Below are 111,095 nucleotides of genomic sequence, written 5' to 3' on the forward strand. Positions count from 1 at the left end.
AAAGGAAAAACTCATAGTCTGTATTGATTTACAGTGCCTTCGCAATCTCACGTGCATTTTTGAGATAATTGTGGCAGAAAAAGCTGGAAGCTGCAGCTGTTTTTCTGAAAGATGTAAAAAAAGTTAAGTTAGAAGATTTAAAAACAGTTTGAGGTGTGTTCTTGTGGTTTCAAGACGTTTAACAACAGAACTCATTGTGCGCTGTCACTTTAACCCAATGCATCATGGGAGATGAAGTGCAAAAACGTCCGGAAATCGCTTTTCAGAGCTTCATTGTTTTGTGCACTTGTTCCACGGTCTGATACCGGATTCTGTGCAAAGCTACACAGGTTTAGCTGGTATTTTTGTTAGAACTGAGCGACTTTATGAGCTTAATCGGGACAAGGAAGTGAAGACTTTAACCACTTCTGATTGGTCAGATTGATGACGTGTGATTAAGCCTCCAAGAATGATTGGTGGAGACAGTTAAAGGGGCGGTACTTTTCAAAATACTGCTGAAGCTGCAGCTAAATCGCGGTCTTATCAAAATGTCTTTAATAAAATAAAATAAACGCAAAGAAAAAAGTATTTAACGATCTTTCATATTCCTAAGTACTCAGTGTTTTATCAGGGCCTGTTTGGATGAACACAGAGCTGATATCCTGGAGATGGAAAATGTTTTTAGATCAGTGAATGAGGGCAATTTCCCACGGCACACTTGACCATCTCCCACGGCACACTGGTTGAAAAACACTGATCTAGACAACCTGGACAGTTAACAGACACTTCTTTAATAAAAAAGATGAAACTGGATTTACTCTGATGAAAATGTTTATCACATAATTAAGTAAAGAATCTTCAAACATGTTTTTATTTCTAGAGAAATACTGAAATAAATGTATTCTTTATGTTCAGACAGAGCAGCGCTACACTTGGAAATCTCTTTTGCTTCCAAACCCGAGTGATCCTGACGATCCAATACTGGTTTTGAGAAGAATTCCAATTCCTGGAACATCGGAGAACCCAGAGGAGACCATCAACTCTGTTCCAAAAACACAGACTGGCGCAGTTCCAGAGTTTGGACTGAGCTCCTCTTCAGACTCAGACTCTCCTCCTCAGAAATATCTCTATGCTCCATCCTCTCCAAACATCAACTCTGTTCCCAGAACACCTACGGGTGGTTTGAGTTTCTCCTCAGATTCAGACACTCCTCCAAGACGTTTCTCCACTGCTTCCTCTGCCTCTCCTCCAACTCAGTGTTCTTCATCACACAAGGAGGACTTCTGGACCTACGAGAAGCTGAAAGACCAAGACAAGCTTGTTCTAAAGAGACAACACACAGGAAATCCTGTAGGGAGATGTGATGGACCCAGTTCTTCAAAGAGACCTTCAAACACCTCACACCCCAAGATAAAACCCGTACCGCCCCCGAAAATGAACATTACGAATGCAAAGTGGGTCAAGAAGCTCAAAGCCATACTGGCAGAAAGAAAAAGGGAGCATGGACAGCAGAACTTTAAGAGAAGTGCTAAAAGTACGGATGCTGCACCAACAGCCAAAAAAATGAAGAAGACAAACTCCTGATTTATTTTTAGAAATTTCAATATTTAAAACTATTTTATTCTCTTTTTGTTCATCCTAGTCAACCGTTGTTGTGTTTTAATAAACTTTGTACAAAATCTAAAGAAGTTTTAGTTTGACAGACATTTTCTTCTTAGTTCTAGATTTGATTTTGTAGGAAAGCCTCTTTATTTCCCTTAAAATGGTTCCTCATGTCAACATTTCTGGGATCAGCAGCAGATCTGAGCAGCTGAATTCCAACAGGGAAAATATTTTCCACCGATGCTAAACAGCTGAAATGCTGGGTTCTCCACAACAAAGAGAAACTTCCTAAGCTTTTCTTCATTGTCAACTTGATCAGAAAAGGGGAAAGCAGAGGAGACAAACACAGTAGAGCAGGTTTGTGGCCAAAGCATTGATGATGTCATTTGTTGCAGACACTGCAGCTGTGATTGCACTTTGGCGCTGAAACCTGATTGAGTTTCACATAGAACACAGCTGGATGTTGGAAAATATTTTAGCTTAGAATTAAAATGTAATTCAAGAATTTTTCCAAGATCTGATCATTTGGAAATGGGCCTGTTGTTGTTTTAAATCTGACTGCTCTCCACCTTTTAGGACAGGGAGAACATAGGCTGCCTTCCAAATTTTAGGATTATGTTTTTTTTTAAGCTCGAGTTGAAAATGTGGTCCATAGGTTTGGCCATGAAATCTGTAGCAAGCTTTAAGCTGTAGCAAGGAGATGGAGATCAACGTCATATTGAGCAGGTGCTTTCAGGGCCTTTTTCATTTCTGCATAGGAACTAAGTTTTATGGTTAATTTAGCTGCAGATGTTACAGAAGAAGAAACAGAAAAAACCTTTGAATGAACGAATCCAAGCTGAAATGAAAAGTGGGAAACAAAGCCAACAAATTGTTCATTGAATTGCCTTGCAATTCTGAGGTCCAAGAACTGGTCCTACTTTTGGTACTTTGGTTAAAAAGTTCGATGGGAGTGGTCTGGCCCCTCCTTTACCTTTTTATCTTTAGCGGTTGCTCATAATGTATGTTCCTTACCCCCCTTCTGTTACAAGATTTTAACCTAATCTAAAAGTGCCACATGGATGCTTCAATCAACCCACAACAGTGTGGCAGCTGGGAATTGTCCTGTTTGAATGCCTCCACAACAAACACTTCAGTTCAACTAAACTCATGGAGAAAAAGCTCCAACTCAGGCAAAACCTTTCCAAAGACTGCAAAGACTTTATGAAGCAATGCTTCATCCAAAACCCAAGAAGGCGCCCCAGTCTGGAACAGATCCTGCTTCACCCTTGGCTCAAGTAAATTCTAGAATCAAATCCTCAGCCCAGGGCCACGTGTGTTCAAGTTACTGTAAAAAAAAAAAAAAAAAAAATTGAAAGAAATAGGAATAAAGTCACTGACAGTACAATGTACTTTAATATTAGTAACTGAAGAGATAAACTAAAAAAATTACATTAAAGACTATATTATAAACAAAATGGAAATGAGCTGGTCCACATAGTCCTTTAAATAAGTTGAATTAACAAAAGAAAATGTAAACCTTAAATTTAACAGAAAACAACTGAACTAACTGAGCAAACCAACTTACTTGAACTAACCCACCTAACTGAAAACCAAAGAACAACAGTTATAGAGACTGATCAGACCACCAGACTCACAAGGGGAACATAATACAAATAATTTCTGTCTGCTGACCTGCATTCATTCTTGTCTCAGGACTGATTTCATGGTTTCAGCTGCAGCAGCAGTGATCCTCTCTGCACCAAAACTCACAACAACAGAACATCAGATTCCAGCTTTTTTCCATCACTTTGGTGAATCTTAGATGAATGATGTCTGTTTAGGATGTTAGGATGCTGAATGTGTTCCTGCCACTGAACACACCGTTCCTCAGCCCTATAGAGGAGCTTTTTTCAGCTTGGAGGTGGAAGGTCTGCAAGTTTCAGGCTCTGGATCAAAGAATTCTCCTCCAAGCAATGGATGCTGCTTGTAGAGATCACAGCAGAACATTTTCTTTCTGCTCTGAGACAATTACTTTACAGTAAAGACATGAAGAACATCAAGAACCACAACAATCTCCTTGTCAGTGTGATTGCATTATGTTTTCTTTTCTAGTTTCACTTTCAGTTTGATTCACTTTTATATTCTGTCTGCTGGTCATGAGGGTTCAGCATTTTCATGCTGATGTGACTCAATGAGAAAATATCTGAACGTTTTGATCTGAAGGACCAACAGAACGCTAAAGGGACGATGTATTTTGAGGACACTGACACTTTGAATGATCATAGAACTTAGTTTTGGAGCAAAGATGAACTGTTTTGGGAGACAGATGAGCTTCTGCTGCTGTTGTGCTGCAGTCATTTCGAGGAAAGACCAAAGATTTTTGAGAATATCCTTTCTGATAAGAGAAATGAGCCAAAGCCATTGAGAATGAATGTGTCCTTTTGGTGGTTCTGTTTATTTGAAGGAGACAAATTTGCTTTTGAAACAGAAGTTTACTGTTCTGGGAGAGAGAGGACATTTTGCTGCTGATCCAGATTCCTTTGCTGAACCATCTAGACTGTCTTGGCAAAAGCTCAGAGAGCTTTGGGAATGTGATTTCTGTTCCAAGAAATAAGCCAAAGCGATAGAAAAACTGTAATTGCAACTGGTTTCATGCGTTTTCTAAGAAAGGTTAAGTAATCAGAATTTACATTGGTGGTAGGACACTGTGACTTGTTTCTCTTTGTACCTAATGGATTGTTTCCAATCCTTCCTGGTGTTAAAGATTAACATCTGCAGACACCACATGGTCTGGTTGACGTATTTGGTGGACCGGTTTATAACTTGAATAACTTGCACTACAGAAAAAAAAAACATCTCAAAAACATGTATTATCCAGAACATATTTAAATAAAAGGTATCAGATCCAGAGTTGTTATTCTGACCAATACAATGACAGACTAATAGCTGTTTATATCTCTATAGAAGTCTATGGAATTTTGACTTCTTAGAACCAGAGGGTACTTCCTGTTTAGAACACCAGGGGGGCGGAGTTACTCCGTCCAGTTCTCTTATAAACTCAGGGGAAAAATTAAAAAGTACAGCTCCTAGGCAATCACGACTGGATACCCATTGTTCATATTAATGAGCCATTCAAAAGATTTGTTTCGTTCGTGAACATCACATCTCTATCAGCAGTGTCAGTGATCAGCAGCTGGGGCAGAGCGACTGTCAGAGACACACCAGATCTCACCTGCAACAGGTAAATGGCTGCGGATTTAACCATTGTGCTATTAGGCACTTTAACATTGGGAGTAGGGTCATCAGGGGTGCTCACACTTTTTTGGCGTGTATATATATACATATATATATATATATATATATATATATATATATATATATATATATATATATATGTATATAACTGCCAAACAAAGGCTCCTAGCCTTGAGCAGCCGCCTAAAGAGGTACACAAGAGACAATGACGCCAGACGAATAAACAGGCTCTTCGCTACTCAGCCTGCGAAAGTGTACGCTCAGTGGCAGGGTAAAACAGCCGAGCAGACCCACAAAGGCTAGAAATTGAACAGTACTGGAAAGGTATATGGGAGAAAGAGACAGCACATAACATCTTCATTTTCTTCAATGATTTTTGATCTTCACTGGTGTCCATGGATTACGTGAAATCTTTCCACCTTTATCCAGCTTTGTTATGGTAGGGAGAACACGTCAATGGAAGGGTGGGGTCATCTAAGATAGCACACGGGTTAAGACACCTCAACTCATGTTTTTCCAATTAAATTTAAATACTTGGTGTGGCTTTCTGTGGTTAACTCAAGAGAAACATCAGTGATGCATTTTAGTTGGATTCCTTTTCTGCCTGAAACTTGTGTTTTCAGTTTCATTAACTCATCACTCCTAGGTCTTCATCCTGTTTTGTCTTCACTTCAACTTTCTTGTTTAAATGCAGGTATAATCTGATTATGGAGTAGTTGCATCTGAACTGTGGTGGAGCGTCTGCCTTTTAAATGGGTGTGGCTTCATGTTTCATAACTCTTAAGTCTCTCCCTCATTTACTGAAATTCCTCTGACTCGTTTCTCTGCATGCCTGCTTGTTCCTGGAGATGAGAGTTGGTGGTTTGATTCCTTTCAGACATGGAAGACAAAGTCTCTGCCCTCGTTGTTGACATTGGATCTGGCATGTGCAAGGCTGGCTTTGCTGGGGATGATGCTCCCCAGGCTGTCTTCCCCTCCATCGTGGGCCGTCCCAGACACCAGGTACGGTCACCCCTGAGGACTTCACCTGTCGTGGTAGACAGTGCAGCCTGTGGCTCATGATGTTTGTGTGCAGGGTGTGATGGTGGGATTGAGGGATAGCTACGTTGGAGATGAGGCTCAGAGCAATAGGTCCCTCCTGACCCTGAAGTACCCCATCGAGCACGGCATCGTCACCAACTGGGCTGACATGCAGAAGGTGCTCTCTAATAGACCTGCATAGTTGAAGGGAAAGGTCCTGGTCTTTGCTCTAAAGTGCTCTCCATTCCTCAGATCTGGCATCACACCTTCGACAATGAGCTGAGAGTCGCACCTGAAGAGCATCCAGTCCTGCTGACTGAGGCTCCCCTCAACCCCAAAGCCAACAGGGAGAAGATGGCACAGGTGAGTTCAGCCGGATCACTTCAGTTGTGGCTGAGTGGATTTTGAACTCTGGATTTTAACCTGACTATCCATTTTTAACTCATCTAGGTCATGTTTGAAACCTTCAAGTCTCCTGCCATGTATGTGGCCATCCCAGCCGTGCTGTCCCTGTATGCTTCTGGTCGTACCTCAGGTGAGACCCTGAAACTGGAGTTTGGGATGGATGGATGACATTTTCACCTCCATCTTCATGAAACTTGATGCAACACGACTGTGGGAGTTTCTTCTTTTTATGGTCTGCACAGTGAGTCATTCCACCTCCATCCACTCCTCTCCTCTGCATGCTCCTCACTCACACCATCCATCCTCATGTTCTCCATCCATTAACTTCTTATTTGGTTTTTCTCTAGACATCTTTGGTAGGTCATGTTGTAGATTAGGCTCACAGACCTAATCCACAACATGACCACGGTTGCTTCGGCACTTCGATGTCTGACGGTTCAGGCTTCCATGGCGTGCATTAAAAAGTGATAATGCACGCTGTCAACCATTAAGCCTTACTTAACCAGCCCATCTTTAAAACAAAAGGGCAATAGGCATAGTGGCTGATCAGACCACCAGACACAATTAATTAAAAAAGGATTAAGATAGAAATATAGGGAAAATAACTAAGACCAGTACCAGCTACAAAATACTACAAACACACAAAATGTATATGTTCAATTCATAGTACTTTAATTAAAAAAGAATACTTGAAATGAAAGCAAATCAACTTTCAACAAAGAGAGTAGACCCCCACCCCCACCCCCGTTCTCTGGGCAGTGGTAAAGTCCGGAAGGTTTTCTTTACCTAACATTAAAGGACTCTCAACCTGATCATGATACTTGAAGGAATAGTGATGGACTCTGGTGACGGTGTCAGCCAGACTGTGCCCATCTATGAGGGCTATGCTCTGCCTCATGCCATCCTCCGTCTGGATCTGGCTGGCAGAGATTTGACTGATTACCTGATGAAGATCCTGACGGAGAGGGGCTACAGGCTCACCACCACAGGTATGACTGACATGTTGAACTTCTCATCAAGCTGGTTGCTGAAGTTGCTAACTGACTCTGATCTCTGTAGCTACGTGTGAAATCAAGGAGAAGCTCTGCTATGTGGCGCTGGACTTTGAGCAGGAGATGCAGACCGCTGCCTCCTCTTCCTCCCTGGAGAAGAGCTACGAGCTTCCTGATGGGCAGGTCATCACAGTCGGCAACGAGAGGTTCCGCTGTCCTGAGGCGCTCTTCCAGCCCTCATTCCTCGGTTGGTATGCTCTTCATGTTGAGCTTTGATTAGGGACAGGTGTCCTACTTCTTAAATATTCCAATACTGATCACATGGATTGGATGTTTGAAAGCTACATGGTGGAAATGTGAGAGAAGCTGTTAAAGCTCAGGTACTGTAGAGGTTTCTGAATTCTGTTCTTCCTCAGGGATGGAGTCTTCTGGCATTCATGAGATGACCTACAACAGCATCATGAAATGTGACATAGACATCCATGAGAACTTGTATGCCAATACGATGCTGTCCGGAGGCAGCAGCATGTACCCTGGAATTGCTGACCGCATGCAAAAGGAGATCACTGCTCTGGCTCCACCCACTATGAAGATTGAGGTATACTGTGACCATCAATGCTGCCTGTTGAATTCAAGTAAATAAAACCCTAAACTCAGGGTTTTATTTACTTTCTTTCCCAAAAGCAGCATTGATGGACTAATCTGCTGCCACTTAAAATGATTTAAGGACTTAAAATATAATCAAAATCCCTACTTCAGTATAAAGTTTAAACGTGTCAACCAACATGTGATATCAAGCCTGAGAAATGATCAACATGTTAAAGGGTCCAGTCAAAACATGAGTCTAAAGTGGTTCAACATTGTTCCACTGTCTGACTAGACGGTGTAAAGAGGAATCTTGCAGCTTTTCAGCTCTTAGTCACACATGTGTTTTTAATGTTAGCTTAAGTTCACTTTCCTTCTGAAGTGATGCTGTTCTTGAACTAATCTTTTTTTCTCTGCCCCTCAGATCTTTACTCCTCCAGAGAGGAAGTACTCTGTCTGGATCGGTGGCGCCATCTTGGCTTCCCTGACCACCTTCCAGCAGATGTGGATCAGCAAGCAGGAGTACGATGAGTCCGGTCCCAGCATCGTCCACCGCACATGTTTCTAAAAGACCTGCCCTGGCAGTGATTAGGCTTCAGTTGATCTCTTCCAGACTTCTGCTTCATCTTGAACAGAATTAAAGATGTCCAACAAGATGAACTTTACTCAACAGCCTGAATTGAAGATCCAACAGTCTGGTTTGAGAGGAGCTGAAAATTTCAGGGTTTGCCTCCATCTTCTATGTTCTGTACAGGAACACTCTCTGTCATCTCAAAACTGGTTGCAGTTGTGGAAAATAAATAGTTCTTGGTTAAACAGTGTTGATCTTTCATTTACAGCTGCAGGTTTATGCTTGTCTTTGCTCTCTGGAGGAAAAACTTGGAGTTTAGATCAGAGTTCTTCATTACATTGAGGATGCTCCACCTCCATCCGCCCCTCTCCTTTGCATCCTCCTCACTCACACCATCCATCCTCATGTTCTTCCATTCACTACTTATTTGGTTTTCCTCTATATCTATATTGTAGCTCCATGTGGTGAACCTAGCAGGAGCAGACCTGCACAGCACAGGTAGAATCAGGGGGACGCCACGGGGGACCCCAAAGCCAGAGAGCAGGGAGGCATGGGGGGACCAGCCCAACCAGGAAAGCAGCCCCCCCACCACGCTGGGAGGGCCCGACGTGACCCAGAAGAGCCCCCACAGCCCCAGACGAGCACCTCACCACCACCCAGGAGTTCTGGGCATCCCCCCACCCCAACCCCTGGTATGAGGCAGGGCCCCCCAAGGGGAGACCGCCCTGCGCTCCAGGCAGCCACCCATCTGGCCCACGGTTGGTCCAAGAAGGACCATGGCAGGGGCCAGCCACCCTCAGCCCAGGAGGAGGTGTGTGCATGTATTTGTGTTTGTGTTGGAGTGTATATTTGGAGGGGTAAAGGGCGTGTGTACTAAGGGGGTGCAGTTAAAATTAGAATCAAAATCTTTACTTCCTGCTTCATCACCACAGTCTTCATCTGCAGACGTGGTTTTAATCTGGAGCTCCGTTCTTCCCTCACCTCTAAACTCAATCTCAACATTTCTGCTCTCTATTGATGGACGTTATCCAGATGGTTGAATCCTCATCACCATAGTCATTGATAAAAGTACAGAAGTTTTGTCTTTGCAGTTGATTTTGTGTGAAATGTTTTTGTTCTTCTTAAATTCATTTCACTCTAGATTTTGAGTTTGACAGCTCTTGTTAAATCCTGTCTCCTTTCTCTTCTGCCATCAATAAACTACATTATTCACTCCTCTCTTATATGCATTACTGTTCCACATTCTCTCAAAGTTGCCTCTTTTACTCCAGTTCTAGAAAAACCTGGTCTTAATCCAAACAGCTTTGGTAATCTTTACCCTATCTCTAATTTGCCTTTTATTTCCAAAATTCTTGAAAAAACTGTCCATATTCAGCTCCGTGCTCATCTTTCCACTATCAATATCTACCAACAGTTTCAAGCAGGTTTCCGCCCACTCCATAGCACAGAAACAGCACTTTTAAAAATCACAAATGACCTCCTCCTAGCTTCTGGCTCTGGTTTACTGTTCATTCTCCTTTTTCTTGATTTAACTGCTGCTTTTGACACCATTTCCCACAATATTCTTATTCACAAACTTCAATCTATTGGCATTTCCCACACTCATCTGCCCTTGTTTTCCTCCTATCTATCAGGTCGCAGGTCTATCAGGGTTGTTGACACCTTGAAGGACTTTGAGAAGTGTTTGATCACGGACGTCTGAACCAACATGCAGTAATAAATCAAAGAGCCAAATAATTTCAAGAAATATGATGCCTGGATTCATCACTTTCTCCAAAAGTCTGAAGGACCCTGATTCTCAGCAAAGTTCTGACCGGCAGACAACTTGACCTCGTCGCTGATATCATCTGAAGAAGGATATGGACCTTGATCTAATGTCTGCAGACATAACATCGAAGAGAACTATAAACTCTGTTTAAAACCAGAAGAACGGCTGTTAATCAGCAGAAGAAGGAATACCAACCTTGGTCATTCTACAGACTATAGACCCTTTTTATTTCCCTTACAGCATTACTTTACATATATTTTGGATACTTCGTTGCCATGTTGATTTCTAAAAGTAATTTTTTACAAAATAATTTAAGTAATTTTCTTTGTCATATGCTTTATTGATACTTCAAGATTCTTAATCATGTCTGATAAAAAATAGGAATCGGATATTGATAAATCATGTAATAAAATGGTTACAGTAGAACAGGGGTGGGATTATATAAATTCGCTTCCGTCCACTCCCTTTCAAGCAATATTTATTAATATGTCTAGTTATCCTAAGTTTGATTAGTTATTGTATGAATGTATAACTGGTGATTGTATAGTTTTTGTTTATTATTTCTATTTGATGGCTTGAAATAAACCATTTCAAATCAAATCAAATCGAATTTATCCAGATTAAATCTCAAACACCTTCCCAAAGAGCGGTTCAAAGAAGTTCAAAGACTTCAATAAGTCCTCCATGCCATCATCTAATGCTGCATGTGAGGACTTCCCAGACCACTTCCTGGGTTAAATCCATGCTATAAGATCAAACATTTAATCTATGCAATACACTGATCTTAACAGACCACCAGCATTGTTTTTACCTGAAGAAACACTGGGGAGTTTTGTCCTGGTTGATGCGGAGATCCTTGGTCGAGTTGTATCCCAAGTAAACATTACAACCTGCCTTTTAGATCCCATTCCCACTTCACTTTTTAAAACATTTTATGGATTCTTTGAGTCAGAGCTTTTAAACATAGTTAACTGCTCTCTTCAGACGGGGGTCTGCCTGTCCCCTCTGCCTGTAAGACGGCGATGGTGAGGCCCCTTCTGAAGAAGAGTCAATTAGATCCAACTTACCATACATACAGTACAGAGACGGCTCTTTTAAAGATCGTTAATGATCTTAGATTAAACTACGACTCACAGAAACTTTCTGTTCTGGTGCTGCTGGATCTTAGTGCCACTTTTGATACAGTAGATCACCAGATTTTATTAGACAGACTTAGGAGTCTGGTGGGCCTCTCTGGAAATGTTCTTAAGTGGTTTTACTCTTACCTTACAGGGTGACACTTTTATGTAAGTATGGATACGTGCTCTTCAGGAATCGGTGAAATAAGTTGTGGGGTTCCCCAAGGGTCGATATTAGGGCCAATACTGTTTAATTTATATATGTTGCCTCTTGGGGAGCTCATCAGGAAACACGGCGTTGACTTTCACAGCTATGCTGATGATACACAGCTTTACATCGCCGTGTCTCCTGATGACCTTGAACCGGTTAACACTCTTTTAAACTGTATTTTAGATATAAAGTCATGGATGGCAGAACATATCTTACAGCTCAACCAGGACAAAACTGAAGTTCTAATCATCGGTTCTGAAGACAAGAGAGAGTTGATTTTACCACATCTTCATAATTTTAAACCTTTTCAATGTGTGAGAAACCTGGACGTACTTTTTGACTCTGAGCTAAATTTTATCCCACACATTAAAAATGTCGTTAAGACAGGATTTTATCATCTCAAAAATATTGCCAGAGTCCGCCTGTTCCTCTCTCTTGCCAGCACAGAGGTGCTGATGCTTTTATTTTCAGTCATTAAGATTATTGTAATGCCCTGCTCTCTGGTTTACCCAAAAAGTCTATTTCAAATCTACAGCTATTGCAGAACTCAGCGGCATAAGTTCTGACGAGGACCAGAGGGCGGGAACACATTACACCGGTTTTAAAATCGGTTCCCTGTGCGTTTTGGGATTTGATTTTAAAATTCTTTTAATGGTTTTTAAATGTTTTTATGGTCTTGGGCCTTCTTATTTAAATGCTATTATTTTAAAATATGAACCCTCGCGGACCCTGAGGTCCTCCGGTGCTGGCCTCTTAGTTGTTCCTAAAGTGAGGACCAAAACTTATGGTGAGGCTTCGTTCTGCCATTACGGTCCTCGCCTGTGGAACGGCCTGCTGGAGAACCTCAGGGCCGCAGAGACTGTAGAGGTTTTTAAGAAGAGGCTCAAGATCCACCTTTTTAATTTAGCTTTTAGTTGATTTTAACTGCTAATTTATTCTATTAGTTTTATTATAGGCTATTTTATGTTTTTAATTTCATTTTATGCGTCTTATTCTCAATTTTATGTTTTTATATACATCTTATGTCTTTAATTTTAGTATCTTATCATGATTTTAGCCCCAGTGTTTCTTGTGGGGATCTTTTCCTCCAGGGCTTGCCGGCTTGGTCAGCGGTTGTTGCTGCAGTTGTCGCCCTTGCTGGGGCGGCTGGGGTCTAATTTTGCAGCTTCAAGGCTGTGAAGTGGACCCCGGTGTTGTCCCAGTTTGGGTGGGCGCTTTGGCGAAGCTCCAATGGCCAGGCTGGCTACTGGTATGAAAGGATTCCCAAATACTGTGGCTCACAGCAGAGCCAAGCCTTACTTGTTTGTTTGGTTGGTTATTTATTGATTTAAAGTTACATAGTCATTATTCTTTGTACGTGGGGGCCATGGGTCATGTGTTTTAATGGAGGGGAGTGGGAAGGGTGAAGGGTGGGTTGGGTTTTTACTGTAATATTGTGTGTTTTCTGTTTTTAATGTTAACGCGCTTCGAGCTGCACAAATGCATGAGAAGCGCTATTTTATAAATAAAGTTTGATTTGATTTGATTTGATTCCCCCTCTCTGCTGGTATTCCCCAGGGCTCTGTCCTAGGACCCCTTCTCTTCATCATTTACATCCTCCCTCTTGGTTCAAAACTGAAGCCCTCCTTGTTGGAACTTCATCTACTATTTCCAAATCCAATAGCTTCTCCATCTCTATCAACGATTTCTCTGTCCTTCCTTCCCTTCAGGTAAAGAGTCTGGGTTTCATCCTCGACAGCACACTTTCTTTCCAATCTCATATTAACAACATCAGCCGTTCTGCTTAGTTTCATCTCTGCAATATTTCTCGTCTCCGCCCTTTTCTCACTTCGCATCCAACTGCTGTACTTGTTCATAGGCTTGTCACTTCTCAAATCAATTACTGTAATTCCCTCCTGTTTGGTTTGCCCAATAAATCTCTCAAGAAACTGCAGCTCCCCAAAATTCTGCAGCCCGCATCATCACCAGGATTCTGTTATCACACCAGTTCTCCAAAACTTACACTGGCTTCCCATAAAACAAAGGATTAGTTTCAAGATTCTCCTCATAACCTTCAAATCACTCCATAACCTGGCTCCACCCTACATTTATGATCTTCTTCACATCTCCATTCTCTTTCCGCTCCTCTTCCTCTCTCCGGCTCCATGTCCCACCGGCCCGTCTTGTCACCATGGGGGGCAGAGCTTTCAGTTGCTCCGCCCCCCAGCTATGGAATTCTCTTACTCCCGATCTACACTATACTGACTCTCTACCACAGTTCAAAGCTTATCTCTTCAAACAATCATACAGTTAATCTATTCAGTTAACACAATTTCATTTTGTCTGTTTTTTTCTATCATGTTATTATTATGTCTTACTGTATTGATGTTTTATTCTGAGATGTATGTTTATTCCAGTTTTATTATGTTAATTTCTTCTTAAGATTTTTTTCTGGGTTTTTCTTATTTTAACCTTGTACAGTGATCTTGGGTGACCTGAAAGGCCCTGAAATAAAATGTATCATTATTATCATAAATATCACTGTATAAAAATCTTATTTTGGGTCAAAAAAAGTTTTCCTTTTCAAACCTTATTTGTGTTTTTCTCCAGTTTGAAGGCTGGGCCCGAACAAGCTGAAAACAATTACACGCAAAAATTGAACAATCAGAAAATAGGTTTGTCAATTTTGATGATCTGAGCTTCAACAGGTGAAGATTTTTCTCCTACTGCATCTGGTTATTGAGCTTCAAGACGAAAGACACATTTGCACACAAAGTGGATCAGAACAGATTTTTTCTGCACATGTGAATATTGTATACAATAGATGTATTGACATCACAAATAATAGGTTTATAGATATGTTAAATTATTAATAAATTCATTAAAAAAGGCCATTATATTGGTTTTGATGCTAAATTCAGACTTTTATTTAAACACACTATAGTGTGTGTAAAACAGATTCAAGTGATACTCACAAAAGAAACTCATCTTCAGGTCGAGAAAGACTGAGTTTTTTCTGCAGGCGAAACCAAAATCAGAGTCATGAAAGAGATAAAGCTTGACTCTTGGGATGGGGGGGGGGCAGACCAAAGCATCATTCAAACCATGACAGTCAGTGTTTTTGCTAAACTTCTTCAGAGTTTCAGGGATTTTTGTCTCCAAACTTTTCTGCAGTCCATCATTAAAATCCATCTGAATAAACAGAAATACTTTTCCTTTTTATTCAAATCTTAAAGATATCAGAGAAACTAATCCCACTGTTTGGATTTTCTGAAATGATTTTACACAGAAGGATGGAAATCAGGTTGTTGTTTTAGCAGAATTTTATTTGAATGGAAGAAGGGTTCAGATTAGGATTTGTTTCTTTGAGTGCAAATCACAAAGAGCTCAACATGGAAAGTGATTACGCCAAAATGACTCCACACTCTTTTCCTTCTCCTGTTTGTCTTGTGGCTCGGATTCCTGCAGACAGACTCAGCTGAGGTCACGGCTGAGACGTTTACATCGTCATTTTCATCCCTTTATTGTTGTTTTGTCCAAATGATGCTAATAACCATAAAAAAAAGATGTTGTTATTAAAATACTCAACAGGAATCATTATGACTTTTTTTCCCATCCTTTTATTTTTTGAGTGATTTGTTTGCATTTGGTCAAACAACATTCTGTGACTGAGTTTTGTCTAAATTATTTTTTAACATAGAGTTAACTAGGATTGGTGTTTTTTAAATTCACAAGAAATTAGTTGAATGTTATAAAATCCCACCTTTGATCCAAAAACAATTTTTTTTAATATTATTTTTCTTTTTGCTGTGATGTTAAATTTTCAGAAATTAACAATATTTAAATAACTATTTGTTTCCAAAAGTTTATTAAAAAACTAAACCAAAATATATTTTAAGTTTAAAAAAACAAATCAACTTTCTAAAGTTTACACTTTGCATTCTATTCCAATACAAAATCTGCAGTTTATTATTTAGTATATCATCAGATAAAGGTTTAAACATCCAATCATTATCATTTCCATTAACTTGGTGGGTTTGATGTTTTTTCTCCATGTTAGCGATGACACAGTCATAGGGTAAAATATAAAATCTAGATTACAGCATCAGAGTCAGACTCTCTTATCATAAATGAACTAAAACTCACATCTACAATCCAGGATCATGAGAGAAATGAGAAACTTTCCCTCCAGTTTACTCACCTGCTGCAGCTTCTCTTCTTCCTTAAGTTTGGTTTCTGTTTTCCAGGGTTTCTACTGCCGAACAGCCTTTATTCTCCACTCAGGTATTTTCAGGAAGTGAGTCTGTTTCTGAAACTGCCCTGGATATATTCTGACTCCCATGTAAGGAAGAAAACTCCAAGGATTCAAATGAATGCAAAAACAAAACACTTTACTGTATACAGACTGCATGACTGACTGAACAAACTAAAAGACAACAGGAAACTAAACTGAAGCTCCAGATATGCAGGAAGCTGCATCTCTTAGACAATTGTAACCATTTTACTGGTTTGAATCAAAAATTTGGGTTAAAAAACCCCCAGAATAACAGTGAAAGTTGAGCTGTGAGAGAGCGACCTCCTGTGGTGAAAGAGGGAAACACAGGAGAACAGAAAACTGCTTTAGAGAGGAAGAAAGCGAAAAGTCCTCGTGTGCAGAAATCACAGTACCTTGAGCTCTTGCATCTGCGATCCAGACCTCTTGCCCAGGAACCAGTGGTTCAAGGTTTCTGACTTTGTGTCGCTTGTCAAAGGTTCTTGCATCTCTCCACCTCTTCTCCCTTTCTTTGGCTCCCAAGGGCAGGAACAGTAGTGCGAAGTCGACGCCCCATTAACATCTCAGCTGGACTGTAGCCATTTTGTAGAGGTGTTGCTCTGTATGCAAGCAAAGCACGGTACGGATCAGATGACTTTTTCAGCAGTCTCTTAACAGTCTGTACAGCGCGTTCGGCCTCTCCATTACTTTGTGGAAACCTTGGGCTGCTTGTTACATGCTGCGAAAGCCTGAAAATGGCTACCTGAGAACTGCGGCCTGTTATCTGTCAGAAGAACCTGAGGAATGCCATGACGTGCAAAAATCGACTTCCGGTGCACCACCACATCCATGGACCGTGTATATGAGAGCTGTGCAATTTCCACAAAATGGGAAAAATAATCCACAACGAGCAGATATTCTTTGCTGTCCAGTGTGAACAGGTCAGCTCCTAGTCTTTGCCAAGCCCTGTCCGGCATCTGACTTGGCATCAGTGTCTCTTTAACATTTTTTTTTCTCCTGGATGCACGTTCTGCATCTTAACACCATGTTACTTAACTGATTACTGAGCCCCGGCCGCCATACTGTTTGTTTGGCCCTTTCCCTGCACTTTGTCACGTCCATGTGTCCTTCATGCAATTTTTCTAACACATCATTACGCAAGGCGGATGGGATGACCAGCCTTGTGCCCCGCAGCAGCAGTCCATCGTGCACCGTCAGTACCGCTCTTTCAGCCCAGTACTGTTTGAACACCCCCTTCAGTCTGCAGTCCGGCCACCCATCTCTGCAGAACTCCATCAGCGCAGCGCATGCACTGTCTGCTTTCAGATGATCACGAAGGTTGCTCAGATAGTCTCCACTGACAGGTAGGTTGCTGATGACAGAGTCCACATGCACCTGTGTGTGCTCCTGATCCTCTGAGGGGGGCGCGTGACAGGGTGTCTGCAGTCCATAAGTTTTTACCAGCAACATGCGTGATTTTGTAGTTGTAGCGCATGACCCTCATTCTAAATCTTTGGATCCTAGGTGGAAGGTCATCTAGCGCAGTGGTACCCAACCACCGGGCCACGGCCCGGTACCGGTCCGCGGGACACTTGGCACCAGGACGCACATAAAGAAAAAATAATTTCCATTTTATTGTTGTTTTCGAAAAAAACGTTTTATTTTGAAAAGTGACAGAATTCTCTCTGTTACATCCGTAACACTTAATGCACGTCAAAGTCGCGACACCAAACATTACGTGATACACCAATGAGTTATATCACTAGAGGAGACACGCCCGCTTTAGAAGCCTGGCCGACGGTGGCGGAGCGCGACGCCATCTTGGTGAGGTCGACGAGGCCCACATGACAATGGATTTCTATTGCTTTTAGTGGTGTCTAAGTACCTTTTATATGCTATTTATATATATATATATGTACATATATGTAAATATATTATATTTATATATATAATATATATATATAGATACATCATTTGTTGTTGTTAAAGAAGAGAAACGGTCAGCCTTAAAAGCTCAAACTTTAATGGAAATGCATTGTTGCAGGACTTACGAAGAAAAAATAATTTCAAAGAATTTTAAGAACAATTTCTAAACATTTAGAAGTTTTAGACCTCTTTGACATGTAATTTAAATTATTCAGAAAAACCCAACAATAAGTCAATAATAATAATAATAATAATAATAATAATAATAATAATAAATCAATAGTAAGTCAGTACATAAAAAAATAATAACAATAAATAAATAATTAGTCAATAAATAATAAAAACTAAGTCTATTAATGATAATAATAATAATAATATTAATAATAATAATAATAATAATAATAAATCAATAGTAAGTCAGTACAAAAAATAAATAGTAACAATAAATAAATAATAATTCAATAAATAATAAAAAATAATTCTATTATTAATAATAATAATAATAATAATAATAATGATAATAATAATAATAATAATAATAATAATAATAATAATAATAATAATAATAATAATAATAATAAAATAAATATTCAAAAGAAGTCCAAAAGTCAACAATAGATTTACCCTAAAAAAGCAACAACAACAAAGAAAAACAATAGATTTCTACAGATTCATGTGAGTGATCAGTTTGTGTAACACAGACGTTATGGTTTCAGGTTTCAAGCAAACATCTGGCCTCTCATCTAAATGTGTTTCCACAAAATGTTTTGAGCCAGACTGTATTACTAGTTGGTACCACAGTGATCCATCTGGGTTAGTTCTTTTAATAGCTAAGATCCACTTTTTCCTTAAGTCTGAATCCATTGGAAACCTGCAAAAAAAGTTCAGTCACTGAGTCAGAAATGTATAAATCTACATTACTATAATAGCCTAGTATGCTGTATACAGGTTTAGCAAAATAAAATGTACATTTATATTGACAGCAAAATAAATGTACATCATGCAGCATGTTGATAATAGCGCTGCAGCATGATGCATGTCAACATGTGTTCTATTAATGAAGCCCCTGCAGCCTTAAAAGAAAAAAAAAATTAAATACTTACCTGTGAAATGATACACCTACCTCCTTAATGGACTCATTTCTCTGATTTTGGCAGTTGAAACCCGCATAATGAACTGGCATTATGCAAAAAATGTGTTCACATGCATTCACTGCAGTAGTAACTTGACCTCACCAAGATGGCGGTGCTCTCCTCCCATGAGGAACCACGTGATGTCTCCTCTAGTGATAGAACTCATTGTGATACACACCTTGCGTTGCAACTCAACCCCCCCACCCCCACCCCCACCGGTCTGCGGTAAACGTGCCTTGCGTTGTACCGGTCCACGGTGACAAAAAGGTTGGGGACCACTGATCTAGCGCTTTGCCACCCAGCAGACTCACCAAGGGCCTATGGTCAGTTTCCAACTCAAATGATCTGCCCAGAACAAAAAAGCTGAACCTTTCACACGCCCATGTTGTAGCCACCTGAGCATATCGCTGCTCAGTCGCCGTCATCGACCTGGATGCATACGTCACAGGCGCCCACTCAGCATTGCTTTTCTACAGCTTCCAGTCCAAAAGAGGGTGCATCAGCTGAGATTTTCAGCTCACTGTTTGGGTCATACAGTGTGAGCACTGGTGTTGATGAAAGTTCTTTTTTTAGCCTTTCAAAAGCTGTCTGCTGCTCTGGCCCCCAGAACCAGTGGTTCTTTTTCGACAGCAGATCCCACAAAAGGTTGTTTTTCTCTGCCAGATTTGGTATGAACTGTGCCAACTGGTTCACCATGCCCAGGAAACTCCTCAGTTCACTGACATTGGTGGGTGCACTCATCTCCTGAACTGCACTTGTCTTTTCTGGGCTGGCTGGACCCCTGCTGCTGAGATCACATGACCCAAAAATCTGACGGTGTGGCATGTGAACTCACATTTATCGATGTTTAGTGTGATGCCTGCCTTTTGTGCTTTCTCCAGCAACGCATGCAGCCGCAGATCGTGCTCTTCCTGGGTCTTGCCCCAAACCAGAATGTCGTCCATGTGACACAGCACACCTGCTAGGCCGCGGGTCACCTCAGTCACCATCATTTTCTGAAAATGTTCTGGGGCTGATGCAATGCCAAATGGCAATCGATTAAAATAGTAGCGCCCAAAAGGTGTTATGAAAGTCAATCAATCAATCAATCAATCAATCAATCAATCAATCAATCAAACTTTATTTATAAAGCACTTTTCATATAAAAGTATAACACAAAGTGCTTTACATTAAAACAAAACAAAATAAATAATATAAAAACAAGCATGAAAATTAAAATAAACATGCACAAAAATAAATAAATAACAATAAAATAGGGCCCCCCTCCCTGTACCTACATAACCCCCAACTTCTTTCACATCTCCCACCCCCAACTAATGGGGAAAGATAATGAGAAATGACAAATAAGAAACAGGGTGAGCACGAAAACAAGCTGTTGGAAACGCTAATAATTGGAACCTCCCCCTCTGTGAATAGCCGCATAGAAATCCAAATGCAGCATCACAGGCGGGGACCGCTCCACCACAGCTAAGCAGTGATGCAGGTCCCCATCCAGAGCTGCAGTTGCCGAACAGCAGCCGACCCAGAGGGAAACTGAGGAATCACCGGGAAAAAAAATAAATAAATGAATAAATAAAATAAAATGAGACTGAAACAGTAAACATTGAAAAAAGCAATGAACAATAAAACACTGCTATAAGGTAAATTAAAATAACACATTAAAATCTAGTGTAAGTTCATAAAACAAGATAAATAGAATAAAAATAAATAAATAAATAGTGGTAGTAAAAAAAAAATGCTAAAAGCCAGGTTAAAAAGATGGGTCTTTAGCCTTTTCTTAAAAGCGTTAATGCTCTCTGCGGCTCCCAGGTCCTCTGGCAGACTGTTCCATAAATGGGGACCATAGTGCTGAAACGCAGCCTCTCCGTAGGTTTTGGTGTTTACAGTTGGAATGGTTAACAGACCAGTGCCAGATGATCTCAGGGTCCGCGAGGGTTCATACTTCTGATCAATAAGAAGGCGCAAGACCGTTAAGACATTTAAAAACGGTTAAAGTATCTTAAAATCAATCCTGAAGCATATGGGGAGCCAATGCAGGGATTTTAAAATTGGGGGGATGTGAGCCCGCCTCCTGGTCTTGGTGAGAACTCGTACAGCAGAATTTTGGAGAAGCTGAAGGTTCCTAATGTTTGTTTTTGGAAAACCAGCAAGCAGGGCATTACAATAATCCAGGGGTCGGCAACCTTTTTTACTCAAAGAGCCATTTTGGACCGCCCCTAATAAAAAAGAAAGCACTCGGAGCCACAACCCGTTTTGACATCATTATATATATTATGCATGTCTATATTATTCAAGGGTGCTCATTACGTCGATTGCGATCTACTGGGTGACCTTCAATGACATGAGTGTAGATCGCGGGCCAGAAAAGATTAAAAAAAAAAAGTACTTCTTTAAAATCCACCAGCCAATCGAAATCCTCACTGAGAAGTAAGGGACTTGATTGACATGTAGATTGGCCAATCGGACATCGTCTGAAGCATACGTCGCTGCAAATGAACATTATGTTCTTTAAAGGATGATACCGCGGCCGCGTTGGGAGGAGCCACTAGTTCTGGTCTGATCGCTGCATGGAGCGATGTGTTTATCGATGCATGGTAGACACCGAGAATGTGGAGAGATCAGGTTTATTATTTTGAAGAGTTCTACTTGGTAATCATGTTTCCATGTTTGAGTTCATAAAATCCTCCCAGGGAAAGTCTCTGCTTCAACTCCTGCAGTGAAAGCTGCATCTCAATCTGACGCTCATGTTTGCATCTCTCTGACAGAGTTTGATCCAAAGCCCCTCCTCCGCCTCTCTATCTGCTTTTCCTCTCTACCTGTTCACCTGTTCACATCCTCTGCAGCTGAGAGTTGGTTTCCCCCGCGCTCCTCAGTGTGTCCTACACAGAGAGCGCAAAATACGGTAGTCGGGGCGCTACAGCGCAGCACAAGGATGAAAGAGCCGGACGCAGGTTATAGTGGATATAGAGCGGGTTAAGAAAAAGAATGAAAGAAGGCGACCCGCTGAAGAAATATTCAATATTGTACACATTTTATTATTAGTCTGAACTATCTTTTATTTAGAATTTTTTTTCATTTTATCAGTCCAGTACGGGAAAAAAACATAATCAAAACTTGTGTTGGGCGGTTTTTGGCTGGGTCTGGCGGTTTTCAGATGACTTTTGGGCTGGAAAACTGTGACTCTATCTGGCAACACTGGCGCGAACTCTCAGTCTGTCATCAGCGAGTTGGTCTCTGCCCCACGGTACGTCAAGTTCCCGGCAGAAGATCGGAGTGTTTATTGAAGCCGCCCCGCGTGCCTCTCCCTGCTTTCAGCTCTGCAGGTCTCGCCAGATAAATACGAGCTCATTACGAAGCTGTTTTTTACGTGGCTCACGCTTCGTGCGGAGCCAGCAGCGCCTTTGAAATGCCATGAAAAATGAACAAACTAAAATAAAATTTAATTATTATAAAATACTCATTATTTTCCAAAGTCACAGGGAGCCACAACAGATGGATGAAAGAGCCACATGTGGCTCCGAAACGATGGGTTGCCGACCCCTGCAATAATCAATTTTACTCATGATAAAAGCATGAATTAGCATCTCCATATTAGCAAAAGAGAGTAGTGGGCGGACCCTAGCTAGTTTTGTAAGATGATAAAAACCAGTTTTAAGCACCTGTTTTATGTGGGGGATAAAAGTTAGCTCAGAGTCAAAAATAACACCCAGGTTTCTGACTGTTTCTGAATGACTTAATGAAAGTTTTTTTAAATTCAGAAACTGTTTTCCTCTCTTGGCTTCAGGACCGATAACTAAAATTTCAGTTTTTTCCTGGTTAAGCTGAAGAAAATGATCTGCTATCCATAATTTCACATCTAAAATAGAGTTAAAAAGTGCTTCTATTGGTCTTGTGTCATCAGCAGACATAGCTATATAAAGCTGGGTATCATCAGCATAGCTATGAAAGCTGATGTTGTGACTTCTGATGACATTCCATAGTGGAAGCATGTAAATGTTAAAAAGCAAGGGGCCAAGGATGGAATTGATTCATCTGTTGGAGGTGATCTTAATTGCCGTTTCCCACTGGGTGTCTCTGGGTGTCTGTGTTTGAGATGTTCCCTTGTCCTCTGGTAGGTTTTTCCTTCAATGTCAACAAGGTATGTCCTGGGCTATCTTATAAGATTAGGCCTGTTCAAGATAGTTCCTGGCTCCCATATCTTTTTGTTAGTGTGTTCCTCACATACACTTGCTCCTTGTCCTGAAGGTCACTCCTCTCTTTCCCAGCACGCATGTCATAAAACTCCTGCTGCTTCGCTTGCTTTGCCCTGTTCATCTCCAGGTGGTCGTCAGCATGTGGATGGTGTGACAGAAGAGCTCCTTTGCTGATTGGCAGTAAGGATTTAAGCTTTCTGCCATTTAGCAGCTCATATGGTGATGGCATGTTGTCATCCAGTGGTGTTATTCTGTACATCCACAGTGCTGTGTAAGGGCAGGTGTTGTCCTCCTTGGCTTTCTTCCACAGTGCTTTCACGGTCCCTACAGCTCTTTCAGCTACACTGTTAGCTTGATGGTGATAGGGAGAGCTGAACTTTAAGGTGATGTTCGAATCTTCACACCTCTTTTTGAACTCTTCCCTTACATACTGTGTACCACAGTCTGCAATTATTGTTGAAGGTAGTCCATGCTCACCCAGAACACTCTTAAAATAGGTGCACACCGTCCTAGCGGATATGTCAGGTAGTAGTCTCACTACTGGAAAAAGAGAATAATAGTCCACAATGATCAAGTATTTATGGCTGTCGAACTCGAATATGTCAGAACCAAGTATTTCCCATGGCGTGTTGGAAGGTCAGGTTGCATTATGGGGAGTTTCTGCTGTGCTGGCTGAAACATGCTGCACAAATGACATCCTTTCACCATTTCTCTAATGGTGTTGCTAATACCTGGCCAAAACACAGATTCTCTGGCAAGCAGTATGCATTTAGCCTTGCCTTGGTGACCAGTGTGAAGAATGTCCAGAATGTCATTTCTCAGTGCTTCTGGAATGACAGTTCTCTCTCCTTTCAGGATGAGGCCATCTTCCAAAACAAGATCACATCTAAATGTCCAATATTCCCAAAGTTCGGGTGGACACTGCTTCCTGTATTGAGGCCAGCCTTTGTAGATGGTGTCTTTGAGCATGTTCATTGTTGGGTCATCCGCCATTGCTTCTCTGACAGATTTGTCATCCACCAGTCGTGTAGCAGTAGATATGAAATGCACGCCAGACTGGTTGCTTGTAGTTATTTCTTTTGTCGTCTTTTGGCAGATTCGTGACAAAGCATCTGCTAACGGGATTGAACGCCCTGGTTTGTATTTAACCTCAATGTCAAATTTAAGACATCTGAGAATGAATCTCTGGAGTCTTGTGGGTGTTTTTGCAAGGTTTTTCTTGAAAATCTGCTCCAGGGGTGAGTGGTCAGTTTCCACCATTACTTGTCTTCCAAGCAGGTAGCATTCAAACTTTTCTAGTCCAAACATAACTGCGAGGCACTCCCTCTCAATGTTGGAGTATCTGGATTCTGTGGGGCTCAAACATCTGGATGCCATACCAACAATTTTTTCTTGCCCATGCTGATCAATTTGTCAAATCCAGGCTCCGAGACCCAGGGTGCTGGCATCACACTGCAGGATGGTCACTGTATTAGGGTCAGGGTCGTAATAGCTGATCAGTTGCTTTGTGCACAGTTCTTTTTTGATGTCATCGAGAGCTTGCTGATGATGGTGTTCCCATCTGAAGTGGACATTTTTTTATTGAGTTCTCTTAGTGGAGCACCTAGCTCTGCCAGTTTGGTTGAGAATCTGTTAAGGTACGTCACCATTCCCAGGAGTGTTTGGAGTTCCTTAGTGCTGGTTGGAGCTTGAATGTCTTTAATAGCCTGCAGTTTGTCTTCTGAGGGCAGCAGCCCATCCTCAGTGAGTGTATGTCCATAGAAGCTGACTTTGTTTTGCTTAAACTGCATTTTCTGAGTTAAAACCAATATTGTTCTTCTTTGCTGCCTCCATGACTTTTATGAAAGTTTCGTCGTGCTCCTCTTCAGTGGCTCCAGATATGATCAGGTCATCTGCTATCCCTGATACGTTGGCAATGTTGTTGAAGATAGAGTCAAGCTTCCTCTGAAAAGTATCTTGTGAAACCACCAATCCGAAGGGCAGGCACCTGAATCTGTATCTGCCAAACGGCGTGTTGAAAGTGCACAACAGACTTAACTCATAGTCAAGCTACTCATGCCAGTAGCCTTTTTTGGTGTCTATGACACTGAAATATTTTTTCGCGTGTTGGAGTGGTAGAAGCTCATCGATTGTCCATGTAGGTTAGTGCACTCTCTTAATGTTTTTATTAAGGTCCTTTGGATCGAGGCACAGCCTGATTTTCTGCTGGTCATTTTCACCTTTGGTAATTCTGCATGTGAAAGAGTTGACCCATTCCGTAGGTTCTGTGACTTCAGTAATGATGTCATCTGCCTTCATCTTTTCCAGTTCAGCTTTGTACAGTGGCATGATGTGTACAGGCACAGCTCTTGGTGGGTGAATGACTGGTTTAGGATCATCCACAAGCTTAATGTGGTATTTTTCCCCTGGGAATTTCCCTATCTTGTCAAAACATTCCTTATATTTTTGCAATACTTTTTCTCTGTTGAGAGTTGACATTGATTTCAAGTGGTCAATATTGACTGTTATTAGCCCAAGTTCTTGTGCTTGGCTGCATCCTAGCATTGATGGACTCCCTGATGGGGCATTAACAATGTTGAACTTTGTCACTATAGACTTTTGCTTATAGGACACTTTGATCCTGGTAACACCAACATTTTTGATTATGCTGCCGCCATAGCCACTTAGTATGGTATCACTTGATGTAATGCATGGCTCAAATGGTAGAGTCTGCAGATCATCTGTTGTCAGAATATAAGTGTCTGCTCCTGTGTCAATCTTCATGTTCATGGTGTAGCTGTCATTTAGCTTAACTTTGACAAACAGTTTATCTGGAAACTTGCATGCAGTATCAACTGCACAAACTGAGGTGACAGAGCCGATTGTAGCTGAAGATTGTGTGTTGTCTGTGTCATAGTCACAGTGGTGTATATCATCTGGACTGTTTATTTCATGCAACTGTTTGTTTCTTTTTATAAAAACTTTCAGAAAATGTCCAGTCTTTCTGCAGTATCTGCATTGTGCTGATTTTGCTGGGCATGGATCTGACCTCTGATGACTGCCTCCACATCTGTAGCAACCATTTGTTGTAAAATGCAATTTTCTTGTGTTGAGTTGTCTGTTAGGTTTCTCACCATTTCTGAAGTCACTTTCCTTCATGTGAGGTTTCTGTTGCTTGTTTTGGCTTGCAAACATCTTTTGCTTGCTTCTCACTGCATGAACATCGGTTGGTTGCCTGCTGCCTCTACTTATGATGTCCATCTGAGCTCTGGTGCTCTCTTCCACTTTGGCTAGGTCATACACTTGTTTAAAAGTTAAAGCATTGCCAAGCTTGATTGTATCACTTCTGACTTGGTCAGATTTGAGGCCAAACACGAGTGTGTCCCTCAATGTTTAATCTTTTTGTTGGAGTATTGCAGCACCACTGCGTTGAACTCGAAGGGAAGAAGTTTACGGAGGCACTTCAACTTTTCACTTGAGCTTTTTATTTTAAACTGCTCACAGGAATTGTATATCCGTACAACAACAAGTTGTCTCACCTTCTCTCAGAGAAAACTTAACAAAAAAAGAAACATGCGCCTCCTAGCGGCGGGGATGAAATACTGCTCCATAAAGGTACATAAAATAAATTCACAACTTGAGTACATAAATAAAAGATCTCTCAACACCCCCACTTGTACTCAGGTTGCATACATTTAAACAAAAATACTAATACCGTAAACTAAGGTACAGTTATGTATCTCCCCATTCCTTTAGACACCAAACATACTGTTTGTAAACTTCTTCAGTTTTAGCTTTGAAGCAGGTTTGGTCATAATATCAGCAACCATATCGTCAGTAGTGCAGTATAATAAACACATTTTCCCTTCATTTACAATCGATCTCACAAAATGATACTTGATGTCCACATGTTTGCATCGCTGCCGGTTCACTGGGTTTTTAGCTAAAGCGATTGTTCCCTGGTTGTCTTCATACACTACTGTCTGTGTGTATTTGTAGTCATCAATACCTTTTAATAACTGCTCTAGATATCTGCATTCCTGCATCGTAGACGCTAGAGCCATGTATTCTGCCTCACAAGTAGAAAGCGCTACTGTAGGCTGTTTCTTAGTTTTCCATGAAACTAAAGAACTGTTTTTACTCAAACTTACACAGTAACCTGTAGTGCTCCGCCTGTCTGCAGTGTCACCTGCCCAGTCAGCATCACTATAAGCTACTATGCCCAACCCTTCAGTGTGGTTTCTCCTGAAACATAGCTCCTTGTTTGTAGTTCCCTTGAGATATCTGAAAACATGTTTCACTGTAACCCATTGTTCCTCTGTTGGTTCATGCAAATATTGAGATAACTTGCTCACCACGAAAAATAGATCTGGACGTGTACATGTTGTAAGATATATTAGGCTACCCACAGCCTCTCTGTACATCTTCACATCCTTCATCTTAACAGCATCTTCTGTGTAGCATAGTTTCTGGTCACAGGGAGTTTCCCTGGCCTTGCAGTTTTGCATATTGAACCGTGTCAGTATCTTGTTGACATATTTCTCTTGTGACATTTTCACACATCCATTAGACTGAACAAAATCAATTCCGAGAAAATGTTTAAGTTTGCCCAAATCCTTCATCCTGAACTTTGCTGAAAGCATCTCTTTCACATTTTTCATGAGATTTTCATTGCTTGCTGCAATTATGACATCATCAACCCATATTATTATTATTGTCTTACCACTCGCTGTTTCTTTCGTGTAAACACAGTAGTCGGCTGGGTTTTGTGCAAAATCCTTTTCAGTCAAATAGTCATGCAGAATTCTGTTCCAGTTTCGACCAGACTGTTTCAAGCCGTAAAGAGATTTTTGTAGCTTACAAACCAAATTTTTCCCCTCTTCATAACCTTCTGGCTGGTCAGTGTAGATCTCATAATCAATGGGAGCATGGAAGTAAGCTGTTGTTACGTCCATCTGATGAAGTAACAAGTTCTCTTGAGCTGCTTTTTGTAGCAAAACCCTTATGCTTGTCAAGTTAGCTGTTGGTGAAAAAATTTCACCGTAATCTATTCCTTTCTCCTGGCTGTAGCCCTTAGCCACAAATCTGGCTTTGTACTTGTCATTACCATCATTGTCACTTTTTACAGAGTAGACCCATTTACCCCCCACTGTTTTCTTGCCCTGTGGCAGACTAGTGAGAGTAAAGGTGTTGTTCTCTCTCAGTGACTGAATTTCTGCATCCATGGCTTTAATCCAGTGTTTTGCATTATCTGACTCCACAGCTTCTTTGAATGTTTGTGGGATACCACACACTGCTCTGTAACAATAATCGATGTTACTATGAACCTCAGTTACAAAATCCTTCAGGTGACTGGGTTTTCTCCTCTCCCTCGTTGGATATCTTTCACTGACACATGAATCATCTGCTACACCTGGCTCTCTTTGTTCATGCTCATCAGATGTGTGACTTTGTGATTCTTTGTCTTTCACCGCTTGCTCCTGAACTTCCTTAATGTCTCTGTCGGTGTTGTATGTGTTACTGTCAGGAATAGGTAGGTTTACTCTACCATAATCATTTAGTTCGACTTCACCTGTCTGTGTTTGTCTCTCTGCGCTCATCTTGCTCAAAAACTTGACAAGGCGATGTTTCTGGACTTTTTCTGTCTCAGGATTATAGACCAAATAGGCGGGGCTGTTTTTGTCATAACCAACGAAAAATCCTTTCTCACACTTTGAATCAAGCTTTCCTCTGTCCTGTTTGTATGTATAACATACAGATCCAAATTTTTGCATTTTTGACAGGTCTGGCTTTCTCCCTGTTAGCATTTGGAAAGGGGTCTTCCCTGTTCGCTTATTAAAGCATCTGTTTCGCACTACGGCTGCTGTTTGAACAGCATAGTTCCATAGACTTTTAGGTAAATGACTTTCAATTAGCATACATCTACCCATCTCGAAAAGAGTACGCCAGCCTCTCTCGGCAGTGCCGTTCTGATGAGGTGAATATGGTGCTGATGTCTCATGTTTTATACCATTCTTCCTCAACAAAGTTTGAAATTCTCTGCATGTGAACTCTGTGCCGTTATCAGATCGAATGCATTTTACCTTTCCAAACGGGGCAATGTCGGCCAAAAATTTCTCTGTTGCGTTTAGTGCATCACTTTTCGCTTTCAAAAAATATACAAATATTGTGCCGGAGTAGTCATCAGTGAATGACTGCGCATATTTGTACCCATCAATAGATTCATTTGCTATTGGTCCTGCTAAGTCTGTGTGTACCATCTGCAGGGGGGCTGTTGCTCTTTCATCAGGATTCCTATTTCGTGTTTGGGTAAATTTCCCCTGAATACACACCTCACAATCGTGGTCAGGCTTGTCTGCTCTGCCCTTAATAGTCATCCCATCTACTACATTTTGCAACCTTAGAATATCCTCATAGTTGCAGTGGCCTAAGATCTCATGCCATGTCTGCATATCGTGACAGGTGTTACATTTATCATGGTCTTCAACTTCAGTTTGCAAATAATACAACTTGTCATGCACATGAATATCAAAGTTGGTACCGTCTTTGTGGGTTAACACATCCTGCCCTTGTTTAAAGGTGACTGTCGCTCCTGATGCTGTAGCCATCTTCACTGAGAAAATGTCTTGAGGATATGATGGAATATACAATGCTCCTCTCAGGGTTGCTTTGTGTTGTTGACCTGTACTGTCTTCGTTGAGCGACTCCTTTGCACATTGTTCCATCTGCTAACTCCACAACATGCGTCTCCGGTTTGAAGGTTTCATCAAAGCTTTTGAACTTGGCAATATCATTAATGATGTGTGACGTAGCTCCGGTGTCGACCATCAGGCCCTTCTCCTTAATGTGACGTGCAGGTTGCTGCTGGCCTTTGACGTCTGCATTAGTAATCCGGAAAGCGTAAACCGCAGCTGTAGCTCCAGATTCATTGCCGCTCTCATCTGCGACTTTTTTTGCTCCATCCTGTTTGTCTTTGTGTCTACAGGTGGTATCATTGTGTGTGCTGCTCCTGCAATGGTTGCACCACGTTTTCCTCCTGCATGCTTTTGCCCGGTGGCCCTTCAGTCCGCACTTAAAACATTTAATATCTACATCGCTGTAGTCTCTGCTCTGTGCGTTCGACTTGATGTGCTTTTGACCTGTTCTTGCCATTGTCTTCATCACATTGTCATTTGACTCTGCTACAGTTAACTTCTCCGTGTCTTCGTAACTGCGCAACTCTGTTTTGAACTCAGGAAATGTCATATCATTCTTATTATGAGTCACATGTATTGCAAATGGTTTAAAACTTTCAGGTAGTCCTTTTAGAACCATAGCAATCAGCAAGCCATCTGCTAATGTCTCTCCCGCGTTGCGTAGTGCCGTAATGGCGGCCTCGGCTCTGATGACGTAATCAGTAACCGTCTCCTCGCGCCGTTTCTGAAGCGAAGTCAGCGTGGTATACAGGCTGATAATGCGGGGTTTTCCTCTTCCAGCGTAGTAGCCTCTCAAAATTTTCAGTGCAGCTCTTCCATTATCGGACGCATCCCTCATAATTAATGACAGACTTTTATCGTCCAACAGTTGAATCATTTCTGCATATGCGTCTGCATTTTTCTTAGCGTCGGCTGCAACAGTGGCCTCAGTCCTCGGTTCATTCAAAACAGTCTCTTTCAACCCTAATAGGTGCAAATGTCCGAGCACTTTAGTTTCCCAAAGTTCATACTTGCTTTCATCTCCGTCAAACATAAGTCGAGGCAACCTACTTGCTCCTCTTTGATCCATGATGCTAGTTTGCCGTAATAGCACGCTGTCCGTCGCGACTTTCTATCGGCAATAAAACATCAAACTTCTTTGAGTTGCTCCTGGGCCGATAACCTGTTGGAGTATTGCAGCACCACTGCGTTGAACTCGAAGGGAAGAAGTTTACGGAGGCACTTCAACTTTTCACTTGAGCTTTTTATTTTAAACTGCTCACAGGAATTGTATATACGTACAACAACAAGTTGTCTCACCTTCTCTCAGAGAAAACTTAACAAAAAAGAAACATGCGCCTCCTAGCGGCGGGGATGAAATACTGCTCCATAAAGGTACATAAAATAAATTCACAACTTGAGTACATAAATAAAAGATCTCTCAACACTTTTGTTTCTTGTGCGTATCCTCCTTCATCAATCAATAGTCTGGCTTTAGTTACAAACTCTTCCAGTGGTAATTCTCCTTGTTTCAGGCATCTCAGTTGAAATCTAGCAAGTATGTAGTTGCTCTGTGGCCTGCTGTAGCCTTCAAGTTTCTCAAACACTGGGTCCAGTTTAAGTTTGTCATCCTCACTTGCAAAAATAGCTGTGTTGTATATTTCCAAACCTTTATCTCCAATCCATAACAAAAGTAGTCTCACCTTCTTGTCTTCTTCTGTGTCGGGAAGTGGACCCTCAAAAATGAGTTCACATTATTGTTTGAAGAGCTTGAATCTTTTGTGGATGTCCCCAGGACTAGTCCAGTCCATAAATGGAGGTTGGAATCTTTCAGCCATCTCAGAATTCCCAAAAATGTATTCACTGTGTTAAGGTGTAATACATCCAGGAATTAGTCTTGTCCGGTATGCTAATTAGCTAGCGTCGTATCTTGCGCTGGTTCAAAGACGTTTCAGACGGCGGTTTAAGTAGGCACGTCCTTGTGAAGATTAATATCCCACTCCTGACACCATGTCGGAGGTGTGGGAAGAAATGAGGATGCCTGATATCAGCCAACTTGTACTTTTAATTCTCTCAGCAAAACGATCGGTGCACACTAGCAATACAGAACAGCCGAAGAGAGTCATGAACAGAATATACAGAGCGTAAAATAAAGCATCTGGTGTCTCACACTGCCATCTAGTGGAATATAACAAAAGTGCTCTGACTAACAACGTCTACGTTGTCTCCTTGCATTTTTACTCTTAACTTAATAATACTATGACAACGTCTCCTTGACTAGGGTTTAACCCCCAACATGTATAATACCACATAACCCAGGGTTACCAAGTCGAGCGTAATTACGCCAATTCATATCCGGTCTTTTGAAACCGACATACCCAGAGTTAGCAAGTTCGGGCGGACTTCAGCCAGAGTTCAGGGTTAAAGTCAGGGGAGTTTAAACTTGCTTCCTGGAATACCCCCCAGCTCCATTGCAGATCATGCAGAGATACTATGTTGCTATGGTTACCTTTAAAGATAGATCCATTTTTTAAACTGAAGGTTGAGGTTTCTCATACTTACCCCCCAATGACCCTGATTTCTGGAACAAAGCACAGTACAGTTGTCTGACATCAATAGTTTGATCACCGCGCCCCCTGGTGGTTCATCATCGCGGTAGTCAAAAATCCGACACCGTCACAGCTCTAGTACCTAGTCTCATGTATTCTTCGTCGTTTATGAAACTCTCATTGTCTGTCTCTGAGCCCGTTACTCGAGTTATCGCCCCTGTCTGTAGGACAAGCTACATCCACCAAGTGCCTGCCTGGGTCCACCTCTCATCAAGATTCCTCAAGCCACCACAAAATCTAGACCTCCAGCCACGTCCTCAAGCCACGCTCCGTCAGTAATCCGCGAAGTCCACATTCTACTCGCCACGAAAACCTAAAGACAAGGGAGAAGTACTTACCTGCTGGATCTCTTCTCATCCCGGACTCCTCCAGAGTTCCCCCTCCCCTGATCCGGTCATCCATCGTAAAGAACATTAAAATCAATTTCTAAAATAAGGCCTTCTTATTTAATTAATATGTACTTTATTTTTGTCAATTTAATGTATTAATATGTATGGATTTTTTAATGATCTGCATCTGTGTAGGAAAATATAAATATCTGATCAGAAGTTAAAAACTGGATCATGATAATAAAGTCAATTTCAGCATATTAGGGGTGGGATTTTATCAGTTCACATCCTCAATTTCAAGCTATTCCTTTGTCTTCAATATTCTGGACCATCTGTTGAAGTTTGAGTGAATTCTTTCTGCACGGTCTGACTTTAGGACAAAAAACGTAAACATTTTCATTGATATTTTATTACATTTATTTTTTCACTCCGAAAAGAATGATTACACGTGTTAAAGATTTGACCAAAACAAAAAACAAACATGAAGCCACAGCTTATTCAGTAAAAGTAAAAAATAAAAATAAAAATTTCCATATTTTTAAAGATGCATATAATTATGATTTTGCAATAAAGCTAGTTTAAAAAGTTTAATATGCCATGTGACTAAAACCAAACAAAGCAAAAGCAGAACATTTTCCAAAAGATCTGTGTATTTTTATTCCACTTTTTTAATACTGGTTTAAATGAACGTATCTGCACCATGTTTTGTGTGTCTCTTGTTCCAGTTTTTTCTGTGGTGTCTCCCACAGAGAACATGCTAATCTCTGCAGCCACAACCTCAAACATGTTAGAGACACTTTAAGAATCCAAAGATTTCAAAACCATTCTAAAGGAAACAAATCAGTCATTTCAGAAACACAAAAGGAATCTATGAGCAAATAATTCAACAATAAACCATTAAAATATGTTTTTAACAAATATGTCGGACCTTTAAAGTTTAATCATTTCTTACCAAGTTAAGAAACTGTTAATCCAGAGTTTAAACTTTCTGTTCTTGAACAAACTAAACCTTTTTGTCCATTAAGTTTCTTCTCATGGAGAGCAGAAATCTTCTGCAATCCAAACACATTTCTTCCTGAAGGAAGAAGCTGTTCGTAGGCTGTTCTGTTCTAATAATCTCACATTTTTCGATTAGCGCTCCCTGCAGTTGTATAGAAAATAAGAACATTTTTTTCGCATTCAATGACTAACTATATAGTCGCCTGATCATTAAATTCTTAACTTAGACTTAGACATAAGTTGTGTCCGAATTTCCTCTCTACTGTCTAACCCCTACAGCACTATAGTGCAGGACAGTCCTATGCTAGCCAGCCATACGGTGGCTAGCATAGGACTATTTTTCTTCTTCCCTAAAACCAAATAACCCAAAATATTGCTGTTAATATTTGACTGTCACATTACAAACGGCTCCCCATAGATGGTTAATTTTTCTGTAGAAAAACGATTTTAGAAGGTGCAGGAAAACACGGCTGGGATTTCATAAAATAACACACCTAGATTTATTTGTATTTACAGTGGGAGGTTTTTCTTCAACTTCAGTGAGAAGTTTTTGTATCATATTACTTATTTCATGTTCATGTTTTTTCTGTAGGTTTTCTTTTTCCTGAGGGTTAGCATTTTTCATTTCTTCTTCGTGTTTTGTCAGCAGATCTTTGATTTTAGGCAGATTTTGTGGGTTTTTAGACACAGACTTCACTAAGTCATGGATTTCTTCTTGATATTTTTCCCTTTTTTGTTGTTCCTTTGTTTCTTTCAGTGCCTGTAATAAGTCATACTTCTCCTCTTTGTCCTTCAGTTGACTCGTGTATGTTTCCTTCAGAGCTGCATGTTTTGTCATGAATTCATTCTTCTCTTCAGCTCTTTTTCTGGCTTCTTCCTCAAACTTCTTCTGGAGATTATCCAATTCTTCCTTATGTTTCTTTTCTTTTTCTTCCAGTTCTTTCTTGATCTGAATCTCCTCCTTGACTTTCTGTTCACGAATTTGTCTTTCCTTCTCTAACTGTTCCTCGAGTTCCTTCAGTCGTTTCTGCTCTTCCTGCTTTCTCTTTTCTTCTTCTTCTTTCTGTTTTTCCCACCATTCTCTGCGTTCCTCCTCCCAGGCTTTTTGATTTCTTTGTTTCTCCTCTCTCTCTTTCTCCAGCTCGGTTTTCTTTTCTTCTCTTGCTGACTGCATTTCTTTATCCAACTCTTCTATTTGCTTTTTTAAAGCCTCTCTTTGTCGTTCTTCCTCCTCCTCTCTCTCCTTGTTCTTCTTTTCTCTTTCTTCTTGTTCTTTTTGTTGTTGTTCGCGCTCTTTCTGAATATTTTCACTCATTTCTTTAAGCTTCAGTTCACTTTCCTGTTGCAGTTTTTTCATCTCTTCTTCCATCTTTCTTTTCATTTCTTGAATTTCTTCTTCATGTTTTCTTGTGAGCTCCTCCTTTTCTTTCCTGATTTCTTCTTCTTTCTCTTTCAGGATTTTCTCCATTTCTTTTTGAATCGCTGCTTCAGCTTCTTCCAGCATTTCATTGCTGAAGCAGCAGCCTCTGTTTTTCTTCACCATTCTTTCGATCTTTTCCATCAGCTCTCTCACCTGCTGCTGGTTATTTTTATCACGGTTATTGAACACGTGGTATCTTCCTCCACAGTCTCTGATCAGGTTCTGAAGGGAATTTTTATCCTCTTTAATATAATCTTCAATAGTTTTGTCATCGTGTTGCAGATCATCTCCTCTTGTGAAGAGAATTAAGGTGAACTGTTCAGATTTTCTTCCAAAACTTTCCTTGATAAGTTTCAGTGTTTCCATTTCTTCTGGTGTCAATCGTCCGATCTGGATCACCAGCAGGAAGACATGAGGTCCTGGAGCCAGCAGGCTGATGCATTTCACCATCTCTTCATAAACCTCTTTGTTTGACAGACTTGTGTCAAACAGACCAGGAGTGTCGACCACAGAAACTGGACGACCGTCCACTTCACCCTGAGCTTTCTGACAAACTCTGGTGACTGAAGTTAAACTTGAACCAGATGTAAACTCTTTTCTTCCCAGGATGGTGTTTCCTGAAGAACTTTTTCCACTGCCGGTCTTCCCGATCAGAACAATCCTGACATTTTCTGGACTCTGCTGTTCTTCACCTGAAACATTCAATTTTAGTTTTAGAATATTGTCAGTTTTTTCAAGGTTTATTCCTGAAAAAAAGAAATAGAAAAATAGAATTACTCACATGGATCCTGTCTGTTTAGTTGTCTCACTTTTTCCTCCAGTTCAATGTTTTTTTCCATCTGTGCCTGTGTAAATGTGTTTTCTGAATAACTCTTTTCCACCTGAATGTTCTCCAGCAGCTCTGAGATCTGCCGTTTGTTCCTGATGTTGAGAATGTCGTATCTTCCTCCACAGCTCTGACATAATTTCTGGATGTCTTCATTCTTTTCTACAAAGTTAACAACATTTGGATCTTTGGGATCTGAGTCCACAGTGAACAGGATCCTGGTGAAGTCTTTGACCTGAGGGCCAAAGGCCTTCTGGATGGTCTGCAGCTCTCCTTTGTCTTCATCAGTGAGTGAATCCACAGGAAGAACCAGGATGAAGGCGTGGACGCCCTCAGGCTCACAGAGGGAGACACTCCTGAAGGATTCCTGCATCACTTCCTTCGGACATTTTTCAAACAAGGCGGGCAGCTCCACCACAGAAACCAGACGTCCACACACCTCTGCCTGGTTTCTAACACTCTGCTGTGAGCTGACTGACAGACCTAGAATGTTCTCGGCTGCTGAAGTCTTCCCTGCTCCTCTCCTCCCAAACAGAACCAGGTTTAAATCTGGTTTGATCTGTTCACACTGTGGTCCTCTGGTCTCTTCAGTGAAGGTGAGGAAGGATCCTCTGTTTTCACTCATCATCCTCTCAATGTTCTCCATCAACAGTCCATGATTTTTAATTCAATTCAATTCAATTTTATTTGTATAGCCCAAAATCACGACAACAGTCGTCTCGATGGGCTTCGAAGTAAAACATGAAATCAAAAGGATCACGAATACAAAGAGTTCAATAGAAAAATACTAAAATGAACTAACAAACTGACTAAGCTATACTGGCATCCCTGCCCTTAGACCCCCCTTCGCGGTAAGGAAAAACTCCCAAAAAAACCGGATTCCGGAAAAAACGAAGAAACCTCAGGGGTGCCCACATGAAGGAGGGATCCTCCCCCAGGACGGACAGGCGATTTACCAGAAATCTTAGAGAAGAATTAACTTATCTAAATCTACAACTACATATATAAAAGTCCAGCAGACGAGCTTCATCCAGCCGTGGTTGTGGGGACAGTCAAAGGCGCGAGTCGAGCCGGAGACAGGAACCACAGCCAGGTGTAGGAGCAGGAGCAGAGACGAGGTACTCGGTCAGGTACAGAGCAGAGACGAGCCAGAGATGAGCCAGAGGCAGGATCCACAGCCAGGTGTAGGAGCAGGAGCAAAGGCGAGGTAAACGGTCAGGAACTGGAGCACGGATGAGCCAACTGGAGTCTGGAAGCACTCCCACTCCCCAGGAGGGGAGAGGAAAAGAGGGACAATACATGAATCGCACTGCACCAAACAGAGGCATGGAGAACTAAATGATAAATTATGATCAAGAATAGAGGAGAGGAAGGGTAGAAGTAAAAAAGGAAAGAGGACAGAACCCCAGTGCACCATAGTTACCCCAGCTTCAACTTCTAGCAGCCTTTTAAAAGAAATAGTTATTATTAAGTTTAATTTAAACAAACTAACATTAAGTTAAATAATCTCTGAATACTAGCTAGTCTGACAATAAGCCTGTCCAAAGAGGAATGTTTTCAGTCTAGCTTTGAATGTAGAAACTGAGTCGGCCTCTCTTACATGAGCTGGGAGTTTATTCCATAAGACAGGGGCTTGGTGGCTAAACGCTCTACCTCCAACCGTACTTTTACTAATTCTAGGAACCACAAGCAGTCCTGCATTTTGCGAGCGAAGTGTTCTGATTGGTTGGTAAGGGACTATGAGGTCCTTAATATAGGACGGGGCCATTCCATGTAAGGCCTTATAGGTTAACAGGAGGATCTTGAACTTAATTCTAGAATCAACTGGGAGCCAATGGAGCGAAACTAACACAGGAGTGATGTGATCTCTTCTGCTGGTTCCAGCTAACAATCTAGCAGCTGCGTTCTGAACAAGCTGGAGACTTCTTAAGGAACTCTTAGGACACGCTGCTAACAAGGAGTTACAGTAATCCAGCCTCGACGTAACAAATGCATGGATGAGTTTTTCAGCATCACTCTTAGAAAGTATATTTCTGATCTTAGCAATATTTCGCAGGTGAAAAAAGGCAGTTCTACATGCCTGAGATATGTGAGCCTTAAATGATAAATCCTGGTCAAGTAAAACCCCAAGGTTTCTAACTGTGGAATTAGGGGCTATACTTATGCCATCCAGGGAGACTATCTGAGCAGACAGAGCATCTCTGAGGTTTTTAGGACCAAGTATAATGACCTCAGTTTTTTCTGGGTTCAAGAGGAGGTAATTAATTGTCATCCAGGTCTTGATGTCACTGATGCAGGCGTTCAGTTTCTCTATCTGGTCATTCTGGTCAGGCTTCATGGATAAATACAACTGCGTATCGTCGGCATAACAATGAAAATTAATGCTGTGTTTCCTGATTATGTTTCCTAGGGGTAACATATAAAGCGTAAACAGGATCGGTCCCAAGACTGAGCCCTGTGGGACTCCATAGTTGACTCGAGTGCACTGAGAGGAATGGCCATTTACATTAACGAACTGATACCTATCAGACAGATAGGATTTAAACCACTGGAGAGCAGATCCTCTGATCCCTATGTCCTGCTCTAATCTATGGAGTAAAATACCGTGGTCGATAGTGTCAAAGGCAGCACTGAGGTCCAACAGGACCAGAATAGAAAGTAGTCCCTTTTCTGAGGCCAATAACAAGTCATTAGAGACTCTAACTAGTGCAGTTTCCGTACTGTGGTGAGGTCTAAACCCCGACTGAAAGTCTTCAAAGTGGCTGTTGTCCTGTAGGTGGCAGTAAAGCTGCTTAACTACAACTCTTTCTAGGATTTTAGAAATAAAGGGCAGGTTTGATATCGGTCTATAGTTGGCCAAGATGCTAGGATCCAAACTGGGCTTTTTCAGAAGAGGTTTAACAACTGCATATTTAAAAGACTGTGGCACGTAACCCGTTTCCAGAGAGGCATTTATCATTGTTAATATGGGATCATTAATTAGGGGAAAAGTTTCTTTAAAAAGTCTAGTGGGAATTGGGTCTAACAGACACGTTGAGGATTTGGAGGACGTAATAATTGATGTTATTTCCGCTTGATCCACAGCAGTGAAGCAGTCCAATGTTACAGAGGTTTCTATGGATGCCTCCATTTCTACCGCTTCAGCCTGTTCTGGGCTGATAATAGGAATAACTTGATTTAACTTATGTCTAATATTTGAGATTTTACTATCGAAAAATGTAAGAAAATCATCAGAGCTGAGAGAAACAGGAACATGTGGTTCTACTGAGCTCTGACTGCGAGTTAATTTAGCTATAGTGCTAAAAAGAAATCTTGGATTGTTTCCATTCTCTGATATTAAGGTTGAATAGTACTGGCTTCTAGCTCTACGCAGAGCTTTTTTATAATTTAATAGGCTATGTTTCCAGATATCCAGAGACTGCTCTGAACCGGAGCGGCGCCATTCTCTTTCCAACTTACGGGTTTCTCGTTTAAGAGAACGAGTTTCAGCGTTAAACCACGGTGCTACTCGGTTTTGTCTGACGAACTTAGGTTTCAAGGGGGCAACAACATCGAGTGTACTCCTGAGGGCTTGTAAGGCATCATTAACAAAGTGGTCATTTATACTAGGACTGATACTATGGGAGCTGGTCTCAGAGTATTTTCTCAGAATATCACTAAGTACTGGCTGAACTGTGTGTTTAAACTCAGACACAGAACGGTCAGTTAAGGTTCTTCTAAGCTGTTTCTTATTCACTGGGGCAGAAGGATGTTCCAGTGTAAACTGGAAGGTAATCAGAAAGTGATCAGAAATGATGGGGTTAAGAGGAAGGACACTCAGCTGGCTGATCTCTATCCCATGGGTTAGAACAAGGTCCAGGGTGTGCTTATGACAGTGAGTGGGTTCATTCACACTTTGGGTGAAACCAACATCATCTAATAAAGCTGCAAAAGCCTTTCCTAGGCAGTCACTGGGGTCATCAACATGAATATTAAAATCCCCTAATATTATAATTTGATCAGAATCTAAGACAATAGTCGATAGGAAGTCGGAAAACTCAGTTAAAAATTCTAAATATGGGCCGGGGGGGCGATAAATAATTATGAGTAAAACAGGTTTTCGAGTTTTCCTGTTTGGGTGACTTAAAGACAATATGATGCTTTCAAATGAATTATAAGCATTTTTAACTTTAGGGCTGAGAAGTAAGCTAGACTGTGATATTACTGCCAAACCACCTCCTTTCCCTGAAATCCTGGATTTCTGATAGTTAGCATAAGTGGGGGGGGTTGCTTCATTCAATCTAACATAGTCATCCTGATGGAGCCAAGTTTCTGTTAAGGCTAAAAGACTAAGATTGTTATCAGTAATTAACTCGTTGACTAAGAGGGACTTGGAGGAAATGGATCGAATGTTTAATAAACCGCATTTAATGACATAATTCTGCTTGTGAGAACTGCTGTCTGTCACTTTTAAGTTTCTATGACGCGCTCCTTTCATTTGTCTTTCAGCACATAAGCTAAAGCTCGGACCTGCTTGACTTTCCCTGCATGGGTTTTGCACCGGCACTAACCCTAAGGGAGGCTCAGAGGAGCGTTTTACACTGCTGCTCTGCGCCCGGGTCTCGTCTCTGGATTGTCAGGTTAACAGACTAAGGCTAGCAGAAATGTTTCTAGAAAGAAGAGCGGCACCGTCCCGGGTGGGATGGACGCCGTCTCTCCGCATGAGACCGGGCTTCCCCCAAAACGCGCTCCAGTTATCCACAAAAACAACGCCGTTTTCTGGGCACCATCTAGAAAGCCAGCGGTTAAATGATGAAAAGCGGCTGTACATTTCATCACTGACTAAGTTCGGCAGGGGACCAGAGAAAATTACAGTGTCGGACATCGTCTTAGCCAGTTTACACACCGAAGTTACGTTTAACTTAACCACCTCTGACTGTCTCCGTCGGGCATCATTACCGCCTGCGTGAATCACGACTCGACGGAACCTGGACTTATTCTGAGCTAACATCCTAAGGTTCCCCTCGATGTCACCAACTCTGGCCCCCGGATAACACCTGACTGTAGCCGCTGGGAGCTCCACGTTTCTAACTTCAGAAGAGCCTATAACCAGAGTTGAGTGTTCAGCGGGTGTGTCGCTGAGGGGGGAGAACCTATTACTAACGTGGAGTCTCGGGTGCTCTAAGTTTTTGCGTTTAGCACTATGTTTCCTCCCAACCGGTACAAACCCCTGACTGTCTCCCGGCTGTTGGGAGGGCGCTGGGGTGCTAGCTAAGTTAGCCCTGGTAGCGCGGCCCGCGCTACGAGTAACGACCTGGCTAGCCGGCTTAGCTTCCACTGTGCGGAGCCGCGCTTCTAACTGCTCCAGCCTGGCCTCCAAGTCTAACACAAGACTACACTTAACACACCTACCCCTATCTTCACTAAAGGAGGCAGGATCATCACTAAACATATGGCACATGGGGCAGGAGAGAGGAGGAGAGGCGGAAGGAGTGGTGGTGGCCATACTAGGTTCTAAGCTAAGGCTAGCGGTGTTTAAGTAAAGAGAAGTGGTTTATTTAGCAAAATGAGAAAAGTGAACAGAAAGCGGTTTAACAGTGGTGAATTAGCTAATAAAAGGTACTAGATGTGAATATTAACCCAGATAACCCTTAGAGTAAGCAATAGTAGTAAGGCTAATGCCAAACAAGAGGACAGCAGTCACACAACTAGCACTGGGAATAGCTCACCCGGAAATGACGTCACAGGAAGTCCAACATGTTGTACATTCTTCCTCCACACTTCTGTAGCAGCTCATTTAGAACTTTGGTTTGTTTTTCTTTGCGTGTGAAGACAATCATGGAGTGTTGAAAACTATTCTGACCAAACAAACTCAGGATGAAGTTCAGTTTTTCTGCATCTTCTTGTGTGAAGTCAGATGGTTTCACCATCAGCAGCAGAACATTTGGTCCAGGGAAGCTCAGACTCCTGCATCTGCTCATCTCTCTTCTCACCATCTGCTCGTTCATCTCAAACAGGTCTGGAGTTTTAACAACTAAAACTGATTTTCCATTCCATTCTCCAGATGTTGTCACACACTGTTTGTTTGATGACTGTGAATGGAAAACATCATCTCCAATAATGAAGTTGGACATTTTTGACAGCTTGTCTTTACTCTTTCCCAGAAGAACAATCCTGACAGAAACTGCAACAAAATGTAAAAAAGAAAACAATAACCAGAAAGAATGTAACAACAATAAAAAGGTGGAGGAAAGCCTGTAATAAAAATTAGACACATTTTAATAGTTCCATTGGGTCAATTAGTGCAGGGGTCAAGGATATTGGACATTATTTTCAGCTGGTATGTCCACACAGCACCCCCACCAAGCAAATATTATTCTGATTTTAAGTACAAACGTTAAAAAAAGTAACACCATAAGATAATATAAACTCTTGTGGAGAAAATAATTGCAATAGATCCTCTGTACTCTATCTCATCTCATGTAGGCAAACCAGCAGCTGGTATGAAAGCAGAAGTTGTATCATCAGCACATCAGTGCCTTGGACATGGAGGCACATCTGTCAAGAGCAACATTTTCCAAATTTTTCTTCATGATCTTCTATTTAGAATGAAGTTTCTCTCTACTGTTTGTCTTGTCTTTTTTATCTTGTAATATCCAACAGCTGAGCAAAAGGATAAGAGCTGAAGGCCCCTTGTGTTGGATAACTGGTACTGTTTCAACAGGGGGTTATGAATCTTTTGACACACAAGGTGTATATTTGAATAAACCCTTTTTAACATTTAGACTCATCTTTATTTATATTGGTTAAATTATTATCTGTATCTGTTCTTTGTTGGACCGGATGGAAAAGAAGAAGACGGAAGCAAAGATAGGGATGTGTGTGTCTGTGTGTGTGTGTGTGGGGGGGGGGTAAGAAAATAGGGGAATGATTGTAGAAAGGGTGGTAGAATCATAAAGCAACAAGTTGATAGAAGTTTATAATCATTACTGTCAGGTTTAAATGTTAGTTTAAGAGGGGCGGGCCTGTACACACTCACACTCAAATGTTACAAACATACTTGTTGGCTCAAAAAATCTTCACATGCAAACATGTCAACATGTACACAACGCAACTAGAATTCAGATGCACATACTTATGCATTCAAACAAACATGATGGGATGCAAGAAAAGAGGGAGAGTGCCCGGTATTCCCCACACCAAGACAGCAGCAGCAATGGTAGCCAGGAAACACCCTCACGGTAAAGCAGATAAAGGAAATCCCCCCTACCCGGCAATCACATCTGCCACCCAAACCGGGCCAGCAGGAGTGCAACAGAGGCCCCCAATGCCAGAGAGCAGGAAGCACAGAGAGGGGCCCCGCCCTCAGAGAGCTTGCCCAGCTGCCCACGAGGAATAAGTCTAAGAGAAGTGGAGGTCCCCGAAAAGCCTTGTAAACATGGCCCAAAAAGGCTAATCCACTGTTGAAAACTTGGAGAGGCCCAGCGCTCGAGTGCAAGGACCAGAACCCACACTACTTGTGATCCCTGCCTCATGGTTTTGCCCAGAGAACTCAGGGGTCCCTTTTCCTGCAAAAAATTAAATGATGTTTTTCTTCCTCTTCATCTTTGGAAGGGTGTGAGTGTTCAGTGTCAGCCTCTTAACTGTGGAGGTAGCTGCTAATGCGCTAAATTGGCCCGTGGTCAGTCAGTCACACAAAAATAATCTAGAACAAAACAGACACATAGCATTTCTGTTCTCAGCGCACCACAGGAACACGGATCTGACTCAATAAGTTGTTGAGTCCAAAATGACAGAGAATTTTTTTTTATCATGTTGTGATCTTCTTTAAGAATTGTCTGATTAAATTAAAAAACCTGCTTTTCATAAAAAGTCTGTGTCTTTAGGTACATCAAAATGATAATTTTCCCATTTTCTTTAAAAAACCAAAACAAAATGCTCCTCTCACCCTCTCCTCTGTAAGTTTCGATTTTCAATTTATTTGTTTCAAGGATAAGACCCTTGAGATGTGTCATCTCGTTTTCGAGGGGGTCCTCAACATACAACAAAACAAGCAAATACCGACAGATACAGTTAAGCAAACTTTGCATATGTCAAAACAAAGAAGAACCTAAAATTTACAAGACAACGAGCAGACACACACCCACACACACAAATATAGACATTTAATGCACCTACTAGCAATTAGTTACAGGTAAGGAAATAAAAATAATAAATAAAAAGCAGAAAATAAATCAAATTAAATCAAAAACAAGTACATGAGTTTTGAAGATGTTCTAAACAGGCATTTTTAAATGCAAAGAATGAGGTTAAAGAGCGAATGGATGTAGGAAGATTGTTCCAGTCAGAGGGTGCCTTGTAATTTAATGAATATTTTCCGATTTCTTTTTTAACTCTTGGAACAACTAAAAAGATTTGATGTAAATTATAAGAAGACTGAAAAGGAATTAGATATTGTTTGAGATATTCTGGGTAGCTGAGGTTAATACATTTGAAAATGTACAATAGCCGGTGAAGTTGACGTTGGGAGGAGAGGGGAAGCCAGGACAGTTGCTGAAACATAAGACAGTGGTGAGTTCTAAACAGACAACGAAGAATAAACCGACACAAGCTGTTATAAATAACGTTCAGTGGTGATAGGTTAGTGAGAGTGGTGTTTTGATAAATTATGTCACCATAATCTAAAGTCGGGATAATCAGTTGTGCAATCATTTTCTTCCTGACTGAGAGACTAAAACAATTGTTTGATAGATAAAGTAATTTTAAACGATAAGAAATTTTGTGCACTATGGACTGTATATGTGGGCTAAAAGAGAGTGAGGAGTCAAGCCACAAACCAAGGTATTTGAATTTTTCTGCTGCTGAAATAGATGACATGTCCAGGTAAGTTAAATTTATTTCACTTGTAGCTACAGCACATAGTCTTTTTTGAAACAACACAAAATAGGATTTTGATTTGTTAAGTAGAAGCTTATTAGATTGTAACCACAATTGAACCGCATTAAAATCATGTTGAATTGAATGCTGAATGTCAACAATTTTAGATTTAGATGAGTAAATGACAGTATCATCAGCATAGAGTTGAATATTGCTGTAGATGCATTTAGTTGGAAGGTCATTAATGAAAATAGAAAATAAGAGGGGACCAAGTGAGGAACCTTGTGGAACGCCTTTATCTACGCTTAGAAAGTTGGAATAGCTGCCATTAAAAAGCACACACTGTGTCACAGTGCCTGTCAGTTCACCTCCCCCTCTCACAGCTCTCCTGCTCTACTGATTGGAACCAGCTGACCTTCATCTCCTCATCACCCTGCCGGCCTTCATAAGGGAGCTTCTCACCAGTATCCAGCGCCAGTCCGTTATACTCACTCCCGTGCCTATGCCTGGCCTTTTAGTCTTTGCTCTTGTTACAAAGTTCATGTTACTTACCTCGTCTTATACCTACCTTCAGGTTTTCATCCATTGGTCACGTTGGTTCCTCGCTCCACACTGTTTACGCCGTCCTCGGCGTCCACGCCTCGCCTCAAGCTGGTCCAGCTGTCCTCGGCGCCCACGCCTCGCTCCCTCTGGTTCCACGGTCCGACGCGTCCTCGCGTCTCCTCTCTGTCTGGCTCCGCTGTCTTCAGCGATATCAGCCCTAAGGACTTCTGGATCACTCCACAAAGGAACTGATAATCACATTCAGCTAGTAACTTTATTTTACTCTTGTAAAATAAACCATTGTCAAGCACTTCCTTGTAGCGAGTTACTTCCGGGTTTAAGCATCTGGGTCTGCTACGTCATGACACACTGCTGACGATGATAAAGGTATGAGTTGAACCAAAGGAGTGAGGATCTATCAAGGCCAATTGAATGAAGTTTGTCCAATAACAGATAATGATCTACCATATCAAAAGCTTTGGTAAGATCGATAAATAAGGCACCAGTTAACATGTTATTATCAAAACCAGAGAAAATATCATTGGTAAATTTTAACAAGGCTGAAGTTGTGGAGAAGTGCTTTCGGAAACCGGATTGAAAAGGAGATAATATATTAAGTGTTAGGTATAAACACTCACCTGAGCACAGGTGTTAGCTCACCTTTGCACTAATAGTTCGCATGATTGAATAAATGAAATATTTCACACTAGTTGCTTTAAAGGCATAAGTATGCGTGTGTGAACACTATCTCTTTTGTGTACATGTTGACATGTGGACATTTTTGATTTTTGCAGCTAGCAGGTGGGTTGATAACATTTGAGTGTGTGTGTGTGGACAGGCCCCGCCCTTTTTGTACTACATTTGAACCTTACCGTAATGATGAACAACCAGTAAACTTGTTGCTCTATGCTGCTTCATGGTCTTATCCCCCTTCCCCTCCTATTATCACCCTCCTTCCCCCCCTCTCTCTAACGTCCCTCTCTCTTCTTCCCTTCTTTCCTTTTCCGTCCGGTCCAACACTAAAGATTTTCAAACATGATTGAAATTAATAAAGTTTGGCCTCAATTACAAAAGGGGTTTATTCAGACATACCTTTGGTTTGTCTACAAATTCATATCCCGTTGTTAAAGTAAAATATGTCCAACACAAGAGGCCCTCAGTTCTCATCTGTCTGCCCAGCTGTTGGACAGGACAAGTTAAAAAAAAAAATGTTAGGTATTCCGAAAGTTGATTAAAGATGATTTTTCATATACTTTGATAATACTGGTGATGATTGAGATTGGTCTATAATTGCTCATGTCCCTCCTTTGTGAAGAGGTATAACTTTTGCACGTTTCCAAGCCAAGGGGATTTTAGACGAGCTAAAAGAGAGATTTAAAAGAGCAGCCGAGGGAAAACAAAGCACATGGGAAGCAAGTTTAATAAATTTTGCTTCAATGCCATCTGGTCCAGCGCTAATGGTGGAGGAAAGCTCATTTATGACCTGTTCCACATCAGTCAGATCGACCATTCTGAAGGAAAAGGTACTACCACTGGACATGTCAACACAATGAGAAATGGAGAGAGGAGATTGAATAAGAGGTGATATTGAGAAATGCTGACAGAATGCCTCAGAGATAACAGCCGGATCATTTGTACACACATTGTTAATAAGCATATTAGTTGAAGCAGAATCAGTTTTTTCCTAGTAGGTTGTTAATTTGCCTCCAGAATTGCTTTGAATTATTAGCATTGTTAGATAGACTATCTTTATAATAGTTCGATCTAGCATTTCTAGTTCTTGTAGTGCAAATATTTCTTAAACGTTTGTAAGCATCCCGATCAGCAGGATGTTCAGTACGATGGAATTTCTCCCAGGCTTTATCCCTCTGTCTGAACAGACTAATCAGTTCTCCATTTACCCACGGCATCTGTTTACCTTTTACTCGGATCACAGTTGGTGGTGCATGTTTATCAATAACATTAAGTAACTCAGAAGAAAAATAGTCCCAAGCTTCATTTATGAAAGGAATTAAGCTAAGTCTAGCCCAATTAATTTTAGCAAATCCTCAATAAAGTTATCAATATTTACTATTTTTGTTTGTTGAACTTTAACCAATTTTGGTGGAAGATGAGGAGTTTTAATTTTCCAAATGCAATATATGATACAGTGGTCACTGAAGCAGTCTGATAAGACACCCGAGTCCTGGATTCTGTCTGGATGTGTTCCTGGAATCCAGTAAATAAGAGATTTAGAGTTAGTGCTGATTCTTGTAGGTTTAGAAATTAACTGTGAGAAATTAGAGCTATTAAAAAGAGTACTTTCAGTAGCAGATGACGGACATAACCAATTCATGTCAAAGTCTCCCAACAGGATCATTTCACCTTTACAACCCAAGGATGTAGCAGTAGAAACAATATTTTTAACTGAGTCAGAGGGCGAATTAGGGGGCCTGTAGATATTACCAATTATCAAATGTTTATGATCATGCAGAATTAATTTAATAAACAGACCTTCAAAACACAATGGTGCCACTTTAGGTAAAATGACATGTGACTGTATGTTTGAAGACACATATGCAGCTACCCCACTTCCTCTTGAGCTTCTATCTGCTCTGTACAAAGTGTAATTGTCCAGACTAATGACACTGTCTGAGATATTAGAGGAAAGCCATGTTTCAGATATAGTGATGACACTGGGTTTATTGTAGACAAGCCAGGCCCTTAGTTGATCTATTTTTGGTAATAGACTCCTCATATTAACATGGATAATTTGAAGACCTTTAACCAGGGAATAGGAGAGAATAAACTGCAATAAGCAACACTGAATGAAGCAAATTTGACTAAAATAAGAACAGAATTAATAATTGCCAATGGCACAATAACAGTCACACACATACACATACATTCACACAAAACACATAATTAAAGAAGCTGGAACACAGCTGTTCAAAGGCAAAAAATATATAAAGACAACACGACAACCTCATTCTGAAATAGAAAATAAAAATACAAAAACGTCAGTAATGTTGTAATTTTCAAGTGGAGATTACCACCAGATGGAAATGAGTATTACCAAAAATAAAGAAAAAGAAAAGGATAAAAATCTGCTCAACATCAACAAATGTAGCTAATGTAAATGTTCAGAGCTGCAAAAAAGAGAAATGAAAAGCTGCACATAACAGATGGAGCAGAGCCTTGTGACATAACCTCATTACAGTAGTAGTTTACGGCAAACAAAATTTCATATAGCCATCAGTGTAACCCTCCTGTTATGTTCATTTGTGAGGAACAGAGATGATGTTCCTGGGTCAATTTGACCCAGTGCATGTTTTATTAATTAAAAGATGTCTGAAACCCAAAACATCCTAACAAGCAGTGTGAATATATCATCACTACATCCAATACCAATTATTCTTTCAAAAACTTAGTGAAATGGTGTTCCTGACCTCTGACAGGTAGTGGATTAATTATTAGATAATTCACTAGTTTTTCTTAAAAATATACATGTTCAAACTTTTTTTTAATTTTTCACTACTCTATTACTTTTGAAAGACTGACATATAAAATACAATAGTTTTACATAACATTGAAACATAATCTTGAAATTTAGTTTTACATACATGCACTGTGAACCAGAAAAAAACAAAATCATAATACAAAAGACAAGCAATTGCAATATGAAGTTGTGTGTTTGAGTCTGTACATAAACACAGCACAAGAGTGACCAGTCATCTCACTGTGCTTTGTGCAAATTAATTTTGTACATTTCACACAGGTCATGCTTGTCTTGACCTGGATCCTCTCTCCGGCTCGACTCGCGCCCCCGGCCGTCCCCCTAACTCCACCTGGATGAAGCTCGTCTGCTGGATTTTATATATGTAGTTGTAGAGTTAGATAAAATAATTCTTCTCTATGAGTTTTAATAAATCGCCTGTCCGTCCTGGGGAGGATCCCTCCTTCATGTGGGCACCAAAGAGGTTTCTTCGTTTTTTCCGGAATCCGTTTTATTTTTAATTAGGACTTTTTCCTCAACGCGAAGGGGGGTCTAAGGGAAGGGAGGACCGTTTAGTTTAGTCAGTTTGTTAGTTCAATTTAGTATTTTCCTATTGAATTCTATGTATTCATGATCCTTTTGATTTTATGTTTTACTTTTTCAATTACTGATATGAAGCCCATCGAGACGACTGTTGTTGTGAATTTGGGCTATACAAATAAAATTGAGTTGAATTGAATTGAAATGGTCACATGAGTCACTGCCATCCTTGTGGGCCCTGGCACTGTCTATATCATGTTTTCTGCAGACAGGTTTGTCTGACGCATATTTGGGGATGAAGACCAATGTATTTCACCATTCTTTGACATGAATGTCTTGCTTGAAGGAACAGGAATAACAATTCCCTCATCTGGTTCAAAATCAGAATCATTAGAATCAGAATTTACCTCAAAATAGTCTTCTTCTGATCATGATCAGTGATGACTACCAGAACCTCCTGGACTGTCATCTTTCTGCTTCTGCTGCTCATTTTCTAAAGGTCTGACTGTGTAATGTTGGAAGGACTCCCATGTAGAAAATCTTTTATATGTTTCGCCCCTCCCTTGTTGAGTGTCCACTGAATGTGGGTTGAGTTTTCCTGCGAGAACATAAATGGTTCCTGTCAAAAGTCATAACACCTATGCACCTGTGTGTTTGTCTGTCTATGTGTGTGATTGGGGTGAAATATGTCTCACAGCTGCAAATAAAGGAATACAACTAATAATGAGACATCCTTGTACCTCCAGTTTGACTGCCGGGTCAAACTGACCCGAACAGTATCTATGTGATGGAAACATGCAGGGGGGGAGTTGCAGATATGTGAGATGAACCAAATTCATAATATATGTTGATTACACTTAATAAGGCAAGCAGAAGAAGTTTCATGCTGAAGAAATACTGTGACGGAGCGGCTTCGTCTCTCGGGCTGAGCGAACACCGTGAGCACTATTACACACACACCCACACAGTTTGGTGCGCGCGTCCACGTCATTATCAAACATTTTTCGCTGTGAAACCATAGTTCCTACCATTTACCCTTCATTTTTACAGTTTAGACCTCGGGTGCACACTTGGTCATCAGTAGTTTTCAGCATACACATACATAGAAACGCTTACTCACGGCAGCCCAGCAGCCGCCCAGCAGCAGCGCAGCACCAGCGGCGTCTTAGCCCCGCCCCCTCCGTTGACAGCCAAACCGAGGGATTTGTTTTTTGTTGTTTATATATTGTTGTAAATCTTGTGAAACAGCTGTTCCTAATTTATCTTGTTTTTGTGTCTTGTTTTTCTTTGTATAATTTAAGCTGAATTATTTGTGGCTGAAGTTAATGTGATGAAGGACATTATTTAATTATTGAAGGAAATATGAAATGTTTTGAGAATAACTTTCTTCACAATTCTCTGAGTAGAGTGCCTAATTATGTGGGAGTGGCAAGAGGTACATAAGAAGGTGCCTCACTCTCACAATGGCAGAGGGACTGAGAGGTTGAGAGAAATGGGCAGAAGGAGTGCCATTCAAATTCACAATTGAAGGTGATAAGATCTGAAGTCAGATGAATTTATGTTGTTTTGCTTTCATCCCTGCTTTATTTTTTTTGTGTGTGTCTCCCAAAGACTCTATTAAAAAGGGTAAAAGCCCTATGAAATCTCTCCTGGCTTGCCTACCAGTTTTTGTTTTTGCTTATTTTCTGAATTTCTTGAGAGAACCCCGTAACAAATACTTTTAACTATTTTTCATAGATGTTCAAACTTTAAAACGGGTCAATTTGACCCGCAACATAACAGGAGGGATTCTACTTCGGGGTTCACTTTCTCGTTCGGAACCCTTAGCCTCCAGAGTGGTTATGAAAGACTCCAAAAGTTTTGGGGGGGGACACCTTATTTGTAATTTACGGTTCTCCGACACTCCCCCGCTCCGTGATCACACCCCCTCTCCTCTCCTTACACGCGCACGTGCACACGCACACGCAGAAACGGTGTCCCGCTTGATTAGTTACCGTTTGCGTCCCGACCGGGACTGGACCGGAAATAACAGCGGTTCCCGACTACGGTCTGAAGCCTGAGGCTGAAAGGTAACACGCTGACAGCAAAATCAGCGTACAAAAGCACCTTAACGTATCCGATTCGTTTCCGATTTATTTCCACATATGAGTGAGGCCTGTATCCGATCTGAGAAAATCGGAATCCATGCGCTTTTTTCCTGCTTACGCATTCACCGGTCATATCCGATCTGTGCCACGAGAGGAAAAAATCGGAATTGGGTCACTTGAACCAAGCAGTGTAAATGCGGGCTTAGAGTTACAATGTCAAATCTGTGATTAGTACAAGCACAGTTGTAGCGCACTTTGGATTTGCAGTAGCAGATTCAAGCACACGCAGAAGCACATTTGAGCAGTTGTAAAAAAATCTCTCTTCAAATAATTCACCTTGCTCAAACTGGATTTATCAAAGTTTCTCCTCCAGACTAGATTATTGCAATGCTCTCCCTGTTGGGATTCCTGGCAGGAGCCTGGAAAAGCTCCAGCACATCCAAAACTGTGCTGCTAGAGTCCTCAAAAGGAGACGCAAATTTGACCACATCACTCCTGTCCTTCAGTCACTTCACTAGTTATCCATTCGTTCCAGAATTCAATACAAACTCTGTCTCTTCACCTACTCCCAATGTGTCCATGGAACTGCCCCTGCCTACCTCAGTGCGCTCCTTTCCCTGCAAGCCACTTCACGACTCCTCTGCTCAAATTGCACACATTGCCTTCACCAGCCAAGGACCAGGCTAACCACTATGGGAGACAGAGCCTTTCAGGCTGCTGCCCCTCGACTCTGTTTTAATAATGCTTTTTAGTACTATTATTGTTGTTTTTTATTTTTGTCTTACTTTGTTATTATTGTAAACCATTTTTTATTCCTGCCTCCATTGTAGCGCTTTGAGATTTTATCTAAAATGTAAAGCGCATTCCAAATAAAATTTATTATTATTATTGCATGTGTCATGGGTGTCATGTGACCACTGATTACAGATTACAGTGGTTACCTGTCTGCCTGCCCATGTGTGTGTCATGTGTACCGTAGGGTTGTGCCGATTGACGATATCATCGTCCATCGTGATGGGTGACTGACATCCCGATGGAGAGACCACCATCGTGATGCCACGCCCCCGCCACGTTGCGCGTCGACACCATAAGCCGCGGTTACATGTACAAAATATCTTGATGGGATCAATGGTCGGATTAGAATCCAACCGTGTACATGGGCCCAGAAAAATGTTTTCAGAATATAAAAACGTTCACTAAGGTCACACTTTCCGTCGGAATAAATCATTCGCACATGCGCAGTAGGGTTTGAAAACCGGAAGGATATAAATTCCGCCAAGCGGCTTTTTTTTCAAACTTTATTGAATGTAACAATTCAATACAAAACAATGTTAAACAGCGCCTAGCGGCTATATACATTGACATGTCAGCTCGGTAAAATACGAGATGATCTTCTAAACGTGCTTTTAATAATGTTACGGTTATTATGAAACACCTGTTCGCTCATCATTTGAATTTTAATCCGTGTGGTCAGTGCTTTTTCTGAACGAAGCCAGGATTAGCAGTATGCTAACACGGGCTAACAACATTAGCTTTGGGTGGTGCTGCTTGCTGGCTGCACGTAAACATGTTAGAATAACATCAGCCTTTATTTAGTCGGGACACGACTGGAAACACAAATCCGCGTGATTGTTTGAATGTTTTCTAAGGACTGAGCGACATTTCTGCTTTGAAGCTCAAACCGCTGTGTGTGCTGACGATCCGAGCTGTGCTCTGACACACACTTTTAGACCCGGTTCTGAGTTCGGTTGCTTGTACCCCTAGAGCTGCGGGACGGATCGCAGTCTTAAATCTCCCACACATAGCGCTCATGTAACAAAGCACCCCCCCCCCCTCCTTCCCCTCAAACACAAAGCTGGAAGTCCGCGCTCCGCCGGTCCACTTCACTAGTGAAGTGCGGGAGCGGACTACTTCTTTTCTATTTTGTTTGTTACTTTTTTTGTTAAAGTCACTTCCCTCAGTTTTTACTGGATCATCGCAGATTAGTCATTAGTTGGGAAATAAAATGAAAAAAGCAAAAAAACGAATAGCAGTTATAAAAGAACGAAACATGTAAAAATACCCCCCCCCCCCACACGATATCATCGTCCATCCCGATGGTTGACAGCAAACATCGTCAACGGCCAATTTAAGGGACATCGCCCAACCCTAGTGTACCGTGTGTGTCATTTATGTGCTCCCTGGTCCACGTCTGTTTGCTGTTATTGGTGTGTGTGAATGTGACTGTAACTGTAAAGGGCTTTGGTATAAAATAAAGAAAAAGTTGGTTATAAGTAGATGTCATTTACGATTTTTACTAATGCTTTTATACCTGCTTCAGTTTGATTTAGAGAAAAAAGTAAAGCTGAGAGAAACAGTTTGGTGTTTTCCAAACATTTGAACAAAGTTTACAGCAGTTTAGTGTATAAGCACAACAGAGACAAAGAAGAAGCAACTTGGTGAGAAAGAACAGTAAAAGTGTTGGCCAGTCATGGTAATTAACACGTTTCATTGGTTTGACTTGAAGTCCATGTTAATAAACCAGAAAATACAGACTTCACTGTGTTTACTTACACTGAGAGGCTGCTGTTTCCTCTGATTGACCAACAGATCCTGAAAATGGCCACCCTGTGACAAGAAAATCCATCAGCAGAAGAAATATAAATTTTTTTAAATATAAAAATCAACAGGAATTAATCATTAAATGTTAACAGTTTGACTCACATCCTTTGGCAATATTAAATAATCCTATTCCTGTAACGAAAAATAAATTAAAATGTATTCATTTTTGAAAAACAGATTCACATTAGACAGAAATTACTTCACCAATGATAAATAAATTATAGGTTGAATCTACGCTCCCAAATTACCTACTTTGTAGCTTTAAACAGTGTTTTTCAAACTTTTTTGAGCCAAGGCACACCAGTATCCAAAAATGAAAAAAGAGAAACTCACAATCTGTGTTGCTGTACAGTCCCTACACAATGTTTTTTTTAAAGTTCTAATAAAAGTTAAGTTAGTTTACAGTAATAATTTTCAACTAAATTATTTGACATTTTACCCTGGTAGTTGTTTTTCCCCTCCAGTTTATTAACATGCAATTTTATGCAACCTCACAAAAAAACAAAAATAGTAGTTCTAATCTGATCTAGTAATTTTTTTTTTACATGTTGGTGAGAAGGCAACTGTAATTTTTGAACAAATGTATGATCAGAATATGTTTGATAAATTTTACACAAAAAGACTAACATTGTATTTATGTTTTCTGTAGCTACACAAAAAGTAAACATGTTGAAGTTTTATTAGTTTTTCTCTTGTCTTTATCAAAGATGATGTCTTTGAAAACGTTAACAAAAATATTTTATTTCTTTTGAGATAATTAAATTGTTTCAATTTAGTTTACCGTAATTGTGTCTGTGCCTTAATCCTGTTTCTTAAATGTTGTTATTACTTCTTCTTAAATTTGACATAAAATAATCCAGACGTTATTATAAAAGTGTTTTAGTTAGAAAGATGACTTGGACCAAACTCAGTATGTTCATTGTGGTTTCAAGATGTTTAAAAGGGAAGACTCATTGTACGCTGAGATGCTGTGACTTTAACGTTAATAGTGATGCAGGAAAGACTTCCCTCTCTGAGCTTCATTGTTTTGTTCACTTGTTCCACGGTCTGAAACCAGATTCTGTGGAAAGCTACACTGCTGAAGACGAGCTGGTATTTTTGTTGGAACTAAGCGACTTTACGAGCTAAATCGGAACAAGGAAGTGAAGACTTTAACCACTTCTGATTGGTCAGACTGATGACATGTGATTAGGCTTTCAAGAATGATTGGTGGAGACAGTTAAAGGGGCGGGACTTTTCCAAAAAGAGAGCTGAAGCTACGGCTAAATCGCGGTACCGTCATTCTTATCAAAATGTCTTCAATAGAATCAAATAAACACAAAGAAAAAAGTATTTTATGATCTTTTATATTCCTAACTACTCAGTGTTTTATCAGGGTCTGTTTGGATGAACACAGAATTGATATCCTGGAGATGGGAAATGTTTTTAGATCAGTGAAAGAGGGTAATTACCCACGGCACACTTGACCATCTCCCACGACACACTTGTGTGCCGCGGCACACCAGTTGAAAAACACTGGTTTAAAGTATGCATGTGTTTCCCTGTTAGAATAACATTTAAACATTAACACTTTCATTGTTAAAGTCATTCATGTTTTATCGGTGGGAAGTCAGATTGCAGAAGTTCTTTTTTGCATACCAGCTTGTTTCAGCTCAGACACTGCAGGAAAAAGAGAGATGTAACATTTATTCAAAGATACAACAACATTATTCATATTTTGAAAGAAAAACATCAAAACGGTTACTTCTGACTCACTATAAGGTCGTAGATCTGGATTACTGTGTCTGCGCCTCACAGCAGCTTCAGGGTCTGTAAGAGTGATGGAAATGTCTTTACATCTGAAAATGCAGCTTCAAAATTGACATGTTGAGCTTTTCGGTCTTATTTTAGATTCCTTAAATGTAAAAAAGGAACTGGCTTTTAGAAAAACTGAAATGTTTCTTAAAAATTAAAAACATGTTTTTGTTAAACAAGTTAATCTTCCATTCAATTGAAAAACATGTGATGTAGCAGATTCAACAGCTGTGCTGGGCTGTATGACAAAAACCTTAGGAGCTCTGATGTGGAGATAAAGACTGTTGTGTTAGAAAAATGCAACTACTGAGAATGCTCACTCCTGAGTTTTCCAAGAAAACACAAAATGATTCATCTTATCTCAGACACTTTTTAAAAAATTGTTTTAATGTTGAACTGGCTCCAAATCCTACAGAAACACATAATTTCTACACCGTTTTCTCAACACAAAAGCTCCATCCAATCAGAGCCTCTGCTGCAACATTTAACACCCTTGTAAATGCCAGCAGTTTTCCTAGACAAAAGGAGGGTTTCTCAAAGTCCAGAAAAACGTAAAACTCTTTCTGTTGCCTCCTTCTTGCCCAGACGTGCCATCCTCCTTAGGTAGAAGGTTTCTGTCCCCCTGACTTCCCCCCCAGTAGTTAACAGATACTGTGTCTGTCTTACAACTTGAGAAGGTTAGATTTTCACCCAGGAGATGTGGAGCCTTTTTCTGGAAACATTTCAGAAGATATGGTAATGAGGTAACCAGGGTCCTTTACCATGTCGAACACAGACCGGCTTAAAGTTCTTTGTGTGGTGCCAGTAGTTTTTTTCTTTCTTGGTCTTGTTCTGATGACTGCTGTTGTTGCTTTGAATGTGTGTATGTATGTTTATGCATAAGAAAATTCAACTAGAAAGATTCTGAACGTGACAGACACATCCACTTTGAATGAAACTTTATTAGCATCTTCTCATCATAGCAGAACTGGTGTTGTGCTGTAAAAAACACCCACCAAACACCCTGGCTCCCCTCGTGAGAGCCCTGCATCTTTACCATCTATGACATAGGTCTGGGCAGTACGGGTGGCTGCCCAGGGTGTCAATTCAAAGGGGGCGTCGACCCAGCGCTTGGGAAAATAAATCTGGAACACTAAGGTTTTCTATTATCTGGAGTTTTTTCCAAAAATGGTTTGTTATGTTTGAGGCTAAGGAAGTGGATAACCTCAGCTTTCGATTCCAAAAATGGAGATATGTTTCAGGGTATGTCAAGTTGCATGCAGCATGACGTGTCCATCTGAAGATGATTTAGTAGATGAAGAAGCTTAGATAATACTTTTTCCACCATGAAAGGATGATAAGACCACGTATGGATGTTGGAAAGATATTTTTTTTACATTAATCTAACTTATTTGGTTCAGTTAAAATAAATATTTTTTTGGAGTTCAGTCAACTTAAGAATAACCTAGTTATCAGACTCATTCAAATTAATTCAATTAAGTAGGTGTAACTTTGGTGCTGCTTTTAGATTGGCAGCGCGAGGAGTTGTGGGATACCATTCCCTGTGCCTGTCTAGACGGATTTGGGTTTAAGTGTTGATTTTTGTCTAAATAAGTTTAGTTGTTTAGCTGTTTTACTACATTTTGCCGAGTTATTTTGTCCTATTATGTTTAATTCTTTCTGACCATGAGTGAGAGGATGATGACTTTATTTAGCACCTCTAGTGCTGCTAACAGTTGCAAGAATTTCCGTTAAAGTCAGGGTCTTATTAACTCAATGCATGTTATACACATGCATTATATATTAAGTCCACATTGTGTCATTCAATTTAATGTTATGAAAATGACAATATCTACGGGCTTAAACTTAGACATATGAGAGTTCAAGAAGTAAAATAAATTAAGATGGAAAAACATTTAATTGAATTGGAGCAATATGACATTTAGTTTGATAAATATGTAAACTTGAGTTGTAAAAACAATTATTGAGTTGGATAGACATAAGAATTTAGGTAGGATAAATTTAACTGAATAATTTGTTACCAATTAAATTTATTCACTTTAGTTGAAATATATATTTCAACTAAAGTAAGGTGCAGGACTGTTATGCAGGAAACCCGGGTTCGATTCCCAGGGCGGAATGAACAATTAATGGCAATGGAAATGGGGCAATTACCATAACAATGACGGTCAATTAACATCACCCAGTAAGGGTTCTTGTGCAAGACCCTTAACGCTAATGCCTACCTCACAACATGAGAGACAATGAACCACATGTCATGCCGGCTCAGAAGTCGCCCGGTACATGCCGGCTCAGAAGTCGCCCGGCCAAACAAGGTCTGCGTCAGGTGCTGAGGGACCAGAGCATCCTGATGGAAAGTGGGCTACTGGAACAAGATGGAAATGGACTAGATGTGAGAACAAGGTTCTGTTAGAATGCTACTACTCGAGTAATCCCACCCAGAGGGGTTACATGAAGAGAATGTGGAATGAATGGATGCTTCGAAACCCACAATCAAGGCTAACTGCCAAACAACTGGTAGCCCAGTGCTCTAACATCCACAAACAGCAACTCCTATCACAACTTGAGATTGAAGCGATACAATACAATGCCACGGGAGAGCCAGAACAACAGGTCAGAGAGGAGGTTATACCACACTCCCACCCTGAGATTGGGTACACAGCCCCAACAACCACAATTCCGCTGAGCAAGGCATCAACTGACCTGAAAGACAAGATCATGTCTACAATGAACACTAGGCAACCCAGACACCAGCTACAACGGTTAAGTGATGTACCGCCTGAAAGTCTACTGGACACTGTGAATGAAGCATTGAGGGCAATTCCTACCACAACCATCACAGAAACCAATGAACTGGTTTACACTTCAGCAGCAGTGATCCTTGAGATGCTTGGCTATAAGAGCAACCATGGAAGAAAACAGTACCCACCATGGAAGCAGCGGTTAGAGGCTAAAATCAAGGCAACTCGGAAGGATGTGAGTAAGCTGACAGAGGCTCAAAGAGGTACAATGAGAAAGCAAGTACCTAAGAGATACAGCCAGATGCCCATACCTGAAGCACTGGAAACTGCCAAACAAAGGCTCCTAGCCTTGAGCAGCCGCCTAAAGAGGTACACAAGAGACAATGAAGCCAGACGAATAAACAGGCTCTTCGCAACTCAACCTGCAAAAGTGTACGCTCAGTGGCAGGGTCAAAACAGCCGAGCAGACCCACCAAGGCTGGAAACTGAACAGTACTGGAAAAGTATATGGGAGAAAGAGACAGCACATAACAGCAATGCCCAGTGGCTGGTCTCTCTGAGAAAAGAACATAGCAACCTCCCTGAACAGAATCCAGTAACCATCACAGTGGCAGACATCCAAGAAAGAGTCTCAGGTATGAAGAACTGGACAGCACCGGGCCCTGACATGATACATGCCTACTGGCTAAAGAAGCTTACCGCACTCCACGAGTGCCTGGCAGCACAAATGAACCAGCTGCTAAGAGATGGGACTCACCCCGAATGGCTAACGGAAGGGCGAACGATTCTGATCCAGAAGGATCCTTCAAAGGGTGCAGTCCCATCCAACTACCGGCCAATAACCTGTCTCTCCACAACATGGAAGCTCATGTCAGGCATCATTGCAACAAAGATAAATAGGCACATGGATCAATTCATGAGCAGGGCATGAATTCACACAGAAGGGCATTGGTAAAGACTCCAGAGGAGCCAAACACCAACTCCTGGTCGACAGAACAGTCGCTCAAGACTGCAAGTCACGACACACCAACCTGTGCACAGCCTGGATTGATTACAAGAAGGCCTATGACTCAATGCCACACAAATGGATCACTGAATGCTTGGAGCTGTACAACATCAACAGGACTCTAAGAGTCTTCATAGGAAACTCAATGAAGCTGCGGAAAACCACCCTTGAAGCCAATGGGAAGCCAGTTGCACAAGTGTCCATCAAATGTGGGATATACCAAGGTGATGCTCTGTCCCCACTGCTGTTCTGCATAGGTCTGAACCCCCTCAGCCATATAATCAACAAGACTGGCTATGGATACTGACTCAGAAATGGGGCCAACATCAGTCACCTCCTCTACATGGATGACATCAAGCTATATGCAAAGAGCGAGCGTGACATTGACTCCCTGATCCACACCACCAGGATCTACAGTACTGACATTGGGATGTCATTCGCGCTCAAGAAATGCAGCCGGATGGTGACAAAAAGAGGCAAGGTAGTCCACACAGGAGGGGTCTCACTCCCAGAAGGAACAATAGCAGACATCGAGGACAGTTATAAGTACCTTGGAATTCTGCAGGCAAATGGCAACCTGGAGCAGGCAACAAGGAAAGCTGCAACAGCTAAATACCTCCAACGAGTGAGGCAAGTCCTGAGAAGCCAGCTCAATGGCAAAAATAAGACCCGGGCAATAAACAGCTACGCACTGCGAGTTATCAGATACCCTGCAGGAATAATAAGATGGGCAAAGGAAGAGATACAGACCACGGATGTTAAAACACGAAAGCTCCTCACCATGCATGGAGGGTTCCACCCCAAATCCAGCACCCTGAGACTGTATGCTAGCCGCAAGGAAGGAGGCCGAGGACTAGTGAGCGTAGAAGCCACTATCCAGGATGAAACATCCAAGATGCATGAGTACATCAAGCTCAAGGCCCCAACTGACAGTGTGCTCAGTGAATGTCTCAGGCAATGGAGGGCAGAGGATACAGTGCTGGAGGACAGATCCTCATGGGAGGACAAACCCCTGCATGGGATGTACCACCGGACCATAACTGAAGTGGCTGATATCATGAAGTCCTACCAATGGCTAGAAAGGGCTGGCCTACAGGACAGCACTGAAGCGCTCATCCTGGCAGCTCAGGAACAAGCCCTGAGCACCAGAGGCTCAGATCTACCACACCAGACAAGACCCAAGGTGTAGGCTGTGCAAAGAGGTGTGTGAAACAATCCAGCACATAACTGCAGGGTGTAAGATGCTGGCAGGGAAAGCATACATGGAGCGCCACAATCAAGTGGCTGGAATAATATACAGAAACATGTGTGCAGAATATGGACTGGAAACCCCAAGGTCAAAATGGGAAACACCTCCGAAGGTGGTAGAGAATGAGAGGGCAAAGATCCTGTCGGACTTCCAGATCCAGACTGATAGGATGGTAATGGCGAACCAACCAGACATTGTAGTGGTGGATAAAGAACAGAGGAAAGCCGTTGTGGTGGATGTGGCAGTGCCAAGCGATGGGAACATCAGGAAGAAGGAACATGAGAAACTGGAGAAATACCAGGGGCTCAGAGAAGAACTGGAGAAAGCCTGGAAAGTGAAGGTGACAGTGGTGCCTGTGGTAATTGGAGCACTCGGGGCAGTAACTCCCAAGCTGGAGGAGTGGCTACAACAGATACCTGGAAAGACCTCAGACCTCTCAGTCCAGAAAAGCGCAGTGCTAGGAACAGCTAAGATTCTGCGCAGGACCCTCAAGCTCCCAGGCCTCTGGTAGAGGACCCGAGCTTGGAGGAGAAACCACCCGCGGAGGGTGAGAGGGGCGTTTTTTTTTTTATATATATATTATCCTATTTTATTTTTAATTCAATTTGTCAGTTCACAGCAGAAGATTTTTACACACAGATGCAGATTTTTGATGCACAAGTATTCACATTCTATATTACAAGTTCTCACATCAAATCTACAAGTGCGTTCTTTAAGACACATTTTTACCTTCATACAATACTGTCCTCGCTGAAATGTGACATAGCTTTCAGCTAGACAGCTAGCTAAACTTTGCTCCAACAAAAAACAAGACGTGTCCTCTTTTAAGGTGGTTTAATTAACACGCTTGTAATCTGGTGTACAAAAAATGAAACTGTAAAAAATACAGAAATAAAAACAGTCAAATAGCAGTCCTTTTTAAATGACATTAAACCAATGAATTGAGCATTTTAGCCGTCATGAAACACACAATATGCCAAACTGCACATATCCAACAGCACAGCATTATGTTTAACTTTAAAACTTATAAGTCAGATTTAAATCATTTAAACTCCCTAAAAGTCCTTTAAACCCACAAAAATACCTACAGGTCTTGCTTCTGTAGGGGATCAACCAAAAGTTCAGCGGGTTTCAAATGCAAAAATGGGTGGGACATCAGCTCTCAGCATCAACCGGAGTTTTCTCCTCCACTAGCATACATTCCAGCCCGTCCAGCTGATGCGGTTTCACAATAAAAGTCTCTGTACAAACATCCCTGAAAAACATGCCTGAAAGGCAGAACAGAGACAAACATTCACCTTGAGAGTAGCACCATTTTCTTAAGGATTAACAATACAGCTCTGGGGTCTAAGGTTTTAATTAAATTAATAAACCCCGTCTTCTCCCCGGTATATATGGGTACCATGTCTTTGGCTATATGCAAAGCGCCCGCTTCGGTGATTGTACTTCACCGTGCCCCTTTCCTAGGGATGGGTATCGAGCCCCGGTATTGAACAATCCCCGGGGCAACATTCTTCAAGACCGCAGTATCCGTAAGATCTGACCTAAACAGTTTTCCTATTGGTAGAGATGTAGCTTTTTTTTTTGTCCCATAAGATATACAGCGGGGAAAATAAGTATTGAACACGTCAACATTTCTCTCAAAAACATATTTCTAATTGAGCTATTGACACGAAATTTTCACCAGATGTCGGCATCAACCCAAGTAATGCACACTTAGAAAGAAATCCAAACATTTATGTCCATAAATGAAGTTATGTGTAATAAAGTGAAATGGCACAGGGAATAAGTATTGAACACGCTTACTGAAATTTATTTAATACTTAGTGCAAAAACCTTTGTTGGTGATTACAGCCTCAAGACGCCTCCTGTATGGAGAAACCAGTCGAATACATTGCTCAGGTGTGATTGTGGCCCATTCATCCACACAAACTGCCTTCAAATCTTCAAGATTCCGGGGGTCTCTTCTGTGAACCCGGATCTTCAGTTCTTTCCAAAGATTTTCAATTGGATTCAAGTCTGGTAATTGACTGGGCCATTCTAGCAGCTTTATTTTCTTCTTCTTCAACCAGTTGAGTGTTACCTTGGCTGTGTGCTTGGGATGGTTGTCTTGCTGAAAGATCCACTCTCTTTACATCTTCAGCAGCCTGGCAGATGACAACAGATTCTGATCAAGAATGTCTCCATACTTTTCTCCAGTCATTATTCCTTCAATGATATGAAGTCTACCAGTACCACATGCTGAAAAACAGCCCCACACCATGATGCTCCCACCTCCAAACTTGACTGTTGGTATGGTGTTTTGGGGTTGATGTGCGGTGCCATTTTTCCTCCAAACATGTTGTGCCTTATGACATCCAAAGAGTTCAATTTTGGTGTCATCTGACCAGAGTATCTTCTCCCAGAATGTCATGGGTTTATCCAAATGTTGTGTTGCAAACTCCAAACGAGCTTCAACATGCTTCTTCTTCAAAAATGGAGTCTTGCATGGTGTGCGTGCATGGAGGCCATGGCAGTTGAGTGCATTACTTATTGTTTTCTTTGAAACAACGGTACTTGCTGATTCCAGGTCTTTGTGAAGCTCTCCACGAGTGGTCCTGGGCTGCTGGAGAACCCTTCTGATGATTGTTCTGACTCCTCTGTCTGAAATCTTGCGAGGAGCACCTGGCCGTGGCAGGTTTATGGTAATGCCGTGTTCTTTCCACTTCCGGATGATGGCCCCAATGGTACTCACTGGAACTTTCAGAATTTTAGAAATGCACCTGTAACCAGGGGTGAAAGTAGAATTTTTCTTTTGCCGGTACTAACACAAATTATTTCCAAATATATATTTTTTAAAGCAGTTAAAGGAAATAAATGCACTTGATATCAAATTTTATACATAAATAACGTGTGTAGACAAGGTGTTTTTGTGAAAACAATCTTCTATTGAACATTGTGAATTTTTCAGAACATGAAAAATGTGAACATCCGAATTGATCAGAACTTGAGTCATGCTTATTTAGCTGAACTAAGTCATAATGTCCCAAAGAGGCTGGTAATATTCCTCATCAGTTTTAGGGGATCTGCGGGCCATGCCACTTGTGTGCGCTGGTCTCCTGCCTTTTCCCAGCCAGGTTTTGACGTATGGCATTGGATCCCACTTCATGCAGGGAGGTCCAAATGAGCTGATGAACAGGAGGTTTGAGACATTTTTTGTCGTCATGGTGCCTCTGAGGTCAGTCATTATGTTATTCATGGTACTAAACCCTCTTTCACAATCTGCATTACTGGCTGAGAGTGTGTCCACTGCCAGAAGTAATTTTTTTTAATGGAGGAGGAATGCTTCTCCTTCCTCTAGCCTTGAACTCAACGTACCCAAGATGGGCCTCTTGCTCATTGATGTTGAGACGTTCACACAAAGTTCTGACTTCCTCTTCTCCAAATCGAGGATTGTCTTGATCCCAGTTTTCTGGGTGAAGGACTGCCATCTGATTGATAAGGCTGTTGTAAGCGTCCTTGCGGTCAGCTGTCACGCTACTTTGTGCTTTGTTGGCTGTTGTTGTAAACAGTCTTTCCTTCATGCTCTCCACCACTGCAGTTATGAAGAGAGCAGAGTCAATGGTGGGAGACCTGCCCACCTTTAACTGATGTCCATTAAATTCCATCTTCTGCTCGGCCTGCTCTGCTTCAACAGTGTGTTTTCCTGGGTAGGTTTTCAGGCTCTCAATGCGCTTCAGGTAGTTGGTCATGAGCTCATGGGCCTTTGGAATAGTAGTTTTTCTGTTCTGGAGAATTTCAGACAATATTTTAGTTCAGTGAGAACATCCACCATCAGTACCAGACTTTTGAGAAAATGAATAGTGCACAACTTAGACAGCAGACCACTGAACTTGGCTCTCTCTCTGCTGTCTCTGCTGTTGTCCTCTGATGCTTTCTGGAAATGTTGTGCCAAGACTGAATATGACTGCCACACTGCATTGACTGCCCTCCAGGATGAAGCCACCCAGCGAACGCTGAATACTCTACCAATCCTTTTAAGGGTGATGTGCAGATTGTGCGCACACTCACTGAGCTCTCTCATGTTCTTGGGTGATTGGCTGTAAAGTGAATAAAGGGAGTCAAGGAAGGCCTGGAAATCTTTTGTCCCCCCTGTTTTATCAAGTGCCTGGTCTACAGCAAGCTCCAGTCTGTGATTCAAACAGTGCCAGAGAACAATAGATGGAAAGTCGTCTTTCAGCAACTTTCCAACTCCTGACTTCACCCCTAACATCACACTGGCCCCATCACTGCAAAATCCTATCAGTAGTTCTTGCAGCAACTGCATGATAAAACCATTTTTTAACAGGCAGTTTATGAGTTTTTCTTTGATGTGGGCAGCACATAGGCTGTCCAGGTCCACAAGGTCCAAGGGAAAAGCAATAGGTTCCATAGCTCCATCTACACTTGCTTTCACAAAAACAATGAGCGTTGATTTGTTACCAACATCAGTTGATTCATCAGCCAATACTGTTATCTTGCTCCTATTTTGTATAACTTTTGTCATAATTTCTTTCTTCATTTGTGAAGCCACGTGATCCACAATATCAACACACACAGTTTTGCTGTGTAAAACTCTCCCCATGTTGATTGAGTTGGTCTCCTGTAGATCAATCAAACTTTCAAAGTCAGTGAATGGTTTATTGTACTTGGCCACGTAATAGGCTGTCCTGAAGACCCTGGCAGTTGTCTCAAAGGCAAAATCTTGACTCTTGGTATTCATGTTTACAAGAGTGTCTTTTTTCGCTGTCTCTAAAATTTTCACAACTTCTTTGTGAGCTGCTGAGTTTTTGTGCTCATGTATTTTTTTTTCTCAATGACGACAGCTGAACATCTCTTGTGTGTCCAGATGGGCATATCTTTCCTGCTACCCAGTTAGGTGCAATATTTACCCCCCAAGATGAGGCAACACCGAGATCTTTTACAGTGTGGCATTTTTGGCAGCCAAGCATTCCGTTTTTGGCAAATATCCATTCATTTTTCTCTTTAAACTGTTCATACTGTTCTTTTGTCCAGATTGAAGGATACTCTGGCAATACAAAAGGGTCACCTGAGCTCGATGGCCCTGGTGTCTCAGTGGGTTCTTCAATGCAATTTGCATTTCGACTTTTCACTTTTTCATCCTCTCCTTCAGAAGTGTTTGTCTGCACATCTTCATCCTCACTTTGGAATTTCCTCTTAAATATCTGATTTATTTTTCTATGCATGCTCTTCTTTTTTTGCTTTTTCTTTTAAATAACGTGCTGCGTTATTTTTCCATATCAAGATTTCCTTTGTCTATTGTGAACTAAATTTATATTGAATTTAAACTGACCAATCACATTAGTGACGTGAAGTTTGATTCATTTATTGTTTTTCGCGTCCCGTTGCTCCTCCGTGTGGCATAAACATTAATGCTCAGTTGGCTGATCGAATTGAATGTCCCCCAACAAAAAATCAAACGTACCACGTTTCCACGCATGCGCATTAGGCTTGTTTACGGAAGCGAGAGCGAAAGCTACGAGGCAGACCGGGAAAGAGATCCAGAGCATTTTATCGGCCGATACGCCAAATAAAAAAAATGCTTCCGTCATGTGTTATGAAGTGAAAACAGGAACACAGCAGATCTCTTCCCAACTAGAACGGCGTTCCGCCTCGAAATCTTTTAACGGAACGCCGCTCCGGACCGTTCCGGCTTACTTTCACCTCTGCCTGTAACCAATGCCTTCAGTGTGTTTTGCAACAATAAGGTTGCGTAGGTCTTTGGACAGCTCTTTGCTTTTACCCATCATGCAATGCTTCTTGTCTAACACCTTGCTGGTGAGAAACCTTTTTAAAAGGCATCAATCAGGACTTTACCAGCTGATATTACTTTGCACTAATAGGGGGCAGGTTAACCTTCTGATTACTGACAAACTTCAGCTGCTTTCTTGGCTTGCAAGACCTTTTTACCCCTCCTTTTCTTCATGTGTTCAATAATTATCCCTGTGCCATTTCACTTATTACACATAACTTCATTTATGGACATAAACGTTGGGATTTCTTTCTATGTGTGCATTACTTGGGTTGATGCCGACATCTGGTGAAAATTTCGTGTCAATAGCTCGATTAGAAATATGTTTTTTGAGAGAAATGTTGACGTGTTCAATACTTATTTTCCCCGCTGTAAACTTGAGCTGTGACGGTGTGGGATTTTTGATGAAGCAGCAGGAGTGGCTGTCAGCGTGGGGTCTCTTCCTTCATGTCTGTGGCAGCTATAGAAAATGTATGTTTTTAGATCTTATTCTTTATTATATTGCAGTTTTATCTTTAGTGTAAATTGAACTCATTTTGAACTCATCAGGACTTATTCTCCAGTGACCTTCAGTTATGCTTTGTAGTTGCAGTAGCAACTACGACTTCTTTGTGCAAATCTAGGAGTTTCCAGAGACGCAATAAATATGTCATGGACTACATCTCTCCTATCCTTGGGAAAGTGTTCAAATTCATGTTCTCATGTGGAGGTTGGAGCCGACCTTCACCCTGGATGCCGGTAATGGAACCTAAGGTTATCCAGGAATGATTGAATGGGACTCTTTTGATCATCGGACTGTGTGCGCCTGTAAAACGGGCCCCGGAGAGGCGGAGCGGATCTGAAGTTGGCATCTTTCATCTATTAGCCGGTGATAGCAGGCGGGCTATCAGCTGACGAATCAGAGCGACCAGAGGAGGAGTGTCAACACATGTTAAAAAGACTGTTTTGAAACTTTTCTAGTGTTCTCAAGACTGTCTACAAGTAATTCACATGTAACTTATGCGTCTGTAGGTCTTTTCACTTGAGAATCCAGATATCTGCAACAATGTCTTTAATCTGTGTTAGAACTATTGTTAGGGCAATAAACTTTGTGTATTTTTAATCCGGTTGAGTCCTTGGTTTGCTTTACCACTCACGACTCCAGAACACCCACGGATGGAAAGATCTAAAAGCAGAAGATTTCTTTCCTACACAGCAAACCCATGCCAGTTCCAAACAACAGATGATTTTATTCCTTTCTTGGGAACAAACTTCCCACTCTCACCGGTAGCTATGCTGTCCCTTGCTGTTTCGAGTGTGCTATGATTTTGTTGTTTGTCGCTTGCCACACTGCCGTGTGAAACTAACGCTATGGAAGCTCCAGGGAGCCAAAAATACAGCATTACACGAAAACTCGATTTAGTTTTTTCGTTCTTTTTTTTTTTAAATCGGCCTCCCATAATCTAAATCAATTCATTCAATCGAATATATATATATATATATATATATATATATATATATATATATATATATATATATATATATATATATATTCCCAAAAGCCTTTTACGTCACGATGAAAATTAAAAATGAGATAGAAACTCATGCATTTACTTTACTATTTTTTTACAAGCAGAAACTATTTCTTTTGCTGATGATGCAGATGTATTACTTTTTTGATGGACATATAATCTTCATACGCCGTCATTAAAATCTCAGACTCGTGTTTCCGTGAAATCGGCGATCCATTGAGAATGTCTTTATGTACTTGCTGTGTACGTGCATTAACCCAGGGTTTACTAAGTCGAGCGTAATTACGCCAACTCATATCCGGTCTTTTGGAACCGATATACACAGAGTAAGCAAGTTCAGGTGTATTTCAGCCAGAGTTCAGGTTTAAAGTCAGGGTAGCTTAAACATTCTTTCTGGAATACCCCCCTGTTATATCACTGTGTTTGTAACTGCCAAAACTTGCGATTTGGCGCCCCCTGCAGCTGCACATGTAGCAGCATAAAAAAATGATCTTTTTGTGTGTGTTCCAGCCGCGTGCCTATTGCGGGCGGCAGTTGGAAAGATCGGTTGGAAGAGGCTAGAATAAGGGCTGTTAGAAAACTAACGGGCAGATCAGGGCCAGCAGCTGTGATTGTTCGTGCGTTAAACTCATTACTTTGTTCTGTTTTTTTGTTGTTGTTGAAGTTCTCGACTGCAAATAAATTGTTCTTTCTTCATCACGCCTCGACTTTTGACGGGCGTAACAATTTGGAGGTCCCACCGAGATTTATTATTTTTGATTCTTAAAAGAACGATCTTTCGACGGGAATATTGAAGGATGTCGGAACAAAAAAAAGACTCTCGTATGGAAATCGAGGAAAAACTTTTCCAGCTGACTGTTGAAGATGTGTGCCTGGTGTGCGAGTTTTTCAAGATCTTGGGAGGTGAACGAGCGACAGGAAAGACGCTACGCACTCTCGTTAAACTAATCATCAATTTCTGTGAGCGAGAAGACTTGTTGCAGGAAAAGGACGAGGGCATGTCGGTGCTTCTGGAGCTGAACGATCAGCGTGAGGACGTGCTGCGGGGCCATTCGCCGGGAGGCGACACGGGAGCTGCGCGCCTGTCATCACCTGTGGGGGCGGAGCAGTCAGCTCCACCCACCGGCGGCGAGGGCCAAGCACAGCGGCCGGCGAACAGCAAAAGCACATCCCTGTCATCACAACCTCAACAGTTTCAAACAACAGTTTTCAAAGAAATTCAGGAAAAAGCGAAAGGAAAAGAGGAAGAGGAAGGAAAAGAAAGGAATTTAAGATAAAGGGACATGTGGGTGAGTCAACCTCCAGAGATACTCTAACTTTCAGCAGCTTGGAACACTAGATCGAAAGTGGCCTTAGAAAAGGTTATTCAGAGCTGGAAATAATAGAAGCTGTGATCGGAGCTGGGAGCCCTGGCCTGAAATTATGAAGCTATTTGGAGGGAAAAGCAAATCTAACTCTAATGACTCTAAGACAAATATTAAGAGGCCATTATGCAGAAAATGACGCAACTGTGCTTTACCAGCAGGTGTCAAAAGCAACCCAAGAACCTAGTGAAACAGCACTTGAATTCCTCATTCGTGTACTTGATCTACACCAAAGGGTTCTGTTTGCATCTAAACGTCCACAGTCTGGCCTCTAATACAACAAGGAACTTGTACAGAGCCAGTGTTTTCAGGCAATAACCTACGTGCACGATAGAACCTCCGGTTAACTTCCGTGTTTCGAGTGTAAGGCCGGCAACTTCCTGTTGGTCGTGTTATTGTTGTGGGGAGTTTTGTTGAGTTGCTAGTTTTAAAAAATAGGAGCGGATTTCGGGTAAAAGACAGGCGTTTGGTGTTTCAATGCGTGACAAAGACATCACAACATTGTTGTGTACCCGTGTGCGAATTTGTCAAAGTACAACAGTACTATAAGCTTTCCAGTAAATGTGTCGTGAGAGCCGAATGGATGGTGAACACGGCGGGAGGACTTCACCCCAAGCGAGACGAGTTGTGTTTTGTATTTGCAGCAATCGGAAAGAAAACATGTCATGTAAACACGCCGTTCGGAATACTTTGCCCCGGTCAGACTCGTCCGGTCAAAATTTCTTTCCGATCGATATAGCTGGGTTATACCGATCGTTGTTCATGTAAACGGTCATTCCGATCGTGTGTCACTACTGCTCTGGTTTACGTCATGCGTAGACGGTGTTTCGCTGAGAGAAAGCTTTGGAGCTCATACAGGACCAATCAGCTGCTCTGCGGACGCCCCGCGTAAAGCGCCACTCCGCTCTCGCCCCGCTGGCTCTCCCCTCTCTTTCACCCCTCACGAGGGAGATGCGGGGGGGATGCGTGTCCACTTACGTCTGGACCCGGCATCCGAGCTCTGCGTTCGGGCTCCGATGCCAGTGGACCGAGTGAACCTCTCTGAGCAGAGCAGCCGGATTTATTAATGTATTTGAGGGGAGGGTGCTTTGTTACATGTGCGTTTTGTTGTTTTGTTATGTGTGAGAATTTGGACTGCGAGCCAAACCGCCGCTCTGGGTTAGCAGCTGCCGGACTCGCGAGGACAGAGCAGAGCACACAGTGTGTGTGAGCTTTTCAGAGCAGAAATGCCGCTCAGTCCTTAGAAACTGTTCAAAAAAAATCACATGGAATTGTGTTTCTAGTTGTGCCCCGACAAAATAAAGGCTGATGTTATTCCCAGACATTTACGTGCAGCCAAGATGCAGATTGCAGCAGCAAGAGTTCCCTGGAGAGGACCACCAGACCCCAACTCCGGCCAACACCTCACAGCTTTGGTGCGTGGGGGTAGCCTTCTACTACTTCCACTCTGAAATACCTGTATATTAATAAGAAGGAGGCACATCAAACATTTACCGAGCAGATTTGATTACTTATGAGTTTTTATGACTATGTCTGCAGAAGTCCGGCAGCTATAAAACATCCTGCAGACATTAGTAAAGATGAGCTTTACTGTAAGTTTAACATGATGTCTTTTGAATCTATTCAGAAATAACAGCAGCTTCTGAGATTTTCATTCAGTGTTAGTTTGTTTAATAATGTAATCGGGTGAATATTATCTTCTTGCTGCAATAACAGAAACCTTCTCCATGAGCATTTTAATGTGTTGACGACCATGATTATTGAATTAAATGGACACAGACTGAACTCACCAGCTGCTGCCGTCGCCATGACGTCTTCTTCACCTGCAGGCAGATGAAAAGACAGTCAGTCTCCAAGAAACATCCTTTAAATTTAAACATCAGGAGTTAAGCAGAACCAAAGGCATGTGATCCACACTTGAACTATTGATATATCTGTCATTAAATTTCTACAGTTGTTTTCTATTAAAGTAAAATGTCTTTTTGTTTGTTTTAAATTACTTGTTTTACCCAAATCATCCATTATCTGTGTTCTGCAGCACTACCAGCTCCTCCTGTAGGGGGTGCTGTTGCTGTGGTGCTCATTCTTATTAGGACGGCTGGGGTCCCACTCTGTGGTCTAACAGCCTTGAGCTGAGTTTACACCGAACGCGATTCGTGCAGCGGAGGCGGCCCATTTGAATGTAAAGTCAATGTTACAGACAGGATCTGAGGTCCGGAGGTCTAATTTGAGCGGCGGGCCAGAGTTTAAAAACATTCTGAAATCTGGGGTCGCCGCATAACTTCAACCAATCAGGAATTCAACATGGGTATGTGACGTTTTCAGAGACAGCAGGTAGAAAACACATCCAATTTAGTGAATCAATCCACAGTTCTCCTGAACTTCCATGGACACAGATGGAAAGGCACCCTATTGGGCCTCCTGACATTTATATTTCCCTTATTTTTAATCGAGAAATAATAAAAAAAAATGATACCCTCATTTTATTCTTTTTATTTTTTCAAACTCGGTCACAGAGACAGAAAGACAGTCTTTCAGAAACAGCAGCAGGAGATAAGATCACTGAACGCAGAGAATCTGAAAGATCCCAGACATGGAGAGACGTGATTACAGATGTTTTCCTCCCCCTGCAAAAGAGTGCAGGCGCTTTTTCCCCTGCTCCTGCCGCTTCCTGCTTTATTTGCTTTTTAATCATTTAATTAATCATTTTTAATTATTTTACCTCATCCACAACTCCTGGAATATCAGACTGGTCATCCTTTTTTGTGACTTCCACCTATACAAATCAATATTTTTACGTCTGACAAGCCAGCGACATGTCCGGAGGAGGAAGAAAAACAAACTCCCACTGTGAACGCTGTCGGATCTACCAACAAGAAATAAAAGAGCTACAAACACGGATATTTACTTTGGAAACTGAAAATGGACTTCACAAGACCCTTCCAGTAACATCGGGTGGTAAGAAGCCTGCTCTTACTACAAATGAGAAGAATAACAGTGACATAGACCTGAGGGTAGAGCTGTGACGGTGTCGAATTTTTCATCACCGCGGTGATGAACCACCAGGGGGCGCGGTGTCGCGGTTAACCGCAGCCCCCCCCCAAAAAAAAAACAAAAAAAAAAACACAAAATCCCCCGGCGGCCGCATCGGAAATAAATACAGTTACAACGTACTATTCTTTGTTAAAAATGACAACAAATGACAACAACTAACAACTACATATCTAACTTATGAACTAACTATAGGTGTTGTAGATTGACTGTGTGTGTGAGCGCGGAGCGTCTTGTGTAGGTATAGTAGGAAGGTGCGCACACGTGTGTTGGGAGTGTGTGTTGATTCTTCTGCAGCGGACCGCTCTGGAGCTGCACGCAAGTTTCACCTGTGCTCTCTGGTACAGACATTTTCTCAGAATATTATTTATTGCCCAGTAATAAACAGACTGCAGACGCTGTCACCTTTCCGGTAGCCGTGAAGCCTGATACCCATGAAAAGAACGCGGGGCAAGAGGCTCCGCCTTTGTTTATACAGACACGTAACGTAACGTTACGCTGCAAAAAATAGATCCCAAACAAAACATGTAGTGATTTTCATGGAAATCTAACAGCGCGCGTTCATGTTTGGTGTTACGGATTGAAGGAGGACAGTAAGACCCCCCCCCCCCCCCCCCAACACAAAATCCTCCGGTGGGCGGCCGTGTCGCGCACTTAGGAACGCACGCAGCTTGTAATGGATATGAATACAATGGAAATTAATAATTAGAAAGCAGTAAATTTGTCGTATTTTCTCACGAGACGGAAACTTCTGTTGTAGAATAAGGATGTGTGCTTCTGAAAGCGCGCGCCTGTTTGTGTAAACGGAGCCGCGTGAAGGCAGACACTGAGAGCACGAGCGCGGTGGGAGAAAAGGAGACACCAGTCTGAAAGAAAGAAAGTCTAAACACAGTACTAGCAGAAAAAGGAAATTATCAGCAAAGATGAATGTGTTTATTATAGTTCCAAACACCATATTCAAAACGTAAAAAAAAAAAAAGTGCGTAAAAAAAGTGCGGTGATGCGGTGATGAGGTCATCACCGCGATGATTACCTCATCACCGCGGTGATGCGGTGATGCGGTTATCGTCACAGCCCTACCTGAGTGATGTTGTGTCCTTTCCGAAACTTTGTGCGGAGGAACTCTGTGTCAAGCCAAAGCGTAAAGATGACAGAACATCCGAAATAAAGCTCACAAACAGATTTTTACCCCTAACACAATGTGATGTTAAAGAACAAAGTGAAATTGGACCACAGAATAGGAGTCATAATGTTGGCAACAAAGCTCAGGCAGAAAGAAAATCTGTGCCAAACGTCAAGGTCAGAGATACGCTGCTGCTTGGAGATGGTGCTATCAGTGGAGTCAGCCACAGAAGAATGCAAACTTTATGTTGCCCAAGTTCTACTGTTCCAGTGATTACAGGACTCTTATCTAAAGTCTTGTACCAAGGAGTCAAACGAATAATCATCCATGTAGGTGCTGTCGATATCAAAAAAGAACAATCGGAACATTTGAAAAAAGACTTCATCAAGTTATTTGAAGAGATTGACAAGGTAGAGGTTGAAGCATTCATCAGTGGACCTCTTCCTAACATCGATGGGGTGTCACTCAGGTTCAGCCGTCTGTTTCAGCTGAACAATTGGCTCTCCAGAGAGTGTGCTTCCAGAGGATTCCATTACATTGAGAACTTCAATACATTCTGGAAACGAAAGGACCTATTCATGGGAAGAGGCCCACACCTGAACAGAGGTGGAGCAAGAGAGTTAGTGAAGAACTTCCTCCACGCTCTGGGGCAAAGAGGCCAAGGCCCTGAAAAGGCAGTAAGGAAGGACCGAGCCAGTGTCCCAGGAACCACAGCACAACGGCAACAACAACTACCTCCACCACCGGTAAAAGACTTGGATCCGGCAGCACCAGCACCACAACCACCTCCATCTAAGGACTCAGCTGCACCAGCATCACAACAACCACCGCCAGCTAAGGACCCAACCGCAGAACCACAAAAACAACCACCAGATTTGGCCCCAGAAATACCACCATCTGACCAGCTGTGGGAGCCCCCTGCTACATCTACTCCCAGTGAAGACTCACTTTCCTTTTCGCCCCCCCCACTTTCACCCATGGCCCTACCTAGCCATTTTGATAGCCTCATTAAGTCAGGAATTAAGATGGCTCCCCTAACACCTGTGAGCCTCACACCACACAGGAGCTCTCCTACCCCTCCAGCGCCCCCTCCTTATCCTTCACCCAAAGTCCCTCCTACACGTCCTTTATCCAAAGCCCCTCCAACACGCCCCCTCCGTCGTTCACCCAAATCCCATCCAGCTCCCGCTCCTCCTGGTCCATCACCCAAACTACCCTCAACTCGACCTCCCCTGCGCGCCTCTAGACGTGCTATCCCCCAGAGCTAGGATGAAACGGGCCCCCAGTGTCCTAGGAAAGGTTATGTCAAACTGGGGCCCTGTGATGAACAGCTTCCTTCTGGTGCTATACCTGTAGTTGCACCACGTAGAATGCAAAAAAGGGCAGTTAGACTGTCCAATCAAAGAAATCTAGTTGATATCCCTTGCAAGAAGGTTTTGACCAGTCCCAAGGAAACTAATCTCAAACTTGCTGCACTCAATGTCAGATCTTTATGCAACAAATCATTTTTAATCAATAATCTTATCTCTTCTTTTAATCTTGATTTTATGTTTTTAACTGAAACATGGCTTGACAAAAACACAGGAAACATAGTTCTAGTCGAATCAACTCCTCCCAACTACAAACATGTATCGGAAATACGAGAAAATAAAAAGGGTGGAGGCGTTTCTGCACTGTTTAGAGATAATATTGCAACCCGCAGACTATCATTTGGTGTGTTTTCATCATTTGAGTATGTGTCCTTTAAGATTGAGTTAAAACAAACTCCTCCCTTACTCTGCATAGTCATGTACAAACCTCCTCAGCACAGCCAAAGTTTCATTGATGATTTCACTGAAATGCTCTCAGTTGTGTGCACAGACTTTGATGGTCTAGTCATTACAGGTGATTTTAATGTTCATGTTGATAATGTCAATGACAGAAATGCAAAAAAACTCAATGCTGTCCTTGAAACCTTTGATCTAATTCAGCATGCAAGTTGCCCCACCCACAGCAGAGGGCACACTCTGGACCTGCTCATCACAAAGGGGGTTAATATTTACAATGTCAGTGTGGTTGATGTCGCCCTCTCTGATCATTTCTGTTTATTCTTTGACCTGTCTGTTGCTCCCAAACCACCGCCTGGCCCTGCAGTTGTCCAAAGGAGACAAATAAATGAGAGCACTAGGGCACAGTTTGTAGAAATGATTAACCCTGAAACGCCTCTGGTGCCAATGTTGATGAAATGCTGAATTCTGTTACTTCTAGCATCTTGAATGTTCTGGATGCCATTGCCCCTATGAAGGTTAAATTGAGAAAACATAGACAGAAAGCTCCCTGGAGGAACGATGATCTAGTCAGGGCACAGAAACAACAGTGCCGCAGAGCTGAGCGAAAGTGGCGCAAGTCAAAACTCCAGGTTCATTATGAAATGTATAAGGGGGAGTTGTACGCTTACAACCAGATCTTATGCAGAACAAGGGAAAGGTACTTCTCTGAAATCATTGGAAGTTGCAGCAGCAACTCTCATGTCCTATTCACAACAGTAAACAGATTAACTAACCCTCCAACCCAGCTACCAATAGAACTGGTTTGCACACCTAAATGTAATGAGTTTGCTGTATTTTTTAATGACAAGGTTCAGGGCATTAAAAAAGCCATCAACTCCACAACACATATAACTATCGAACGGCCACCTACTCACTCTAAGCTGACTCACTTTGTACCTGTCACTGACCAAACTGTCCAAGAGACCATCACCCGTCTGAGCTCGTCTACATGCTGCCTTGATGTGTTACCCACTAGATTTCTAAAGTCTGTCCTGAGCAGTGTGTTACCATCAATTACTCAAATAGTTAACATGTCTCTTCAATCTGGAATATTTCCAGAGGCCTTAAAAACTGCAGTCATTAAACCTCTCCTGAAGAAAAGCGGTCTTGATCCCACTGTACTGAATAATTACAGACCTATCTCTAATCTGCCATTTTTAGGAAAAGTCCTTGAAAAAGTTGTCTACCAACAGCTCACTGATTTTCTCTTATTAAACAATTCATTTGATGTTTTCCAGTCAGGTTTTAGACCCCATAATAGCACAGAAACTGCTCTTATCAAGGTAACCAACGACATCCGCCTGAACACTGATGATGGCAAAGTCACTGTCTTAATCCTGCTAGACCTGAGCGCTGCCTTTGATACTGTTGATCATGGGATCCTTTTGCACAGACTCCAAGACTGGGTTGGCATCTCTGGATCTGCCCTAAGTTGGCTCAAGTCTTATCTGGAAGACAGGAAATATTTTGTTGAAATTGGGAGTTGTGTCTCAGACTACATGGCTTTGACTTGTGGTGTGCCCCAGGAATCGATCCTGGGACCCCTTCTGTTCAACCTCTACATGCTGCCACTAGGGCAGTTAATACGCAGTAATAACATATCTTATCACAACTATGCAGATGATACTCAGATCTATGTGTCACTGACAACAAGTGAATATGGGCTGGTGGATTCACTCAGCCACTGCCTCCAACAGATCAGTGCGTGGATGCAGAACAACTTTCTCCAGCTAAACTCAAACAAGACCGAAGTTATTATTTTTGGCCCACAGAAACAAAGAGAAAGTGTCAGCAGCTACCTTCATTCTCTGTCTCTAAAACCCTCAAATCAAGTCAGAAATCTAGGGGTAATCATGGACTCTGACCTGAACTTTAACAGCCATATCAAGTCAGTAACATCAGCGGCATTTTACCATCTGAAAAACATTGCCAAAATCAAAAACATAGTGTCAAAGCCAGACCTGGAGATACTTATTCATGCATTTGTCTCCAGTAGGTTAGACTACTGTAATGGCCTGCTTACCGGCCTCTCCAAACGAGCTGTAAAACAGCTTCAGTACATCCAGAACGCTGCTGCTCGAGTCCTGACCAGAACCAGGAAGTATGATCACATTAGTCCTGTGCTCAGGTCTCTGCACTGGCTCCCTGTACCTGAAAGAATAGACTTCAAAGCAGCTCTGCTTGTGTACAAGTCTCTCCATGGCCGAGCACCAAAGTACATTTCTGACATGTTAGTGCCATATGAACCATCTCGTACTCTGAGGACCTCAGGGGCCGGCCTCCTGTTGATTCCCAGAGTCAGAACTAAACAAGGGGAATCAGCGTTTCAATATTCTGCAGCTAAAATCTGGAACAGCCTCCCTGAAGTCGTAAGACAGGCCTCTTCTGTGTTCATGTTCAAATCTAGACTTAAAACATTTCTGTTTAGCCGTGTATATGACTTTTCTTTCCTTTCTTTCCTTTATTTTTAAATCAATTTTCATTTTTTTTTTCCTTTTCTTTTAAAGTAAATTTTACGTTGATTATTTCTATGATGTATTGTGATTTTAATGCATTTTTCTGTTTTGTGAAGCACCTTGAATTACTTTGTGTACGAATTGTGCTATACAAATTAACTTGCCTTGCCTTGCCTTGCCTAGATCTGTTCAAAATAAATACACCTGATCTCTCATCATCATCCATGTTGTCCAAGCTTTGTAAATGAAATGAACAGACACTACTCTATGTAGGGATCATCCTTCTTTTCACATTCCTCCATCCATTTTAGAAGAACATAAACACTCACCTGAGCACAGGTGTTAGCTCACCTTTGCACTAATAGTTTGCATGATTGAATGAATGATTTCATACTAGTTGGTTTAAAGGCATAAGTATACTTGTGTGAACACTATCTGTTTTGTGTACATGTTGACATGTGGACATCTTAGCAGCTAGCAGGTGTGTTGATAACATTTCAGTGGGTGTGTGGACAGGCCCCGCCCTTTTTGTACTACATTTGAACCTTACTGTAATGATAAACAACCAGTAAACCCCCCCCTCCTATTATCACCCTCCTACCCCCCCCCCCCCCTCTCTAACATCCCTTTCCCTTATTTCCTTTTCCGTCCGGTCCAACACCAAAGATTTTCAAACATGATTCAAATGAATGAAGTTTGGCCTCAATTACAAAAGGTGTTTATTCAGACATACCTTTGGTTTGTCTGAAGATGAATAACCCCTCTTGTTAAAGTAAAATATGTCCAACACAAGAGGCCCTCAGCTCTCATCTGTCTGCCTAGCTGTTGGACAGGACAAGTTAAAAAAAATAAAAATAAAATAAAATAAATAAATAAAATTTCATATAAAAGTATTCAGTATTCATCAATAAATTGTTGTGTCTGGTATTGCCATGTCTGCACCACAATTCTGCATATATTATGAACCCTAAGGTCACATGGTTTGGGAGCTATTTAAAAAAATACCAGAATATTAACATAATAATCAAGATATAAATATATAAAGTATTTATAAGATATATATGAATAAGATCCTTTAAACACAACTTGGGGAAATGTGTCATTGTAATCCATTTCGTTTTGCAAGCCATTGATTTACTCTTGGATTGGTTCTATAATCTTAGCCATCAGTCATCCAAACTATATCTATTATAAACTTTGTTTACTGCGACAGATTGGCGACCTGTCCAGGGTGTCCCCTGCCTTCGCCCAACAAGTGGCCGGGATAGGCTCCAGCAGCCCCGTGACCCCGAAAGGGACAAAACGGAATAGAAAATGAAGAAATGAATGAATTAATGAATGAACTTTGTTTATGCAAAACAGCATGATCAGAATGTGTCAAACTGTTTTCTGGGATTACAGCTCTGTAACTTCATTAAGTGTATCAATAATAAAATAGGGTTTATGTCCTCAATGTTGCTGAATTTCTAAAGTCCATAAATGTAACAGAAGTTTGACACACATTCATCAAAATTCAATTAGAGTTCTAGCAAATATTTCAAAAGAACTTTTAAATTCAATTCATCAAGTTCAGTTGTGTGTCAAACAGCTTAAAACAAAGCAGAAAGTAACTCATCTTTTTTTTTAACAAAGAACTTTATTTACTGTTAGTTATAACACAGTGTAAATCAGCTTAAGGCTGCGGTTTGCTTTGGCCTCCCAGCAAAAGAAAATCGACATCACAAGTTAATGTACCGGTAATTTCTTTTTACTTGTTATTGATCTCAATCCTAAATTAGATCAATCGGACTTGAGTAAATTAAAAAATAAAGTTTAGTGGATTAGACCCAAAACAACACTAAGCAGTAAAATAAACCACTTTCACTTTACAACGCTGAAGTTGGCTTCCGATTCACAGCTTCCGATTCGCGAAGGCACTAAAGAAACATTCCGCTGCATTTTTCGCATTAAGATCACCCAAAACCGGGTCCTGTTCAAAAACCGCTGGACCTGGACTGCTCAAACCTGGATTAAATTATACATTAGATACTAAATAACACATTAAATATAGTTTCTGATTTGTGAAACCTTCCTCTGATTTGTGAAAATGTCAAATATGTTGATTTTTATCGCATTTTACGCACTGAGTCCACCTTAGACCAGGTCCTGTTTCAAAACCGCAGGACCTGGACTGCTCAAACCTGGATTAAATTATACATTAGATACTAAAGAACACATTAAATATACACTGTAAAAAAAGTCCATAAAATTTACAGTACAATTCAGTAAAATACCAACATAATTTTACAGTAATTAAGAAAAAAACAAAATGGTGTATTTTTTACGTGCATATGTAGCATTTAAAATAAGTAAATATCCTTGTTATTTTAACAATAAAAACATGTTAAATATGTAGATATTTCCTTGTAAAATATACGGGTCACAATAAAATAAACACAGTTGATTTGTCATTTAAAAAACAATATAATCTCATGCCACCAACAGCATAAATATGCGAAAAATACATTTGTCCTTTGTTAAGAAAAGACATTACTGTGTATAAATGTTTTTCATTGCTGATGTATTTTTGTTTTCGTGAGACCACACTTTTATAATTATATTAGTAATTATTTGTTAATACATTTTTTTTATCATTGTCGTTATATACTAAACATTTACCTATACCTCTGCACTTTGGCAAATGGAACCGGCGGAACAGGTCAGATAAAGGGCAAAAAGATACTTATTGGTGAGAAAGGGCTGCCCTTTATCACCGGTTCTGTGCATAGTCTTTATGGACAGAATTTCCAGGCGTAGCCAGGGCTAGAAGGCGATCTAGTTCAGGGAGCACAGGATTTCTTCTCTACTCTTTGCAGATGATGTTGTCCTGTTGGGTTCATCAAGACAGGACCTTCAAGATGCATTGGAGTGGTTTGCAGCAGAGTGTGAAGCAGCTGGGATGAGGTTCTCAGACATAGCGGTGCTAAGCCTGAGACTACTTTTCAGCTAAATCTGGGGCCATGGTTCTTGATGGGCGAAAGTTTGCCCTCTCTAGATGGGTGGAGTCCTCCTGCCCCAGGTGGAGTAGTTTAAAAATCTTGAGGTCTTGTTCACGAGTAAGGGAGGATCGGAGCGTGAGATCGATAGGCAGATTGGAGTGGCATCCACCGTTAAGCAGTCAGCATACTGATCCGTTGGGGTGAAGACTAAGCTAAGCCAGAAAGCAAAGCTCTTAATTTAACAGTCAATCTTCATTCCTACACTCATCTACATGATCCATGAGCTCTGGGACACAACCGAAAGAACAAGGTCCTGAATACAAGCAGCTTAAATGAGCTTCCTCCGCAGGGTGGCTGGGCACTTCCTTAGAGATGGGGGGAGAAGGTTCGTCACCCAGAGATCTCGGAGTAGAGTCACTGCTCCTCCACATCAAGAGGAGCCAGTTGAGGTGGCTCAGGCATCTGGTCTGGATACCTTCTAGACACCTTCCTATGGAGGTTTTCCAGGCATGGGCAGAGGCCCCAGGGAAGACCCAGAATGCACTCGAGAGACTGTCTCTCAATTGGAATGAGATGCCGTGTGATCCCCCTCTACGAGCTGGAGGAAGTGGCTGGGGAGAGGGAAGTCTGAGCATCTTTGCTTAGACTGTTGCCTCAGCAACCCGGTCCCCGGATGAGCAGAAGAAGATTGATGGATGGATGGGTGGGTGGATCAGAATTGGCCAAAAAAGTGCAAACTTCGAGTTAATTTTTAGTCATAAATAAGTGGATGTTAACTAGTTGTCATTAAACACGTTTACCTAAAATAAACACGGCCTGTCTGAATAACATGATTTGGCATTTTTACATAAATTCATCTTCTTTACCGTTTATTCCCTTTCGGGGTCATGGGGTTGTCGGAGCCTAACCCGGCCACTTGGGCGAAGGCAAGGGATGCCCTGGACTGGTCGCCAGTCTGTCGCAGGGTAGAATATCTTCAATCACACATCCATTTGCTCTCACACTTAGGGACAATTTAGATTTGCCATGAACTATGAAGCATGTTTTTGGACATGCGGGAGGCAGCCGGAGATCCTGGAGAGAACCCACGCATGCACGGGAGAACATGCAAACTCCACACAGAAAGGTCCCCCACTGATGTTGTGATTTTCAAGTACCCCAGCCGGGACTTGATACGGGGGCCTTCTTGCTGTGAGGCAAGAGCGCTAACCACTGCGCCACCGTGCAGCCACATTTTATTAATTTATTTATTTTTTTAATATAAAAATTGGAAATAAATAAAAAGAACAAAAGCAAAAAAAATCCTATATTGAACAGAACTGTTTCTTTAATGTAACTGTCGTTTTTGCTTATTTCAGTCCAAAAAGTTTTTTTTTACAAATGGCAATTATTAATAGTTACTTTATCTCTGCTCTAAATAACATTTGGCATTTTTCATTAAATATAGAAATAAATGAAGAGAGTAAAAACAAACAAACAAACAAAAACAATTGTAATTTTCAAAAACAGTTTTTTAATTTATTTATTATATTTTAGTGAAATATTAATTTGTCACTTTTGCTTATTTTAATGCAATATTTTATTTTATTTTTTTACATATGGGATCCATTAGTCGTTACCTTAACACAGGAATTACAATGCAACATTCCCTCCAGAAAACTGGGTTAGTCTTTAATTTCAAATTTTAGGCGCCTCACCTCCCCCTATCACTATGCAGATTAGTCTGCTTCTGCATGCTGATTGGAACAAGAGCGCACAGTCCGCCCTCCTGCTGGAACTTTCCATACGTGACCGACAGCCACGACAGAAGAGACCTGCGTGCGGTAAGCTTTTCTATTCCTTCCAAACTCTATAAAACGCTAATATTTTGATATTTTGCCGAGATTAATCTCATGTGTTTGTATTTTTAATGCTGTGGACTGACACTACTTTTGCTAATACATACAATGCTAACAGGTTTGTCATCGTTTACTTGTATTTCTGCTGCAGACCGTCGATGTTAGCTTAACATGCAGTCGTGCTGTAATGTGGCGCTAATGTTTGTTTCATCCTCACAGACAGAAGCTTCTAGAAAACTCCACAGATATGTGGGATTTATGACACGTTCTTCTTTAGCTGGGAAAAAATGTAATGATATTGTGTAATAGTATTTTATGAATTGTTGTTTTTTTTGTAATAGAGGTGAAGTTCAATCATATGCATGTTATTAGTGCTGAGAAAAGTTATATATTGGGCTCTGAGAGTTGTCAAATCACTGAGATTTTATAGAAAAGTCTAAAATCTACATATTTTTATTTGACTGACTAAATTAAGATGTTTTTATTTCTTTTATTTTTTTCTGTTTTAGAGCTTTTAGTTTTCAGGGTTGTTAGCCAGGACACACCAAGAATTTATAGAAAATTCAGGAAGCTGGAACAGGGGAATGTTCTGACAATAAACATGTCAATGTCTCTTGAACAATTTTGTCTTTGTACATTTCTGCATAGTTTTTAATTACTATTTTTCTCTCTCTTGTTTCGGTTTTTCAGGTGCAGTTATTGGGCCTTTCCTGAAGGACTATAGTTGGTAAATATGATTACATGTCAGTTTTGCAATTGAACATAAGAAACATTAAAGGGATTTACATTGTATTGTAATGTTCACAGAAATGAACTTAATACAGTGTTTTTTTTAACGCTATGACCCAAACTGCAAGCGAACATTTACTACTTGTGCTGCTTTTAAGGCCCATTTTTATCAGGTTTACAGTTTTTCCACACTAAAGATAATGCTTCTTGTGTTGGCATAGATTTAAAATGGGTTTTTGACCTGTGTGTCAACTTCATACTGTCAAAGAGCTTGTAGTTCTAAAGACCTGGTAAGGGAGGGTTGCTTTGTATCATCCAGTGAGTGGTTTTAAAAACACATTTAATGTGATGTATTTACTACTTATATGTCCAGGAAAAATAGAATATTCACATAGGAAAATATGTATGTAGTGTTCAATAAAACAGTAACTAAGCCTTCTGATGTCACTTATGCAGTGATCTGCTGCTGCCCGACTTGGACGAAAAGGAAGATGCAATGTTTTGCCATGTGGATGACGTGTGCCTTCCAGAAGAAGTAAATACAGATGATGTGAATTTGACTCCTAATCGTTGTAGTATGCGGTAAGTAATCCATTTAAATTTTGTATACTGGCAGGTGCAAATAATTGATAATGGTAAAACAGATCAGTCGTGACTTCTTATTGCACGTGTGTATATTTTTCACTAGTTGTATCTGCAATCTGTTTGACCAACCTGTGAATAGAGATAAACCAATATGCAGTTTTTAAAGGGAAACTCACAAAATGTATTAAGAAATACATAGGTCAGATTTTTCTTTAGAAGTAATTCCTTCCATTAAGGTCTCATTAAAATAACTTTTCTGTTTGCTTTTAATAAAATAACTTAAGGCTTTGTTGTTTATTTAGACGTGTTCTGCAGAGGAGCTGGAACTCATTGGAAATTTCCTTCTGAGTTGAGGCCGAAACTGTTTGCACAAAATTTAGCCTTTCACTAATTTCTCCTCAACCCTTTGTTTAAACTATAAGCCAAAACTAGCATTAGTTTAGCAAAAACTGGTGAACAACATTGGAGCAATGCAGCCGTACAGTTTTGATCCAAATGACAGCTGAGAGGAGAAAAATGAAGACCAACATGGATCGTTTTGTCTGCAAGTGGAGGATTCAGAATTTGAATAGAAGACTTTTATCCACCCATCGCTTTTTCAAACACCGGGTTTTTATCTGCTCCTCATCCAACACAATTTGAATAAATAAATACTCAGAAGCCCAATTTTAATCTTATACTATTTTATATATATTCTTCATCATGAGAAAAAGGCTACAAGAACCTTTTAAAAACACCAAAAAAGGGGGGCTTGAAAGACCCACTCCATTGGAAAATCATGTTCTTGCTGCTTTGTGGTGCAGTTTAAAAAAAGCTTGTGTTTATGACACAGCAACTGCGATGGGCGAGCTGAAGTCTCCCTGCTCTGATAAAATTGCATCTGGCTCAAAACTGTACAAATGGATAGCTCCAATATTGTTTCCACTTTTTTTTTTGCTATGCTAATTGTTAGCTTGGGGTTGTGAGGAGCTGTAAGCTAGCGAGAGAGAGTCTAAACAAAGGAATGTTGGGACACACTATATCAGTGTATCCCAACCCAAAAGTATTTACTAACCCACCCAGAATCAGGTGTCCGGATCACTTGGTCTGCCCACAGGTGCATTAAATCAAGCCTTAGGTTTTTAAAATTACATAAACCTAACCTTTTTTTCTACTCTTCCTCACTTTTAGGGCATTCATTCCTTTCTACTAGAAAGTTCATGCGAAGTCTGGATCGAAACCTTGTGCAGGCCAACATTGCTTCCCAAATTTCTCTGCTATGCAAGATGTTCGCAAACTACTAGAGCTTCAACATCCACTACCCATCCACCGGAGCTGGCATCAACTTTGGAGTTTTTACAGAGGTTTGTCTTTTTAACTTCAAGTTATAATCTTACAGATTTTGATCGCTCTAGAACAGGGGTGCTCACCATTTGTCAGGATGCGAGCTACGTTTGACACTACAAGCTCCAAAAGATCCATATATATAATTTGAAATGATCATTTCTGTGCTTAAAGACACATACTAATTGTGAAAATCAGATTTAAAATTCAATGGATACATTTAGATTAACATGTAAGATAACAACATGATAAAAAGTTTCCAGCATTTTCCCTTCAACAACTTGTTGAATCGTATCGTGTCAGCGGCTCCGCTCGGCTTCTGTGTGCGTTCTGTTCTAGTTATTTTTTTTCGTTTTTTGAGTGACTGACCTCAGGCCTGTCGAGACAAAATAACAGCTACATCTACGGTTAGGAGTCTGACACTGAACCTTCACACCTTTCTGAAGACGAGGAAGAAAAACTCCACATCTCGCGCTCACTTTTTTACTTTTAAACTTTGAGACAAGCATATGCTATTGGTAAGATCAACCAGGCGTCCCCCAGGGGCCAGCCCGTATGGGAAGGCAGTGGGGGGTCATTGTCACTTACTCAGGCTCTGTAATGGATGGGGGGGCTGGTGGTGAGAATTGGTGGCGACAGAGTGCTTGCCGTGCAGCCCAGCCAGGGCCCCGGACCTTGGGTAGGGCTTGAGAAGCACATGCTTCTGGACGACGCTGCTGCCTGAGCGGGCTCGGATCCCTTGGGCGGGAACTGCGGACTTCCCAGCAAGTCACCATGACAGGACGGCTTGATCAAACGGGGCATCTCTGTCTCGCTTCTATTTAAGGATAAATAAACACTCCTGTGGTTCGTACTGAGCCTCTTCTAGGACCTGTCACACAGCCGGGCCAATAGAGGCTCTCTCCCATGTCAGCCACAATTTGCCAGTCAATCACACATCTGGCACTCAGTGTAGTTGAACACGCATGTGCAGTGACATGTATCAGAGGATGTTTGACTGGCCATCGTTCATGCCAATCAAGTGACATCATGGTGAGGAGGATTATTCCCTGATGACAATGTTTTAAAATGTAATATTTGTATTTTTTTGAGTATTTAGTTTTGATGTCCTACGGTTTATTGGGTAACACGATTGACGTAATGAGCACCCCTCCTCTAGAATACGGGAACTGTTCACCCGCAAACTTGAGTAATATTTATTTAAAGTGAGCCCTTTCATTGAGTGTGTATTAGTAATGACTTGCACATTCCTTTCTAACTTTGACCCTCTTTTTTCTCTCTTTCTGAAGATGCTTTTTCTCCATCAACCCAGAGAGAAGGACCAGAGTGGACAAGAAGGGCAAATCTCGTCTCATCTTGAACCCAAGAGTCCTAACCTTGATTCAGGAACGGTCAGATTTTGAGTGGAGAGGCGTGTAAACACTGTAAGCAACATTGCAAGCATAGTTTTTTTTTTTTTTTTTTTTTTTTTAACTTGTCCTGTCCAACAGCTAGGCAAACAGATGAGAGCTGAGGGCCTCTTGTGTTGGACATATTTGACTTTAACAAGAGGGGTTATTCATCTTCAGACAAACCAAAGGTATGTCTGAATAAACCCCTTTTGTAATTGAGGCCAAACTTTATTAATTTCAATCATGTTTGAAAATCTTTGGTGTTGGACCGGACGGAAAAGGAAAGAGGGGAAGAAGAGAAAGGGATGTTAGAGAGAGGGGGGGGGTAGGAGGGTGATAATCGGAGGGGAAAGGGGGTAAGACCATGAAGCAGCATAGAGCAGACAGACTTACTGGTTGTTTATCGTTACGGTACGGTTCAAATGTAGTACAAAAAGGGCGGGGCCTGTTCACACACACTCAAATATTATCAACACACCTGCTAGCCGCAAAAATGTCCACATGTCAACATGCACACAAAACAGATAGTGTTCACGAACGCATACCTATGCCTTTAAACCAACTAGTGTGAAATCTTTCATTCATTCAATCATGCAAACTATTAGTGCAAAGGTGAGCCAACACCTGTGCTCAGGTGAGTGTTTATGTTCTTCTAAAATGGATGGTGGAATGTGAAAAGAAGGAGGAGGAGCGCCCAGCCACCCCCACACCCACACCCCCGCCGCAGCAGCAGCGGCAGCCGGAATTCCCCCAACGCCACACGGGAACAGGCAGGGAACAACCGCCCCCCGGGCGACCAAGACCGCCACCCAGGCCAGGGCCAGCAGGACCGCCGCGAGGCCCCCAGAGCCAGAGAGCAGGGAGGCGCAGAGGGAAAGAGAGCGCCGCCCCAGCCCAGCCAGGAAAGCAGCCCCCCGCCGCGCCGGAAGAGCCCAACGCAGGGCCCCACCGGAGAGGGACGCCCACAGCCCCAGACGAGCACCCCACCACCACCCAGGAGTTCCGGGCATCCCCCCGCCCCGACCCCAGGTACGAGCCAGGACCCCCCAAGGGAGACCCACTCCGCACTCCAGGCAGCCACCCACCCGGCCCACGGTTGGTCCAGGTAGGAGCAAGGCAGGGGCTCGCCGCCCCCGCCCAGGAGGGGGGAACCCCGGGGAAAAAAGGGCGGCCCACAAGGGGTGTTATAAATATGGCCCGACCAGGCTCGGCCATGTTGGAAGTTTGGCGGGGCCCAGCGCCCAGGGGCAAGGACCAGGACCCACCCCCCAGGGACACGAACACCCCCGGCTCTGGTGTAATATGAACCCCCCCACCGCGCGGAGAGAGCACCGCCGGGCCCAGGGAGCCGGCACCCAAGGGACACGGCCGCCATCGCCAAGGGGCCCACACCCCCCACCAGGGAAGGGGTAGGGGACAGATGGACCCAGGTCCCACCTTCCTTGTAAAATGTGTGTGCGTGTATGGGTGCTTGAGAGGGTGTTTGTGTGCATGTGTGTGTGTTTATGTTTGAATGTATATATTGAAGGGGGAGGCGTGTGTGTACTAAGGGGGGTGCAGTTAAAATTGGCGAGTAGGGCACTAAGGGGACATCTCCTGATTACTCACAGTGATGTCCCCTCACCCTCCACACCAAGGGGCCCTAAATGTCTAAGGTGCGGTTAAAATTGGCGGGTAGGGTGCCAGGAGGACATCTGCTGCTTGCTTGCAGTGATGTCCAAGCACCCCCCCTACCAAGGACCCTACATGTCTAAGGTGCAAATAAAACCGAAAGAGGGGGGGCCCACTCCATACGGCAACCATAGGAGGGGGGCCACTCCCAAGTAGCCCCCCCCCAAGGCGCATCGCAGGCTAGACCCCCCACCCCCTCACCCTAATATGAGGTTATATAAGGAAGGGGGTAAGTTGGGGACAGCTGGTAAACTGTCCCCCGGTGGTCAAACAGCCGTCCCCCAGCCCACCCCCAGCAAAGGGGCCAGGGCCACCCAGCCCAGGGGCCCACCCCCGGAGGCGCCGACACCCCAGGCCCGGCACCACCCGCCCCACACAGAGAGAAAGGAGCCAGAAAGCGTCGCCCCCCCCCGGAGCAAGCCCAGGCCCCCACCCCCAGACGCCGGCCCTAGAAGAGCTCTGGTCAGGCCTCGACGGGATCGAGGAGGCCAACCGGCCGAGGCAACCACTGATTGCCTCAGCGGAGACCCCGACCCGCTAGCCCCCCCGACCCGTACTAATAATGGGCCCCCCCTCCCCCCCAGAACGCCCCCCCACAGGACAGGGCCGACAAGCCCCCCACCCCACCCCACCCCAGACCCCGCAGCCGAAGCGGGTGACACCCAGAGCGACCGGGGGCCCCGAGAGGGTTGTCCCGTCCCGCCCCAGAGCCAGGGAAGGGCCGATCCCAGCCCCAGGTGCAGATGGGCAGCCCATCCGGCGCCGCTGGGCCCCCCCCACCCGAGCAGGGCCCCCCGCCAACCCCCCCCAGCACAGGCAAAGGGACCACCCCCCCAAGCCAAGCCAGACCACCACCCCACCCCCCCACCACGCACCCCCACACCCAAGCCCAGAGGACCACGCAGCGCCCCAGCCCGCCCCACCCAGGCACCGGACCCGACCCCCCGACCAACGGAGCCCCCCACCGCCCCCGCCAGGCACCGGAAGCCCCGACCCCCACCCCAAACCACGGCAGAAGGGCAAGGAGCAGCGACGACCAAGCCCCCCACCCCCTAAGTCATGGAGTCAACCACAGGAGACCAGAGAGACTGAATTCTTTCAAAGTTACTTGAGCTTTGGGCTGACATTTTTTCCAAGCTGATATGATCAAACAGCAGATTTCTGTGTTGACTTATGTTTATATTTTTCTTGTTTTTCCAATTTATTAAAATAGTTTTTTTGGCAATACAAAGAGTTATGAAAATGATAGATGCTAATCCTTCTTCTATATCGATGGCACTCATGTCACCAAGCACACAAAGTGACGGTGAGGCAGTGATTGAAACCTTAAGCCAGACTGATAAATCGGCACATACCTGCTGCCAGAGAGCCTGGACAGGAGTGCAGAACCACAGTGCGTGCATGTAGCTGTCGGGTAGATTATTATCACAGTGCTCGCAAATGTCTGAGTTACTGAGACCCATCTTGAACATCCTTTGTCCAGTGTAGTAAATTCTGTGAAGAGTTTTGAGATGGATTAGCTGCAGATTTGGACTTTTTGTCAGTTTAAAGGTGTTTAGACAGAGTTCTGACCAGAAGCTTTCATCTGTGCTGATGCTCAAATCTGCATCCCATTTTTTTGTTGGAAGGGCAATATTGTTATCTAAATTACATAAAAGTTTGTATATTTTGGAGAGAGTTCTATTCATTGAAAAATTAATCAGAGTGGTAACTACATCAGGTAGCTTTAAATCGTCCCCTTTAATTTTATACTTTTTAGTAATACTTGATTTAAGTTGCTGATATTCCAAGAAGTTATTTATTCCATGTTTGTCTTGAAGTTCCTGGGGAGTTATGAATCTTCTATCAATAATTACGTGCTCTAGTTGTTTTATGCCCCCTGCTTGCCAAGCTGGGAAGTGAATCATTTTTTTGTTTATGAGGATGTCTGGGTTGTTCCAGATGGGTGTCATTTTGCACGGTTGAATTGATGATTTTGATATTTTGAGAAATTCCCACCAGGCTGTTAAGGTGGCATTTATATTAATACTTTTGAAACAATCCTGTTTTTTAACTGTTTGGCTAATAAATGGTAGCTGTGAAAGGTTGATCTTTCCACATAACGCCTGTTCCAAGTCTAACCATGAGTTGGTTTCTGGATTATTTTTTAACCATTTTAAGATATATTGTAATCTATTTGCAAGAAAGTATTTGTGGAAATTAGGTAGTTCTAATCCTCCACAGCTTTTTGCAGATTTTAAAGTTTTTAGACTAATTCTTGCAGGTTTGTTGTTCCATAGAAAGCTTGATATGGATGAGTCTAATGTTTTGAACCATTTTAATGGCGGTTGTGTGGGAATCATTGAGAAGAGATAATTAACTTTGGGTAAGATTTTCATTTTAACCGTGGCTACCTTGCCCATAAGGGACAGAGGCAGGTTGGTCCAGCGTGTTAGATCGTCCTGTATGCTTTTCAGTAATGGAGTGTGGTTTAGCTGCACCAGTTCTGATAGTTTGGGGGAAAAGTAGATACCCAGATATTTGATATTTCCTGTTTTAACTGGAATTGTGAGTCTTTGTTCCATATTCCTGTTGAGTGGTAATAAAACAGACTTATTCCAGTTAATGGAATAGTCTGATATGGAGGAGAATTCATTTATGATCATTGCTGTTTCATTTACAGATTGTAAATTCCTTAAAAACAGTAATATGTCATCCGCATAAAGACTAATTTTATGATGGCTGTGTTTGGTTTTTATTCCTATAATGCTCTCATTCTGTCTTATTGCTGCAGCTAAAGGCTCAATGAATATAGCAAAAAGAGAAGGAGAGAGTGGGCAGCCCTGTCTGGTTCCTCTTCCAAGAAAAAACCTGTTTGAAGTCTGTTTATTAGTTCTAACTGATGCATTGGGGTTGTGATATAATATTTTGATCCAATTGATGAATGCTTCTCCAAAACCAAACTTATGGAGGGCAGCAATAAGGAACTTCCAATTAACTCTGTCAAAGGCTTTTTCAGCATCCAGCGATAGTACCGTCATTTCCTGGTTTTCAATGGTGGCAAAGTCTATTATATTAACTAGTCTACGGACATTATCATCCGAGTGTCTGCCTTTGATGAATCCAGTCTGGTCGAAGTGAATTATGTGAGGAGTGATTTTTTCTATTCTCTGTGCTAGTGCTTTGCAGATAATTTTTACATCTGCATTGATTAGAGAAATAGGGCGATAGCTTGAAGGACTAGTGGGATCTTTGTCTGGTTTTAGAAGAAGAATTATGTTGGCTGAGTTCATGTTAGGTGGCATTGATTGGCTCTCATTAATAGATGTGACAGTTTTATAAAATGTAGGTGCCAGTTGTTCCCAGAATTCTTTATAAAACTCAGCAGGAAAGCCGTCAGGCCCTGGTGCTTTACCATTGGGCATAAGTAACAGAGCTTCATGAAGTTCAGACAGCGAGAGCGGAGAATCTAAGTTTGTGATTTGATCCTCATTTAGCCTGGGTAGGTTTACATTATTAAGAAATGAGTCAATACTTTGCTCTGACGGATTGATCTGCGGTGTGTACAAGTTTTTATAAAAGTTTTCAAATGCGTTATTAATTTTGACCGGGTCATGGGTGACATTTCCTGTTTGGTCCATAATAGAGGTGATTGATGATTTTTCTCTGTTAATTTTAAGCTGATTAGCCAGAAATTTGCCAGGTTTATTAGAGTTTTCAAATCTTTCAAGTCGTAGCCTTTGTATTTGAAATTGTGTTTGTTTATTGATGATGTCATTTAACTGCAGCTTTAAATTTTTCAGATCTCCCAGAATGTGTTCCTGTGCAGAAGCAGCATAAGCAGTCTCCAGGGTTTTGATTTTATTTTCTAATTCTAATAAATCTGCTTTCTCTTTGCGTTTTTTGTGCGTTGAATAAGAAATGATTTTCCCTCTCATGACTGCCTTTGCTGTTTCCCAAAGAACGCACGGTGGGATGTCCGGAGTATTGTTGAAGTCTAAGAAGGTTTCCCACTCTTTTTTAAAGAATTCAATAAATTCCTGGTCCTTTAACAGAGACGTATTAAACCTCCAGGTTGAACCAGAGGGTGTGGATTTTTCCCTAGAAATGTTTACAGAGACTGGTGCATGATCACTGATAATAATTGGATGGATATTGGAGCTTTGAATATTTTTTAAAAGAGAGTTACTGATTAATAAATAGTCTAAACGGGAGTGTGAATAGTGAACTGGAGAGAAAAAGGTGAACCCTTTAGTGTTTGGGTGACATGAGCGCCACGCGTCGCAGAGACCCAAATCATTCATGTACTGCTTTAGAATACTTGCAGACCGCCATGTACGCTGATTTGCTGCTGTGCTGAGTCTGTCAAGTTCAGGGTCCAAAACAAGGTTGAAGTCTCCTCCTATAATGATTGTGGAGTCAGAGTGAACTGAGAGTGAGGTGAAGAATCTGTGAAAGAAGGAAGAGTCGTCAACATTAGGACCATAAATACTCACTATACAAAAGTCCTTATTCTGAATGGATATATTAATGATTACAAATCTGCCTTCTGGGTCAGTAACTGTATCCTTATGAGTAAAATTAAGATTTTTATTAATTAAAACAGCAACTCCTCGTTGTTTGGAGTTGTAACTGGCAGAGTATATAACTGGAAATTGTAAGCAGCACATAAGGTGATTCAAAGAATTTGATAAATGGGTCTCCTGCAGTAGAGCTATATCTGCTTTTAGACCATCCAGGTGATTTAACACTTTCAGTCTCTTTGGGCCAGAGCCAAGTCCACGCACATTCCAGCTAACGATGTTAAGACTGTTCATAACTGCTCTGACTGAAAAGGTGTAAAGCTAAGTAGTGCTTGTGTACCAGTCCGTGTGCGCGTGCCCGCATTGAGAAGCGCTGTGCGCGTGAACGTTTTCTGGCTATGTGAGCTGCGTGTCGCGTGCGTCCTATGAGAGCCTGTGTGAGGTGATTGCAGTATGTCGGCGTGTGTGTGCGGGATCGCATGTGCACGCCCCTGTGTGCGCTTGTGTGTGCGCGCGCCCGTTCCGTGCATAAATAAATACTTACCGAGGATGAGTTGCTTCCAGGTGATTTACATATAATGAGGGGGGAGAGGGGGGGGGGAGAGTAAAGGAAAGAAAAAAAGAGATAGAAGGGAAAACGAAAACAACAACAAAACAACAATAGAAACATCAGTGGGACTGAGGTGACGAAGAAAAAAAAAGACTGTTTTCCTGCGATCGAGGTGTGGATTATTGATGATCCGGTTTTCCATTCATTGAAGTAAGTTTAGCGGGTTTCTTCTGGGCAGCGCAGATGTTCTCAGCGCGGATCTGAAAGCCTTCAGCACAGCCAGGGGGTGATCTCCGGGTCCCGGAACAGCCGGCCGTCCACGTAAAGTTTGTCAACGGCCACAATCGCTCTCGAACCAGCAGCAAGATGCTTCCTCCTCAGCGGGAACAGGATCTTCCTTCTGCGGAGGATTTCTGCCGGGAACTGGTCATTAACGCTGTAATGCGTGCCTTTCAGTTCCCGTCCGCGGCCCTTCACCAACTCCTTCTGTTTGAAATGTTCGAATTTAGCCACAATAGGACGCGGGCGCTGGTGGTCGGACCTTCTTCCTCCGAGGCGGTGAACCCTGTGGAAGGAGATCTTCTGCACCTCCTCCTTGGGGAGCTTCAGGTGGACCTGTAAAAAGGATCTCACGGTGGCCTCGGGGTCTTCTCCTGCCTCCTCTGGAACCCCCGCGACCACTAGATTGTCCCTCATGCTCCTCGACTGAAGATCCAGGAGGGTTTCCTTGATGGATCGGTTCTCCTCGGAGAGACGGGCGGTGTCATTGCCCAGGGTCTTCACGGTCTCTCTGAGGGCCTGGTTCTCCGCTGCGAGCTCCCGCACCTGCTGCTGGCTGAATTCCAGAGACTCCCGCAGACCTTGAAATTCTCTATGGAGGATCTCCAGCAAATTGAGGCGGCCATCAAAGCTGGAGAGCTTTTTGTCAATCGAATCCAGGATATCGCTCATTCCGCTGCCTGGAGAGGACACAGCCCCGGGAGAGTCCTCAGGCCGTTCACGCTTGGAGGAGGGGGTGGTGGTGGCGGTTCTGGGCTTCACCATGTTGCAGGTATTAAAACACTCGTCAATGAATTTCTCCAGGTCCTCCAGGCTGACAGAAGCTTAATACTCTTAACAGGTTATGTTAGTTAGCAGGAAATATTTTAATATGGCAAGCATAGTTTTAAGGTTTCTTTGTTCTTTGTTAATCTCTTGCAAAAAAAAGTGATTACATAGTTTTCTGTTTTAGGTGCAATGTTTTTTAATAATGTATTTCATTATCTACAAATGATAAACATTTGCTGTGTTTAGAGGCAAAAGGTTGAGTAAAATAAATGAATGTAAAGACGTCTTTGTATTGAAGTGATTCTTCGGTTTGAATTTTGCTACACAGTTAGCAGATATTTTGATACTGGGTTACATTTTCATTACATTTTGTTTCTTTTTAGGTCTTAGCAAAGCTAATGAGCAAATGTAATAGACCTCAACAAAAAAGTAAACCGTGCAAATATTTTTTATCAGGATTGTTGGGTAATTCTTTAAATTCATCAGTAAGATTAGGAAACACGTAAGTTCAAATTTCTAAATTACATTTTATATTCTCTATTTGTAAAAAGTATCTTGGTTTCAAAAAAGGAATAAAACACACATGTTACTGTGATTGCATTTTTGAGAACATGAAAAAAAAGAAAAATGTTGTTATTTTTACGAAAATAAATTGGCAGCAGTGGTTGCCAGAATAAAAATGTAGAAAATACGGTAAAAATGTAAACAACTTTAAAGAACATTGTATTAATTTAACGTCATAATCTTGTAAATACAACAACACATCCTAGACTGTGAAACATCAGGTTGCTGTAAATAAGACATAATTTTATGTGAAACAAATGTTTATTGCTGTTATTTTTACCCATAATATTGGTCATATTAACCTTAAAATTCAGTATTTTCTATAAAATATGACTGTTAGAATTACAGTATAGCCCAGCAAATTCACAACATTTATCTGTAGGTTTTATCAGAAAATAATTTTAAATGACAGCTTATTTACTTAAATTAAAACATTAAATTATGTAATATTTACGGTGTGCCTGTAAAGTTGTTTACATAGTCGATGTATTTTTTACATGTTTATTCTGGCAACCACAGCTGCCAGTTTTTTTCCGTAAAAACTACGGAATTTTTTTTACAGTGTAGTTTCTGATTTGTGAAACCTTCCTCTGATTTGTGAAAATGTCAAATATGTTGATTTTTATCGCACTTTACGCACTAAGTCTTAAAATCTCAACATACAAAAGAAACTGGGAAACAGATGTCAGATTGGACAAATAGTTATGGTCATGGTTAGCATGTACCCCTGACTTAAATTTTGTTTTTTTGTTCAATATTTCTTGGTTTGTTTTCTGATTTACTTTAAAGTTCCTGTTATGGTGTTTTCCTTAAATTTGTCCTTCCCTTGTCCCCATTATCCTTAAATTGCATAAAACTCGATGAAATGATACCATTTCCCACAGCGGTGTTTGAACAGGACCCGGCCTGAAGTGGACTTAGTGCGTAAAATGCGATTAAAAATCAACCTATTTCACATTTTCACAAATCAGAGGAAGGTTTCACAAATCAGAAACAGCATTTATTGTGTTCTTTAGTATCTAATGTATAATTTAATCCAGGTTTGAGCAGTCCATGTCCTGCGGTTTTGGAACAGGACCTGGTCTAAGGTGGACTCTGGGCGTAAAATGCGAGAGAAAATCAACCTATTTCACATTTTCACAAATCAGAGGAAGGTTTCACAAATCAGAAACTGTGTTTAATGTGTTATTTAGTATCTAATGTATAATTTAACCCAGGTTTGAGCAGTCCAGGTCCAGCGGTTTTGGAACAGGACCCGGTTTTAGGGTGGTCTTAGTGCGAAAACTGCAGCGGAATGTTTCTTTAGTGCCTTCGCGAATCGGAAGCTGTGAATCGGAAGCCAAGCGTCGTTTTACGTTTTAAAATATTTACAAACTAAAATGGCGGTTTCCGGTTAACTTTGCTTCATGGTGGTTGTTGGAAAAAAATGGGACGCAAACTACAGCCTCACACAAAAAAAACTTTAAAACAAAAAACTATTTAAAAATACAACAATACATTAGCAATTTATCAGATTCAGTTTAACTGTTTTCAAAGATTTATGATTTTGGAATCAAAAAGAAAAACTGTTTGTGGCCCAAAAAAGACAGAGATCATGAAAAGACAAAATAGAATGCAGAAAACTGCTGCAGCTCAGATAAATACAGAATTGATCAGAAACTCACCTGAAAATGATCACTTTCGATTTCTCTGCTCCTCCGCGATCAGTCTGCTTGCCACAGAGCTCCACATGAAGCCACTTCCTGATCGTTGTTTGAAGTTTTTTCAAAGAACTTTTTTTTTTTTTTTTTTTTTTTCAAAGAACTTTATTAATCCCAACGATCCAATACAAAACAGTGTTATGCAATAAGAGGAAGACAAAAAGCCAGGTAGTTATGGCGGACAGGTTACACAAAGACACTGAAACTGACGCACAGATCAAGTGTTTTATTCGCTTTCTTATTGTCAGAATGTTTTATTGTATTGTTTGACACTTTATTGACAAAGATAGATAAATGAGGTAAATTATTTGTACATTTGGATTTATGAATGTTCCATTTGCATAAAACAATGAGATTAATTATGTATAATTGTTATTTTTTATGAGATGGAGAGTTGTTAGGGACAAACAGTTCATCTGCTTATAAGCAGATGTGGAATCTGAGTCTATGTGGGCGGAAATTAAATTACAAACTTTAGCCCCAGAGTTTAGTGGAAAAAGGACATGACTAAAATAAATGTACAGCATCTACAGGGTGTTCTTGACTAAAAGAGGCGGTTCCATCAATGTTTATTTTGAATCTTTGTAGGTTCAGTATGGATGGGTAGAATTTATGGATTACTTTAAAGGAGATTTCTTTCACTTTATTGGTTGACAGATATTTTGCTGGCAGAATCCAGAGCTTTTTTCACTCTAATTGCTAAACTAGGTTATTCCTATAAGGAAAAACATAGGGAATGGACACAACATCCTTCTGGAAAACTGAACGTATATGGCGATTTGTGTTACATTAAGGGGAAAAACAAATTTGGCCAATTTCTATTTTAGTTGGGTTTAGTTGAGAAACAAAGTTGGACTCTGTAATGATGAGCTTTTAAATAACATATTAACACATTTAGGAATTGCTTTTAGGACAATGTTAAACTAAGTTCTAGATATTTTGATGCTTTATTTAACACAGAATTCTTCATGCAACATCAAAGATCAGTTTGAGTCAAACAGTTGATGTACCAGAAGGATGTTTTGTAAACCAAGATGAATAAAATAAAGATTTATGTCTGTATGTAATGTATGTTGCGGCTTTCATATGATGTTGCACCGAGTTACCTTAGCGTTGGGTGTTATCGAGGGATCTCTTAATTAGGACAGACCACAGGGACACGGTTATCGGGGCTAGAGCATCCACATCAGCTTTTACTCTGTGACTCCTTGTGGCATATAAAGGTCAACAGCACCATCCATTGGTGGCAGTGGAAATTACTGCTGTCTATTACAATAAACCAATAAACCACAATGTATTTGTTGTTCCATATAGTCACCTTCTTTTTTTTTTTTTTTTTTTTTTACTTGTCCTGTCCAACAGCTGGGCAGACAGATGAGAGCTGAGGGCCTCTTGTGTTGGACATATTTTACTTTAACAACAGGGGTTATTAATCTTCAGACAAACCAAAGGTATGTCTGAATAAACCCCTTTTGTAATTGAGGCCAAACTTTATTAATTTCAATCATGTCTGAAAATCTTTGGTGTTGGACCGGACGGAAAAGGAAAGAGGGGAAGAAGAGAGAGGGACGTTAGAGAGAGGGGGGGTAGGGGGTGATAATAGGAGGGGAAGGGGGATAAGACCATGAAGCAGCATAAAGCAACAAGTTTACTGGTTGTTAATCATTATGGTAAGGTTCAAATGTAGAAAAAAAAAAAAAAAAAACAACAAAAGGGGCGGAGCCTGTCCACACACACACTCAAATGTTATAAACACACCTGCTAGCTGCAAAAATGTCCACCTGTCGACATGTACACAAAACAGATAGTGTTCACACGCATACTTATGCCTTTAAACCAACTAGTGTGAAATATTTCAGTCAGTCAATCATGCAAACTGTGGTGAGCTAACACCAGTGCTCAGGTGAGTGTTTATGTTCTTCTAAAATGGATGATGGAACGTGAAAAGAAGGAGGGAGAGTGCCCAGCCATCCCCACCCCAAGACCCCCACCGCAGCAGCAGCGGCAGCCGGAATCCCCCCAACGCCACACGGGAACCGGCAGCGAACAACCGCCGCCCGGGCGACCAAGCCCGCCACCCAGGCCAGGGCCAGCAGGGCCGCCGCAAGGCCCCCAGAGCCAGAGGCCAGGGAAGCACGGAGGGAAAGAGAGCGCCGCCCCAGCCCAACCAGGAGAGCAGCCCCCCCGCCGCGCCGGGAGAACCCAACGCAGGGCCCCACCGGAGAAGGACGCCCACAGCCCCAAACGAGCACCCCACCACTACCCAGGAGTTCCGGGCATCCCCCCGCCCCAACCCCAGGTACGAGCCAGGACCCCCCAAGGGAGACCCGCTCCGCACTCCAGGCAGCCACCCGCCCGGCCCACGGTTGGTCCAGGGAGGAGCGAGGCAGGGGCCCGCCGCCCCCGCCCAGGAGGGGGGAACCCCGGGGAAAAAAGAGGGCCCACAAGGGGTGTTGTAAATATGGCCCGACCAGGCTCGGCCACAGTTGGAAATTTGGCGGGGCCCAGCAATCAGGAGCAAGGACCAGAACCCACCCCCCAGGGACCAGACACCCCCGGCTCAGATGTAATGTGAACCCCCCCACCGCACGGAGAGAGCACCGCCGGGCCCAGGAAGGGGTGTGTGTACTAAGGGGGGTGCGGTTAAAATTGGCGGGTAGGGCATTAAGGGGACATCTCCTGATTACTCACAGTGACGTCCCCTCACCCTCCCCACCAAGGGGCCCTAAATGTCTAAGGTGCGGTTAAAATTGGCGGGTAGGGTGCTAGGAGGACATCCGCTGCTTGCTGGCGGTGATGTCCAAGCACCCCCCCTACCAAGGGCCCTACATGTCTAAGGTGCAAATAAAACCGAAAGAGGGGGGGCCCACTCCATACGGCAACCACAGGAGGGGGGCCACTGCCTAGTAAACCCCCCCCCCAAGGCTCATCGCAGGCTAAGCCCCCCACCCCCTCACCCTATTATGAGGTTATATGAGGAAGGGGGTAAGTTGGAGACAGATGATAGACTGTCCCCCGGTGGTCAAACAGCCGTCCCCCCCCCCCAGCAAGGGGGCCAGGCCCACCCAGCCCCGGGGCCCCACCCCCGGAGGCGCAGACACCCCAGGCCCAGCACCACCACCCCCACACAGAGAGAGAGGAGCCAGAAAGCGCCGCCCCCCCCCGGAGCAAGCCCAGGCCCCCACCCCCAAACGCCGGCCCTAGAAGAGCTCTGGTCAGGCCTCGACGGGACCGAGGCAGCCAACCGGCCGGGGAAACTGCCATATAGTCACCTTCTTAATCTTAGATGACCCCACCCTTCCATTGAGGTGTTCTCCCTACCATGACAAAGGTGGATAAAGGTGGAAAGATTTCATGTAATCCATGGACACCAGTGAAGATCACAAATCATTGAAGGAAAAAGGTTCAGAGCACTGTCTAGTGGGTCTAGATGACCCAACTCCCAACGATAAAGTGCCTAGGATAGCACAAGGGTTACAATAATTGCTTAAGTCATTTTTTCAGATTTTTCGTTTGTTGCGGTCTTCAGGAACCAGAATAAAGAACCTTAGAAGAGGTTAAGTCCCAGTGCCTCAGGGTGGGAAAGGTACACTACATTATTGTATGGCTCTTTCGAAATTACATTTCAAAATATGTGGCGTTTATGGCTCTCTTGGCCAAAAAGGTTCCCGACCCCTGGTCCAGATGCAGCAGAGAAACTATTGATCAGATCAATAGCTGACAGTACCTGAGAATAATCCTTTAGGAACAGAGTGTTATCATCAGCCAGTTGACTGATAATGACTGGTTTGCTATTGAGATACCTTTTCAAATTCAAATTAATTGTATTTATATAGCATCTTCTATGTTAAAAACAGCTAATGGTGCTATACATAAAAACAAACATGAATGCAGAAAACACCAATCCCTATTCATGCAATAAAATTATTAAAAAAGCCCCTCACAAAAAAATACACAAAAACAAACACAAGTAAAAGAGAAATGACTGAAGAAAAAAAGCTAAAGAAGAGAGAACCCACAAGGCGCCGTCTGCCCTGTCCTCCTGTTGGCCGGGGTGTCGGCATAGACAAAAACACCCCAGCTAAGGGTGAGAAAACACTCTAACAGTCTAACTTGGCTAAAAGACATGAAAAAAATAAAACGTGTTAAAATATCATAAAATGTAAGAGCAGAATGTCTTGATTAAACAAATATGTATGTAATAAAATATCATAAGATAGAGTCAAAATTCTAGATTAAACAAGTAAAACAATAAAATGATGTGATAAAACATCATAAAACATAAGAGTAATGAAAAAATGATTCTAGCTTAGAAAATATATGATGTGAAATTAATTAAAAGCTGATTGAAAAAGGTGTGTATTTCATTTCTTTTTAAAAACTTCAATCCTTTTAAGTACCTCACATCCTCAGGTTGGCTATTCCACAGACGAGGCCCGTGGTATTTAAACGAGTCCTTGCTTTGGTTTTTTGTCCTGACCCTAGGGACCTTCAGCAGGCCTGCACCTGAGGACCTAAGGGCTCTGGGAGGTTCAGAAGTTAAAAGCAAGTTGAATATAAAAGAAGGACCAAGACTATGGACACTCTTGTAAACTATTAAAAGAATCTTAAAATCAACCCTGAAGCTGACGGGGAGCCAGTGCAGAGATTTTAAGATCGGTGTAATGTGCTCCCTCTTCCTGGTTCTCATTAAAAGGTGAGCAGCCGAGTTCTGGACTAGCTGCGTGCGATTGAGAGTGGTTTTCTTTACACCAGAAAGGAGGGCATTACAATAATCTGTTCTTGATGTAATAAAGCATGAATTAAGATTTCAGCACTGGCTCTAGAGAGAAAGGGTCTCACTTGGGCGATATTCCTTAGATGGTAAAAAGCAGTTTTAGTTACTTGGTTCACATGTTGGTCAAAGCTCAGACCTGCATCTAGAATCACACCTAGGTTCCTTACTGTATCACATGTAGTCATAGAATTGGTTGACGGATAAAATTGGACCCCATCCTTCTCAGCTTCAGAACCAATTTCCAAGATTTCAGTTTTGTCCTGATTGAGCTGCAAAAAGTTCTATCCCATCCACATCTTAATATCTAAAATACAGTTTAAAAGGCTGTCCAGGGGTCCAGTGTCGTCAGGAAACACAGCTACATACAGTTGAGTGTCATCAGCATAGCAATGAAAGTTAATGCCGTGTCTCCTGATGACGTCACCAAGCGGAAGTATGTAAAGATTAAAAAGTGTGGGACCCAGGATGAAGCCTTGGGGTGCCCCAAGGCTCCATCCTGGGTCATGTCAGTTAGTGCCTTCCAGATAAAAAGTCATTTAAATTGATAATAAAATCTCTATCTGTAAAATAGGATTTAAACCAACTAAAAGCTGTCCCCATTAATTCCAACCATGTCGTGAAGTCTGTTTCAAAGGATAGAGTGGTCAACTGTGTCAAAGGCTGCACTCCGGTCCAGTAAGACTAAAACAGATACTTTCTTCATGTCCGCATTGGACCTGAGATCATTTAAGACCCTGACAAGTGTCATCTCTGTTGAGTGATTAGGTCTAAAACCAGACTGAAACTTTTCTAAAATGTTAATTTCATTAATAAAATCATTTAGCTGGGTAAAAACGAACTTTTCTAAAATTTTACTTAAAATGACTGGTTGGACACCGGTCCGTAGTTATTTAAATTGGACACGTCTAAACCACTCTTCCTCTGAATGGATCTTACCATAACAGTCTTTAGGGATGCAGGGAAGATTACAGTCCCAAGAGAGCAGTTCAAGATGTTTAGTAACTCTCTCACAGGATGTGAAAACTCACTTAAAAAGTGAGGTGGGGATGGGATCAAGAGAACAGGTTTTGGTTTCCATTTGGGACATCACTTGTCAGAGTGCTGCGGCATCAATCAAGACAAAACTTTTAGTGGACTGAATTTTATAGTTAATATAATTTGTTTCATTAATTTGATGTTATGCTTTGAGTTACCAGTGCCGAGGGAACCATTGCTGCTCCTGCTGCCTTCTGCTGCTGGAACCATCAAGTCAGCCTGACACAAGAATGCATGTCAGTCAGCAGAGGCCTTTTATTCAGCAGGCAGCTAATTGGACTAAACCATCGCCCAGGGGACAAGAAATTATTTTGTGTTGCTTTATATTAGTTTCTATTTTGATGTTCTTTATTTTCATTCATTTGTGAATGTTAATTTACCACAGGATAGACATTAGTTAGTTTGTTTGCTGTATTTTGTCTTAGTCTTTTTAAGTTCCCCCGTGTGTGTCTAGTTGGTCTGATCAGCCACTAAATATGTTTCCCTGTGTTTTCAATTGGGGGGGTCAGTCAGTGTTGCCAGATTGGGCAGTTTTCCGCCAATTGGGCGGTTTTGGTTCTAAATTCGCGGGTAAAAATGGCTTTGGGCGGGTATGCATAATTTGGGCAGGTTCAGGTTCGGTTCGGCGGGTTTTTCCCCCTCATGAATATATAATGGCGGACTACATTAGGCTGGGTGGCTGTTGAAGTCTTATGTTCTGAAGCTCCGTGAACGCACCAGGCAGAGACGCTGAATGGGCTCTGTCATCTAACCTGTTGATGGGGGTGTGCCGCCCCGCCCCTCCTCTTATAAGTTGCGTTCTTTAAAGCTGACACCGTGGCCGCGTGTGGGAGGAGCTACCAGCTAAAGTTATGGTCTGATCGCTGCATGTCTGTGTATATCAGTGCATGGTAGACATGGAGAATGTGGAGAGATCAGGTTTATTATTTTGGAGAGTTCTACTTGGTAATCATGTTTCCATGTTTGAGTTCAAACAATCATCCCAGAGAATATCTCTGCTTCAACTCCCGCAGTGAAAGCTGCGTCTTAATCTGACGTGTTTCAATGTCTGACAGAGTTTGAAGCCAAAGCCCCTCCCCCACCTATCTACCTGCTTTCCTCTCCACCTGTTCACATCCACTGCATCTGAGGGTTGTTTTCCCCCCCGCGCTCTTCCAGCGTGTCCTACACAGAGAGCGCTAAATACGGTCATCATAGCAGCAGTATGACGCGATAGTAGTCGGGGCGCTCTGGTGCAAGCGCAGCACAAGGATGGAAGAGATTATAGCGGGTTAAAAAAATGAACGGAAGAAGGCAGGTCAGCTGAAGAAATATTTAATACTGTACTCCTTTTATTAAAAGCGAGTAATATCACCTTTCTACATGATATGTGAATGTCTAATTCATTTGACTTGATCTCATTTTTGTGGATTCTAAATTGTGTTATTTAAGTGAAACTGCTCTTATTTGTGTTTTGATTACCCCCCCACCCCCACCCCCGTGCGGCGTTTTTTTGCGGGGTCTGGCGGTTTTCAGATGACTTTTGGTCTGGAAAACTGTGACTCTATCTGGCAACACTGGTGTCAGTTTAAGTAAGTTTGTTTGTCTGTTCAGTTGTCCTCTGTTCAATTTAAAGTTTGAGTTAATTTTGTTTCTTTGACCTCTTTAAGGGCCCATTTTTTGCCCATTTACAAGTTTTTGAAAAATAAATTTGAAAAGTTTTGATTGTTTACTGTCCTCGTCTTATATTGCTCGGTCCACCACACAGGCAGATTGGACGCAAATTGTCTATGAGAAGTAAATCATTTTATTTATTTATTTCATCCATTTTCTATACCGTTTTTCCCTTTCGGGGTCGCAGGGCTGCTGCAGCCTATCCCGGCCACTTGGGCAAAGGCAGGGGATGCCCTGGACAGGTAGCCAGTCTGTCCCAGGGTAGAACGTCCACAATCACATTCCCTCTCACAGTCATACCTATGGTCAATTTAGAGTTGCCAATTAACCTATGAAGCATGTTTTTGGACAGTGGGAGGAAGCCGGAGAACCCATGCATACATGGGGAGAAAATGCGAACTCTACACAGAAAGGTCCCCCACTGACGTGTTATTCAATATCCCCCAGCCGGGACTTGAACCAGGGGCCTTCTTGCTGTGAGGCAAGAGCGCTAACCACTGCGCCACCGTGCAGCCCTTAAATCATTTTAAGTTTGGGTATTAATGTTCTAAGGCCCTGGGTTAAAGAAGGAAATAGTCGTCTAAACTTTCTAAGAAATGGAGGAGGAAAGCAGCAAGTTGATGATTCAATGAAGTTCATTGTGTCTATAAGTTCTATTAAGCACTTAAATTGTTTTTTTTCTTTTTTTTTTTTTTTTTTTTTTTTTTTTTTTTTTTTTTTTTTTATCAGACACTGGGTTTGTTTTGTGTAAAACCTACCGACATGTTTCGGCGGAATGCCTTCCACCTTCGTCAGGGTCGTCATCAGATGGTGGCGTGTGACGTCTTTAAGAACAGCTGATTTGTGACTGAGGCGGAGTCACCTGTCAAACTTTGACAAGTGACTCCGCCCCTTGATGTCCGTCTTTCTCTGGAGGATGTTGCTCCAGGTGTGAGAGAGCAGGAAAGCCCCCTCATCCCGGTTCATGGAAGTGTGGGCTCGTTTTCTGATCTCCACCGCCTCCATGATCCATCTGCGGTGTCTGTTGTCTTCGGTGCGGAGGACTTTGGCCTTTTCCCAGTCCATGATATGGTTTTCTTGTTTGCAGTGATCCGTTATGGCTGATTTCATGTTTTCTTGAACTGCCTGTTGTCGTCTGGCTCTTGTTAGTATTTTGTTTGTTTCCTTTTCGCATTCTTTTTGATGTTCTGTTTTTCTTGTGATGAAGGAGCGTCCTGTTTCTCCGATGTATGTTTTATTGCAGGTGTGACATGGGATTTCATAAATGACATTGCATTTTTTATTTTGTTCAATCTTATCTTTTGGGTGAACCAGTAGTTGCCTGAGTTTTTTATACGGTTTCACTGGGGTGCTGATGTGATGCTTTTTCATGGCTCTTTGGATGCGTTCTGTGATTCCTCTGATGTATGGCAATGTAACCATTCCTTTGTTTTCTGGTTTTTTCCTCAGTTTTTCCTTCTCTACTTCCTTGCATTTCCTCTGCTCCACCTGTGTTTGTCCCTTTTTTATGGCCCATTGAGGATATTGACACCTGGTTAGTGCATTTTTTATGTGTTTCTTCTCCTCCGTTTTGTCCTCCCCGTCCGTTACCAGCTCTGCACGCTCAAACAAGGTTCTTACGACAGATATTTTGTGAGTGGTAGGATGTTCTGAGGTCCATAATAAATATTGGTCTGTGTGAGTTGGTTTCCTGTGTATTTTTATTTTTATGTCTTTGTTTTCCATGTGTCTGATGTTGATGTCCAGGAAGTTGATGGAGTTGTCTTTTTCCTCTTCATGTGTGAATTTGATTTGTCCCGTATCGTCCATCGTGTTCAAATGGTCTGTGATCTCCTGCGTGTGTCCTGCTTTGATCGTTTCCAGAATGTCGTCAACGTAGCGTTTCCACAAGGTTGGACGGCAGTGCTCTGGTGCGGATGTTATTGCTCTCTTTTCCAGGTCCTCCATGAAAAAGCTGCACATTGTGGCTGATAGTGGGTCGCCCATGGGAAAGCCTTCTTTTTGTCTGTAAATTGTGTTGCGGTATTGGAAATACGTGGATGTAGTAATTAACTGGAGGAGTTGTGTAATGTCATTAACTGTAAGGTTTGTGCGTTTCCTTAGTGATTTGTCTGCTGTTAACTGTTCCTGCACTATTTGTAGTGTGGCTTCTACTGGAGTCCTGGTGAATAATGATATTACGTCATGTGAAATGAATATCTCGTTTGCTTCCATCTTTGTGTTTTTGAGTTCTTCTGCCAGCTGTTTTGCATTTTCACAATGGTAATCTGTGTTTCCTAGGAGGGGTTTCAAAATATCTGCGATGAATTTGGATAGGTTGTATGTTACTGATCCCATGCTGTCTATTATGGGCCTTAGTGGTGCTCCAGGTTTGTGTATTTTTGGAGTGCCATAGATCCGGGGGATGATGCTGGCTGTCGGTATGAGATGGTTATAGGTTTGTTTGTCTATTTTCTTTTCCTCCTGTAACTGTTTGAGTACAGTCTTGAGTTTTCTCTTCTTTGCTTCTGTGGGGTCTCTTTTCAGGACCTCATAGGTGTTCCGGTCTTGAAGCATCTTATTCATTTGTTTTTCATATTGTTCTGTGTCCATGATGACTGTGGTTCTGCCTTTGTCTGCTGGTAGTATTGTGATTTCTCTATTGTTTTTCAGATTGTGGATGGCTGCCATTTCTTCTTTGGTTATGTTACTAGGTGGTAGTTTTGCGGTTTTGAGAATGCCTGCTATTTCATTGCGTAGTGCTGCTTTTTCTCCTGGGTCCTGTATTTTTTCACATGCTAATTCGGTGGCTACGATGAACTCCTCATGCGGGATCTGTTTTGGGGTTATGGCGTAGTTTAATCCGTGTGATAATACACTGCGTTCAGCTTCGGATAGTGTGTGTTTTGATAGGTTGGAAATCCATTTATCATTTATGGTATTTTTTAGTTCTTGCTTTTTTCCTGCTTTGGCTATTAGTTTTTCAAGTTTTTCTATGTGGCGTGTTTTTGTTTTTTCGTACTCACTGCTGTGCACGTTGCGTAGATGTCCTCTCAGGTTTTCCTCTGTTTCTTTGTCAAGCGAGTGTCGCTGTGTGAAGTCCTGCAGTTCCCGCTCCAGCTGTGTTTCCAAAATGTTGATCTTGTTCGTTGTGCACCGGATTCTTTCTTTGACCAAAGCCCTCCGCACTCTTTTGATCATCCGCTCTGCGTTGTCGGTTCTGATCGGGTTCTTTATGTTGAGACTGGCTGGAATAATCCCTTCATCCCGGCAGCGGAGGTTAAACCGCAAATGGTTCCTCTGGCGCGCCCGTTTACGTTCCAGTTTTTCCAGACGCCGGAGTTCTCTCATGCATAATTGTCCGAAACTTTTTCGTAATGATTCAATGAAGTTCATTGTGTCTATAAGTTCTATTAAGCACTTAAATTGTTTTTTTTTTTATCAGACACTGGGTTTGTTTTGTGTAAAACCTACCGACATGTTTCGGCGGAATGCCTTCCACCTTCGTCAGGGTCGTCATCAGATGGTGGCGTGTGACGTCTTTAAGAACAGCTGATTTGTGACTGAGGCGGAGTCACCTGTCAAACTTTGACAAGTGACTCCGCCCCTTGATGTCCGTCTTTCTCTGGAGGATGTTGCTCCAGGTGTGAGAGAGCAGGAAAGCCCCCTCATCCCGGTTCATGGAAGTGTGGGCTCGTTTTCTGATCTCCACCGCCTCCATGATCCATCTGCGGTGTCTGTTGTCTTCGGTGCGGAGGACTTTGGCCTTTTACTAATACTAATACTAACAAGAGCCAGACGACAACAGGCAGTTCAAGAAAACATGAAATCAGCCATAACGGATCACTGCAAACAAGAAAACCATATCATGGACTGGGAAAAGGCCAAAGTCCTCCGCACCGAAGACAACAGACACCGCAGATGGATCATGGAGGCGGTGGAGATCAGAAAACGAGCCCACACTTCCATGAACCGGGATGAGGGGGCTTTCCTGCTCTCTCACACCTGGAGCAACATCCTCCAGAGAAAGACGGACATCAAGGGGCGGAGTCACTTGTCAAAGTTTGACAGGTGACTCCGCCTCAGTCACAAATCAGCTGTTCTTAAAGATGTCACACGCCACCATCTGATGACGACCCTGACGAAGGTGGAAGGCATTCCGCCGAAACATGTCGGTAGGTTTTACACAAAACAAACCCAGTGTCTGATAAAAAAAAAAAAAAAAAAAAAAAAACAATTTAAGTGCTTAAAGCAGCAAGTTGTTTGGAGAATTTTTTGTAAAGTTCAGAGGTTAAGCCATCTGTGCCTGGAGATTAATTTAATTTAAGGTGTTCAATTGCTGACATAACTTCTTGTAACAATAGTGGTTTATTACACGATTCCTTCAAATCAGAATCAATAACCTCCAATCACAAATCTCTGTGAGAGATTCTAAAAAGAGACAAGTAGTTTCCTCACAATATTTAGATTCATAAAGTTTTTAATCTGTTTTTGAATATTTCCTTTTTGTATTGAATTACTATTAGCATTAAATCTTTCAAAATGAAAGAAATATGCAGTGTTCTGCTCCCCTTCCTCCAACCATCTCCTCTTGTTTCATATAAAAGCTCGCCCAGCTTTTTCTCTGTACATGTCAAAGATGATATTTCTGAAATTAAACTTCCCTCTTCAGATCTTTTAGCTTAAGCCAAAGCTTCTTTGTTGTTGGAAAATATAATCTTTCGCTTTGAGATTACTTTCCGTGTTGCATGTTCAAAAAGGTCGAGAAGAAGAAAACCACGGGATTCGGCCAGATTAAGTTTAACAAATTTATTCCCTAACAATATTTCTAAAAAGTAAAAGATAATAAAACAGAATAAAACAGATGGATCTGGGTGTCCAAAACCAAGGCCTGCAATACGCAAGAGGTTACATTCCGAATTCACATGCAGCTTGTCTGGAGACACAGGAAAATTCCTTGAGTTCAGACTTTTAAGCATGTGGTCAGAACATCCTCCCCCGGGAGCAAGATGGCCGCCGAGTCTCCGCCTCTGGTCGCTAGAGATTGGCTGACAGAGGAGCCCGCCTACTTCCTTCAGCCCATCACAGCATCTGGTCTCTGGGGGGAACCTCACAGATGGACATGGTACGGAATCCCCATGGGTGGCAGGAACTGTCACCGCAGGAAGTCGATCCTAGAGCTTTGTTCTTCACACGGGAGCAGATGCCTGTGGCGGTTCCCAGGGATGGAAATCAGTCTCAGAGATGATTGATTTATGATCCAAGTCAGACCTACAACCAAATGGCCTCAGAAGATCAAAGACCGTTTTCTCCTGCAGGGGATGAGTTCGAAACTCCAGCATCACAACCTCTTTACATATGGAATGTTCAGGAAGCCCCTTTGAAATTCAAAGTAGGGGAACCTCACACAGTAAACCTGTAAGAAAACCTTCAATGTAATAAAGATAAGATAAAAGCCTAGGATAAATGAGGACCACAAAAACTAAATTCCTTCAGTGTTCAAAAAGATTCAAATAATTCCATTTTTAGGAGTTCCCAATTTCTACCAAACTGTTTTTCTAGAGGCTTTTTGCCAGACACATTTAATTGATAAACAGACAGTTTCATCATGTTGCAAGATATAGTTTTAATTTAATTTAAGTTACAGTATGAACTTCTGTTCATAAGGAGCCATCAGCAGGCAATCAGAGTCAGAACAGGGTCAGGAGATCAGGTCCAAACAATTAGAATCAATTCAGTTTGGTTTGTATAGCCCAAATTCACAACAACAGTCATCTCAATGGGCTTCGTACCGGTAATTGTAAAGCAAGAGTTGATTGAGTTTCAATATGACACAGAGCTAAAAGAAAATTTGCATCACTACCCCTGGGGATTTTTATCCACACGTGTCAACACAAAGGTATCTACAGATGAAAAAAAACGCACAAGTAATGCTATCTCTGTTTGCAGCAGCTACATTTGTGAGCAAACATTTAATCCTTGTGCTATCCTAGGCACTTTACCATTGGGAGTTGGGTCATCTAGACCAGTGTTTTTCAACCAGTGTGCCGCGGCACACAAGTGTGCCGTGGGAAATTGCCCTCATTAACTGATCTAAAAACATTTCCCATCTCCAGGATTTCAGCTCTCTGTTCATCCAAACAGGCCCTGATAAAACACAGAGTAGTTAGGAATATAAAAGCTCATAAAATACCTTTTCTTTGCGTTTATTTTATTTTATTAAAGACATTTTGATAAGAATGACGGTACAGTACCGCGATTCAGCTGCACCTTCAGCTGTATTTTGGAAAAGTCCCATCCCTTTAACTGTCTCCACCAATCATTCTTGGGGGGCTTAATCACATGTCATCAGTCCGACCAATCAGAAATGGTTAAAGTCTTCACTTCCTTGTTCTAAATTCTGCTGAAAACGTTGCTCAGTTCTAAGACAAATACCAGCTAAAGCTCGTCTTTAGCGGTGTAGCTTTCCACAGAATCCGGTGTCAGATCGTGGAACAAGAGAACAAAACCATGAAGCTCAGAGACGCTAGTCTGTCTGCGCTCCGCGGATTATTGAACTACATCTCCCATGATGCATTGGGTGACAGCGTGAGCGTCTGGGTGCATGACTCTCTCCTCTTAACGTCGTGAAACCACAACGACCACAAATCACTTTTTAAAATTTTTAACTTAACTTTTATCACATCTTAAAAAAACAGCTGCAGCTTCCAGCTTTTTCTGCCAAAATTATCACAAAAATGCATGTGAGATCATCGAGGGACTGTAGATCAATACAGACCTAGTTTCTCCTTTTTTTTTTTTGAATGCCGGTGTGCCGCGGGATTTTTGTCAAGGTTGAAGTGTGCCGTGGCTCAAAAAAGGTTGAAAATCACTGATCTAGACCCACTAGACAGAGCGCTGAACCTTTTTTCTTCAATGATTTGTGATCTTGACTGGTGTCCATGGATTACATGAAATCCTCTGCACCTTT

At 41.9% G+C, this 111,095-nt stretch overlaps 5 protein-coding genes across 5 annotated transcripts in view; 2 read left to right on the forward strand and 3 right to left on the reverse strand.

Annotated features, from left to right (window-relative positions):
• Positions 1–1,654, forward strand: part of LOC110015661 (polycystic kidney disease protein 1-like 3) — a 4,774-nt gene extending 3,120 nt beyond the window's left edge. The window contains exon 3 of the mRNA XM_020706294.2: positions 895–1,654. Within this exon, the coding sequence (XP_020561953.2) occupies positions 895–1,563 (669 nt within the window). The 3' untranslated portion in view covers positions 1,564–1,654. The remainder of the gene's footprint in view (positions 1–894) is intronic.
• Positions 1,655–4,631: 2,977 nt separating this feature from the next.
• LOC101173070 (actin, cytoplasmic 3-like) lies at positions 4,632–8,636 on the forward strand. Its single transcript, XM_020706295.2, has 9 exons — positions 4,632–4,804; positions 5,696–5,820; positions 5,894–6,016; positions 6,091–6,201; positions 6,289–6,373; positions 7,071–7,232; positions 7,303–7,482; positions 7,652–7,833; positions 8,245–8,636. The coding sequence occupies exons 2-9, from the start codon at positions 5,698–5,700 to the stop codon at positions 8,386–8,388; spliced, it is 1,110 nt and encodes a 369-aa protein (XP_020561954.1). The 5' UTR covers positions 4,632–4,804; positions 5,696–5,697; the 3' UTR covers positions 8,389–8,636.
• A 24,318-nt stretch (positions 8,637–32,954) lies between these two features.
• Positions 32,955–36,488, reverse strand: LOC110015663 (golgin subfamily A member 6-like protein 6). The gene is made up of 2 exons (XM_020706296.2): positions 35,763–36,488; positions 32,955–35,673 (listed from the first exon to the last, which is right to left on the reverse strand). The coding sequence occupies exons 1-2, from the start codon at positions 36,451–36,453 to the stop codon at positions 34,040–34,042; spliced, it is 2,325 nt and encodes a 774-aa protein (XP_020561955.2). The 5' UTR covers positions 36,454–36,488; the 3' UTR covers positions 32,955–34,039.
• Positions 36,489–41,437: 4,949 nt separating this feature from the next.
• Positions 41,438–77,390, reverse strand: LOC101164984 (GTPase IMAP family member 7-like). The gene is made up of 8 exons (XM_023958816.1): positions 77,371–77,390; positions 71,156–71,188; positions 70,695–70,821; positions 55,665–55,718; positions 55,548–55,568; positions 54,012–54,041; positions 53,862–53,915; positions 41,438–41,970 (listed from the first exon to the last, which is right to left on the reverse strand). Coding segments are annotated over exons 4-8 (549 nt in total). The 5' UTR covers positions 55,666–55,718; positions 70,695–70,821; positions 71,156–71,188; positions 77,371–77,390; the 3' UTR covers positions 41,438–41,527.
• LOC111947936 (E3 SUMO-protein ligase KIAA1586-like) lies at positions 63,497–66,505 on the reverse strand. The gene is made up of 2 exons (XM_023958815.1): positions 64,564–66,505; positions 63,497–64,466 (listed from the first exon to the last, which is right to left on the reverse strand). Exons 1-2 carry the CDS (start codon positions 65,438–65,440, stop codon positions 64,435–64,437), a joined length of 909 nt encoding a protein of 302 aa, XP_023814583.1. The 5' UTR covers positions 65,441–66,505; the 3' UTR covers positions 63,497–64,434.
• Positions 77,391–111,095: the final 33,705 nt, after the last annotated feature.

The sequence above is a fragment of the Oryzias latipes genome, chromosome 9 (assembly GCF_002234675.1).
Source record: "Oryzias latipes chromosome 9, ASM223467v1".
Classification (NCBI taxonomy): domain Eukaryota; kingdom Metazoa; phylum Chordata; class Actinopteri; order Beloniformes; family Adrianichthyidae; genus Oryzias; species Oryzias latipes.

Coding starts and splice junctions, on each gene's coding strand:
- LOC110015663 (XM_020706296.2), bottom strand. CDS start 36,453: ATGGAGAACATTGAGAGGATGATGAGTGAAAACAGAGGATCCTTCCTC. Junction 35,674..35,762: donor ACTAAACAGACAGGATCCAT/GTGAGTAATTCT, acceptor TGAATGTTTCAG/GTGAAGAACAGCAGAGTCCA.
- LOC111947936 (XM_023958815.1), bottom strand. CDS start 65,440: ATGAATACCAAGAGTCAAGATTTTGCCTTTGAGACAACTGCCAGGGTC. Junction 64,467..64,563: donor AGAGAGAGCCAAGTTCAGTG/GTCTGCTGTCTA, acceptor GAAATTCTCCAG/AACAGAAAAACTACTATTCC.
- LOC101164984 (XM_023958816.1), bottom strand. Junction 53,916..54,011: donor ATTTAATATTGCCAAAGGAT/GTGAGTCAAACT, acceptor TTCTTGTCACAG/GGTGGCCATTTTCAGGATCT. Junction 41,971..53,861: donor GGAAACAGCAGCCTCTCAGT/GTAAGTAAACAC, acceptor ATTTTGTTGCAG/TTTCTGTCAGGATTGTTCTT.
- LOC101173070 (XM_020706295.2), top strand. CDS start 5,698: ATGGAAGACAAAGTCTCTGCCCTCGTTGTTGACATTGGATCTGGCATG. Junction 5,821..5,893: donor TGGGCCGTCCCAGACACCAG/GTACGGTCACCC, acceptor GTTTGTGTGCAG/GGTGTGATGGTGGGATTGAG. Junction 6,017..6,090: donor ACTGGGCTGACATGCAGAAG/GTGCTCTCTAAT, acceptor TCCATTCCTCAG/ATCTGGCATCACACCTTCGA.